Source organism: Ascidia mentula, chromosome 8 (genome assembly GCF_947561715.1).
Source record: "Ascidia mentula chromosome 8, kaAscMent1.1, whole genome shotgun sequence".
In the NCBI taxonomy this organism is placed as follows: domain Eukaryota; kingdom Metazoa; phylum Chordata; class Ascidiacea; order Phlebobranchia; family Ascidiidae; genus Ascidia; species Ascidia mentula.
The window spans coordinates 346,934-484,702 of NC_138573.1; the positions used below are offsets into that span (position 1 = coordinate 346,934).

Here is a 137,769-nt window from a genome sequence, read left to right on the forward strand (position 1 = left end):
AGTGAACGTAATAAGGCATCCTGCACATATCGAACAGTAATTACACCTGGCTCGTTGAAGTACCCTCCTCGGCGCACAGGCAATTTTTATATTGTTAAATGCTTTTCATGACAAAGCCAAACTTCAAGTTGCAACCTTGTTACATCACAAGTAAAATAATAAAAACCCTGAAAACTTTTGTTCCATGGATCTGCTGCAAACGACGTGACTTTGTAAACTGAACGCCCCCGAATCTGTAATTAGTAGCCGGACCCCCGATGTCGCTGTAATTACAAACAGCAAAGGTCAATACGTTGGTTCCATGTTGCGTGTAGTCGTGTACCTGGCTCAATTAAAGCATAGCAAAACTTTATTTTATTAAACTTGCGTATCTTGGTCGGAAAATCGTTGGGCACGGTTTTCTGATATAACTTCTTATATTTTTATGGTCTGTTGCCTTCATCTTGACTTCATACAAGAAAATTGTTTTTGTCATTTTTAAAATCACACTGCACGGAGAAAAAACTACAAACTTATGTTATCATATGATTTTTGGCATATTTTTGTCCAGAAGATAAAAGGCTGGTTTTTAATTGCACTCATTGTAAATAAGAGTTGTTAGCGATGTGACTGAAGGGTTTGCTTACAATAAATTTAAACGTTTCGTTCATGTTGAGTTGGTCCCACGGTAGACTATGTACCGTTTTACAATATCAAAAAAATTTCAAAGCCTCTAGTGCTTGTTACGAAATTATCTTATTAACACGAGGAGACGCTAACGAGCTACCTTTTTAATTATTTAAAAGTTAGCGGGCCATATGGTAGCTGAAAAATATAGCACACGAATACTCACACGGTAATATTTTGTACGTTTGAGTAAAACTACTATTGATGTGGAGCTCGTGTTGGAGGAAAGTTTTAATGTTTGCCAAGCTATCGGTAGCAGATCAATCTCACAGATTTATTACAAAGATTTTGGATTTTGCGTACTTTAATGAGGAATTAATCAGAACTTATTTAAAAAGGTGTAGTGAGGTAAATCGCACGTGAGTAAATTATTTGTGGCATAATTATGTCTCAAGGGCGCACGGTGAACACACCTTTTACAGCAGAGATATTGTTAAAAATAGTCACAAAAATCTAAAGGATGCTCACAAAATGTAATTAAACACATTTTGATATGTTTTTGAGAGCAAACTGTTTTTATCATTCAAATTTTTACTCAACTGGAATGTTTTAAAATTAAAAAAAATACATTTGAACAAAATTTCTTGGCGCTCTTCTAATATTCGCTATAGCGAAGATGTGTTTTCTTGGTTACAAAATATTTTAGTCGGAAGTTTGTCCGGTTGTGTTTGAAATTTATTCGGCGGAAGTAGATATTGTGTAGATTGTATTTGTACGTTTTTTGCAAACTGTTTTTTGTTAATTCGTTGACGGTCAACTTGACTTGTACGAATTGTCGTCATGCGAACAAGCAAAAAAAAAAAAAATGTAGCAAGCTAATTGCTAATACATAATCTATTTCCATCTTAAATCTTACATAGCAATTAATTAAAGCTAAATACCGATTCTTAATATTTTTATTGAAAAATATATGTACTGTTAAATTTTTAAATTATTCAACTGCATATTAGTGCTCTGCTCTTAGCATCACTAATTTATAAAAATGTTTTGTAAGCCAGATTATAAACCAAATGGGGCGGAAATGACCCTTTGCTGTAGTTTGCTCATGTCTGTGCTGGAAAAAAATGTGGGTAAATCCTCTGAACACTTTTTCAAAAATTTAACAACCACAGAATGAAAATTAGCTAATGCATCAACATACGAAAAATATTGCAGTTGCAAGCAGCGCAAATAACGATCGCTGAAAAAATGTGTCTGTGCATCGATCATGATAACCCCTATAGTCTTACCCCAATTTTATTATTTTTATTGTTTGTTTATGTATTATTAACAGTTACAAATCGAAATAAGATAATTTCTATTTAATGTTTGTTTCAAACTGATTTATACATAAAAAAACAATTATTTTTACAGAATACATTTACATAACAGCTGTAGGTTGACAGGTTATGTATCACACTGTGAGGTAATTTCCTCTGAGGAAGGTTTGATCAAAGTTTACTAAAGTTTGTTTAACGTTAATTACCATGGACAAGATCAGGGTTCAGTTCAGAAAATTGCGAGGTAAGACAAAAGTGTCCAATATTGTGTGTGATGTTGTTCTTGTATCAAAGAAGTTCAACCATGTTTTGGGTTAATTTATATTAATCAAGTGAAGTGATGTGGGCCATGTCTAACTGTAGAAAATACAAAATTTAACACAATGTTAGGAATTACATTTTCACTGAAACGTCTTTAAAATAAACTCTTTATGTTTTTTATAATTTCTTTTTCATGTGGCATGATACCTAGATTACAATTTAGTTTCATAATTTTTAATTTATTCTTGTAGTTGAATCATCTATCCAATATAGGTCTTAAAACTTGCATTTAATTGATTTCTTTCAAGCCTTCTTGTCATACCTATCTACTAAGCCCTGTTTGTTAATTCCATGTCTTTCACCTAATATATCAACACCTTGTCTGGTTCCTTATCATGTAGAACCACCCTCGTGTATCACATTATTCGTTTGCTTATTACACTCTATTGCATGTTTACATCGTCATTGGTTACACAGCATGACATGGCATATTAGGATCATATTGATTTGCTGCATGTCTCCCCTTGCTCTGCCGCAAGGAAGTTGTCTGTTGTAAATTACTCTCTTATTGGCAGACAGACATTATGCAAGACGAGAACAGTGGCCTTGGTGTTGTTGTGAAAAACTTAGAGAGTGAAAAATGTGGTTTAGCTTAAAGTTGACTTTCAATTCAGAAGACGCGAGATCCCAGTTTAATAAGTTTAATAATTGGATTCAGAAACTTCAAACAAAAACTACATTTCAGCCAATTAGTGTTCTCAATTGTTGAGCATGCATTGGTGGAGGTTAAATGTTGCATGTAGTTGGTGACCATCTGTAGTTGTGATGTGAGAAAAATGTGAAACTCGACAAGTTAAGTCCATGCTGAGGAAGTGTGAAATTACAGTTAACAGGTTTTTGTCTGAGCCGGTGAGCCATGGACGATATTGAGCTAGAGTACATCATGCCATCGAACAGCGTAGTCCCCACCAACATTGTAAATTCAAACACAGGCAAGTGCCTTGGTTTACTTTGTTCATATTTTATGATTGATTGGATGAAGACTGGAACAAATAAAAAATCAGAAGTTTTTTTTTACCAAATGTAAATTGTTTCAGTTTTGTAATGACTTTAATTTTGCATTACTTTATTTGTTGGTTATTAAGGTAACAAAACTACATTTAGGTAATATTTTTTTTAATTTCCATTTTATCATTCTCATATGAAGTTAAGTAGAACTAGGCATATTGTATACAACATATGCATGTTGGTGTTGCACTATAGATGGATGGAATTAAATTGTTGGGATTGTATTTTTTGAACCAGTGATCAAGTAATGCTAAATTTGATGATAAAAATATTCCATTTTGTAGACAATTTGTGTAGTTCAGAAATCCTGATTGTTTTCTTAGAGTTGAAAGAATATGAATTATCACTTGTGACTAAACCTTGTCAGCTTGGCTTGAGATGCCTTCTGTGTGTGTAACTTCTAACATGTAATGCACTGTGCAATAAAAACACTAACAATCTTTGTAAGAAAGTTGCAACAATGTTGCAATAAATTGTTGGTTTAAAACAAGTTAGTTCAATAAAAACCCTCTCCACAGGGGAATCTTCTTCACAACACGAAGAAGTTGGAACGAGAAATTTCCACTTCAACAGACCTGACTTGGATCAGAAATTTCTTCATAACCAAATCAGGTAAAAAATATTCATTAAAGGAATTTGGACCAGATATCTGTATGATCAGATGAACACTTGATTTGGTTAAACATGACTTCTCGAAGTCACAAAGTAGGAATAATGCTTGATTGGTTTGTAAAACTTTAAACCATGATTCACCTTTTCATTTACGTGGAACCATTTTTAAAATGTCATTCAAAACAAGACGAGAAAACTTAGTTGTTTGCATCACAATGCTACTTTGTTAGATTTCTTTGTTGCCACCTTTATTGAATCAGACTCACATAATTTTATTTTGCAGCACTGGAAAATACAACTTTCTCACATTTCTTCCCTTGTTTCTCTTCGAACAGTTTCGCAAAGCGTTCAATATATTTTTTCTTGTCATCTGCATATTGCAGGTAAGTTGCAAGTTGCCCAATGTGATGTAACATAAATTACGTGAACAAAGTTTAAAGTGTTCAGTTTGTGTGCGTCATGTTGTTCATCGTTCCACTCATTTCCTGTTCCAAAGTTTATCTCATAGCCATGTTGATTATTTTCAGCAAATTCCTGGAGTTTCCCCGACCGGTCGCTACACGACCATTGTCCCACTCACATTTATTTTGCTTGTTGCTGCACTCAAGGAAATAATTGAGGATTATGTAAGTTTCAATTTTTTAACAAAACAAAGTAGTTGTTGACTTTCAGTCTTACGATCAATGTATTATACATATTTTATGCCTCTCATTTCAACATACCAGAAGCCAGACGCTGAAATAATTTATGTTTTTGGATTTGATTTAATCGATTATACATTATCTTGTTTTTTGTGCATATGGAATGCATAATTTATGATAATTATTTGTTGGAAATTCAGAAACGTCACCGAGCTGATGATGCTGTGAACAACAGAAAAGTAGAAGTTTTCAAAAATGGAAAATTTCAAGAAGTTAACTGGACTGAGGTTGGTTAAAAGTTAACAAAACAAACTTCAAAACATTTGTGTGTTCAGTTTAAACCTTTTAAAGTATTTCACTTAAAATGTTTACATGGGGTGTTTGGTGTTTTGAAATCCAATATTACAAAGAAAAAAAGGAAATTATTGATCCCTGCAGATAGTTATTCATTCATCAAGTGGTAATAACCTGTCATCCTGAGTGAAATGTAATCAACATTAGATTGTGGCCTTCTCACTAAACCCTTTCTATTCTGTTGTAGAATTTTATGGCGTTTATTCGAGAAAATTACTTTCACTTTACAAGTTTTTCTTAAATATTTTACTTACTTGACAAACTTTTATCACATCCACAGACGGACCCATGCAATTGTAATTTGGAATTATTAATTTATTTTTACTCCTTTTTCTCTAGGTATTGGTTGGTGACATTGTAAAGGTCGTAAATGGTCACTTTTTTCCGGCTGACCTTGTCCTGCTCTCATCCAGCGAACCCCAAGCGATGTGTTACATCGAAACCGCAAACCTCGATGGAGAAACAAACCTGAAGATTAGACAGGTATATCTCGTATATATTATCCATAAGTTCGATGTCTCCTCGTATACTTCGTGCACTATAGAAGCACTAAAACACACACATGTTAAACGTCACTAAATAAAGTAAAAAATAAACTATTTATGAAGCATTGGATTAACAGTAAGGGTTCTGACAGTAAGGGTTCTAACAGTAAGGGTTCTGACACATAAATTACAAAACAGTAACTTTTTAAACAAAGTTACCTGGGAAGGATATGACTGTTTTACTTTCCCTGTAGCACAGAGTGAATGGGATTTAATCCGATGCAAGTCTTAACATGCATTGAACCGGTTTGTCACATGATATTTTGTAACATGTACAACAAACCACATGCTTAGAAGTTGTGTGGTAAATGTTAGAGGCCATACAATACATTAACCTTTGGCTGGCAAAACAACCTAGGCTTTAGTGAACCTTGACTTGTAATAACAATCTCCATTAGCAACAACACATTATTAGTACCTCTGGCTTCTATATATTATAATGTTTTTTGCCAAAAATGCATAGATGTTATGATGCAAATATTTAATAATCTTGTGTCACCCAGGGCTTGCCTGCCACTGCCATGTGTCAGTGTAGCGATGACTTGAAGAGTGTGTCAGGAATTATTGAATGTGAAGCTCCAAACCGACATCTCTATGATTTCACTGGAAATATCAAACTTGGGGGCGACGCACAAAGGTTAGACCATGTTGAACTTTTCATGACAACACTGCTGTGTTTCACATAATGCAGTACATGCATAAACAAGTGCTGATATATATTGATGGGATTTTGAGGTTTATGCCACTGTAGCTGAGAATGAAACAACTTCATACATGCTGGCCATTGTGAAATGAACATCAGTATTATTATGTCACTTTAAGGAAAATCAAGTTTTTTGTAAACATTACATAACCATCAGCTTCTCCCATAGTTTTATGGTTGGAGGGAAACCAACTGTCTCATGTGTTCCTTCCTTGTCATTGTTTAATTTCCTTGGTTTGGCATAAATCGGTGTCTCCCACAAACCCACATGTCCCTGGGTGATGGTTGTGATAACTGTATGGTATGGTCTACCCATATGTTACTAATGAAGATTCAAAGATTTAAAATCATATAATGAAACATATTGCAACATTCTGTGCTTATTTCTTTATCAATAGTTTTGTGACAATTTACTGCCTGTCAAATCAGAAATCCTTGTGGCATATGTTGTAAATCATTAGGATTGAATAACATCAGTCACAGATGTATTCCGGTGTGACATTTAATCTAACACTTACTGACTGAAGTGTGGGTGGTGTTTGGAAACCTTATCATATGTAACATGTGTGTAGGTCAATTCCCCTGGGGCCCGATCAGATGTTATTGAGGGGTGCGATGTTGCGGAACACGCAGTGGATATATGGGGTCGTCGTCTACACCGGCCATGAATCAAAACTGATGAAAAATGCAAAACGTGCTCCGTTAAAAATGTCCAATGTTGACCGGACCACCAACATGCAGGTAATCCCTCTATGTCATGAAAATTAATTACTCTAGAGTAAATTGTCTGTTAAAAGTTGATAGATCCTTGGATTATGTCAATGGATTTTTTTGAAATTGTTAAAAAAATGAATCATGGAGTAAAATTCAACCTATGTTAAAATGAATAAATTTGTCACTTTGGCAAGTTTTAATCTTAGCAACTACAAACTTTAATGTAATATGTTTGTGGTTAACTGGTGCACATATTTTAAAAAAGGTTTTAAGATACCAATTAGGAAGTGGTTGTAAGCATTCAGCAGCAATTGATCCATCGTAATTCACAGAGTGTGATTGACGTATTTTTGTGGCAGATCTGGTTTCTGATGTGCGTCCTCATTGTGATTTCGGTCGCCTCATCCATTGGAAGTGAGATATGGAAGAAGCAGCAACCTCACAGATGGTATATATACGGGGATGGTAAGCAGCAACTTGGTGGATTTGTGGTTGTATGCTTTGGGTTTATCCAATACTTACTTTTTTCAAAACTCAAAAAATTTGACCATTTTAATCAAAGCTGCCACTAAAGAGATTGATAATTTATCGTGGAAGATTACATAAAAAAATGTTTATTGAAAGCAGATTGTTTGATTCACTTCTTTCAACACAGGCACTGGAGCTAAAGGGTTTTTTATGGAGTTGTTGACGTTCATTATCTTGTACAACAATCTCGTCCCGATTTCACTCCTTGTCACACTCGAGGTGGTCAAGTTTATTCAAGCAATATTCATAAACTGCGTAAGTCCAACAATTGTGATTAATTTTTCCATAAAATGTCATTCATACCGCGGCTAAAACTGTTTTTTCCATTTTTCAATTGCAAGAAAACCTTATATAAGAAATGTTCCCCATGTTATCTACATCCATTTGTATGTTTTGCCCGAGATAAAAGCACAAAAGTTTTCTCTGAATGTTTTGAAATCACCTTAAGGTCAGAGCAGCACCAGATCCATAGATTGCTTTTTAATGGATCCATAGATTCCGTGGATCTTATCTAATGGTTTCCGTCTGTTGTAAATTATTTAAATGCTGAGAGGAAAGTTTCCGATATAATCAAATTATTTCTCCTCTCTGCCTTAAAAAAACAACATAAAATCAAAGCAGAAAAATGACAAGCATAAATATGAATTTTATAAACATTTACATATTCACAACAAAGAAATATTGGAAACCAACTATCTGTTAATTGCTGAATGTATGAATATTGATGTGTGAGGTGAACAGGCAAATCATGCTGAATATTTGATCAGCTTGTGTTAATTGCTGTTCATAATGAAATATTGATTCACACTCGGAAGGTTTTCATGCTGTTGTAACACCTACATATTCTTACGTGCACAGGATTTGGATATGTATTACGCCCCCACTGACACACCAGCTATGGCTCGCACGTCAAACCTCAACGAGGAACTGGGTCAAGTGAAATATATATTCTCTGATAAAACTGGAACGCTGACCCAGAATTTTATGGCGTTTAAAGGATGTTCTGTGGCTGGGACAAAGTATGGGTGAGTTGTGTAACATACATGGGATGGAAAATATCAACAAGGCTTTAATCAGGGTTGACTTTACCTTTCATACTTAGCTTTTAAAAGAAATATAATGGATGTAGAAATTCCCTTTAGTTCAAGGTTTCCCAAAACTCAATAAAACATGAAATGCAACAAATTATTTTTATGCTAACAAACATTTGTTTGTAGTTTGGACGCTCCAGGTCAAAGTGGTAACTTTGACGATGACGAAATATTCAGAGAAAAACTTTTTAATGGTGGGAAGGTAGGTTCTGTATTTATGTGGCTTCCTGTGTTCAACTTAATACATTGTACAATATCAACATGGTTTGAATGTTATTGGTCAGGATGGAAACCGTTACATCCGAGATTTTGTAACAATGATGTCTGTGTGCCACACGGTGGTGCCAGAGAAGCCACAGCCATCTGTAAGTCCCAAATATCCAAACAACCGAGAGGATGTCGACCAAATAGTTGAAGACGAAATAATAGAGTAAGAATATTTCCTTCCCAGACCAAAGCAACTGCGCTGTTTATTAAATTTCTACATCACATGTGTTCAAGCTATTGTTGATTTACAAACATGTGCTATCCCCAGATACCAGTCGTCATCACCGGATGAAAATGCGATCGTTAAAGCGGCTCGATCAGTTGGATATGTTTTCTTTGAACGAACGCCAAACTCCGTAACCATCAGAGCTGTAAGTTTCATCCAAACATCATGCCATGTTTTTAAAACTGAAAAAGAAAATCAATTGTTTGGAAGCAAATGAGCTGTAGTTATACAGACAGTTGGACACACTATATTTGCCTGTAAGGTCTTTTCAGTGCAGTGGGTGATTGATGTTTTGAACTAGCTGGTAAATTAGTCAGGCAACAACCTCAGTCGCCAACTGCACTTGATGAAACCTGGTAGGTCGAAATATTGTGCACTACATGTTATTATCCACTCTGAAAAAGTGAATTAATTTTTTGGGAGTAAGAATTAAATAATAAAATTTAGTGAAAACAATGAAACTCCACTTTGTGAACTTGTCGTCTTATTCACAAACCTGCTTTCACAGTTGGATAAGGAACAGTGCTTTGAGATACTGAATGTCCTAGAGTTTAGTAGCGATCGGAAACGAATGTCGGTGATTGTTCGTGCACCAGATGGGAAGATTCGATTAATGTGCAAAGGGGCCGACAACGTCATATTCGAGAGGTTGCGGCCTGGGGCCAAGTTTTTAGGTAAAATAGTTTGTTATCATTTGCGTAGCCATGAAAGCCATAGTCCCCCAAATATGTGATTTTTTTTCTACTAAAATATATTGCTATTAAACATGTCTTCTTGTATTATTAAGAAAAAAAGAAAATTTTCTTTTTGTTGCAGATGAAACCGAAACTCACCTGAGGGAATTCGCCAGGGAGGGGTTGAGGACTTTGTGTTTTGCTCAAACTGAACTCGACGAAGCTTTCTACAAAGTAAATCCACTTACTTCACACTCAAGTAGTTTGACCTAATACGGAATTGAGTTTTTTTATTTGAGTATTTTTTCTAACTATCAAATGTTGAAATATTTTGACAAGAGAGATGATTTTAGGAATGGAATGATGGATTATTTCATGAAGCAAGCACTGCAGTAATTGATCGGGAAGAAAAACTTGCTGCTGCTTACGAACTTGTGGAAAAGGTAGTGACATAATTTAATGTGAAAACAATATTACAATTTGATCATATACTATAAAAAAGGTTTACAGGCTTCGCTGCCAAGCTGGTTCAGCTATTTTGCTATGTGAAAGCATGGTATTATTTCTGCGTATACTATAAAAAATAAATTATTTATGCCTTCTGGATTTAACATTTAAAAAAGTGAATAATATATAATTGAATTTATATGCAGGAGGCCCTTAAAAATTGAGAATTATATGAAAAGTTTTACTCCTACTGTGTTTTTCAGAACTTGGAGCTTGTCGGGGCATCAGCAATCGAGGATAAATTACAGGACGGTGTTCCTGATGCGATAGCAACCCTCGCAAAAGCCGACATCAAAATATGGGTTTTGACGGGAGACAAACAGGAAACTGCGATAAACATCGCACACTCCTGTCATCTTATTAGTCCCACCATGTCAACTATTGTAATCAGCGAGGGGTCTTTGGAGGTTTGTTTTCACTGGTGTTTTGTTGCTCAATCAGTCCATGATCAAATTCAATTATTGTCTGAACTGCATTCAGTGTATTTCAAATGAGTTTCTTTATAGTAATAATTTTTTTTGTCAGTGTTTGTAAAAAAAAAAATTTTTAATCAGGGAACTCGTGAAACGATGCGAGAAGCAGTCGCCGACATCGGACAGGAATGTTTACGGGTGGAAAACGACATCGCACTCGTCGTAACTGGGACTACTTTGAAATACGCCCTCAATCCTGAGTTGAGGACGACGTTCCTCGACCTCGCACTCTCGTGCAAAGCAGTCGTGTGCTGTCGAGTTTCACCCATGCAGAAAGCCGAGATCGTGGAGCTGGTGAGTTGGGAAGGTGACTTGTGTTTCTGCTCGGGAAGGGTTTGGTATCAAGAAGGCATAAGATATTGTATGTGAAATATTCAGTGTTTTGTCCGTGTGAAAGTGTTAAATTCCATCAGTCTGGTGCCACAACAATTAACATCAAATAACTAAACCTGAGATATTTCCAGGTGAAGACGAACTGCAACGCGATCACTCTTGCCATTGGAGACGGGGCAAACGATGTAAGCATGATACAAGCAGCCCATGTTGGGATCGGAATCAGTGGGAACGAAGGGTTACAAGCTGCAAACTCTTCTGACTATTCCATTGCTCAGGTTGGTTTCAAGTACTTTGTGGGTTGAATCAATGTTCTGTAGTTGTAACGGAATTGTACATTTTTGTGTTGCCCTGAAAGTAATTTTAAATATATTTTTAAAAAGTTTTTTTTTTTTTGTAGTTTGCATTTCTCCAAAAGCTTCTACTTGTCCACGGAGCCTGGAATTACAACAGGATTGCAAAGTGTATTTTATTTTCATTCTACAAAAATATCTGTCTTTACTTGATAGAGGTAAGTTGACGATACCTGGAAAATGAACAACAATTGAAACATAAATGTTGTTTGCAGTTGTGGTTCGCGTTTTTCAACGGATTCTCTGGACAGATTTTGTTTGACCGTTGGACGATTTCGTTTTACAATTTGGTGAGTTTAAAATTCACCTCTTATCTTTGATCTATTAGATTGTTGTCAAATGTATTCTAAGCGTTCTTTGTTTATTCTGCAAGTTTTCAGCAAACTTAATATGTTTTTACAGTTCTTTACGGCGCTCCCACCGTTTGCACTGGGGATATTTGAGCGAACTTGTAGTCGCGATATCATGTTAAAATATCCCCAACTTTACTCCATATCTCAATCTGCTGAGAAATATAACGGGAAAGTCTTCTGGAAGATGTTTCTAAACTCCACCGTTCATTCCCTCTTGCTCTTCTTCCTCCCAGCTTTCACATTGTGGAATGGTATGATTTCTATCGTTGGTTGTTATGTAATAATGCCCATTCCCTATTTTCTATAGAAATATGATGCCTTTGTTTGTTTAAAGCAATGGCTCACCATTTACTTGTAATTTACTGTTGGCGTGGTTCAGTCATAGATATTCACATGAATCCAATTAAACATAAAGTTTTCAACAACTGATGTTTTCCACCTAAATGAAAATAATAACTTAAGCTTCGCTGGTTTGAAAACAGAAACAAAAAACCATTATTGGGGACTTGTTGTCTGACAATAAGTTATAAGTCAGCTTGTAAGTTCAACTAATTCAAGTTTTGTTGACAGAGGTCGCGTTTGCTGATGGAAAAACTGGTGGTTATTTATTCCTTGGAAACTTTGTCTACACTGTAAGTTGATGAGATCTGTTTACAATTTGCTGTATGATTTAACTTGATGTTGTTATATTTCAGTATTGCGTCATAACCGTGTGTTTGAAAGCTGGATTGGAATCTGCAACATGGACAGTTGTAAGTTTCCAACATTCAAAAAATAAAGTTCAATGTAAAGAAAATCTTCTGGATTTAAAAATATGCGTTTTATCATTACTAATTATTGGTCACACATGAATGATTTCTCCTTGGCAGCAAAGTTAAGGTCATGTTATTTTCAAAACAGTTCACGCACATAGCAGTGTGGGGGAGCATTATCTTCTGGTTCATTTTCTTCGTTGTTTATTCACATTTCTATCCCACGTTTCCCATCGGAGCCGAGATGTTGGGACAAGCTGATAATGTGCTCGCTAGCGCCATCTTCTGGTTTGGATTAATTATTTTTCCCATTACCGTTCTGTTTCGCGATCTTCTATGGAAAGTGTGAGTACTTTTCTTTCAGTCTCAAGTATTTTCTTGATATTTACCTCATAATGTTTACTTGGTAGGATTTGCAGCTGAAGTGTTCGGTTCAAAAAGTTCAGTGTTTTAAGTTGCCGAAGTAAATTTTCATCAAATATAATTTTCAAACTATTTTTTCATATTTACCACTGCCAGTTACAAAAATACAGGAATTCAACATTTTCTTGTGTGAAATTTAAATTTAAATTGCCTTCAATCACGAACTCCTAACGATATTTAATGAAATTTTTAAAATGTTGAATTCCAGATGCCGTCGTCGTTTTATGAAATCTGTCGTTGAAGAAGTTCAGGAAATGGAAGCGGAACACATCGACCCAAGCAACACAATCATGGCTGCAGCAAGACAAAGGTTAGTAATTGTGATGTCACAATAAAAAGTGAGCACGGAATACAGTAACTTATTTTTTACTGAAATAATAAAAAATAACACCCACACTATTTGTATGTATAAGTTATATGTTCACTATGTGCGCATTTGTAAATGTTCAATACCTTATTATTTTTTCACATTATTCTAACATCCAGAAGTCACAAGGGATTCTGCATTTCAATTTATACTAACAATACACACATTCTTAACACTTGTCCAATACTTTCCGTAAGAGTCGTCATGGAAGCGTTTTGTCACTATAGATAGAGAAATTAAACCTGTTGTTCCGGCATGCTTGATCGCTTGGCATGATTTCTATGTCTTGTGCTGCTTTGCTACCCAAACTTGCAAATTAAATGTTGTGACTGATTTTACAACTATTAGTTAATTTGGTACAAAATGCTGCAACATATTATTGTTAAATTCTTGCTTTAAGCTTTTTATGGCTTGCTTGACTAATGATGAAGAAATTTAGCAAAAACAATTCTGGTTGTTTCACATTTTTGCTTAGTTTAAAACTGTTTATTTGTAAAACAAAATGAATGACTCAATATGTTGAATTCCTGGAATGGAAATTGGCATAATGGGGTCTTGTTGTTACTTAATAGAAGTGTTTGTTAGGAAACAGAAGGATTTTGTCAGTGACTGTTTTGGAGAACTTTGATATCTGGGTGAGCTGCCAATCAACCAATATAATGATTGTGTGAGCCACAGCTATAGAAATACTAACCCTCTTGTAGTAATTTGGCTGCTATGTTATTCTGGTGTGGCTGAGGGTTATTGCAGGCTATTAATTTTTTGGATTGCAGGTTTTAAAACAATGGTGTTGTTTTAAACTGCCCTTTTTGTTGGTTTTTGCAAACGGAACTTATACTTGCACAAAAGTTTGTGAGGAAATTTTTGTGATAAAAGAGGAGATCTTGTGATTTGCTGATGAACAAAAATGCCAACAATTATCGCACTTTAGAATAACATTCCCTGAGCTTTAGTGTGAGCTTTACTAAACCTTATCACAGTAGTCTGACTACAGCCAACATCTGGTTACACTAATGCACTTCCATTACTTTACCACCAAGGTGTTGTTGTCTTCCACTTAAGCTTGTGATCGGCCATGAGAGGGAACATCTGGTACGAACTATTTGCATTGATGCACGAAAACAACATGAGCTTAACGCAAACTATATATTTTCATCATCAGCTTGCTTCATTTCACCAATAATATTTCAGTGCTTCACAGCCCACCTTACCGTAGAATCGTATTTAAACAAACCTAGTGATTAATTAGGGCTGCTTTATGTTGCCAATGCCTGTTATCTTGGATATAAAGTAATTTAAACACTAAAAGCTCATTTAAAACTTTTCATTCTATTCCCGAGGAGATTTTAAACTTTCTACCCACAAAATCCATTGCATGACTAGATTAGATTTACTTCAATTTTTCACAGCATGCTGTAATTAGCTTGAAGTGTAAACTTTCTTCATTTATAAAAGTTTTTTTCAGACAAGTGATTATTTTTATTTTAGTTTAAATTTTTTGATTACCTGCCTACAAGCAGGTTGTTAATCTTTGCAATATTTTAATGTGCATGCCATGATTGGTTACAAACCTGCCAAGATGTTTGAGTAAAGCACTTGTTGTACTACTGATGAATATAATACGAACAGTTTGTTTCAACCAAATAATCAACTACCACTGTATGATGACAGCTTGTCGGAGAAAGCACACCTACTTAAGAACATGTTTGGAATGGCAAGCAGGACGAGCAGCGATGAGACTGAAGTGAGGTTTGGGATAAATGAAGAGCGAGCAAGAAGCTCTTCCGTGAGATCGCTTCCTGATGCAAATCATGGATACGCGTTCTCCCAGGAGGAAGGAGGGGTGATCTCCCAATCCCAACTCATCAGACAATACGACACAAACCAAACAAAACCAACTGGGACATGAGTTCGACCAACACAAAAATCATATCCTCTAGGTTTTGATGATTTAAAGTGTTTAAAAACGCTTTAAATATATTACCTTCATATTAGTTTTCAGTAGGTGATTTGGTCTGGTCGCTTATTTGCACTCGTATGTCGCAAGTCGCCTGTTTTGTGCTCGAGAATTCTGCATCTCTTTCTACTTAGGCTTGATAGAACTGTTGTCATGACAACCTGTGATTGATTGTTTTCCATGAAGTCAGATTTACTTTTGTGCGTTGGGAGGAATTTATTTTGCAAACCTCAGTCATTTCAACGTGAATCAATGTTACTTGACAGATTTAACTGAAATTCCATTTTCCACTTCAACGTAGTTAATTGTACAGAAAATTACAAGATTGTTTGTTATCTTACCCAGTATAGGATCTCTACCTGTGGCCACTCTTGCATTATTATCGTTATACCTAGCACTTTTCCCTACCGCAAATAAGTATGTTTAGTCTAGCTTGTACCTTTGTTCTGAAGCTGCTCTGTACTCAGCATATTTATGCTCCAGAAAGAGTATGCTGTTGTATGTAGTATGTAAAGTGCAATGGGGTAATTTTGTCTGTGCAACAACCTTAAAATTAATACCTATTTAATATGTTAATATTTCAAGGTACTTCAAAAGAAAAATTTAATTTATTCTATGATTTCTATTTAACCTTAAAAAAGCTGAATATTGTCCGACAAGTATTGCAGTAAACACGTCAGAGTCGTTCATGTCGTTTTATGTTGTTCCTTGTTTTTCGCGGCAAGCTGCCAGTATGACACAATGTTGAATTTTAAAACCATGACTATGTAGTAAGTGATTTTAATAAAATGTTTTCCAATGACAAAAAACATTTATTAAAGTTTTGTTCGGAAAGAGAAAATCAGCTTATTTTGTTGAATTTTCAAGGAAGAAGTAGAGCTTGAATTTACTATTATGGCTTTCCATTAAAATCTAAGCCCTCATATTCAGTAAAAAATAATACAACGAAAGACCGACAATAATACAAGCAAGGTACAACAGGTATTTATTGTGCAAACAGCATTCATACTGCAAAAGTCAACAGAACCTTGTTTCAGTTAACATGCTACAATGCCAGTGTATCATCTGCTGCATATAACAAAATACATTTGATGCACAGTTTGTGTAATAATTCCCCACAGATTTGTGGTCATAACTGTAAACATTCAACATTGTATAAGTTTGTGAGGTACAACATTAATTAAAATACAACTAATTAAACTTAAAAAAACAGTTTTGCATAACCCATGCCAAGAAGGCTGCCACCTAGCAGTGCACAACAGTAACCTTGTCTGCCCACTGGGTGGCAGGCTATGCCGACCAATGAACTGGTGTAAAACAATGCAGAGGGAAAGGTTTGTAAAAGTGGCAAGCGGGATATTTTTTCATCGACCACTTTATTTTCGTTGGCATCGACCTGAGTCACAACCCCAGCTATGCAGGGAACGTCTTCATGGGGAAATTCAATCCCAAAGTGGTCGCTGATTATTTTGTCTTTCTTTGCAAACCGATGGTGCAGCCATCGCATTGATGCACGTTGGGACGATGTCGGAACTTGTGAGATTGGGATTCTTTCAAATTGAATGTGAATTGTTGGCGATTGGCTGTTAAGAAACGACCACATACTTGGAGCTGGGGTTCTTGTTCCCACTAAGGAACAAAAATCATGAGAATAATTCAAAAATTAAAAAAGTTTTTGCCACCTTGAATTGGTCTGTCAGCTGATTGATAAATGATTGTTGCATCATAGACAGCATCAAGGTATGGTTTCATTGTTGTGACAGCGCAATGGAAAGCTTTTATCCTTGGTGTTAGAACCTTTGACAAAACAAAAAACTTGGCTCTGAAACTAGTTCATAAAATGTGTGAATCCAAACCCATAATCTTTGTATTTTTGAACTAACCTGATACAGTGGTTTTAAATCATTCTCAATTGCATATTGTTGACTCTTCGCGAGTAATTCCTTCTTTTTCAGAGAAAAGCGAGTTCCTTCAGGAAATATCACAAAGTACATTTCCACCTTGCTGTTTCAGCAACAACAAATTGTGAATTACATGAAGATAAGTTTTATAGAAAGCAAACATAAACCCCGGCAGTGGTACGTTGTTTTATTATCGGTAAACAACACTTTCTCTTTTTTTAATAGTTCTGGCCATTTATTTTGGACATGTAGATAAACCCAGCACTAAATTTTACAACATGCATTGCACCTTAAACATTTAGGAAAACACAGTCCAAGTAAATCATTAGGTTCACCAGCCAGAGCATTCCAGCAGTCCAAGGTAATCAAGTAAATATTTACCTCTTCATTAAATGGTTGAGAACTGTAGTCATATTTTTCTCGTTATATGATCCATCTCTTTTCACAAAAACACCTCCATGGACACCAAACACATAACCATAAAGTGGCCAATACTTAATAATGTCCTTGAAGACGTACCTCATGTTGCCGATCATTCCCTGTCTACAAACAAAATATCAACAAGTTAACAGACTTTTACATTTTGATAATTTATTTTGTGTGGCTTGTACAATCTTTATGTTAAAAAATTAAAACTGTAAATGTTCCAAAGTAGGTGTGTCCCATGAACAGATAAATCCCACACCTTGCTGCAAGAAAATCTGCAACAATCCAATCCATTGAACACTGGTGGTTGCAAATAAGAACAACATTTTCCTTCTTGTTAGGGATTTCACCAGAAATTTTAATCTTAACCCCTGCAAGAAAAGTTTTTTTTACAGTTTTTCAAACACACAAGTTGAGAAGGAAATATTTCCATCACAAACCTGTCGTATGTTCGAAGAAAAAAACAATCAACTTCTGGTAACTTCCCCACAAGAAATCATCGCCTTTGTAAAACCACTTTCGTGATAATGGAATTGAAACCAGTCTCCACCTTTCATAAAAAAGTAATTACACAAAAAAAAACAGCATGAAAAAAGTTCTAGAATATATCTCACACAATACAATGGTGACCTTGAACAATTTTGGGTTTCTATCAAATAAACATGTAATCAATATAAGCAGATCTGCCATGTTTAACAAACTGTTCGCAATTTCTAAGAAGGTGTTTGCAAAAAAAAAACTTAATGCCACCACCTAACTTAAGTTAACAAGCTAAAGAATATTGTTCACTCACCCAGTATGTATCACTAAATATATCGGTGCGGTTGAAAACATCACCACAGTTCCAGCCGTACCGAAAATATATCGCACACATTTTCGCAATACGCTAAGAACAGACATGATTGTTAACCAACGAACTGTCAAGCAAAACAAGCGGAGAATGAATGTTGAAACCTCCAGGAGGCTCTGTGGTACCGGATTTTAACTTCTACGCTATTTGCGTTTTTTTTTATTCATAAAACATAGTTTTATTAATTTGAACCACCATTAATTAAAAAACAAATGTGTTTTTTTTACAAATATTTATCTAATTTGCTCCGTTTTTGTAGTTTTTGCGTTTTCTTGAGTAAAAAAAACTTCACAGACCAGGAAAAATTGACATGTCTAAAATGGGAAATAACCGGACATTGGGGAATTACCTACGAAATCACAAAAACAACAAAAATTGTGTTGGTCTCTTGCACACATTCACACTGATGTTAAAAAGGAAACAAGATTTGTAAATACCATCTAAAACTTGCATATTTGATCAAATCTATTGCATAGAAATCTTTGTAAATGATATCAACCACAAAACGCAATAACAATCATCACATAATAATAATATCTAAGCACCATTCGGCACAGTGCCATTTGCATCAAATCAAAAACATAGTTGATAAGCTTTCATTGTCACTCCAGATCAGATGGATTTAAAGCCTCTGCATTACTTGTATTATTGCATAAACGCCGCAGGCGATATCGGCTTTTTACATCAAGGATTGTGCTGGCTTGCGCCGCTATATGTATTTTTGAACCGTTTGTGCAACGAGATAGGCGTACTTAGGTTAATGAACAACAACAATTAAATACGTGTTACAGCAGAATTTATCAGCGACAGGGGACGTTTTTGTTTGTTTTTTTAGTTTTCATTATGTTAGGAACAAACCATGCTGAATATTTGACATGAACCGAACTAGTCAACATGAATCATGCACGCGAGAATGTTTTAGTGTTTTGTTTATCGGTTTTAGCTTACTCTGGGGTGGCTACTGCACCGTTCATGTACGATGATATCCCGGCTATTAAGAAGAATCCAGATGTGCAGGTGATGATTCCATGCAATTGAGAACAAACAGTGCGGAAAGAAAAGCTCATTACTCATATATATAGTTTTGATAGTAACTTATTGCTACTGCTTGAGAAATTTAACCCTCTAGGTATTAATTTTGTCACCCCTTGATTTTTATAATCTGGTAATGCGCTTATTCCGAGCATTGCTCAGGAAGTATTGATTTTGTTGAGTTGCTGAATGAATTTTCTGTTTCAGGGAGTCACACCTTATTCACAAATATGGCGGAATGATTTCTGGGGAGTCCCCATAGTCTCAAACACAAGCCACAAGTCGTATCGACCCCTCACTGTGACCACTTTCAGGTAAGTTTGAAATTTCACAATATTTCTCCATGCTTACATTGATCATACTCCAGGTTGATTCGAACCATCTTCGGTGATTGGTCGACTCCCTACCACGTGACCAACATTTTGCTTCACGCATGGTTGAGTGTAATGTTCACGTCACTCTGCCGACGAATGGTCTTCTGTCACGTGACTGGACACGCTTCACTGCTTGCAGGGATCTTGTTCTCCTTGCACCCTGTCCACACCGAGGCGGTGAATCAACACACACAGTAGATTCCACAACAATGTTCAAACTCTTGTGTTGTTCCAGGTATCTGGGGTGGTCGGGATGGCAGAACTCCTCTCCTCGTTTTTCTTCTTCTCAGCTTTGATTTTGCAATCTACGAAACCGACAACTGAGGTCAAAAGAAAGTTTCCTTCGAACAGAAATGCCCCAGGTGGAAAACAAGCGGAAAATACACGTATGAATATTTAAAGAAGTTTTGATTGCAGTTGATTTACAAACTGTATTTCTACCACCAGTAGAACAAATCATTTACTTCAACACAAACAAAACTTCTCTACTTAGATTTGCGGTATCGCGGTAAGACAATACGATCCGATCCACAACCGGCAGAAACCACAAAACAAGCTTGCGTCTGCACTGACGAGGGGAACTCCCGTTTAAATTTGGCGTGTTCGCTGTTGTTGGCAGGTTGTGCTATGATATGTAAAGAATCCGGTAAGTCCAGTTTAGTTGGTTCGGCAAATAACAGTGCTGCAATACTGCCTCAACCTGTAGATGTTTACCGTACGAGGCAAACACTATGATTGTTAATTTAGGAATAACTGTACTGGGTGTGGTCGGAGCCAACGAGGTTGTGAAATTGTTGGAAATTTCGGAGTGCTCACAACATTATAGGAGGTGGAAAAATCGGGCGAAAGTTACAATGGCCCCCCTCTTTATTTGGGTAAAAAAACTTGTCTTTTGTTAAAATGCGCATTTTGCAACTGCGTTGGAATCAGCACACATTTACACAAACACATTATTATTATCATTCATAATTGTATTTTCCAGTTCCTTTGTTTAATGTGGTTCCGTCTGTGGGTGATGGGATGGACGACACCAGTATTCGCAGAACCAGACAACCCTGCTTCCTATTCTGAATACAGACTCACCCGGTGAGCAACCCAAGCTTGTTTAACTACAAGTTACATCCAATTATTACTATTATTATTATTGTTGTTGTTGTTGTTAAGATTCCTGACCTACAGCTGGTTGTGCTGCGTCAACTTCTGGCTTCTCTTCTTTCCTTCTCATCTCTGTTACGATTGGTCATACGGGACAATATCCCTTGTTACGTCACTATCCGATATACGCAACTTTGCATCCCTTCTGTTTTTTTCCTGTTTGGTCGGAGGCATTTATTTCATCATTTACAAATTAAACAGGAAGGTGAGTATAAATTCATCAATGAATTCGTTGTTATTTAAAATCTGATGTTAATTAGAATGGCACCTTCCGACCCGCAGTGATGGGGATTTCCCTGATGGTGCTTCCCTTTCTTCCAGCTTCAAATCTCCTTTTCCCGGTTGGCTTCGTGGTGGCCGAGAGAATTCTTTACCTGCCCAGCTCAGGATTTGTTGTGCTTCTCTCATTCGTCTTGAATACAGGTTATAAATGTTCAGTGTTACATGTTATATAGTAAGAGGTGATAATCGTTGTTGCCATGACGATGGAGTAGAAATAGTTCCCGGAATCGGTTAAAAGGAATTAAATATTTGAAAAATATTGTTTACCAACATCGGATTTATTCAGGTTTTAATTGGTTTCCGTCAAGACGAAACTTGTATAAAGGTGTCGTCATAATCGTTATTGTTCTCTACGGAATTCGAACAACAATGAGAAACCAGGTGTGGATTTCCAGAGAAGCGTTTATGAGGTAAGACAACCTCACTACCTTGCAGCTTTGTTGTCTCCCAAAATTCGTTAGAGTCGCAATCACTGCTACCCCAGCCATTAAAACTGTGTGTGTGTTTTGAAGTTAGTTTTATTCCATTGAAATAAGCAGACTTTTTATGAGTAGAAGCACTGTCGTTACTCGTCTCCTAATATCTCCAACATTCAAACAGTGCAGGGGTCGTAGATTGTCCCAACAACGCCAAGGTGCATTACAACTGGGGGAACTACCTTTACGAGCACAACCGGACACTAGATGCCGCTGTGGCGTACCAGAAAGCGATTGATTTCTATCCCAGGTTCATCAGCGCCATAAACAACCTCGCCACTATACTGGAAGAAGATCCAAATACGCTGGTGAGTGAGTTGATTCATTGTAAGGAGTGACTGCATGGTTTTGTCAGAAGATAATCCAGTACTTTTGTGTTGCAGGATAAAGCGCATGAGCTGTACGTTCTGATCATCCACTTGCACCCGCACGGTTCAAACGCTTACAACAACTTTGCTTCCTTGCTCTTGTAAGTTTCGTAAATTATTTGCTTATGTTTCAACATACAGTGGTGTTTCAAGACGACAAAGCAGTTGAATCACGTGATTTGTTGAACGCAGGAAACGAGAACAATACGAGCACGCGTTTCGTGTGACATCGAGAGGTATCGCGATGGCAGGAGCCGACAACATTCCAGCAGCTGGCCCAGTTGCACGTGCTTTGGTAAAACAAGGAAAACTTGCTCAAGCCGAACGCTTGTACCACGTGATATTCGGCGAGTCATGCGTGACGGATTTGGAGTTGATTCGGTTGGATGGATGCGAGGGTGTGAATGTTACACTGCTCAACGACTTCGGTTTCATGCTGGAAATGAAAGGTGAGGTCGTAGGTTTGAAAGACTTGTGTTGACTCCAGCCAGCTTGGAAAGGACATCAGAACTTTGTTGAGTAAAACCTCATACGGTTTTAATGAGAATGGTTGCGCCTTTTATAGGTAAGATGAAGCAAGCCGAGAGTTTGTACACAAACATCCATGAGTTGCATCCAAGCAACACCGACTCCCTCGTCCAACTCGCAAACTTGTTCGTTTCCGTCGATAAATTCGTTCAAGCCGAAAAAGCGATACTCAGGTGTGATAAGAAGATATATTTATTTACGTCGCATCTACCTGTAATGCAGAGAGAACGGACATTTCAGTGGAGATAATGGGCTAAGTGTAAACATCTTCCGCTTCTTCATTTAGGGCAATAGAAATCGACCCGGAAGAAACACGCCGCGCGTGGGCGCTAGCGTCCTCCCTTTTCAACGTGGGTAAACTGAGGGAAAGTTTAAAACTTTACGAGAAAATTATTCCGATGATACCTGGCAACTTGGAAGTATCCGGACAGTATGTAAGTAAGATAACATACGAACTGCAAACGATTTTGAAATTGAAATGAGTTGCATACTGGGTGTAGTGACGTAACCACTATGTTACAGGCCGCAGTGTTATTTGAGGCTGGAATGGAAGAAAAGGCTGAAGAAATATTCGAGAATTTGACGAATCGCGATACAGAATGCAAGTTCGATCAAGCGTGGCGAAACTTCGCAGGTCTCCGGGGGAAACAGAGGAGGTTCAATGAGGTAAAAACCGCACGGTGGCGCAAAAATATTTTATGTGCATTAATTTTTTTACAATCTCTTCGTTTTAGGGAATATTATTGTTGAAATCTTGCGCAAACCGAATCGAAGGAAGCCAAGTAGTGACGTCAGAAGATAAGGTGCGTTGCGCCACCGTGCGGTTGCTTTTAGCCAAACATGAGAAGTTGCAAGCTTACAGACACAAGGAATCTGGAGACAAAACGGCGGCGAAACGGTTGTGGATTGACGCGATGCACGTAAGCAAAGGAACCTTACATGAAAAATCTGCTAGAAGCGATTATTCTCATTTAAGTAATTTATATCTGGTCTGTATGAAAATTATTTTACTGCAGGATTTTGTCTTTGTTACTTTATTTTTTACGTTATACTTTATATATTCTTCTGGAATTAAAGCAAACCCACAGGTGGCTACTCGCTCATTCACATTTCTGCCACTTTTCAAACCTCAACATAGAAAGTTTACACATCAAAGTACCAAAATATTCTGTAATTTTACAAAATCAAAAATTTAACAAATCACACAATGATTTCTCACAGAATCTTGAAAAAGTTATTGCACTTGATCCAACATTAAAAGCAGCAAGCAAGGAGCTCAACGCTATGAGAAGTTAACATTGACAACATACACACATTATGATGGTAAAGCAGAGACATCAACACATTGAAGAAATCACGAGTACGAAATTCTGTTGATTTGAGGAGAGAAGACAACTTTGTGTACAGAATATGCAATGTTTTTTAATCTGTTTAGGGAATTCCAAGCCTAATACAAATTTGTTTTGTTTTTGAAAAAAATGAGCAAATAAGTACTATATATAAACTTATGTATCCTATTTGTTTATTGCATCACCACAGAATACAATTACACTAACACAAATAAACCTAAATTTGTTACAAGCAAAATATAATTTAGTTATTTTATGCTTGCTTTCTGTTGTAGTTGTTCATATTCCACACTTAAATTATTCACAGCTTCTTCAAATTCAAAATCCAAGGCTTCTTTTTCCTTTTGCAACTTAATTTCCATTTCTTTCAGTCTCTTTTGAAAAACATCAATTTTCTTTGCCTGCTGATACATAAAGTTGTTTGTGTTAAGTTGAATTTACCAATAAAATGAACCTACCTTATGTGTAATTTCATCTTGCTCCAAAATCTGTTCGCACATTTGCAAACACACAAGAGCTGAAATAAAAACAAATTGCCATATTTTAAACACTAATATGTTAAAAGAAATATTTGTTTCAGAGCAAATGTGAATAATGTAGCAATCTTTATCTTGGTAGAGTACGACCATGTCAATCACAACATTGGTGATTAATAGAAAAGACTCATATATGCAATATTTTTAAAGACATTCAACACATATTAAATCACCGTTTGCTTGTATTTGTGTCAGTTTTTCAGCGACAAGTTGCTGAGAAGCTGGCATTGTTTTTCCAGCCAAAGTCGTGGCACTGACGCAAACATTTTGTAATTTCTGATCGTCTTTTGCAACCCTTTTATCAAAGCATTCAATCATTAGCTTTATCTCACCAGAAAGTACCGGTTTGTGGTTAAATAATCTTCGAACAATTTCCATTTTTAAATAAATTTCTTCCAAAGTTCCAAAAATGTTTACGTTTTATGGTTGAGTGAAACCAACCGGACCGTGTAGTCACGTGGTTAAAAAAGATTTTGTCGAACAAAATGCGCGAATCTTTTTTTAACAGTCGGTCTGGAATTCCTCATGAAATCAACAATAGTATTTATTAATTACGACGAAGTTAATGTATCTATAAGGTTGCATTTGCTTTCAAAAATAAAATTAATGTGAAAGCACCAATTGATCACCACTCAGTGTCGCTGAGGGCCCATCTCATTGTAACGTCACAGTTGAATGACAGGCAAACTGTTGGCGTGAGAAAATATAGTTCGTGAGTTTGTGTGCGTTACGTCGCTGTCATCATTTCAGCGCAACACCGCCCAGTTTTGCAAGAAAAAGTTTTAAACAAATGAAATCGTTCAAGTAGTTAGTGATGTTATAATAGTGATTGTTTTCGAATAATTGCTGTTGTAAATGTCAGTTGTGTGCAAACAACATGTTGTCAGGTTTGCACTATTTCTTGGTTTAAAAAGTTGGATTTTTGAGCGACTCCCTAAGAATGAAAGTTGTGACTGATGTCAGACTTGACTGTGGTTCTCAGTGTTGTAATTAAGAGCTACTTCAAGGCTTTAACGACTACAGAACAAAATCTGAAAAATTTTGCGGACGTAAAAAGTCTTTTTTGCCGCGAATGTTGCATTTCGCATCCCGATGTGGCGGCACTAAAATGGAAACGGAATAAAACTATATTTATGGTAGAGATGGGGATTTATTTAAAAAAACAGTTCAAGTCCCCAGCAGTGGATGTCTGGAGCCTTCATTATCGCAAAACAAGATAACCAAGTGGGAGTAGATAGCAGCGTTAATTGCTGTTTGTTTGACGTCGGGCAAACCCTGCAGACGCATCCGTATGGATAGGAAGTGAGGGAGAAGGTGTGAACAAAATGTTACTACAATTGTAAGCTTCAAATAGATAGAGGCGTGACATTTCGTTTTCACTGCTCAATGAGCATTGTGACGAGGCAACTACAACAGAATGTAGTGATTGTTGAGTGTTTATACCAAGGAAACATTCCAAACACAGGTTGCCGATGGCTAGGCGCTTTACAAGTGTTCTAGTTTTGCTATCTTGAGATTAGTGAAGGGACAGATTCGCGCTTGCATTGATTGGCGCGGCGACAAAAAATCAATCGTGCACCTCTTGTGCGGACGCCGAGGAAAACAAATAAGCGTTGAAAAAATGTAATTTTAACATTTTACCACCATTAGGCCATCGGGGAGATCAAATGTATTGAAATTATGTTTTTCGTCGAAAACCGTAATTCTACAGACAAACTGTAGTGCGCAGAAACTCTCCACCTACAATTTAAAAACAAGTGTTAGTGACTTTTACTATAGTCAAGTAAAAAAAAACATTTATTCCCGAGAAAATGATGCATGTAGATTGTAGACAGCAAATCTGCTGGAATTTATTTGAAACCCATGAAAAGTTTTTGCCGTACCAGTGTTGTAGATTGTAACACATCATTATGCAACCAGGATCTTGTGAACCTGAAAAACGGCGAAAACGCTTTGTCTCAATAACTTCACATATTTTGTAACGTGTAATTACAGGATTTAGTCGATGTAATCCTTAAAGTATAAAAGGTGAATTAAACCTGTGTATCGCCTTCAAGTCGGTTCCACTGAAGCTCCTTGAAACCTCTTGAAAGCTGTGAAAGACGGACGGTAATGCAGTGACGTCATATTCCTTATGTCTGTGGAGAGAATGACAAGAAGTTCATGGACGGTTGGCGGTTTGTGCGCATTGGTGGCAAGTCTCGTGTATTCCAACACCTTCAACGCTGACTTCGTTTATGACGATAAGTAAGTGTTCAACATTGTCTTCAGTTGTTTATGATGTAATAATTTATAGGTGTGACGGCAGATGGCAGATGTGTTGGAATTTCGGTTAATGGCTACTTACCAGCAGGGATTACATCGGCTTGAATTCGGATTTTTTGTATTGCGCGATTTTGGTTTTCAATCACGAATGTCTGGGGTCCCAATCCCCTGCTGTCGTTGATATTAATTTGTTTATATGTGGATTCATACATAGTGTTGAACAAATTACAGTTTTGGAAAAACAGTTATATAAAAACATGTAGGTTTATGTGATGACTCTGATCGTGAAAAAAATAAATTCGCTTTATTAGTTATCCAGAACGAATACATTACTGGTTATCCAGGACGAATACATTATTAGTTAACCAGAACGAATAAAAGTATTTTAATGATTAAGCGAAAGTTTTCGTTTCTAACCACAATGCGCAAAGCACTTTCATCGTGCGTACGTTCACATCGGAACACAGGTATCGAATTTCACAGGATAATGTTGCCAGTCTTGTATAGAAGTGATTGTACAGTCTGCACGCTCGTGTTGCTCTGATTGCCCGCCGGTGTCTCGTTTCAGTCAGTTGCTGCGCTTTTATCCAAGCTGGCACTTTTTAACGCAGAAGCTTTGTGGTGTGTGATAACCTTCCTACTTATTGTGATACTGAGGTCATTACCAAGTAATTGAATTGATGTGATTAATAGTATTTTGTCTCGATAACAGAAAAACAATAATCCAAAAATATTGTCGAAAATGGACATCGTGGTGCCATGTATTCGTGTTGGTCAGATATGGGAGTGACTTACTTTTGTCCGAATGAAAAATTCAACACAAACCAAGGGAGTTTCTCCACTAATGAATGTTTGTTTCGAAAACCGCGACACACAACACGTGCAATTACACTGTGGCCCATGTGGCCCATTATTGAACTTGACAAGCCACCGCCCAAGCCACGTGACACCTTCCAGACGCCCGCGAAGTGGTTTTGTGTATCTCGCCCGAAAGCGAAGGTCGCTTGGATATGAGCTTTTCAGGCCGACTTTTTGCTGATTTCCTACTGTACTGTCCTCAGTATAATGGAATTGTTTTGACGAAATCCAGACTGCGTTGACTTTCTAAGGGATTGGTGGCAACTGCCCGAAAGCGAAATATTTTACAGCTGGATAAATTGAGATTTTTCCTTTTTTGCCAAAAGCTGTTTCAGGATGTGTAGCTTTAATATTTCCTTGGTAATATTCCAAAGCCGAACCTCAAAATTGTCCCGAGGGCTCAATATACAATATTACATAAATCCCTTGGAGAAAAGCCCGTGATTCCATGTCGTTGTTGTCTTCTAATTGACCCTCAGCACCGACATACGATGCAATATACGTCAGTTTCTCATGGGAATTCTGGTGGCATTGGAAGGTCTCCTGTCGTAGTTACATATCGTTTCATGGCCATGAGTCCGGGTTGCTGCCATTTTGCTTGCGTAAACTTTATTTACAATACTTTTTTGCGACTGATAAAATTCTCGGGATAATTTAACCATTACTGTGATTTTTGGTCACATTTAATCATGTCCTTGCTATTAATGCAGTAAAGTGCAGTCAGTCGAGCTAAAAGTTAAAGAAAAAATCACAACCCAAGTTATTACAACGTTTGATGAAACAGATGTGGAAAATTAAAATAGACATTTTAAGCTGGCCGGGCCGGGATCATTCCAAGATTATCTTCGCATAACACACAACATACACGTGCAGTAGATTATATTCGCTTGCTCTAATGGTGGTAATAAATCGTCACATCCTTCATCACGTTTTCTTTATTTATGTGTATTTACTGTTTTGTTTAAACCTCGTTGGTAATTACGACTGCACTTGATTTAGGAAAGGGGGCTGGGGGGTAATTTGATGTTGGTCGGAATGCCGGGCGTCCATTAAATATTCATGAGAAGTCAACTTAAGGGGTTCGATCTTAACCTAATTGAAATGCACTGAATATTGATTGTCAAATTGCTTGGAAGGCGTCTACATATTACACGGGCGGTGATGCCACAGCAAACAAGCTATGCTGGATATTTTGATGACGTTTCCCGTATTTTTACACCCACAGGAGTTGACTGGTTTGGATAAACACTAAAACCTTACACGTGGAGGTTGAACATTTTGTTTATGGCGTTTGTTGGGAGTGCAAGACTATACCTGTGGTGGATGAAGCCCAAGTTGTCGAATTTGTTGCTTTCTTTTAATATCGTCCATAATGCCGTAGGTTTCCAGTCTGTCTGCCCCTAAACCAACCCGTTTTCTCCTGGCATTACCGTAGTTACGGTACACATATGAACGAAATGCAACAAATAACTTGATCTATAAATGTTGGTGAATGTTTCAAAGCAGACAGTATAAGGTGTGAAGGTTTTCCGCTAAATAGGGGATATATTTACATACATATACATATGAATAAAAGACACCCCATGGGTGCGGCAACCCCAGCATCTTGGGGTCCAAATTCAATTGCCCCCAATTACCCATCATACAGGCATTGTGACGCCACAATCATGTCATTGTAGCGCATCAAGGCGTAACAATGGCGGAAACGGCCTTGTTACGTGAAAGGGCAGGGAATCTATCTATCCATCGTTCCCACTCACAGTTTTGCTCAATTCAATGCCCTTACCCGAATAAATTGGATTGGAAAAGCCGCCCCGTGTGTTTCATGGGGGGGTAATTTTCTATGCCAGCTTTCTTGTCTTTTAAAGCGGTCTCAAATTTAAGCAGTCGCATTCTTGACAATTTTACCTTGGCTGTTACTTTTCACTTGTATTATAGGTAAAAGGAATTTCCCGCTCTCAGACGTTTGGCGTATTTGCAAATCACGTAGGGATCTCGTGTAAATGTCGCCATTCTGTTCTTTCAATTGGTTGTCTTGTTATTGTCACCCCTATCAAGACCCCGTAACCCACGTACATGTATCCAACACACAAACTCAGTAGTGATTCCTCTCAATGTTGGAACTTCCTTCACCCGTGGTTGTGGTTTGGAATACAAACATCGTGTTGAACTTGTTCCTCTCGTGTGGCGACAATGAAGTGGTCGGAACATGTTGTTTTATGCTTCGTCGCACTCGTCTGATCTTGCCGGACAACTTGAGTCGTGTTAAATGTACGTCACCTGCACTTTAGTGTGGGTTGGTTTTGATGAAAGGGTTTAAGTGGAAAGTGATTTTAAGTTGGTTTGTCGAGTCGGTTCAACACGAACGAGTCAAGGTGTTAAAATGTGTTTCGGTGATCTGCTTTTCCATTCAAAATTCACCCAAGAATGTATGGTTGATAAAACACAGAAACAATTCTGGTTATTTCACCAAGTACTCAAACTACCCGACTTTATTTGGTGAAGGCGATTGCATTGTTTCACAACTTTGCAATTCCTGTTGTTAAATTTACATCATCGTCGTATTTTCAAGGGTTTCATATTCTGTAAAAAGTGTGGAAGGATTTTGGCAAGGGAACACATTGACGTCCTTTCTGTGAAACTTTGACAGTGAATTTCTGTTGTTGGCCATTTTGTTCTACTTCCCACTTAACAGATGGCCTCTGTATACTCTGTGCAGTGTTGTTGACGGACGCTTTGTGTCGCGAGGTTATTAACTTCCTGAATAATTTTGTTGGGAAAATGCTTGACGCCTTTAAACAAGGTGTAAAATAAGTGAATACAGGGAATCCAAATTGTTGTAGACTTTAACCAACTGAGCTCTGTAAAAAATATTGCAACATTTTGTAAGTCGCATTTTTGTCGATTTTTCGTACAACGTGATTGATGGACTGTGTTTCGACAAACTCTCGTTAAGTGAAAAAACTATTAAAACCGACCAGCTACACTATAGTTTGCTTTGCTAACTCGCTTCGTCTAACCCCCCAAATCCTTCCAAAATGGTAAAACCGCCCTCGCACGCTTCTACAGCTGTTTCGAATCGATAACGACCGCCATAAATCACCTAACATTCCACTAAAAAAGCCCCCGTTAGCCATTTACCCCTAAAGCGCCCTGGGGTCTGATTGAAGTTGGGGTTGTTTGTTTTGTCACACCCCCCCCTCTTTTGTCGAACTGGAAAGGTTGTAGAGAAGGTGCAACCATGCGTGACCATCATTCGCCGACCGATTCCGTCAGTTTTGAGCAAGACTGCCGATAATTGACGACACTTTCTGTCGCTCAATCAACCTTGTTCAATTTCTCGTGTGTCGAGAGAGGTGGAAGTCGTCAAACCTTAATAACGTGGGTGGGAGGACGCTTTTCCCAACACCTCACTCTAAGAAAAATAAACCAGAAGATATTTTCATGGTTATTAAAATGCAGACAGCGTACTTTGTGTCGAAATTTTTGGTCGCATTAATGCAACCTGCAACAACGCACGGTTTGGTTGGCTTACAAACTCACCACAGGTCACAAAATGCCCCAGTTTAGGTTTGTTGTGTACAGCGTTGTTATGGTGGGTAATATGTAATATGCATGACCATGATGGGTCATACTAGTCGACAAACTGCGTTGCATCTTCAAGAAGTAATTAAACCCCTCAAGCCCCAAAGCAGTTCCTCTTCAAACCACCACCTCCCCAATTTAGCGCCATGTGTCCATCCATCCCTGAACAAGCACCTCTCTATCGCGACTCGAGGGCCATCATCGCCCACCACTCATCTCTCACATATTATAACGCCGAAATGTTGAGTGTTATTCCAGGCCCCGGTCGTTCGCTCGTCTTCTGGGTTGATTAAATCAACAAGACGCCACCAGTTGTATGGAGTTGATGATGGTAGTTGATGTGCGACCCATATTCAAATCATGCGTTTATATCAGAGTCTGGTGGAACGTTAATGGACTGAAGATGGATGGCTTGTGTTTGTCCACTGGTATTTACGGGGAAGCAATCGCACCATTCTTGTGGCATAAGAGGGGTTTATACCAGTCAATCTGCACGGGTATTGAAACTAAAGCGAAAATTTATTGTTTACAAAATGGTTAACCCAGTTTGGCTGCGATGCCAGTGAACTTAAATGCTTACAAACTCTTTCATCTCCCAGTGCAATCGTTACTAAATAACTGTCCAAGTTTTTTCAAAAAGGATGCTGCTGTACGCCAGAAGTTTGCATCCTATTTAAAATGTATTCTTATGGCATACATAGTTCAGGAAATGATAAATATGCGTCAAACTTGACACCCAACGACATTTAATACGCCGAAGCGGAAATCCCAGCTATTGGAAATTACCTTGCAACACAAACTATCCCCGAAACAGGCTCAAGTCGTAGTTTCCTTCAGTTAGAAGTGCGATAAGATTTCGTTGATATGTTTATACAAGGGATTGTTGCAAGATAAGCACGACCGCGCTACACTCAACCGCCCTACCATTTTCCACTACGTGCTTGCCACCATTTCATACCGGCTTTTAAAAGCTTAAAACATTTGTTAGCTGCCAGTCGTTGTGTTTACTTATTCCTTGCTCAAATGGACGGCATTGCTCCTAACTCGAGTGGCGGCAATAGATTGATTTTAAAGGGAAGTGTTCAGAAAATATTTTGCAAACTATTTCTTCTTTGGTGTTTTACTGAATATTGGACTCACGAAACACGTTTTTGTGATAACATCTACGCATATATATAGTTCCTTAGCTTCGCATTCGCTTAACAAATGTTTTTTTAATGTTTCAACGCAAATCCAGACCTTCCAGTTTTCAACTTAACTCGCCGGTCATTATGACGTCACATGCGGTGAAATTGGTCACGTGTTTGTTGTTGTAAGAAGTCGCGCCGAAAATCTCGGCTGGCGTCGCGGCTCCCGAGGTTATGGCAACTATGTACATAACTGATGGAGGTTAAAAGACTTCCCGAGTCACACTGACGTTTTCTCCTGCTATAGTTTGTTACAGTTGCGCAGAGTTTATTTTGTTAAGCGATGGCTTTGATGCCCCCCTCCCTGTAACATTATTGTGTGCGGAAAGGGTTGACACTGGTTAAACAAACAAATACACAAATGGTAATGTGTCTGGGGTTGTGATTGAACCGAATCTTGATCAAACTCAACTTATTAGGCCATTTGTGTGCCAGGTTGCTCATGGCTGGTGACAAAATAATTACAAATGTTTTTCTCCACATAAATTACCATAAATTCAATTTGGAAAGTTCGTTTTCACATTGTTGTAAAGTAGGAAATTGCGCCACAATAGGTCAATTTGGAAAGTTCGTTTTCACATTGTTGTAAAGTAGGAAATTGCGCCACAAATCGTTCCTTCCTTTCGAACCAAATAATCACTGATTTTTTGCTTTACAGTCGCGCGATTGTTAATAACCCGGATGTTCTCCAAACTTCTCCGATCTCGCAACTTCTTTATGACGATTTCTGGGGAACCCCCTTAAGTCATAGTGGTAGTCATCATTCTTACCGACCTCTCACTGTGTTAACATTCAGGTTCGTCAACTCGGTGTTACGTTGAAGTTTGGAATAATTACGCGATTTTTTTTACAACACAGGTTAACTCACTCCCTGTTCGGCCTCCAGTCGTACGTGTATCACGTGACCAATGTGTTTCTTCACGCTTTGGCGACTTTCCTGTTTTGTCACGTGATGAACAAACTGATGAGCTTCTCTCCAGGAAAGAATCTAGTGGCAGGTGAATAATTACTTGAATACATGTGTAATGTGATATATCTGTTAACCCCTGTTGCAACCAAACCTTCAATGTTTCCAGGTTTAATTTTCGCCCTCCACCCGATTCACACTGAGGCTGTGGCCGGTGTTGTTGGAAGGGCTGACGTCATGACCACAATATTCACACTTGCAAGTAAGTTGGTCGTATTTGTGTATTTAACCAAAACAAGTGACCGTCATTCACTCTTTATTTTCCAACAGCGCTGCTTTTACACCACCGAGCATGTGAGACTGGGGAGGAAAAACGGGAAATACCCGACTCCGATACACTCCCACCTGTGGCGACATCAAGTGTGCAGACATTGACGCACAGAAACAGAATAACAAGATCTAAACGGAAACGTAAGAACAAGAAGAATTGCAAACAAGTTTTGGGACAAGTTCCACCAGGGAAAACAGAAGAAACAGTGGCACCTAGTGGATTACAGCTCGCTTATTTGAAAGAGGAGTTGGACCAATTTAAGGTAGGACTTTATAATGTTTAATAAGTAGAAGCATTGGAGGCCGTTGTACTGTTTAAACAAATATCCACAAATAATTTTTTTTAATGTGTTAAGTGCGAACGGTAAACATGGTATGTATATGTACATTGTACAGAAGAAGTAATTTCAAAGAATCTGCCCTTCCTTTGTGCAAAGACATACATTTGACATTGCAATATGCCTGCCAGCAATAATAACACAGTATTGGAAAAGTTCCCGCATAAGTTTGTGTTCACGTTAAGTTCCGTAAAACCGCTTGTAGGTGGAAAGAGGAGTTGAATCAGACGATTCCAACACTACAGCCGACACTTACGACAGTATTAGCTCATCCTCGAGCATCACCGGTGATGATGCAAACGTATCTAACTCCATGTTCACCGAGATCAAGTCCTCCGAACTTAAACGTCGCCACTTATTGGACAACGCCAACAATAACATATCCTCAAGAGCAGATTATTTGAACAAAACCCACCCAGGTTATTCCGATGAACCTTGTGGTGAAAGTTACTTGTATTTGTCACTTTCGTTCCTGACGGCGATTGCTGCTTTACTATCAAAGGAACAAGGTTATTGCGCCTTGCCGTTGTGCTTTGTATACGATGTGTGGATGAGACAGAAACTGGACATCCCCGCCACTGTGAAGGCCATCTTCAGCAAGGTGAGTTAATTGTTGCATATTTAAAACACATAAGTTCAAGTAGCAGTGCATCCTAAACAATGGGAACCTCACAACAAACGAGGTAACGTTGTACGATATTTGCATACTGTTTTTTTTGTCAATGTAAATTCGAGTACATTGATTGAATTAGTGAATGTGATTGGGAAGACCCAGTTGGGTTGAGATTTAACCAGTTCCTCCGCCCACGACCTTCCACCATCCGTTACACTGTGTTCCGCTTAACGATCCGTGGTAATTGGATATTGTTGGGACGAACAGTCACAGACGCCTCCCGCTAGAATACGAGGCCGCTTCATATATTTGCGCTGTTGGTGGTAAATTGTTGGATTGCCCGTGACTCCTCTACGTTGGACCACGCAATGCGACAACATACTCGTTCTTTTATGGTTGACTACGTAATAAACCTAAATACTTCCCTCTGCGTTGGATTGTATGTTATGCGCAACTATCTCATTAGTTTAACAATATTTTAAAAATTATCATATAAATCAACTTAATGTTTCTTATTTCTTTGCTGAGGTAAAACCTCTTTAAAGGATACAGCAATACGGAGTAGAAAATATCCTGCCCACCTGACAGGTGTGATAATATTAACCCTGTATCCAAATTGGTTTCACGCTTTTACTGTTGTGAAACTCTCCCGGTAATTGTTGCATCCCGAACAAATCTTATCACCAACAATCATGTAAACAATTGTTAACCGTGCAGTTAGCGCTTTTGGTGTCTCACTGCTTTCAAATTAAATGTAAAATGTTCGTCCATTTTGGCTCAAAGTCGTACAATATTATCTGTGGGTTGCACAAAGTGTTTGATATGAACTGACGCAATTTTTCCTTAAAAAGTGTTTTCGTGAATTTTCCAAGCATAAGCAGAACGAACTATGTCGTTTTTACGCTTGACCCTCGATTGCCGCCTACCTATGACCTTAAGGCACGTGCACTGACCTTGGGGGCTTGGATTGTTTGTATTTTAAACTTTCGGCTGTCAGTTGATGGTCGTTTAAGCTGAAACAACATTGAGTAAAGAGCTCCAGGCAAACACAATTGTTCCGGTTTATGATTTCTATGGTATAAAGTTACAGTTAAAAACCTTCAAATTTAAATGCGCGCCCGCCTATTTTAACGGGGAGGGCATTTCAGGATGTTATTAAACGCGTTATTATTTAAAAACGAGACAGTTGCGTCTCTATAGCAGTACAATCGCCAAACATACGAAACTATCTTACTCATAAAAGGCACAAACCAGCCAACCCCATATAACTACGGATAAACCCACATGAGTCACAACCCACGTCCGTCCAGGACTTCGCGCCTGTCCAGATATAACTCCGTCCCTCAAGGGTGATTGATGAGAGTTGTCTGATGACTGTTGTTCTGCCGCCTCCAGTTACCTAGGTGTCATTCTACGCATCACAAGTCACCAAAATTGCGATTTTTCTCGCGAATTGAATCAATTTGCGAACGACGAACACCTGCTTATCTTTGTGACCTGTTGTCTTAAATCGTAAACACCCGAGGGCTTGGCTGGACGTTACTGGTCACACTTAAAAGCTGTTTTTGCGTGTTGCGGCAATGTAACATGTCTTTAATGCAGACATAATTTCCCGGGTGCATTTTTGTGCAAAAGCGAACTCATCGTTTCTGTTCAAGCTCGTGCAAGAATTATAACCAGCTCTCAAATACATTACGAATACAATACATTAAAAGCAAATTTACTTGAACCTCGTATGTTGTGTTACTATTTTCGTGTTGCTTTGAAAGTAAAGATTGACAAATATTTTAAATCAAAACCATGATTGTTAAAACTAGAATTCTTCTTACACAGAAACGAACGTGGAAGATCACACGGATCAAACTCAACCTGATCTTCACAACAATCCTCATCACAACTAGACTCTTACTTCCCTTTCATCTCTCAGAAGGAGCAAATGTACTTCCGGGTTTCTCTGCATCCGACAACCCCGCATCATCGCTCAAAGACTTCCAAGGTCGAGTTTTGACCTTCAACTATCTGCTGGCATCGAACATGAAAATGTTAATCTTCCCGAACCAACTTAGCTTCGACTGGAGTATGGGGGCTGTCCCTGTTGTGGAACGTTTCACAGACCCCAGAAACATCGAAACTTTCAGTTTTTACTTTGTTTTCGGTTGGCTTGTGTGGAAGTCGTGGAAGTTCCTGAAGCAAAACGGAGAAATTTCTATGAATGGAGGGGCCAGAAAAAGAAGATGCAGCAGCAGCAGCAGCTCAGATGGGGAAACTTCATTTGGAAGAATTCTTAAATCTTCACCTCCAGTTGTTGACTTAAACTGTGAAAGAAAAAAAGAACCAGGTTTGTTTTTATTCATTCAATGACTTCACAGATCTCGCTAATTATTTTTGTCGGTAAACCAGAAAAAGCAGCTGACAGAATTTTATAACTATCTTGAAACAATATTTACCTTTCAAGGAACGAGTTGTGAAATTCTCCTTTTCTCCACCTCCATCCTCATCCTGTCACTCCTCCCAGCATCAAACCTCTTCTTCTACGTTGGTTTCGTCCTCGCCGAGCGAATCCTCTACCTCCCCAGTATTGGGAGCACGATCTTCATCACTGAGATCCTCTTTCATCTGTGGGATTATCTCGTGGAGTTCAAGATGTTCGCACAAATTACTCGCAGGTGTTTTTTCTTTCACTTAAGTTACTAAAACCAACCAAACTTGAAGCTCATTTTGAACTTCCTTTTTTTTACATCCCAAGGTCAATGGTCATCGCGTGCAAAGGCGCCATTTTATTGTTACTTTGTTGTCTTGCTTCGAAAACTTGGTCGAGAAATTACGACTGGAAAGACGAACTCAGCCTCTACAAGTAAATTATTGTTTATTCTGTTTAAACAGAGAACTTGCAAAATCTAATCATAAGTTGTCAAAATCTAAAAATCAGTGGTTGTTGTGATTTCATCATAAAAATGCAGAACCCGTTTCATCGTTAGCAGTTGTATATTCTGTAATAAAGTTGTTCATCCCAATCGGTTCACACAATGTCAGAAGTTTCACTTTGTATGTGGATAGTTCTTTGCCAAAAACACGATTCTGACATTGGTGTAAAAATGTTGTGTTGAAACTTATTTAACCAAGAAAGTTGTTAAAATTCCAAGGATGAAAATAAGTGAGAGTTTGATGATTGAAGCTTATCTGTTTCAACTCTCACCACAGAGAAAACTATGCGTAGATAATCCCACGTCAGTCGTGAGCTCAAACCTTCCACCTGGCTTAAATACCTAATCACCTCCATATCTTTGCCCACCCATACTGGTGGTATAAGGTTGTTGTGTTGATGAGCTGTCGGTTTACCAGGGGGTTGGGGAGTTATTGACGCACAACAAACTAAGCGTGCCAGAAATTTGTTCTTGGTTTTAAGCCAAACAGAGCATTACAAAATGTTTTCTTTATCTTTAATTTTTCCGTGAATAAAATGAACAGAATGTTCGTAAAGCTTGTACTTCACATATGTGTGAAATAATTATTTACGTCAGTTATTTTTTTGTCGTTTTCACGAAGAAAGTTTGTGCTTTCAAACACTCCTGGTGACAAGTTGTCCCTAATTTTACAAGTTCCACAATTTACAGATCCGGTGTTGAAGTAAATCCAGCCAAGGCTTGGGCGAATCTCGGGAATGTATATCGTACACAGGGATTACGTCATAATGCTGAAGAGAGTTACGTCAACGCGTTACGTCATCGAACCAATATGGCGGACGTACACTACAATCTGTAAGTACATAGCAGTTAAAATTATATATTCTTGTGGCAACAATTGGTTCCAGAAGTTCTTCACTAATTCTTTACACTTGGTTGTTGTTCTAATAATCGGTCATCTGTCGCACAAGTTTGGGGGTAACTTGTGCGCTCAAAAAGTACTTTTCCTGTTTAAAAATAATTAAACGCAAAGTGTCAACGAATTGGGTTAAATTTTTCGACACACGTCGGTCGATTTGTTGAGTACAAAAGGCCCGAGTTAATTCGCAACCAAATATCGAACCAACTTGTAATCCCTCCCCAAACATCACCCCTAACTGAACCACATCATATTTTCAACACCTGACTTTGACCCGGGGTAACCCGAACCTCAACAAGTCTCACTCGTTGAAATCTGGCAACCACATCTTATACGGATGCTGGTTAGTAAAACTGACTGGGGTTGTTTGATGTTGGTCATTGCTGATGGCAGATTATTTGTGATAAAATTGTGTTAAATAAACACGATTTTCTGCAATCGAAATATTTGCACAGTTGTATGTTTTGCATCAAAACCAACGTAAATAGTTAAAAAGATATAAAAAGTTTACTTAGTTCTGTGTGTGTTATTGCACTGAAGTAAAAAAGTCACAGAAAGAAAATGTGAAATAATGTAAAGAAAACAAAACTGGTCAAAAAGTAGGGCGATATCGGTTCGTTTTAACTAACAATATCAATAACAATGGTTTCGTCGAAGAAGCCGCACCCAGGTGTGAGCAAACGAACCGAAAGGTAACTTTGCCAAAACCAAACAACGTTGTGATGGTGGGGGGGGAACCGTGCCTGGATTCCTTTTACGTCAAGAATCAAAGGGGTTGTCCCTCGCTACCCCATCCATCAAACTCGTCCCATAAGGGTGATGTTAATGGGGCATGGGGTGTATGTCATCTTGCATGGGGTCACCAACCCTAATTACCTTCCCCTATTCACGTATGACTGTATATGCGTGAGGTTGGGACACTTTCTGTGGCGCCTGGAGGTTTCCTAAACTTAATGGGTGATTTCTAAGTTGTGAGCCTACTTCCGAATCACTGGGGAATGTTTGGAAACTGTGTAGTTGCTTAAATGGTTCTGTTGTATTTTCATAGTTTTTTACACGAACAATTTTGGATTTAATGAAGCGGGAAAGTCAAACTCAGCAGGTTTGCAGAATAAAAATAATGTTTTTTATCACACCGAGATTCGAACCCAGTTTTTTCTCAGCAAGAATCCCGATCCATATTTCTACTCTCACTTGCCGTTGTGGAAAAGCTTACGAATAAAAGCTGGTCTGACATCTGGCGGCCATTTTGTTTCAGACATTATTTTCCACTCTTGCATTTCTTCCTTCCATCTAACAATTCCCACACACGAAGCGAGTCATCAACTTTTTGCCACAACGATGCCACACAAAGTACGACACTTTGCAATGTTAAGTACGCCTTTCCTGGGTGTTTTTCAGTCGCCTGATTACAATTAACTGATTCGATATTACTATAAAACGCGATAAGGTTTCGCTTTGCAACCACGCTAAACGATGGTTGTTCAATACTTAATGAAACTACTTGATGTTCCAAAAATGCAACCACAATTTAGCTGTGATTGTGACGCAACAATGGGGTCGAGTGGTTCACCCCGAAAACTTGTGAACTTTTGTGGGAACCTCAGCCGCTGTTGTTTTCAACCCAATTACCCGCATTCTATTTGCTATGTACAGTAACAACTAAAGAGCTTTTCCGCCTTTTTGTCTCTCTTTCTCACTGTTTACGCTTCGGGGCGCTCGCGTCCTTTTTTGAAACGTCACAATAAGGAGAATTGCTTTCCGGTTGACCTATTCCTTCTCGAGTTACTGTTGTCCGCACGGTGGCGTCGTTGTTTGGTAAACTTCAGGTTGTTGTTTTTGTCGAACGTTCTTGCTCTCATTGGTTGTCAAGGAGAATTCCTCGTCACTGATTGGTTGAACAAGAGGGATTAGGAGTTCGTTAATTGGTGGAACTAATCCTTGTTTGTGGTTGCTGTCGTATTTCCCGCGTGCTTTGCTTGAAAAAAAATAACAGAAATACAATGTAGTTAATTCAAACCAGTTTAACCCTTCTTACCCAATACAAGATAGAGCATAGTTTATTCTCTACCACCAATAGATGCTGAGCATTTTACCTTCTACATTTTTCGTGATTGTTTCTTGTGGTAAAACCCTGAAATCATTTACAACGAACCTGCAAATGTAAGCACAGTATTGCTGGTGCAACGTAGGATTGCTTGTACAAAGTGTTATAAACCTAATTGGTAGTCTTTGCCACTGCCATACATACATCACCAAACCAACAATTGTCTCCGTAGTACTTTAAAATTAAATTATTCCAACATATTAAATTTATTTGCAGAGGCCTTCTCTACCAGGAAAGCAAACGATATCGAGAAGCAGAAGAACGATATATCGAAGCGATAAAGTATCGTCCCAAACTCGTGCTGGCTCATCTTAACTTGGGGGTGATTATGAGTGAACAAGGACGAACTCATGAAGCAAAGAAGGTTAGTTGTGTTATTTAATGAGGTATAGGGTTTTTACAACTGAAGAAATTCTGTATCATGTCGCTGTATTTTTAAGGCTGTTTTTAGTCACGTAGTTTCAAGTGAATCAGATTCAATAAGTGTTGACTACACGTGGTTTCTGCATGTCTTACATGACAAAGTATTTTTTACACTCGCTTCTTTTTATGCTCAACCAGCTTTGCTACAAAGTAGTTTGATGAAATATTCTGTAAGTCTGCCTGAATCATTGTGGACTGTGATAAAGTTAGTTTATCTCCACAGGAAACACAACTTCTGTTGCTTTTTTACTTTTGTATAAAAAACATTGAAGAAATGTAGTTTCGCGCGTTGAGAAAAAATGTGAAAAACGCCAGAGTGAATAAGGTAAAAAGTTTACAAAAAAGCAAGTAAATGGCTGGCGGTCGGTTGACGCTGTCCCAGAAACGTTTTTTTTAACAAACTCAAGTACAAGATGTCTTAAAACAAACAATTTCACCTTTTCCTTTTGACACAAAATATTTTTCTTCCCAAAATAACTCAACGTGAAAAAACACCATAAACGACAAAAATGTTAAAGTCTTTGAGCGATGGCGCTCGGTCTTCTCCCCTCCCACCAAGAAGAAGGATTCCATGATCGACTGCTTCTGATTCCGCTTGTGATGCTGATCAGTGATCCTGCTTTATCACGATCCGCCCTCCAGCAACTCGGCATACAGCAGTATTTCAAGTCTTGGAGCATCCGCCTGAACTCCAGTCTGTATTTGGGGTTGAGGAATCCATATAGGATTGGATTAACAACGGCGTGGAACCAAGAGAGCATCCCTGCAGCAAACTTCACCGTCGCAGTGATGCGGAATTTAAAAATCGCCTCCAAGACGCTGATGACGGAGGTTGGGAGGACACAGATCGCAAACGCTGCACAGATGATGAGACCGCTGTAAGCCAGATGTCTCTCTGCCTCCCTCCTCCTCTGTCTTCTCCTGCTCTCCGTTGATGAAGCGTTGCTATGGAGTGAAGAGTTTAGAAATGATTTGCGTCTCCACGTGCTGTACATGGATCTTCGTCGCCCGTTTCTTGCTTTTTTACTCAAATTACTTTCAATCCCCAAGTCCTTATTTGTCCTGGAAGGATTCCGTTGGTTGTTCCGGGTTGTCGTGTATTCGTATCCCGCACACGATATCGAGTCCTGTCTCGATAGATTTTCCACGGAGTAACGATACATGCGACTACCGACCGAAAGTCGACGATCTTCAACTGATAAATTATCGTTGGAGGGATTAACTGCGTCAAATGAAACCGAGAAGTTTCGATTCCTGGGTGAAGAAGTCTCCGCTTCCATAGCCGACTGTCTAAGTCCTCCGTCCCCATCCTTCGCTTCTTCCCGTGTAAGTTCCTGTGCGTTGAACGCACTCTCTTCGTACTCCACCTGGTGCTGATCTTCCGCGTCATCCCGTTGTATCGAGTTACTCCTGTAGGTTTTCAGGAGCTTTCTTACCAGATTCTGGCACCACCTGCAGTCATCGTGCGAATCTGTGTCCTCCTTCTTCAACCCGCTTCTCCTCGCAAACTCCGCCACCAAGGAAGACGTACTCTCCTCCTCCTGCTGATGCGAGTGAGCTTCCTTCTCTGAGCTGCAAACTCCACTGTTCCTGTGTTCATCAGTTACGTGATCGATCACAATCTTCGGGGTTGAGTTCTTCATGCTTCCCATTCTTCTTGAAAACCGGTTGATTCCCACAGATCTTGCTCTTTTTCTTGATCCCTTCCTCTTCTTGCCTCCGGTGGTTGAAGAAGTCCTCCGCATTGGTACCGTAAAACTTCTTTTATCCATGAAGTGCTGTTTGAAATCCTTAGAACTCTTGGAGTCATTGTTAAGACTTTTTGCCGGGGAGTTCGACTTCCCATCACTGACTCCTCCGATGCTCCGAATCCTCTTCAAAGGTCTCAAAATCCTCCTCGGAGTCTCCAGCGTCTCTTTCTCTTTAATCGATAAATTCAAGGGAAGATTTAACAAAGATCCGAGGTCTTCTCTCATTTGATGTGAGGGCGTCATCAAAAGGTTTGGCCTTTCCTTGATGGAGGTTTCTTTCAAAATCACTTGTTGATTTTGCTCCTGGCGGACGCCCGCCTCTTCCTCCCCATCTCTGGGTGTCTCCTCTGACTTGTTTTCCGCTGTTGTCGAGAAATCATAATCGTTGTGATCCACGGACATGGTTTTGGAAGTTGGTTCCGAGTCGATTGTTGAGAGGATTGTAGAGAGGGCGTTGTTCGCTTGCAGTTTCCCTGAGGAGTTGATTGTCTGTTCGGAACGCATCCGAAACATCCCTGTTTTAATCGAGGTCGAATCGCTTTTGTCTGTTGAAAAAGTGCCTCGTCATCATTGATTTTATTTCCCCGAAATGAAACTTTATCAAATGTGGATCGGACACACAAACCTCCCCAGCTCCTTCTACGGTTGATGTCTTTTTTTGCTTTCATCTTGAAGGAATCTCTTCTGCCTCCAGTGATGAAAATATCCGGGGAAGACATCGCGGATCTTTGTCTTTTGAATTCCGTTACTGTGAAACGTGAGTGATGTAAAATATCAAAACTATGACAACCATTGAGGATTTACACAGGAAATTCATTCGTGCGGAAATCACTTTTGCAACTAAAACGAAAAGTAAAAAATCCTCTATTCGGAAACTCACAACTTTCTTCAACTTTTGTGACGACTTTTGTGGGAGTTGCCGCTGGAACTTGCAAATACGTCATTGACTTTGCTTCAGCGGTGTTGTTGGACGTTTGTCCACTTCCAGCCTCGGTGCATCCCCTCTGTGGAGACTGTGGTCGGCTGTCTGCTCGCTGACGTCCAGTTGCGGCTCGAGGTGATTCATTTATGTCCCCGCCAGTGGGCGATGCGGAGAAGGGAGTCGGATAATGTTCAACCGACTTCCGGCACCGTTTCACTTTGTGCAAAATTGCCCTGAAAATAAACAAACTGTGGAAAAAGTGACAAGAGATGTTGCTTGAAAGCTTGATTGAATTAAATTATAACCAACCCAGTCTTAACCAACCTAGGCTTAACTAACCCAGGCTTAACCAACACAGGCTTAACCAACCTAGGCTTTATACTTCACAAGCATTTCACGGTTTGCACGAGATTGAATCCGTATCTCGTTATTGACGTTACTTTACGTTTTAAGTCGATAATGGCCGGACTCTCTTCCCTGAGCACGATCGTATCAAGCCGTGATCAATACACGGGACGGCAGGGGATTATAAATCTCTTGTGTTTGGGAATCCGATTGAAGCCACTTGTTCATTGCATCGACTTACCGGTATAGAACGATCAGCGTCACAGCTGGAACTAACTGTAGAAGGATGTTAACAGCTATCTGATAATATTTGAGGGGGCTCGATCCAAGCTTGCTTGTGGAAAGAGCACAGCGTAAACTTGATGGTCGCCATAGAAACGCGTCAACTGCAAACATAAAAAAACATGCAATTGTTTAAACACATGGGGGGGGGGGGATGAATGCTTACACAACAATGTCAGTAAAACATGGACTGTTCATTACGTAGTCAGCTGTGATGTACGGCTCGGAATGCTATTCCACCTTAAGCGGATTGTGGTGTCTGGTTGTCCCGTGTAATGCGTTTCCCTCGTCAAGCTGATGTTATTGATATATGGATGTGAATAATTTTGCTACGGTTAAAATTCGTGTCGTGATGAAAATAATTGTTTAATGTTGTTTCTTACTAATTGAGATTAAAACCTGGCAACAGCCCATGCAGCGCCTCCGATCTTACAATATATTATTAACGTTTAGATGTAGAGATTCCAGAAGTCTTTAAGCGAGATGTTAACCTCATCCTGTTCTCGAATTCGTGGCATTTACTTTGGAATGTTTAACGTTGTTGACATGTTTCCACATGGTTGGTACAAGCGATGCAAATAAACGTGCAAACTTTGTTGGTACGATGTGTAAACCTACCCTAAGTTCTGCATAATGCCACTGGGTCAAAGAGGTCCTTTGAATCTGGTTGGAATGTTAGGCGTTTCGATGTGGTTTCGTGCGAAGGAAGAAGCATGACCTGAAAGTGACTGACACCTACTTCCGGGTACACCGTGGGAACAGCTGACCGCAAAAATCCGCTGTCCCAGACCAAAAATCTGTTCTCCTTCCAATTCATTCGATTGTTTTGGGCATTTGTGACGTTGTTTTGGTTGTTTGTAACGTCAAACTGGTCTTCACTCACCAGTATGAGGCCAAGTGAGTGGAATGCTGTAACTACAAACGAATATGTCGGCCGCAAAGAACTTCCACTACTATTTTCGACACTGTTTCACAAATGTCGACGAACACGCAGGCAACTGCCATAGTGACGTCACAACCACTATTGGGTCGACAGATTTTGACAGCAGAGGAACGAAGGAAGTTGAGTTTCCGAATTCCTTGTCAGGAAATGATTTGTTTTTCAGTCTGATTTTGTTCGAACAGTAATGTTTTGAATCCTAATTGGCATTTTTGTGTTTGTCACAAAACCTGCAACATTTGTAACTTTCCTGTTTTATTTCTGCAAATATGTGTTTTAGGGGTTCTGAAAGGGCAACTTCTGAATACAGGGCGACCATTTGCTTGTTTCGCACTGTAGAAAGTGTTTCTCGTGTCGTAAGATCTCTGCTGACATTCATAATTGATGCTGTGTAAGTTTCCATGACAAACTTCGCGACTCCACAGTAAGTTTATAAACTGCTGCCTATTTTTCGTTTGAAAGTTCTGGGCATTTAATATAAAAAAAAATAATCTGGGAGTAATTAGTTTGGCGCCATGGTGGCCTTTTCCATCTGCAAAAAGGGAAACCTCCAAATGCTTTCACTGCCAACCAATAAGTTGATGCTAGAAACGTTGTCACATTGGAGAAGGAAGCAGATCATTTAGTGGAGGGTTCAAATAATTGCCATAAAATGGAATGGAAAAAGCGCCACTAAATCAAAGGTCTATACTTACATATTATGAATGGTGTGTAGAGTACGGGTGCTGATAGCCAGGCTGCAATCAACCACCATTTAATGCAGTCCTTGGAAAATAACTTTCTATATCTGCAAAACACGCAAATAATTTAGGACGACACCAAGTAAATGTCCACAGCGAGCAAATGTTTCCACATAATATTGGTGTTAGAAGTAAACTTGTAAAAGTGAGTCATGAGGAGCAAGTGTGCATGCTGGGTGTTGGCCTCATTAAACCTGGTATTGCATTACGACTCCATTCGTGTCACGCATGTTTGGGAAGTGTCTATTGTTTAGTTATGAATAATGAAAACCCTCTCACACGAGATTGCAATCTAACCCAGATCGAATGCAATGTCATTTTCATTATAACAAGACTCATTATACACGATATATAATTTAGTGTAACAATGTGTCATTATTGCATCACATTCAACAGAGCATTGAAACAGACAAGGTTTAATTGTTTGGATCACATTATTAACCCAGTACAAAACAACAAACCAATCAGATTCAAGGTAAACATCCATTATCACTTTGTCAAAATATACGCGAGAATAAATATTACTCCGCGGGCGAGCAAAAAATCAATACTGTTTTTCAGTGCCAAACATGCCCCAAATATAGATCAACTGTAAACGAATGTTTATTTCCATTTTCGGCAATAATGCAACGAATATAGCTGCAGTAGTTTGTCCTGCGTGTCGTAAAATCGGCTTAACATAAGGAGGGCAGACCCTAAAATTAACCCTGCGGCTTTAACCGAGCCACGTTCCAAGCTTGTAATAATTTGCAACAAGTTTTTTGTCGACCAATGTTCGTGCAGACATGTGTGGAAGAGGCGAAGTTTTAATTATTCATGAATTCACAACTCGGCATTTGTGAAGGATGTTTTACCGGCATGTATGTGTGTTGGGGCCAACTTTAGTGTTAGCAACTTCGAAAAATCTATTGAATGTTCAAACGCATGACAGCATTAGTCACAACAAGGAGTAATTCGTCACTTTCGTTTTTCCAACTCGGCGCGATTTCGTGCGTTTCTAAATGTTTCTGGCCATGTATGAGCGCCTTATGGAGGTTCAATCTTACTGTTGTTTTTTTTTACATTTGTTAACATTTAAAAAACTTTCTGCACAAAACAATATCCTCGCATTTTGAAATCTGGTCGAATTGCTTCAAAAAATCCTTTTCAAAAAATCGCATATTTCTTATGTAAAATACCGCGATGGAATCCGTGCGCATGATTTCTGTGCAAACTTACTTTGAGGAATGAACAATCCCAACATATCGGTTGAATGCAATGAACACGAGGTTGACGACAGATGAGGACATAGTGGAGTAGTACACGAAACCAATCCCCGTACAAAGTTCATGAGGATAGAAATCTTCACCGATCACCACTAGAGGCAGTATCGCGGGCATTACCTGTGTAACATTCACAATAAATAATTAAACGTAAAAATCATATCTCAATGTATCGACGTTGATAAGCAAAGAATTTCGCCACAAAACTCACCAGCACTGAGAATACGAGGTCGACTGCGCACAGGTTTGTGATGAGGTGGTTGAATGTTGTTTGAAGTTTGCGGTTGCGCCGATACGCTTCGATGGTTATGCTGTTCCCCATGATACCAAGCACGGCTATGGCACAACCCACAGCCACGCCCATAAGCGCCATCCAATCAGCTGGCGCTTGGTCTGTCACACAGAAAATAAAAATTTATTCTTACATGCAAATATAATGTTGAATACTTGAGGCAAATGCAACTTTGTGCAAAAGATGTTTTTCGTATCACAAGAACAAATACAACGAGTGTTAAAGGTCCCTAATCCCATCTTGAGTGTCCAATACGCAAGAAAACCACTCCAAGCGACCATTATGACGTAACAGTAAGTCACTTCGCGACTCCCGCCGGTTCAAGAATCGTTGAAGTTTTAAACAAATCTGTGTAAGTGATCTCAATGAAAATGTTTGATTGTGGAGTGGAACGTGTTTGTGATTAGTGAAATGGTATCAAAGGTTTCAATCGTATTACATGAGACTCCATTGGCTTCCCTATGTCTATGGTGCGAAATTAACACAAGAACACTATAGTTTTTTTCCTAGAATTCTTTTCGCTACATTACCGCCCAATCCTTTGGTTTTCACAAATATATTGTAGAATGTGATTATTGCGTCATAATCTTTACTAAATCCAAGCATTCTTATCACCTGTGTTCCAATGATTGCTTCCATTGTTGTCTGTTGTCGGATTGGTTGAAATATTGGGGTTACTTGAGTTCATCTCGTGTAAGTTTTACATAGGAAGGAACTTTAAGTCACGTCTGCCCTCCTATTTGCGACGAAAACTTGCACATTCCGCTGCTTTTCATATAATATTTGGTCTACAGTAGAAAATAGATTTATGAAAATGCACATGGAACCGGACAACAGCTGATGTAAAGCAGATTATTTTCTACTGTCTTCATCGTTTTATTGATTATTTTAAACCTCTTGCACCTAGGGATTACAGGAGGTTCATAACAACCGATATTGCGATCTGCGCTTCAACATTGCCAGTAAAAAGCACATAATTTCATCTCTCCGGATCCAAGCAAACTTGGGTGGAAACTGTTTGTTTTCTTTTCCGTTAAGTGTGAAGTTTCAATAAAGCTTGGTGACGTCAATAGTGCGTCCCTAACAATCACAACAAACTATCTTTGGGCGAAAACGTTTCCACTTTGAAAACGAGGCCAAAGTTCAAATACCTGCTGATTGTTTTAACGGAAGATTTCTACTTTACTTCCAAACAACAGCGCAAATTGCCTTCATTAAATCATTCGCATCAAATCATCACTTTATCTTTTAGGTCTCTGCACTCTCTCTTGGAGTTACAATACCAACGTTCAGTTGCACTGGTTTCTGATTTTTAAATTCCGCTACCTAAGACCCAAACAATAATAAAGCTGATTGATTCGGAAACGTATTGCACAGCTTTCCTAATACATCCTTTACTTTTCAAACATACACCGACACGTGCTGTCTGTTCGCGGCAAAACCTCATCTGAAACCCGGCGAGGGCGAGTAAGAATCTCCTGAACAATTCAACTTTACGCCTTTTTCACATCAACGTAATCTTGATTGAGGGAAGTTCCCTTCTAATGCTAGGTCCGAGCCACACTAAACCTTTGCACTCTCTCTACACTCTCCACCCCATCATGTTTGCTATCAAAGAAAAATTCGCGTAATTGGTTCCTGTACTTCTACCAAAGCACAGCTTCCAGCATGGGTTTTACGTACAAAAGGACAAACGATGATTTCAAAATGTGACATGGAAAGTTCGACCAGCGGAAACCTAACATATTGTTTAATATTTCTATGTGTGCTGCGCACGTACACGTGTGGAAGTTTCTGGAACTTCAAGTATTTTTTAAGTTTTATCGCCCGTTGTCGCTTTTGTGAACTTTCAGGCATAATCAAATGTTGTTTACCAGATGATAGCGAAAGTTTGATCGGATGACCGGTAAAATTTGTTTTTAGTTAATTTCCGAATGCGAACTTAATATTGATTCAACTGCGCCCGATGTTTTCACTCAGGACCTTGATTTCTGCGTTGAAATCGATTTTTTCTGTCATTGTTAACGTTTACCGTGTTGCTGTTTATCATAGGACTAAATGCAACCAAGTAGGACTCGGCCGTTTTAACGTGACTCACTCCCTACTATAAGAATGCAATTATGACGCATGAGTAGCGGTCATTATTATGTCACAACGCACTTTGTATAGGCAAAACCACCACAAGAACTTAAACCGCGTTACTGATAAACTCGTATGAACCCTTCCTAAATTCGCACTATGACGTGGTAATTGAAGCATTGTTTGCTAAGAATTGCGTGTATGACGTACGATACCGCACCCCAATCTATGTAGTAAGTTGGCAGATAGACGGTTGTGCGTGCACAGGTGTGTGTGAATATAACAATGTACACAAGTGTAGTTGCTTTTCCCACCATGTTGCCGCCTTCCAGGGGTCGCCTGATGTTGTCCAACGTAGATAATTGTGAAACATTCTTATCGGTTTCACTCATAAATATACTTTGCTCGGAATACCAAACCCTGACTCCAACCGCATTTAACACATACTAATCGTCTCTCCATTATTACGTCATTTTTCTTCTTGATTGTTCCGCAGTTTTTTTTAAATTCGATAAACCCCAGAATCCCCGCTAATATACGGAAAGTGTTACCAGACGGAATTGAATCAAGGTATTTCTTCCAAAAGAAACGACCAAATTAGGCCGAAACCACAAGCATGGCGTTTCTCTACAATTTTCAACGAGTCTGCAACATTAAAGAAAATGCTTAAATTAACGCCCGTAACATGACCCCACCCCCCGTAAAACGAACCCGATGAGCACGCGGATAAGCAGAACATGCACGTGCAGTCAAGCGTTGAGACTTCCCCTTAAACTTTTGAAGAGACAATACATCCATGGGTTAGGTTGAAACGTTGTTAACTGGTTTCCATCCCTGTTTCGTTGGAGGTTTTTTTGTAGAACACGGAAGCGATTTTTCCTCGCACAACTTTCCTATGAACATTGCGCAACAATTTTGGGTGCCATCTTATTCCCTCCAAACCTCGCTTTAAATCTTAGTACAACGCCCTATTTATTAACAAGGACATGCTTCTGTCCACTCATTACTTCACTCCGTTAATTCTTACGAAAGAAACAAAAAACTTCCCTGAACGAAAGAATTTAAAATCTTTCTGATATCTTTCGAATTTGTTTCTGAAATACAAGAATCAGTTTTAAAACCAGGAACCATAATCTGCTTGTGAGACAGAGACAACCTTTTAACTGGCAGAACGTTTAAACTGAGTGTTCACCAAATAAATGCCGACTTTACAAAGCATGCGGGAGCACTTCACCGTGTCCCAACTCAGCCCTAGACAACTTCTATACAAACGTTCAAACTGGAACGAATCCGATCCCAAGCACGTATTTAAGTGCTGTGGTCATCTTTACTCAGTGTCACCGCAAATCAAATCGCGTTTCATCACACAAGAGAAACCCACACTGAACAAACAAGTCAAGCGTGACAAATCACCTCAAAACTTCTTCCCTTATTTTTCTCTCTTTATATTTTTGTTGTTGGGGGAATAACCTTGACAATTATGGGTGTAGAGTTTCCAACATTGCAACCTGTGATGTAAGCTGGCTGCAAACCCTCTCAACTCTCAATCACCAATTTTATCCATTTCTTTTTGCGCCAAAATTAAACTCGGTAAGTTTGTTACGTCATCAAAGGTAAATGAGGGTATTCCCCTGAGGATTGCATTCCCTCGGCTTTATGGATGCCGACAACCCTTCTATCGCGATTATTGGCAGAAAGCAGAAGCTTATAAACAATAATTAACGTTTTTCCTGTGGGTACTAAAGCTTAAGTAATCTGTCTTGACAGTCAGGGCGTGCTTAGGGGATATGTGACCTCTGCCAGGCACCAAGGTCACGCCGAGGCACGTGGCTTTTTCTGTGCGTTCATTACATTGGATCGAATAACAATTCCTGCTTCAACGCCTTTTTCATCTGACAGGGAATTAATAATTTATATTGGCGGCGCTTGTGTTGATCGGAGTTCTCCACCCAGCCACCAAGTGATTACATTCAGGGATCCTAGATATTCTTACAACCTCATAATCACCCCCTCCCTTTATGCAATGTGAGTCGTTTATGGCCACGGATGATTTGAGACATCATTAAAAGCGATCAAGTTAACTTTAAGGCGAGTTCACTTTATGACATTGACTTTGAACCGAAAGCAGGCAAGTGACGTCATCTCAGTGGAATTATGGGAAAGCCAAAAATAGCGGAAGTTGCAAATTCCAAAGGGGAGGAAGCAGTACATAGTGACATTAATAATACATTCTGCATTTCCCTGCACAAACAATCGTTCAAACAAATGTTTGTCACATAAACATGTTTCCTTTTAACGAATTAGTTTTCCTGAAAGCGGCTTTGAAAGCAGAAAACCTACATATATGCTGTTTGTTTTTTAAACCGTTTCCCTTTGCTTTATTTCATCGCACTGAATAGAAAGGGAAGGTTGCAATGGAATCAATCCAATCAGTTCAAGCATGCAATGGTGATATAAGTATGTTAATGTTAACAACCGCATTTTCAACATAAACCAAAGACAAAAAAGTTGCAAAAAAATCGTGTTGGAACAATTCGTTACAGTTTGACTTGAAAGGAATGCAGAACTGAGATTATTAGAGAAAAGACCTTGACCTTTTAGCTTTTAATACGGCACTCGAACTTTCAATCTGGCAAACATCCGAAGCGAGAGCATCAAAGGGTTGGTATATTAGGGTGGAGACGATGCAAGTTTGTTGCAACTGTTTCCTATCAACCCCCCCTCCCACATTTGCTGCAAAGCCATCATATGAATCATTCATGTTTTCCCTTACCGCAATTCCGACCTCGGAAAGACGACTTTCCAGGACAAAGCCAGAACTCTACTTCTGTGGTTAACTTTTATTACGTCACAAATCTTCATTATGTCCCAATCGATTGTTTCCCGGTAATGGCGGCGAGGATTGAAAATGTCACAGACGTGCCGTCGCCTTTTTTTCCACTTTCCTGCCATCAAAGGAAAGATTCCTAAACTTTAAACTTTCAAACAATCTTCCACACTTTCTAGCAGGCAATATGTTCTGTTGCACTTAATTATTTCCATTATTGAAGTTTTTTAGGTTTAGCGACAAAAACCGAAACCGTTTTGTTTGATTTACTGCAATTATTTCTATAATTAGTACATTATAAAACTAGTAAGTGTTTCAATATAAGTTTAAAGATTGAAAGCATGGTTGTCACGACATTGTCCGAAACCACAACGAATTCGTGAATATTCCAATGTTACTTAAGATCTACGAACAAGCTGCAATTATCAGCGATGAAGGAATGCGTGACCCTCGGGCGCACTCTCGTGGCAGAACGTCAGCTCTATACAACCTCGGCTGTTTATTGGCTGATGAAGGAAGCCACGTGGACGCTGTCTCAGCCTATCAGCGCGCGCTAAAAATGCGACCATCCGGTTACCAGACTCACAGTCTTTATAACATGTTGGGTGAGTTTCAATCGCTTCTGTGGTTGTCATATCTGTTATGTTTAATAAATATGAAAATTGTGAAACGGTTTTATCAGGACAATCCCTGTTCCACCTTGAACGTTACGACGAAGCAAAGTCAAGTTTCGACCAATCACTGGCCGCCAAACATGATCACGTGCCAACCCATCTGACGTATGCAAGACTTCTGACTCACGTGGGTCGCTTTGACCAATCAGAGCGCTTCTACCTCAGGGCATTGGAGTTGGACGTGAAGTATTTGGCGACGTATCAACATTACAGTAAGTATTTAGGACAACTATTTGACAAACCAAGTACATTTCATGAAACCTTATTACTATCTTCAGGCAACTTCCTTGCCGCTAGAGGTCGCCACGAGGACGCGGCACGACTAATGACGCAGGCAGCTCTACATGGGTCACGTGATTACGAGATTGTGTTGGGCGCCGCGAATGTTCACAGACAAGCTGAGAATTATAAGAGCGCTGAGGATTACTACAGGAAAGCCGCTCAACTGGAACCAGAGGTGAAACATTAATTCACGCTTGGCTGCGTTCGGGTTTGAATAAAAACAACAGAAAACATATTTTTTCACGCTTTCTCACAGTTCGCTTCAGCTCACATGAATCTGGGAGCTATCCTTCACTTGCAAGGGAAATACAACGAAGCTAAAACATGTTACGTCACAGCGCTGTCAATCAAGCCCGATGACGTCATGATTTTGGACAATTTGTCCAAACTGGAGAAATTAACAAAGAAAGTAGAGCCTAAAACGCGATGAGCTGGAAAATTCATGGTTGAATGGTTCGAGGACTCCCCACAACATTTCTTACTTCAAACATTTGTTAAATTTTTAAACCAACTTCTTCACTATTTTTTTGTTTTCTGTTCTGATATTTTTATTCTTTTTAATTATTTTGCCTTTTTGTTATATCAGCACAACCTTATTACTGTGCAATAGCATGTGCGTACTGAATAAAAGTGTGTTTAGAGTGACAAAAGTTGTTCAAAAACACCTAATTTTTATCTTTGATCTATGAGAGAGCATGATTTAAAGAATTCCACCTCGCAGGTGTTTGTTGGTTCAGGTTGTTATGTTTTTATGAAATTATCACTGATCGTTTGAGAAATCTCAAGATTACCAGTTTTTGGACATGATAAATATTGTCTTGCAGGAACAAAATCAACAGAATTCTTTTTCAAAACCATTTCTTTTAATTTCATTAAAACACAAACACCCCATGGATCAACCCAAGGACAATAAGAGATTTAAACAGGAAAGTTGCAAAGTTTAATCTGACCCCTTGCAGCAAAACATGTCAGCAAAAAAAGGATGAATAGCACATTTTTTAAATGAACATATCCTATATTCTCAATATTAAACTACATCCACCCAAGTGGTCGAAAGATATTGTTAAAATATTTGTTCTTACATGATGAAAAAACAATATTAAAGGGCCTCCCCCATAACAATAAAAACAGGAACTAAATGAAGATCATATGGATCCAACTCTATCTCGAGGAATAAGTCTCAGTTCAGATCCGTGTTTCAGAAAAATATTTCCTGCGTTTTGTGCAGGGTTGATGGCAATTCCATCTGAAACACAACCACAGAAAAATAGTCAAAGAATAATACAAATTGGCGCAGTAGGTGTTTAAGGTTTTAAACATAAATCATTCAGGTTAATAATAAAACTTAAAACTCGAATAAGTCAATCAGGATGCTTTAATGCACAGAAAAATTGCCAATTCAGCCACAGAAGGCAAAGCAGCTGCTTTACTTATTTATTTTACAATGTTGAGAAAAGAGTTGTGCTTATCGGTGATCTCATTTGTCCCAAAAATGGAAATTATTTTAACAAAAATATGTATTAACAGAATGTCTGTTCTCTGCAATCTCTTGAGTAACTCTTGAGCATTAAGTTGCTCATCACAATAAACCATATAAATATAAGGGCACACAACAAATAATAAAACAACAAACCATTTGTGATGATGGCACTTGTGTCTGGTGGAACTTTGAATTGTTCTGCCGCAAACTTGAGCACGGCAGTGAAAGGTGTTGCTTCAGGAACACTGAGGCTAAAATATTTAACTTTCATGTTGCATTTTAATGTATTGTATAGCGTTAATGTAATAACTTTAATGCAGCAGTTAAATGGCAACTCCTTAGTTTTTACATGAATATGTTATAAGTCAAAGTTCCCATAAATCACAAACACATTGGCCAGATTGGAAAGTTTGTAATTAACATGGACGATTTTTTGGCCAACGTCGATTGTTTTTGCGATTTTCGCACCAACAAACTGATGTTTTTTGTATTGTTTTTGCGCGGACTTCCAATAAAATTGCAAAAATTTGTGCAGATGATAATTCTTTCCAAACAGGCACACATAGAAACTGAATTCAGTCTTACATTGGGTCCATGACATGACCTTTAAACACTTTAAACTTTAAATCTACTTACACTTTAAACGGAAGTTTTGGGTCTGATGTAAGAATTATCTTGAAAGTTACTTTGGCCCTGAAATACACAAAAATATGTCAAACTTATCAATAATATTTGAGTATAGACGTATTGAATTGTAATATTTAAAATTCTATTGATAGCATTTTTGTTGTTTAAAGTAAAGTTAGTTCAAAGTTAAAAAAATACAAACCAGTATTGCTTACATGATTCCGTTCAAAAACTTGGAAATATGAAATAAATACAACAATCACCAAACGCAAAACAGCTGTTCGAGTGTAAATTGTTTCGTCACAAACAATACGCGTGGTAAGTTTTAATCCGGACTAGTGGAGGTGTTATTATACTGAAGTACAAAGTATATTGGTTAAATAGAAAATGTTAGTAATTAGCTAGGGGTTTATAAATCATTTATAAATAGATGGTTTGTTTGCTATTATATATTAAAATTCCAAGAAAGCGATCTTTAGACAGCTCAGATGGATTTATCAAGAGAAAAATATATTTCGCCTAAAACGGCATCATCAGTTTCTCCAAAACTTATTCAAATGGTTTGTTTGCTAATAAATATTTTTGCATTTAAAGTGTAAAAAAATTGTTTTTGACATGTTTGGTATTAAAGATTCAAATCTTTTTCGTTTGTGTTTTTGTCGATTGTCTTATCGTCAGAACTAAAGTACTAAAGAACACGCAAACAGACTTTAGCTTCAGCAAAGCAGCGACTTGGAATCCTACTTGTACGCTGCAGTACTCGATATTTTAGTGAATTGACAAAAAATAGTGTTTTACTATTCTATGTTTTTTTTAAGCAAACGAGCCGGCGTTTGTTAAGCTCCCTCTAGCGGAGATTACGGTGGAAACTAGAGACGCTTTTTAAGAGCAAAGGTGTTTGTCTGGGATTGCTTATTCTGCATCTGCCCACACATTTGTAGCAGGGGATAGAACTCCTATGTTTTATAATAAATGCGTTACAGGAGATTCTAAACTTAAAACTTTTTAAAAATTTAAAGAATTTCTTTCCACTAATAATATTGTGATTAGCAAGCTTTCTCATGTCATGGAATTTTATCTGTGGTTCTCAACATATTTTCGTGTAAGAGTCAAATGTGGAGCTTTAAGTTTGTTAAAAGCCGCACAAACACAGCACAAGGTTATAAAACAAATTGTAAACAGTAACGAGAAAGTATTACAATGCAGCAAAATAAACCGAATGAATGCAGCGAAACCACAATTTGATGTGAAACTGGATGTTCAACAAAAAAGGAGGCATTGATGATTTTGTACAGCAGTTGAATAGTAGCCATAAAAAATGGTGGTAAGAATCACTGCATTGTAGAATCTGGTAACTCAGTGATGACTGTAAATGTGTTTAAAGCTTCAATTGCTTTGAAATTGATTTCAGAAAGAAATAACTTTACTAAGAAGTGTTCTTTTTTAATATTTGTTGCATAGTAACATAAAATTACACGCTATTGGTCTTCCAAACACCAACAAGATATATTTACGAAACCATGATTCGTGCAACAACTGGGCGACCTCCTGGGATTTCAAAGAAGGATAGGGGTCCAGTTATTCGCCCTTCTTCTGCCAATGCAAAATTGCAGTCACATTCCTATGCAAACCTATCAGATGAAAAGCGTCCTGTAACATCTGCAGTCATTCGAACTCCGTCAGTAATTCCCATTCAGACTGAGAAAAAAGAGGATGTTGCTCGCCCATTGCTTGGTATGTTCTACTAATTAAAATAAATTAAAACTTTTAACATTATCACCATTTATTATTTGGCCATTTCTGAAAAAGGAAACATGTTACAAATTTGTAATAGATCGACGTCTTACTTTGTGCACTGTTCATGGGATTGGAGAAAATGCAAAAATCCTCACAAGACTCAATACCCCTGCAAGTTCCATGAAAAAAATAAAGGTGGTTGGGGTTATTGTAAATCTTCCCATGACTTAAACTGTACTGGAATATTATGTTTCAACCAAATCTATGGTTTCTTTAATTTTACTGTTTTCAGATTGAAGAGAGAATAACCTTGGAACAACTGCACAAAATAAAAACTGCATTTCAGGTAAGAAAGATGAACTTCAGTCATTCACAGTTGGGAAACTATGCGCTGAATTAGCCTCTGATTCACATCACTAATTTGGAAACAGTCTAATGTACAGCAATCCTACAGCGGCTTTCAAGAGTCAAGTGTCTGAGAATGCTGTTTCAATAGCCCTTACCCCTGAGCACTGAAAGTACCAGCACACTTACCCACTGAGGGCCCAATTAGAAACCCTACTGTGGCCTGCTTATCGAGCACACTCGCACATAGTGTATAACAATATGTGGTAATGATGACAGCTTTTGAAATGACAGATTTATTACAATCATTTGTTAAACTGCAGGAGGCCGACACTGATGGAAGTGGAACGCTGGATATCGATGAATTTAAGGTGGTTGTCAAAACTTGTCTCGGAGTGAAAGGCAGGGTAAGTTGTCTATGTTGACTTCCTTGCTTTTGAGGTTAAGACAATACATATTAGTTTTTGACAGTTTCTATTTAGTGTTAAAACTTACATCAGGGGTTAGCAATCATGTAATAGTTTAGATAAGCCCACAATCAACAACATTTCCATTCTTTTTTATCATTGATGTTTTTCTGCATTATCACAGAATGAAGAACAAATTGTTGCTTTGTTCATGAAAATCGATTCTTCCTCAGATGGGGAAATTGATTGGGTGATTTTTTTTATCCATATAACTATGTGCACTATGCTAACTGTACTTCATAACAATGCAAACAGGTTTCAAAAAAATCAATAGAAATATTAATTTTACCCAAATTGAATCAGAGTAATTATATTTGTTGACTATTTTTGAAGGTTTTTTTTTCCATCTCATTGCATTGTTAGGATGAGTTTTGCACGTACATGCAACTGGAGTATGCAGAAAAAGAGGAAGCTATCCTGCGAGCAAAGAGGACAGGATTTATCCTTCCCGCTCTCGCAACTTCCAGTCCACATCACAAAGCTCCAGTGTTGAGGATTATTTGTCTTCAGGATTCTTCATATATCTGTGCTAGCCAGGTTCGTTAATAAAACTTTGTGTTTTTGATTTGGGTAAAAAAACATGTGGAGGTATTAATATGGCCTGAATCAAGTGTTAAACGTGTGTAAATTACTTCATAGCATTTGTTGATTGGTAAAAGTGCCTGAAATATTCAGAAATGTTCCCCATCTGTTTGTGTGAACAAGGCGTTTTTAAACCTTGCAGGCTAACGGACACTTGGGTCCTCTTTTAATTAGTTTGCGGCACAACAAACTTTTAAAGTGAGTTTAAGTTCTAAAGAAACAACAGGTGGCCCTGGTTAGGTGAACGAATTGCTTTGATTTAGGGCTGCGTTTTGGTTCCGAACGTTGTTTGTTCTCAATTGCTTTCATGGAGGAAAACGACAGTTGCAGTGGTCGCCTTTCACATGAAATAAAAATTTCACGGCGCACAGTTTAAAACCCTGGTTTAAACACCCACATTCACATGGAAACAATGTCCCGGATTTAAACCAGTGTTTGTTCAATAATCTTTCCCGGGTTCTCCAAAAGCCAACTTGGCAACATGTACGTAACAATCGATGACAATGCTCGTGTATCCATCGTATTGTGTCGTCAGCAATTTAACCGTATCGAGTGACGTTTCTTTTGATTTCGAAGCATCTTTCTGTCGGTATTTAAGCGTCCCTCAACAAGTAGACTGTGGTGAATGTTTTTGTAAACCCAGTAGCTTGAATAGCGGGCTTGTAATTACAGTGGCACTATTAGTGTATATGTTATATGAAGAAGTATAGTGGCCCCAAGTAAAATCAAAGACAAGATTCAGGTCTTCTGACGTTTTCCCGACCAAGAAACTACTTTTATCCCCGGTGCTATCAAAACTACACAAAATTTCACAAAACCACGAATTAAAATAATATTTTTCCAGCGTTGTTCTCCATAGACATCGTACGTATGTAAAGCTTTCCCTCTTTGTTACGTAACAAGAGTTGTGTTTGTTGTGTTTAGGACGGTTTGCTTACGTTTTGGTCACCTGACTTGAAACTTCGACGAACGAAGTCGATTCTGGAAAGTTCTCCGTCAGAAAAACCGGCTTTTGTCAACAAACCATCTGTGGTAAGTTATTGTTATGTTACATCACCAAGTGTGATGGTGACGTCACAATTTATATTTGTTCGATTCGAACAGGCTTTTGTACCAATTGATTTTTGAGTTGTCAACCTGAGAACATTTCGTTCTTGATTGGTGCGTCGCATATGAAACAATACCTCTGGTCTAATTAAGGATTTTTAGATGATATCCCAATTTTTCATCGGTTGTATTTACTTCTGTTGTTTGTGTTCAGTGGGTGACTGATGCTGCCATGGTAACGGCGCACGGAAAACTTCTCGTAGGAACCGGGGAACGCGAAATTCACTTCTATGACGTCATAACTTTTGAGTTTTATTGCCAAATAATCGGATTGGACGCTGTGCCGCTCCGGATAGATTTGTGTCAGATGGAGGATGACAAATGTTTAATTACGTACGGTGACGACCAGGTGACGTAGAACCTTACATATTGTACAATGTTTGTCTAAAGATGTAACGTCGAGTCTCATGTGAAATTGATGATTTGTTCTGAAGCAATTGTTTTGTAACAATAAGAACGTTATGGAAATGTTTCCAGGGCTGCGTCAGCATATTAACTTTCACATCGATTGGTGAAACACTAAGAACGTGGAAGAAAGTGGCAAAAGTGAACGGAGTGCCAACTGTGACGATGCATGACGTAGCAAATGGCGCGGGAACTTCTTTTATTAAGTGGAAAGTTCATGAAGATTGGGTCACGGAGGTGAACTTTATTATAATTCCCAATTCCAACAAGTTACGTTACTTGTTAGAAAAAATTCTGTCTAAAAAAACGTTTGAGCATAACGTCAGTATATTGGTATTTATGTTTCTGTGTTAGCCATGACATTGTATGTGACACTGAATGTTGTGGTTTACGCGAATACTGATGGTTTAAAATGTCCCTAATTTACATTACCCGATATGCTGTATAGGTTAGGCATATACAGTTTATACTTTGCGTTCGTAGATACGTTATTACCATGAACTCCGGTCGGTTATCTCATCATCCAACCATCCGGCCACCGCCCTTGTGAGAGGTCAGTCAAGTTCAACCATACTTGGTGTATCCGGTGCTTCTGTATGTGGGTGTTTATATATTTGCATTCAGGTTGTACGACTGCTAGCACCGCCCTGGACCGCCTACGTCAGACGACCGGCGTATCGTCATCAACCCCAACCCAGTCCCAACAAACCCCCAAACCCACCCGTAGGACCCACAGTATGGCCCCACAGCGACGTCAGAAGACCGACCAGTCTGTGTTCTATGTTTATAAGGGAGTGAAGACGTTTGATTTCTGCAAGGCGAGCAACATAATGGCGTGTGGCGGTGAGGCGAAGAGTTTCTTTAAGTTAAAAGACCGTTTTTTAAACTGAACAGAAATAATATCACAGAAAATATACAACGTATTTTCGACGTAAATCTAACATTTAAAATCCGGTCTGTGTCAGAAGCAATCTTGTAGAAAAAATTTTGTCGCGTTCAATTTAAGCTATTCCAAGATCACGTGTTCCTGGTCTAATCTCCTGCAGGGTTTGTTATTGCCTTCATCTTGTTGTTACATTGAAAGGAATGGATCGAATTGTCCGTCTTTGGAATCCGTACGTTCCTCAGAAACCAACGGGTTTACTCCGAGGTCATAACTCTCCCGTGGTCTTCATATCCATAGCTGGGGAGGACGGACGGGTGTTCAGTATTTCAACTGATAAATGCGTCAAGGTTGGAACACTTTGGTTATTGAATCATGTTAAAACCTATTCTGCATCTCTTTACCAAACCTTACTACTTCACACAAGTTAATGCTCGAAGAAGAGTTTCTTGGTAAACCAAAATGCGTGGTCGCTCCCAGTCAGTGGTTTCAAAACTGTGACCTATGGTCCAGTAGTAAGGCACGAAGACATTTGCCACAGAAGCCAAAGAGTTATTTTAACAGATTATGCTGTTATGTATAATAATAATGTATTAAGCGTTACACAATTCTCATCCTGTGTTGTATATTTTAATATAAAAAATCAAACAGTTGTCATAAATGTTGTCATGGCACAGGTTTGGGATTTGTTGGAACAAAATTGCCTGGTGACAGTCAACCCCAAACTACACAAGATTCACGGCGAGATTTTAACTTGCGCCTACGCTCACCATTGTAGATCTATCGTCATAGCAACCGACCATCTTGCGTTGCTACGAATTACACAGAAGTAAGTTGCGACTCCCTCTACCATTATAGGAATATGTTGCAAATATCTTGGCCATTCGAAGCCACATAACGGTATACGATGAAAGTTTAAGACCAGAAAATTTGTCCATTCTTCTCCTGTAACGTTTTTTTTCAAAAAAATCAACAGGAGCAGCCAAACATTGCCGCCAGTTATGGCATCCCGACTTAGACAGTGAGTTAATGTTTGTTGTGAGTTCTACATTGCAGTGCTGAGGAATAAGTGTGTTTCATTGTGTGTCTGTGCAACCATGTATCAGTTTGTTGAGTGTGAATGTTGTTTAAAGTGACGACCTTCCCACGTTGTGTTTCGCCAACTCTATATTTACCCCACTCCAATCACCGCCACCCAACCCACTTTTCCTTCCCTAGGGCGAAGTTAGCGGGTGAATTGTGCGTCACCCATAACGAAGCCGTCATGAGTTGCTCCCACAATCCAAGTTTCGGTCACGTGATCACCGGCTCTGACGCATCTGTACGTTTTATTACTTCATCTATGTGCAACTTCACGTCACACTATACGTTATCAAATGACGTCATAAGTTATGCGTCTGCATTCCAATTGCATTTTTGAATTTCCGACAGTTCAAATTTTTTGGCTTGAATATATCCAACCACAACTTTCTACTTTTGAAGGTGGTGAAATTGTGGGATTTCGAAACCGGAACTTTCATGTTCGAATTCAACAAAGCCCACGGTGACAGCGCCATCACGAGCCTTACCTTCGACTCATCCGGTAGAAGGCTTATCACCAGTGGGCGCGATGGAGCAGTGAGGATCTGGAACTACAATAATGGACATTGTCTCCGATCGCTGGAACCAGGTCGGCATGGCAACATCTCGTAATATTTGTGTTGAGATCTGAGGATTTTTCTGATGCAGATGAGAATAACAAGGAGATATCAGAATGCGTTTATGTTGAAATCAACAAGAACAGATATGTGATCGCGGTCGGTTGGAATCAACGGATCAATATCTTTTACGACGAGACTGAGTTCTTCCACCACGTTCAACGACCCTCACTGCACTGGCCTGATGACTTGGTGAACATTTACTTCACATGTTGGTATTTAATGGTCTGAACTCATTTGAACTCACCGTATCTTCCTCTTCACAGCGACGAGGTCACACTGAGGATATCGTCTCAGTTGCGTTCGGACCCCCCAACTTACTTGCTACTGTGTCCTACGACGGTTTGGTCATTGTGTGGAATATTATATCTGGTCATAGTGTAGCAAGGATTCCCTTCCCCCAAAACAAGTAACCACATATTCCTCTAGCGGTTCCCAAACTTTTGTGTAAAAGCTATCTTGTGACCAACCCTATGCTGTTCACTTCTTTGAATAAAATATGTGTTTGACTACGTAACGGAATTATTTGTAACCAAGACTTATCTTATAATAAACAAACTACATTAGAACCGAACATAAAATGTGACATTAAAAGTCTGCAAACCCGTGGTTGAGAACCACTTATCTACAACTCAAGTTTAAACTAACACATCATGTTTTTTATATCATCCAATCATGTGAATTTCAAGCAGATTACCGAGCCAAGATGTAGACGAGGACGAAGATGCGTCAGGTGAGAATTTAATTAGTTGCCTCCTACGTTCACAACGTTTCAACCACATACGTCACAGATGGAAAGCAAGCCGTCAACAGACTTCTCTTTCTTTCGAATCGAGTCGCCGATAAAGACAACGCCGCACTAGTGGCCGGTTGCTCGGACGGTTCCGCCATCTTGTGGAACGTTCAGAAAAGAATTGCGCACGCTAGGTGGCGCGTTACAAAACGAAACTCATCGGTTTGCTCCATGGCGACATCTTCCGACGGGTGTGAACTGTATGTTGGAGATGAATTAGGTGAGGAACGAGTGTTTCTACTTTTATGTAAGGTTTAATGTTAAACTATGTTGGATTCTTGTGATATCAGCCCGTCTTCATTGAATCGCCGCAAATCGCTTTAATTAAACCTAACGTAGGTTTATGTGTTTAGGGTTTGTAACAGTTTGGGATGTCGAACGCTACGCGAATCGTCCACTGGAGGCGCTAAAAGGCGACAAAACGTGCCCGGATGTGACGTCACCTCCTCCTAAACTTGCCACGTGGCGTTGTCACGTGCAACAAATTACGTGGCTTCATTTAGTGGAATCTTATGACATCTTGCTGACGTCATCAACCGATTATACGTCACGAGTTTGGACGTACGATGGACTTTACATCGGTGAGGTTTTCACGTGAAGTAAAATTGCTGCGTGACTTAAACGGCGGAGAGTTAACACAAGAATCTCCCTGATACGAATGTTGTTTTGTGACAGTTTTGCGTAAAAGCTTCATATAATTGGTTCTATTTTTTATTTGAAACTGTTTTAATTCACCGACCTGTGGTGGTTTGCGGTTCATGATTTCTGTTGAAAGTTAATAAACGTTAAAATATTTCCAGGAACATTCGGTCAGTCGAAACCTTGGGATGTCCACGATCCTTCCACTTGGCAACATCCAATGGTTCCTCCTGAAGTCCTCCTGGATCCTCTGAGCATGCCCGAACATGAAGCTCTCCAGGGGAGGTTTTCAGTTGGCGAGGTGGGAGGTCATGGGTTGTTACAAGTTGTTCCACCACTCGAGTTCCATTTGTTAGTGGGGAACCAACTTATGATGATAACGATTTTTTATGTGGGGGAATTTAACGTGGGGTTGTTGATGCAACTGACGTTATTTGTCAAATGTGATAGCGATGACGTATTCTAGTCTTTAAAGCTCCTTTCGCTCTCGACTGGAATATCTTCTTTTGATAATTTACTACAAACCACAGTTTTTATAACCGGCGCCGAAGACAGTCCGATTTTAAGCAATTTGTGGAGAACTCCCAATCTTACAATGCTAATTTTGTCTAATCCACTTTTCGAAGGATTCGGAATCGGATTCGGATGAAGAAGTAGATGAGAAAATTGAGGATCAATCTTCGGCTGATGAGAATAAGGATGTTGTCAGTAAACGATTGAAACCTCCGAAACCTAAAAAGTCCTCGAGCAGGAGAGCTTCGGGATCGGTGAGGATGAAACTATTGTTGATTGTTTGACAAACACGAAAACCGTCCAGATCATCATCTGTTTATACCTTGAAGGTTCAAACGGCGACCCTGCCTGCAGCGCGAATATTATTATTATTATTGACGTTATATTGTTGCCATGAGCAACACTAGGAGTTGATAATCAGCGGCAGATCCTGTCGGGAATCCCCCTCTTACAATTTGTAATAATATCAAAAAATGGTTCCGGGGCTGAAAAAGGATTTTTCCAAGATTAAATTACACTGGCGTGCTTTGCTTGGTGCGTCTATTTATCTCCCCACAAAATCGTCATAATGCATTTGGGCTTGTAAGCGCCCTCTCCCCCCCCCCCCCCCCCCAACTAGGGAAAATCCCCTCCTGTATTGGTCTTATATGTAATCTGCAGGCGTGATTTTCCTCATGCATGATTGTTCACCTACTTAGATATGCAAGAAACCTGATTCATATTGTGTTACTCTTGTATGCTGTAGTGGCTTGGGGGGAATTTATCTAAAGATGCCTGGAGGAGGAAGTTATCCCGGAGATTATCAAGAAGTGTTCTTCCAACCGATCTAAACTTCCCTAAGAATGAGGACATGAAGATGTTGAACGAAGTTCGGCAAAGCATGAAATCCGGTTCAGGCAAACGGTACGTGGCAACTTCTGATTGGTTGTAATATACATAAAGATGTGCGTGGCAACTTCTGATTGGTTGTAATATACATAAAGATGTGCGTGGCAACTTCTGATTGGTTGTAATATACATAAAGATGTGCGTGGCGAAATATGGTTGGTTGGATTATAGATAACTAACCGTATCTGCTCTGATCCTATTATGAGGAAACAATTCATTCTTCAGTCCAATTGTCCGATCTGTTTCTCTATTTTATCATTAATATTTTTCAAAATTCTTCAAACCCATGGTTAGAATTTGTGTTGTAGTTTTCATTCCAATTTAAACATTGTTCACCCCCATGTCCCCAATCACAAACTAACCAGGGGTGGGTATTCCCCACAACCATAGAGGGCAATACGTATAGTTTCTAAATGTCGCGAAATTCCTGCACAGTTGTCAGACTTATAGTGTCACTATATATAGTGTCGGTCCCAGTAGCACAAACGCAAGCTGTGTCCATGTTCGGTTTCGCATCTAACCAGACTACCACGTGTTCCAGACTACGTCACGAGAAACTTGTCGCTCAACAGCGCCACCTACGGGCATCACGTGACGCCAGCGCTCACGCGTTTCAATCTCTTCAATGCTTCGACCTCGTCGATGCCCCTGATGACGTCATAAAGCCCGACCCGAGCTCTCACATTGATGACGTATTCAACATCGAAGAACAGGATGAGTTAGACGTGTGACCACTTGGTGGAGGCAAACGCTTGTTTTTTGTTTATGTTTTCTATGTGTTTTGCATTATGTTCGTTCCAGTGTAGACCAGCATGTGACATTGTTCCAATTCATTAGTTACTACGCGACAGTGTTTGTTCCCTCTACTGTGACGTAATACTGTGTTGTCTTCGCATTTCCTATGTGTGTCTTCCTTCATGCCAGTTACGTCATCACCTGACGTCACACTAGGTGCACTTTCCACCATAATTTTTGCGAAACCTCGTGCCAGATTTCAGCACAGTATTTTTAGTTGTTGTACCTTATTACACATTTTTGCTTCACCAACTATTTTACCTGTTACCGTTCTGTCCTTGTACTTATCATATTGTATTACCTATTGTTACCATATTCTATTGCTTCCTTAACGTTTCATGCGTCCACAGTCTTGCCAGCGCCACCTAACGACGACCTCATTCAATCCATAGCTGAACATTTTGCCATTTTTTAAGTTTACGTTTTTATTATTTCAGGAACATCAGATTGAATGCTTTTCTAACCGATGTAGTCGATTTGTATTGGTTTGAATACGTTTATGGAAATTATTTATAAATTGTAAATATATTTATATATTAGTACATATATAATTTACATACAATGTCATTGCAGCATGTACTTTGAGTAAAAACGAGCATTGCAACAATTCAGTCAGACTAATAAACTGTTTGTGGCTCTTGTTATTTTTGCTTTTTGGATACAAATAATTTAATTCAGTCATGGTTAATACATTTTTTTCGGAAACACTGCCAGATTTTGATTTGGAAACACTGCCACTTTAGGCATTCCCGCCATTCGTTTCGCAACCACTTCGCGCTTTACTGCCTCGAGACAAACACTTAATTGATCGCCAGAGCGTTCGTTTTAACAACATTATCTTTCAGGTGGTTGCTACCATGGTGTTTTGCGCTTGTTTCGCGGGTGCTCGGTCTGCTATACCTTTGCTTGGTTGCTGTGAAAAGCGGAATAAAAGTTACCAGTGATTCCAAATCTCCACAGCAGCATTCAACCACAAAAGGTAATTATGTCAACTAACTTGGAATGAACGCTAACTGGGTTTGGAATTTAACAAACTTCTTGGTTTAAAAATGATTTGTGACGTAACAAACACGTCAACTAGTTCTCGAACCATGGGTAAGTGAACTGTTTTCTTAAAATATTTCAAAAAGATAAAAACAAACACACGTTTGCAATTATGCAACCGCAGTTTTGTATTGCACACGTCTTCCTTGTAACGTAGAACGACATACAAAGGGCAGTACATAATCGCATTAGGTTTTGTAAAAATCAATGCGAATATTCGTCAACCGTTTGTCCATATGCCATTAAACCCATGGATTGCGTGAAAGTGTTTCAACGTTAATCTACCGGATTAAAAACCGACATTTTATTCTGCCAAAAGAACAAAGCAGGTGTTGCAAGAATTACTCACTAAATTAACAATATTGAAGAATTTTTAATATCTACAATTGGAAAAAAGGACAACATACAAGAAAAATAATATAGATTTAAAAGGTTAAAGGTCGCTGTGTTTAAAGTTCGGATTGTAATCTTCCACTTCCACTTTAACGTCTCCACCAAGAGCATTTCGCAAATTTTCCTGTACTTTTGCCTTGCAGTCGTCATCACAGTCCTTGTCAATACTTAGGTGGTACCGAAGCTTGCCATCATTTGAATCTCCTAAAAAACAACATTTAATAATTTGATCTTGATCGGCGCCCGATCACAATTTAAAAATAAATTCTGAAATTAAAAGTTGACGCTGTTGTGGACTATGACGTCATAAAGTGTGACAAATAACAATCAGAATGTCATTATTGATATAAAACCATAAATCCACGCACTCAAATAGTTTGTAATTTTGTCTCTGTTTAGGAAGATGGAGTCTAAAGTGAATTTTTTTGTATGTCTAAATTTAATTATCATAATATATAAACACAATACGTGGGTCTGGATGATGTTCGATGCGTATGGTTCATAGCATAATAACATGTATTAGTAGATGTTACCTTCATGTACGAAGATGAGTAGAAGCAACACCATTCCTAGTAGCAAGCTCGACTTTACACAATGAGTCATTCTGTTTGGTTTGAAAAACACTATTGTGACTAAAATGTCTATCACCACCTTTCAAAATAGAAAAAACGTTTTCAATAACTGCTATAGCTTTCTGTACAGCCGTCTAAAACTTTCATGTTGTGTGCTATACATTACATATGAACCTCTTTGGCCTCCTTATATGCATATACGTTCGTAACCATCCACTAAGCCTACAGAGACAGAATGACAATAATCATAATTCCGCTATCCGATGAAACCCAGTGCCCCCATGTTATAAAGCCTTTCAACCTCGCTCGAACTGAAGTAAATGCGATACACGCCCCAGTGAACAAATGAAAGACGCCCCAGACCATTTGGCGAAAAGCTTTGTTGCATCACAATAGAAAATCATTGGCGCGTGACGGTATCTTCTATATTAAAAGAATGTGAAATAATCTAACTTAAAATTTACGATGAATTGAGTATTCGCGAATTAACAAATGTTTAAAACTACTCTACCGTAAAACAATCTTGTCATGCGTGACGCGTTGTTATTGGTTGTTTTTTTGTGGGTGTTTTCATGATGTGGCAAGTTTCTTTTCGCAAAGTTATGCAACGAAAATTGCTTGAAAGATTTTTTTCTGACTTGTGGAGCAAAAAGTGTAGTATTAGGTAATTTACTATGTTATGCACATTTATAAAACGTCGAATACTCACGTGTTTGGCTTACACAAAATCATCGTTAATTTTACATAAATTTAGGGTTTCTGAATAAGTGGTATAAATTTGAATATGTCACCAGTGCTTAAAATTAAGGGAGCTGTGCAGAATTATGCATGGGGAAAGAATGCAAGTGAGAGTGCAGTTGCAAGGTTGTGCTGTTTACAAAGTATTGATCAAAGTAAACCTTATGCTGAACTATGGATGGGAATTCATCCCAAAGCTCCGAGTACTATCCATGATGGAAAATCCCTTGCAGATTATATTGAAGAAAATGTGGATGCCCTTGGTGAAAAATTGGTAAAACGGTTTGGAACTCTTCCATACTTATTTAAAGTTTTAAGTGTTGCAAAATCTTTGTCAATTCAAGCCCATCCCGACAAGGAGCTGGCCGCGAAATTGCACCAAGAAATGCCTGAAGTTTACAAAGACCCCAACCACAAACCGGAGATGGCCATAGCTCTGACACAGTTTGAAGCTTTGTGCGGATTCCGACCTGTGAAGGAAATTTTGGATTTTTTTGATGTTGTACCTGAACTGGCAGCAGTGGTTGGCGAGGATTTGGTCACTAAACTTAAAAACGAACACAGACCAAAGGAAAATAATGAAAGTACTGCTTTAAAGGATTGTTTTGCAAAAGTTATTTTGTGTGAAAAAATTGTTAGAGAACAACAACTGAACCAGTTGGTGAACCGGGTGATTAAGATGAGAGATCAAAAGTCAGATCTTACAAGTGTTAATGGGGAACTGCTTCTGAGATTAAATTCCAATTTCCCTGGAGATGTTGGTTGTTTTGTTATTTATTTTCTCAACCATATTTTCCTACAACCTGGTGAAGCAATATTCCTCGCCGCCAATGTTCCCCACGCTTATCTATCGGGAGACTGCATAGAATGCATGGCTTGCTCTGACAATGTGGTAAGAGCTGGATTGACCCCAAAGCTTGTGGATGCATCAACCTTATGTGGTATGTTGGAGTACCTACCATCGAGTATTGAACAACAGAAGTTCAAACCAGTCACCACAGATGACCCATTCGAAACAGAGTACAATCCACCTGTGGATGATTTTGCTGTTGTTTGCCTCAAAATTCCAGCAAGTACAAAAAGTTACAGTTTGCGTAAGCGAGATTGTGCCAGTATTCTTCTAGTTGTGTCTGGTGATGCCACAGAAACTTCAGGCATTCACCTTAAAAGTGGAAGTATTTTGTTTATTCCAGCTTATGAAACTGTTACAGTTGCAGCAAGCAGTGATGTCCTTGCCTACCAAGCTACTTGTATTTTCTAGTTGCTGCTTTTTGCTGTATTAAAACCTTGCTGCTTGATCATATATATTATAGGCAGTGTGTAATGTAAGTGCATTTTTTTTAAAATTGGGTTTGTGTAAAAAATTCTGTTTTCATTAAGGTACCAAATTCTTGGAGAATATTTTTGTTTATTTCAAGTGCAGTTATTTTCTACATTTATTTTTTGTTCAACTTTTTTCCTTTATATGTCAAGTGCATCCATATGTCAGTTTAACATATTGCTTATTTTGTATCCATTGAGTTGTCTTCTGGTGGAATAAAGCATTTCCCCTCCAAAACTTTATATGTGCAAAACAATAAAGTGGTGATAGTGGAAGATGAAAGTGGTGCTGGAAGGTGAAAGTGGTGTAAGTCCAGAACGTAGACCATTGTAAGACATCGTTTACACAATTCCGTGTGTTGATTTTGCACCAACGCGTGATGAAAACAAGAACAAATTCTCGGTCAAGTTCACCGCAAAATTATTTCCGCATATTGGAGTCCATGTTTTATAGGTCACGTGACACGTGTTGCACTGTGAGAAAGGGAATTGGCTGGAAGTGTGCGTTGGAGTTTAACTACAGGCCATATGCAGTATTAAGCAACTTTTACATGATTACAATCGTTTCCATCTAGCGCATTGATGAAAGTTATAGAGTTTGCGCGATGTGATTAGTCAGGGTTGCGCTTAGTGTTTTACCAGCTCGAACAAAGCATTCTATTTGATAAAATTAAATGACTACATTGTTACACACAAAAGCGTTGACACGCAACGCCATTCACATTTCTGCAAACATGGCACACTGCGTTCTAGTGGTTTCCGAGTCATGGCGCAAAAGGCAACCACTACAGACCTCCCAACACGAACTAACCACGAAACTCATCTGTGTTCCAGTGTGATTGTAAAAGGTTTGTGGTTTTCTCACATTCCATTTACTTCAACGACTTCTTACGGTTTTGCCGTTTCTTGTGGAAAGTAGTTGAAGGGATTTAAGATGAATTAAGCGACTTTGCTGTGGAGTGAAACGAGCCTTAGGCGATTTTCTCAATAACCAAAAACTGCCTCCCCGCCAAATATACCGTGGAATTGGTTTCTCACAAAACAATTCCGGAGAAGGAAGTGTGTATTTTGGTCAGTGGAGATATTTTCTATTCGTTGGCAAAACAGAATTTCTTCGCCCCCAACAGGTTAAGGATGAAAAAATATAGGAATATATTCACAGGCGGGTGGAGGCTTTTGTGTGTAACAATGTAGTCATGTCAGACACAGTTCGTCCCACGTAAATAAACCGATCTTGGTTGGTTTGAAGTTGGTCGTCAACGCACTGTAGTACCGGAGGCAAAATGTGGTTTTTAGAATCGCCAGCGATGCCAAAATCCGACAGGGTTTGAGTTTCGTTCAATGGCGACGTAGACAGATGCTATCTTCGGCCTCACTGTCAAAACCCTGTTGAAAACCCTGTTGAAAAAGGTAGTCGATAGTTCGGAACGTGACGTTTTTAGTTGGAGTGGATTGTTTTTTTCACGGCGCCCAACCATGTCGATTACGTGCTCCCGTGCAATAATGTTACGTGCAATAATACTGCTTCAAACATTTGGGTGATGACGTGTACATGAGCAGAAGTAAATGCAACTGGAAAAGGGACTGACGTAGAAAACAAATGGTTTCATTATTTTTTCGCCAAAATTAGCCAAAAAAATAAACCGTCTGAGCCAGGAAAGGGATTTGAGTTGTAGGGCCAGGTAGTTATAGATGGTACTGTAGGTTGAAGGTAATTGGGATTCACCTCTGACTCTGATTCTGACTCACTCATTTTTGAGTGAGTGATAACATTTCAGTGTGCTCCAGTGGAAGCAATCGCTCCTGTAACATGTTTCATTTTAAGGTGGGCGTTGATTCCGTTTTTACTTAGTTAATATTCTTGTAAATGCTATAGTGGATAGAGTTGAACGGTAAACGTGTGATTTTTTTTTCGTTTACAAAACTTCCTCGGTAATAAATGTTTTTAAACTTTAAACTTTAGTTCGCTTAGTGCACAGTTGGCTCGTTTCTAACTCCTAATAAAAGAATATATAGTCGTTGTTTCGCCAACGTGACAACAATTGCGTAACAATAACACGACAAACGGAAATGAGTGTATACAAACCCTCGACCAGCTGTTGTTCTTTTTAAAAATTGTGCCATTGTTAAACTACAGCACAAGGAAATAGAGAAAGGTCGCCTGCATGACGATGCAATGTTTGCTGTGAGCGCATGAATTATTTGCTGACAAATCATTTTGACCAAAGTGCTGCTGTTGTTGTTGCAGGCATTTCTGTCTGTTGCATCGCCACCATTGTTGCGGGCACACGGCTTCCGTTTGAAAGAGCGCATCTTAGCATATGGCTGGAGAGCAGAGGAGAGTAGAAGTTTAAGCACCGCCATGTTTTCGACCAATCCTCCTACTGTGGTTGTGGTTGGGGCTGGGGCAAGTGGGTTGGCAGCTGCTGCGAGACTAGCTGGGAACGGAATTGCAGACCTTGTCGTACTGGAAGGTAGAAACCGAACTGGCGGAAGAATATCAACACTTCAAATAGGTAACTTGTTTTAATTAGTGTACGTGTGTGCATGAATGTGTGAGAAGCGGTTTGAGTATCTGCCATACAGATCAATCAAACTACTTAAACGAGGTTATGAGCAAACAATTGTCGACCTACATACGAAATACACGGATTGGTTTTAAGTTGGTTCCTTTTTACAAAATCGCTCATTTCACACAACTTCTAAACAAATGTGGTTGCAAGTTATTTTTTGGTGGTCGTTTCCTATGCACAGTATGTGTGGGTACGAACTGCGATGTCATCATGCGTGTTTACCCGGACTCAACTCTACTGCACACGCACTCGATTCTCGTCACGTTTATAAAAACATTCGACAACTTTGCAGGGGACCGACGAATTGAGGAAGGGGCTTCTTGGATACACGGCACGGAGGGAAATCCCATTTCTTCGCTTGCAAAACAAACGGGTTCTGTTCACAAAGAATGGTTTGCACTGTGACGTTACATGTACTGTTGTCGCGATATTTGTTTGTTTTGCCGCTAAATTCCTGCGCGCTGTCATATATACATTAGGGCCAAGGTCATCTAGGCATAGGTGGTGTATATCGGGATGAGATTAGCTCATGAATGTTGCCCTCTGTTCGGAATTATCTTTATCTGTGCGACATCAAATTTACTGTAAGTGTTTTGTGTATTTCTATACGAAGCAACAAACCTCGCATGTCAGCTGGTTTAGAAAAACCGGTTTCGCTTCCTTCCCGTAATCATCATCAGTTTCTCATTCAAATCTGAATTAGATCTTGGAGGTTCGACCACACAAGTAGTGCCGTGTGCAAATCCCTTACTCATCACTAATGAGAAAATACTCGCAGGAATTACTTGGAGAAAATCAAAAACTGTTCCTGGCACAAACAGAACGGGGAAAAACTAACCGCCGATGACGTCACACTGGTAGTGGATGCGTACAAAACCCACTGTGACATAATAGATGAAGTTGCTCTCCCCTCCGAGGAGGAACGGGAGCAGATGAGGAGGATGAGTTGGAGGAATCTTCATCACTACCTGGAGGAGAAGTGGGAGGAGCTGATCCTGGAGGGATGCGATGAGGAGAAAAGGCGCCTCTTAGTGTCGGCACTTAGTGTTTGTTACCAGAAGGAATGTCAGGACGCAGGGACGGGAGACCTGAGGAGTTGCGCTGTCCACGGTTTCGCCGAATACCTCCCTCTGGCCGGATGTGACGCAACATTACCCAACGGTTACAGCGAAATACTAAAACCTTTACTACGGGGAATCCCCCGAAGTGCGATTCGACTCAATAGCGTCGTCGAGCGAATTGAGTGGTCTCCTGGCGGTTGCCGTGGTAACGCACGATGTAAACCGGTCAAGGTCGTGTATAAGTGCGCCGCTAGCGGAAAGACGGAAATTGTACAAGCCGATCACGTGATCGTGACCGCTCCGCTTGGGTGCATCCGAGATTTGAGTACCACTCTTTTCACTCCGTCACTTCCGGATGACAAGATGAGTTCATGCAGAAGGTAAAGCATTGTGTTGAGTGCAGAGTGCAGAGTATTCGCTCAACTCCTTATTCACTCAGAATAACTTTTGACGTGGTCGACAAAATAGCCCTGCTCTACGACAAACCTTTCTGGTCACCCGACCATTCCTCCATCGGTCTTCTGTGGGATGACGTCACAGAGAATCACTGGTCACGTGATGTAGTATATCTGATAGCCCGGGGAGACGGGGAATCCCCATGGTTGGAGGTAAGTGGTGTTGGTTGGTTGGTTGATATGATTTACTTTGGAATGCCGACTTTTCAGACGTGGCTTTGCGGAAAACACGCGAAAGAAGTTGAAAATTTGACGGATGAAGAAGTCGGATCCAAACTGACGGAGATCTTGAGAAAGTTTGTCGGTAAAAATGCTCAGCCAGAACATTCAGATAAGCCCGTGTAATGTTAACTAATTGTTAAGTTGAAAGCGTGTATGTTTTTTATAAACGCCTCACTTTTAAGAGTTTTTTTGTTTATTTAACATTAACGTCACCTCCAGGTTCTCACGTTCCCAAGCCATCCTCAACCCACGTGACCAGGTGGGGGTTGGACCGCTTCGCGCGCGGTTCTTATATTTCACTTAATCCGAACTCCTTCGGGGAGGACATCGATATTATGGCCGAACCGTTGCCTGGCAACAGTTACCCCGAGCAACCATTCCAGCTTCTGTTCGCTGGGGAAGGAACCTCAAGAAGTTATTTTGGAACTGCTCACGGCGCTGTTTTGTCAGGAGAACGCGAAGCGGATCGATTGTTACGTCATTATATGGGATTGTATAACGGTGTCGCCGTGACGAAAGTCAACGCTTGACTTTGTTTAGTCACTTGGGTTGACTTATTTTGGAAAATTGCTGAAATAATTTATCTGCTTTTAATGGGAGGCCGAAGAGCGATTAAAAAAAACAAAGTGTTTGGGGGAAAAATGTGGTAAAAACACAATTGTGCAAGATTATGTTCTGATCAAATGTTTCTGCTTCTCTACGAACCCAAAATAATTTAAAACATTTTTAATATTGTTGTTTACCGTGATTTGCTGCTATTATAACAATTTATTGTGAAAATTCTTCAAGGTCATGAACTGTAGGTAAGATGTGCTCGTTTTGCATAATATTCGTAACAGTGTTTCATTTAATTTTTTCTATTATTCTCGCTTTAAATAAAAACAAGTTGGAAAGAGATTTATGGATTTAAGCTGACTGGTATTGGAATTAGCATTTTTTTGTGGCACTCAAAAACGTTGAGAAATACCACAAAAAGTTAAGAAATATGACAAAAAATTAACTTTCGCAACAACCCGCAAGCTGGCGTCGACAGACAAGTGCGTGTTTCCTCTGACGGATGTTGATAGTTTCCCAGGCTCAAAGTAATTGTTGCGACGACTGGTTGCAGACAGTACTTCCAAGTTGCTGTTTACACAAAGGCATGTCAGCAATATTTAAAATAAACGGCGCAGTGACGAACAATGACTGGGGTAAGGTTGGGACAGACAGTGTTGTAGCCAAGTTGCATTGTTCTGGCAGCATACAAGAAAATGTACCATATGCTGAATTGTGGATGGGAATTCACCCTAAAGCCCCAAGCACTATGGAAGACGGGAAACTGTTGCAGAAATATCTGCAGGAAAATCCAACCGCCCTTGGAGAAAAAGTAACAAAGCAATTTGGGACTCTCCCATTCCTGTTCAAGGTATTGAGTATCAACAAGGCGCTTTGCATTCAAGCACATCCCGACAAGGAGCTGGCCGCGAAATTGCACCGAGAAATGCCTGAAGTTTACAAAGATCCCAACCACAAACCGGAGATGGCCATAGCTCTGACGCAGTTTGAAGCTTTGTGCGGTTTCCGACCTGTTAAGGAAATTTTAGATTTTTTTGATGTTGTACCTGAACTGGCATCTGTTGTTGGCGAGGATTTGGTCACTAAACTTAAAATTGAACACAGACCAAAGGAAAATAATGAAAATGCTGCTTTAAAGGATTGTTTTGCAAAAATTATTTTGTGTGAAAAAATTGTTAGAGAACAACAACTGAATCAATTGGTGAACCGGGTGATTAAGATGAGAGATCAAAAGTCAGATCTCACCAGTGTTAAAGGGGAACTGCTTTTAAAACTTTACTCAGAATATCCGAACGATGTTGGTTGTTTCTTAATGTATTTCCTCAACCACATTTTCCTACAACCTGGTGAAGCAATATTCCTCGCCGCCAATGTTCCCCACGCTTATCTATCGGGAGACTGCATAGAATGCATGGCTTGCTCTGACAACGTGGTAAGAGCTGGATTGACCAACAAGTATTCGGATAAAAACACATTTTGTTACATGGTCAGTTCTTATGCAGCCGGGCCCGATTATTACAAATTTCATCCAGTTTGTGTCGATGACTCACGCGCGATGTACAATCCTCCAATTGATGATTTTGCTGTGGTTCGGTTTATGATCCCTGCAAGCAGAGAAATGTACAGTTTGCCCGAACAAGAATGTGCGAGCATCGTGTTGGTGGTTGCTGGGGAGGCGGAGGAGTTGGATAAAGGAATCCTACTCTCACGTGGGTGCAAGTTATTTATTCCTGCTAATGAGCAAGTTGTTGTGCGTACAAGAAGTGATGTTCTTGCCTATCAAGCAACTTGTATTATTTAACTACTTTGCTTCAACGTGCCGAATGGAGATCCACTCTATGATATTTGTGTTCGTCCATATAGACGATATATTTCCTGTTTCAACCATTGTTCCTGGGCGTATAGTGAAAGTTACCTAAACGTAGTACATAAGATTAACTCTATACACACTGTTAAAAGCAAGACTTCTGGAAACCTTAATATTTACACTTCAGGATGCAATAGCAAACTATCAAACACAAGAAGACAATCAAAACAACAACAATTACTTAGTTTTAGAGAATTCGCAAACGGGATTTCCGGTGGAGAGTTAGCTGGAGGTTATAATGCGACGCTGCAATATGGCGAGACAACGCAACCATAACATTCTATACAACATGAAATATGATACGTGTTACTGCCGACATATTCCGATACGCTGTATCCTTTCAGTCAATTTCTCGTAATTGGTAGAATTTGCATTTACATACTTCGTCAAAATATACACCAGCAATAATTAACACATTAGCAGTATGTCAAATTTATGCGGGGAGCAATTCGCAATATTGAACCGATCAATGAAATATGGACGACAGCTTATCAGGGCACCTCGGTACTATAAGCTGATCCAGATTAGTTTTAAAACTCTAATACAATAATTGGCGGTAATAATTATTCCATCGCAAACCGCCTATTCCGGTACAACAGTATTGTATGAAGATAATTTTGAAATGTCAAACATCGCCCAATAAGACAGAAACCGACTAGGCGCAAAAATGGCAACAAACCATTTTTCCTGGCCACGCCGATATCAGCAAAGAAATTCGTGCGTCATTCTGGAACATAACAACTGTTTCACCGCCATCATCAGATGATGTGTAGCTTTTACGCTAGCAGGCACTCGGGCCAACTGGGAACCAAACATCAGAGGCAAAACTGTGTTTACATCCTATCTGCAGCTTTCAATGATTATAAAAGCTCTTTTGCACATATAGGTGTACTTAACTCTAACCGTTCGTTGGTCGTATATATACGCAAGCCCCCCAAATCAGTACACTTGCCTCAAGGTCATAGGTGGTAATCGAAGGTCAAGCGTAAAAACGACGCAATTCGTTCTGTTTAAAAAAATTAACAACAAAGGAAGTAAAAAAAAGAAGCTTGAACTGTTGAACTCGGAGAAACACACGTGTTGATACAAAACTTGAAAGCCGAGTGTTCATGCGATTATCAGAGTTGATTGTTATATCTCACATATTACCCCCGACTGGAGTACTTGTTATTAATCCAAAAAATGCAACCATGGTGTGAGGATTTAGCTAAAATTGACCCGATCGAAAGGATCGACTGGAAACCGTTTGCAATACTCCGCCGCAGGCACATTAATGCGTTATTTCTCAAACATTTGTAAGTGAAAAAAACAGAACGAAAAGGCTAAAGTAACTTAACACAGGCTAAACATAGCGTAAAGTTTTACGAGTGCCATTATCCGTCGAGCGCGTTCTGAATTTGGCGAACGTGACCTTTGTTTATCACCTCTGGTGTAATGTGATACACTTTGCAGTATGTTGCTGCCATTCCAGGAACGTTAAACTTGCCATATCTGATAAAGCGCAATCTCTAATGGATTTATGTCAGTCACGTTGACCGATACCTGAGACCCAAAACCCTTTCATTATGATTCAAGACACATTCAAGGAATTGTTTTGCAATGGCGCGTTTTTTTGGTTTCTTTTATTACACAAAAGTGGTGAACTTCTTTAGTGATTAAGTACATCATTACAATCCATTTGAAAACCTCAAATTCACGTGGATTTACTGCAACAAAATATAATTTCCGATATCCTGGACATTCTAAGCACTTTTACTTTTCTCTATTGCCTTTTTGAACAACCTGCAATCTTTTAAATAACCCCGGTTCCCAACCTCGAGCGACCAAAATGATTATTTAGGTAAAATGTGTATGCCTAAAAATTTGGGTGTTGCAGTTGAACATCTGGGAACCACGAAATAAATTTAGTAACACAAAAAACTGTGACTTTACTCAAGCGTATCCACAAGTCGATGCTTTGCTGTTACTCAAGATATCATTAACTCCAGTTCCACAAATCGGTTAAAATTTTGAATGGCAAAGTTTGAAATTATCGAATACACTTTGTAGTGCGCCACACAAAAACAGCTTAGTTCATAAAAAATTTAACGTAATAAAATCTCTTGAAAAAAGTTTTACTGGCGTACAGGCTGCTCTGAGGCTACTACATTGTTGAACTGTTTAGAAAAAGAACATTTTATTTGCAATTGCTTCGATTCCATGAATATTGGAATTCTTCTTAATAGCGCAGTTTATCCGGAAAAGTCTTTCAAGCCTTTGGCAACGACGCCATGCAACAAACAGCACGTTTTTATAATAAAGCGTTGATTGCTTGCCACAGATGCACCTTCTGCGCAAACTTCACCTCACATACTGATGTTGCCAGGTTATTTGTTTGCTGAAAAGTGGCAAGGATTATTGCAGATATGAGAAGATATGGCTGAGAAAGCTTCGTATGAAGACCCCATATTAAACAGGTATGTTTTCGGTTTCTTTTGTTTTAAATAATGCCTTTTGTTTTCATCATTTGTTGGAAATAATTCCACAAACACTACAAGCGTAGCCGTGTTGATGTGCGTTATTTGAGTGATTATACGGTTTGTGTCAAAGCTACAAGATTTTGACAATGTGATTTGTATTGAAGTAGATAAACTATTTGAAATAGTGATGCATTGGCAATAAAGCTGCAAGTTTGTGGGCAGTTAATGAAAGGTCTTTATGCTGCATAACTTGCTAGCTACTGTCCTGACCTTTTGAAAAGGTCAAGTTATGCTGTAATGTTGAGTCTGCTAGTTTCTGCATAGGTCGAATTTGGTGTTTGTGGGAAAAGTAAATTAAATCTAGAAGGTCAAATAGGATTTAATTTACCACGAGCAGATGTTCGGTATTTAGCTAATTGCCAAAAATTGCTTGTCCGAACTAATTAATTTTGTGATTATTTGAAAAGTCAGGGTGTGAATACGTTTAGCACACCCCCGCATTTCTTCGTTAGTGGGGAATTTCATGCATTGGCGAAAGGTTACAATATCACGTGTCACCCGAAATTAAATATCTCGATGTCGTAATGTACTTTTAATTTTTGTGTACCTTAGATTTTGAAGCTGGTTTGTCGTTGATTCGCAACCGTTTCATAAAACCCGCAATTATTCTATTCCGTTTTACTTCCTGCCTTGCAGAAAATCAAATGCAGTCAGCTCGGTATTATATTTTGTACTTTGCAGTTGGTTTAACGTGTGTAGTCGAATACGCATACTTTCTATTTTGTTATTGTGGCATTAATTTCATACAGTACAACATATAGAACTTCAAATTTGCTGCAATGTCGTCGAGCTCGTTGTGTCCACCAGACGGTGCTGTTGAGTCAAATTTTACCAGATCGGTTGCATGGTGAAAAATTGTGTCCGTTTAGATCTGTTGTGTTCTTCGAGCAATCGCTAGATTCGTAGGAAAATCTCTTGTGGCACCACTACAATATTGCTCCACTGAAGTTGTCACAACTTAGTGAATGACGTAATCGAAAAGTTGGCAGGGTGCGGTTGTAAGCGGTGGGCGTAACTGACAAAGTGCCAACGTCAGAAGACATTGTATCGCAACTCGGAATGACGTTTGACCTTGCACCTCTACATCAATCGCTCAGTGGACGATTGTTGGCCTCTTGAAGGTGGAGGGTTCTTGATGGCCTTGGCGCGGCAATCAGCCACACAGACACTCGCTAATCTCCATAATAAAGACTGCTCGGCGCTTCAATATTAACACGTTTAATTGATCGGCTTGTGACAACTGACCGCCCTCGGTCCCACTCACAATTATCGAACGCTGCACCTTTATCGCTGCACGTGTAAGGCCAAACGCGCGCGATTTCGCTGCTTGATACCAATTGTCGCCACTCCTGTTGTTGGAAGGTGTCGAACGTGTAATCGAACGTCCGGACTTTTCTTAAAACCGCGATTTCGTAGAAATTTGTCGCTCAAAAGAATCCAACTTGCCACAATTATGTTTCACTTGAGAAAAATAGCACACACCGGTTTAATAATGCCAAACGAAAACACCCCGCAATTTACTTTGTCAGAATTAGTTTTGCTCAATGATTATTACACATACTGGTTACGACCATGTCTGTGTCATCAAAATATTTTCCACAGTTTCAGTTGAGTTGTGAGATGCTGAGATTCCCGTTAAACATAAAGACTTGGCATAAAATTTAAGGAACAACAACAAACATATTTCTTATGTCTTTGGTTCTCCGTTAGCTTAAGATTTTAGAATTTGTTGGAATTTTTCCTGTGGGCTATTTTTTCCTCTCTTCAAATTTCTCCTTTGGATTTCGTGGGTGGTTTTTGCGTCGGACATAACTTTACAAGCTTAATTGCCTTCAATTAGGATCCACAAAGGAGGGATTTTTGCATATAAAATTGTCCACGAAACTTAATAGTATCAAGAATTTAATGGGATGCAGCAATTTCTCCCAAAAAAATCAACTGAGATTAAGAAAATTTTTGTTTTAATTTGTTGGGTAGAAACCTCGAACTGATAATTAAAGTTTCTTCATTCTTGGTTACGTGTTTAAATTCAACTAGGAACGAGAATGGATCGATTTGATGAATGCACGTCATACAATCTGTGGTTGGGCGGCCACTCACAATATCTGTAAGGTTACTGGTATCTTTTTGACAGCAACAAAACGCGCACAATAATCGGGAATATGACAATCAAGCGCATTGTGACATCATATACACGACAAACGCCCCCAAACCTGCAGGAACCAATTGTGGAATGACGCACACAACGGCTTGTCCATCGCCCAATGACGTCACAAAGTGTGCTTCGAACGAATCGATTTTGTATCACAATGGAATCGACGCGGTAGACGTTCCTTGTAGCAGGTGCACCGAACACATGCAGGAGATCAACACCAAATTTGCTTGAATTTAACGAATGTCCACGTGTTTCGTTGGAAAGTAGGCGCCATTTCTACATCTGACTTGGACGGCGAGGCTTTCATATTTTACCACAACATTATTTTAAAATTAATTGTTAGGTTCCCAGCCAAGCTGACCTAAATCTAAGTTTTCCTGTTTTGTCATGTGACTTCTGCGTTAAATATTTAAAATATTTTGTTTTTTACGCTTCGATGACCAAACGAATTCCATTCCACAAAAACAAAGTTTTAAAATACGTAATTAAATTTTTGCATTTTTTAAATATCCAGAGTTGTTGTAAAACCCCCTGAAATGAGTTTACATTAAGAGTCACTCTGGGGGAATCATTCCTCCCAATCTCAGTCGATCCGACCTTGCTTTTAGTAAAATCACATTGGAAGTATTCCTGTTGTTTCAGTATTGAATGTTTTTGTATCTTCTCCTGTGTCTACCACCCGCGGTACACGGATGTGAAACAAAATAGCGGTTTCTCCACGCTCATTTACAAGATTTCTTGACACTATACAGCCCACTGTGACGTAATGAAGGCACGGCGGTGGTGTCGCCACGCGAAGTTCAGAAGTGGAAAGGTTCAAAGTGAAAGTTCAAACAAATTCATTGTTGCGAAGATGCGACTTCTAAAATATTTCAAACACTAAAGTTTTTGAACGCACGTGGTGTCGTCGACTGCATACATGGGTGGGATATTATTTCATCCATCCAGAGGGTTTGCCGCAATTGCCGACATCTTGCTGCAAACTCTACTTGTGACCGCAAGTTGCCTCGACGTGACCTCAAATAACCCACACACGACCACCTTCGGCAGCCCATCGACTTTAGATCTAACGCAGAGTTTATTTACGTGCGTGGAAGAGGTCACGATCGATTGGTTCAACAATTACTTGCGGCTGCTGTGGATGGAGAGCTTGTCACTTCGAACACAAGATCAGGATCTTTCTAATCTTAGCGAGCTTCGTGCGTGTTTGTATATTGTTCTCAATTCTTCCGGTCCAGTGCACGACTTTATGCAAGCGCAGCAATCAACACACTTAGTGTTTTAATGACAAACCCATGTTTCAACACAAAGTTGCTGCACCAAACCTGCTTACTTTCACGAAGCAATTATGAATGTATTTTATATACTTGCTGAATTGTGTACAAAGGCAAACAATTCAACAAGTGTATTGGAAAGTATGTTTGATCGAAATCCTTTGGAAAATACATCCAGAAGACCCCCTCAAGGTTTGAGGTAAATATTTCTGGGAAAATCGTGAGGTTGAATTTCGTTGGCGCACGATTGTCTTTTGGCGAAAAAGTTGGTTTGTCTCGTTAACAAAAGTTCCAGGAAAAATCGATACATTTCGTGGATTGCCGAGGATCGAGTAATTATGTTTATGTGGATTCGCAACGCGACTAGACGCGCATTCTCTTGCACGTTATGAGAAAATTACCAACACAACTTAACATTCAACATTATGTGAACCAACAACTTAAAATCGGCAAAATATTCAGCTTAATTTGGTGAAGTTCTCGAAGCAGGGGGTGTTTCTGCAATCCATGCCGCCACGTACATGTGGTAGTTTGATACTCCGTGGCTTGCCTCCTTAGTTTTCCAAACAATGGATTAGAATTGACGACATCACGATTCTGTTATCTTATTGCTTTATCTGCTAATAATAATTGAACAATCGCCGCCCGCTGAGGAGAAGCTTGCCGAAAATAAACAGAACGCGTCATTAGATCTGATATTCCTTATCCCCACGTATAATGTACGTGCTGTTGGGCGTGTGAATATATTCAGCTTGTAGTTTGGCAAATTGCCTTGTGTTCTGTGTGGTCAACACCAGCTACACGAATGAGAACAGAAAGGTGAAAACAGTGTGCAGTGCATGTAGCTCCATTATCATATTTTGCTTGTTAAATTCAATTTAATATCATGCCTAAAAACTACCAACGCCAAATCAAGAGTTATATTTACTACAAACATGTACACAATTTCCAATGAACATGAGTTGTTTTGTTGGTAACAACGTTCGTGTGTCAGATGATAATGTGCGATAAATCATTCCACGCTTCATTGATCACGATGATGTCATCGACATGTTGTTCGATGTCGAGTCACCGGTGAATTATTCAAAGTTCCCAAAACTAACGACGAACTGTTCGCGATTCTTATCAGCTTATCGATATTCTGGAATTTTCTCATCCGGAAAGATAACAATCAAAAGTGTCTAGTCATGGTTTCGTTTGCTTCTGTTGCAACCTCAGATGCTGACTCACCATCTGGTGCTTTCCTATCGAGTGTTTGTGGTGAGAAGTGGGTATCGTAATCTCAAAATCGCGATAATCACGAGATTTAAATTAACTCTCAAAATAAAACAGTGCAGGTGGCGATTCTCGAATATCGTCGATGTTGAGAATCTCACCCATCGGGTCGTTGTAAACGCCAGTAATTACAGGGATTATGGCTTCTTTTTCCTATTTGAAGGTTTTAGTGATCTTACAACAACCATTTTCATTCAACTCAAAATACAATAGAAATGGATGATTTCATATAAGCTGCATTTCTAGTTCAATATTGTTGCCACCAACCGCAACAATCTCTTAAACGTGAATGTTGATTCATTTCCAACAATACTGTCGAATTGCCGCCCTCCGCCTGGGGCGCTCCATAAGGGTACGAAAAGGGCTCCACCCTCCTTGAATATGTTGTCACATAAAAACACACTGCAGCGACAGGTTTTCATTACAAGCGTGCTTTGTCTGGCGCATACATGGCTATCACCTCAGCAGACCAAAACCTTGAAGTCTGAGTGTTGGATCCACTTGGAAATAATTTCTTGACCCTCGCAACCGGCCTCTCACCTGCTAAGCTCACAACAACACTAGGGATACGTCATCATACCTTCCCCATGAAACAAAGAATCGTGTTATCAACTTTCTGTGCATGACACGAACTGAAGGCTCTAATTTCAAGTTCAGACCACGGTGGAGACAATTACGAGTCGCGATCGATGACGCGACACTTTTTAAATGTCAGAATGTATTCGGATTTTTTAACTTGAAGTTTTTGTGACTTTACCGATCCGGATCTTTCTGGGTCAGAATGAGCTTAATTGCTCCCCGCACCCACCAAAGTTTCATGATTACTTTACTTCAGATCCAGACGATAGTCACGTATTTCTGTCATCCTGGGTGGGTCTGCTCTCTTCGCGGCGTTCACGATTCAAAATGTCATCAAGGACTTCTTTAATTCGACACTAAAGTTTCAACTGTGATTACCGACTCTTTTAAATTAGTTTGTAAATCATCGAAACACACACATGAACTTTTTAGAACAGTCAGTACTTGAAACGTGGAGGGCACGGCCACCCACAGCAGCGGCTTCAACCTCGTTTTCAACTCCCATCGTGACATGTTGTTTAACCTACTCACGTTCTTTCGCGTGACGTAAGTTTTCAGTTATTTATGGGATTTCTGATGGATTTCAGTACCTGGTTTCATATCTTGCGCAACAAATGTGTTTCATTACAAAATATAATCTTTTTTTGCTAAAGAAAGGAATTTTTGTTTTCTAATTTTGTCAAAATAAATTTTCACATTATTCAAGTACCTCCGAGTCACATTGCTGTTTTTGCCCATTGGCTTTATCATATTTCTTCCATTATTTCTTGGTTCTTACACATTAGTAAAGTGTGCTGTTTGTTTTTATAACAACAAAAATTTGGTCACCGTGAAACTGTAGGTGGTCTTCGTCCCACAGTTGGAATACAAACATCACCAGAATCCATACTGTTATAAACTCTTGGCAAATTTGAGAAGAATTCCATGAAAAAATCTCACGTTTTCAACGCTTGAATCATGTTGTACTCAAATCGTATCTTTTTGTCAGATTCTTGTGCGTAAATTGACGTCATATGTCTAGTTCATTACCTAGATCGTGGATGCAAAACTACATTCCGTACCCACTGATATTGGGTGGGTCGGAATTTATCTGTGGGACAAGCCTCGGTCGGTAAGTGGTTAATTGCAACTAATTCCGGTCGTGTTTCGACCGTCCATTGTCCTCCACATAAAACACTTCGGGCTTTCAAACAATATCAGGGTTATTAAGCAAGAATGCAAAAGTTGCAAAACCACTTTTTTACGTCGATTTCTCGGTAAAATCGTGCAATAGTTAAATTAAAGTAATTTGCAAACTAGAGGAAAGGTTCTCGAATGCCGGTGCCAGGTATAATTTGCAAATACAAATAGTTTCCTCAATGAAAAGGCAAACCATTGTCTGATCACTTAGAGCATTTGTAAACTTTTACATTTAAGTTTGTAATTCAATGGACTTTATTGCTTCGAAATAAAGTAATTACGGTGGTTCTGGTTGCTATGCAGGAGACTTTTTAGTTCTCTTCACCCGCAAAAACCATGAAAATAATTCGTTCAAAATTACTTTCTTTTTATTATACGGAATAAACTAAACTATAATAAAAAGTATGAGACGTTCATGACGAAAAGGGCAAACGTCTGTAATATTTAATTTCGTAAAATGGTTAACAGGACGTTAGTAGAGCTGCTGGTGCAAATGATTACATAAATTGAAAATGCAAACGCAAACAAAAGCGTCACAGAAACGAGTTGATTGAAACATACTTGGTGTTAACTCGAAACTGCGTCTGCTTCTGACGTCTGGAGCGAACCCGCATTTGCGTTGGAGGTTTGCGCTCAGCACTTAGCAATGCTTCTCGGTGCGGTTTCTACGTTCGTTACTTGCTACTAAAATGCCGGAAATTTTCCCACTTGTTTATAGAGAAACAACATCATTACAAGATCAAGGTTGGATTGCAACAGAGATGTTGTTTGCTATCGTGACGTCACTGAGCTGAGAACTGTTTGAATAAATTACGCATAGAAATCAAATTGCATGTGGCAGTAATTTGCTTTGTGAAACCGAAACGCCGAAAACACTTACGGTTTTTGGTAATGAGTAATTACCATCGATTCTCTGTGCCTCCAGTCATCGGGCCATGCAGGTTTCCATTTGACCGCCAAGTAAATTTCTCCCAACTATGAAGCTCACGTTTACCAAACTTTTTACACATGCAACAATCACGTAGACCTTGTAATTGATGGCGAACGTGTCTGGTATAAACATGGCATCATGTGCAAAGGTTTTTTATCACCAACTATAGCAGCATTGAAACATACTCAAAACTATTGGAGCTTTTGTTTGCCTCCCTATTTCCTTCTCGTTGTTATTCATGTTTCGTTTCCATCACTCCTACGACACAAGACCAACCGCGCAGTGTGAGCTACGATCAAATTCAAAAGTTCGTTTTAAAATCGAGGCTTTCCCCGCGAATTGAGTGGAAATCGAATCTTGCGACTACCAGCATTGTCGAAACGACGAAACATTTGTTAGAACCTCTGTCTCGGTGCAAATTCCTGGTACATGTGCAGGTTCGCTATGCAAGTTGTCCACGTTCATTCACCCTTCGCTAAACACAATGAAAGTTTGTTGTAAAAACATGGAAGTCAAACACAGAAATCGTACTTTTTGCCAAATCTCGCTATGATTTTTGTGTTTGGTTTGTTGGGAACGGTCGCCATCATCTTACTTTTTAATTTAAACCAAGCTCGTTTTGCCGCCGTAATGAGCAGGGGAATTTCGTGTGAGATTGAGCTTGCGTTGATTCTGTGTGGAAGTAATTCACTTGCGGTAATCTGGAACTTCCTGACGAGATTACGTCCCTTGAAGGCTTGGAAGGGTTTTCAAGTAGCTACGTGCGTGTATTCAGCGACCACTTGTTGCTTAAGCGAAAGTTCCAATGACTCTTGTCGTCTTCTCAGCGAGAAAACTCAACAATAACAACCGCAGAACGTCATCGTTGCGAAGAGTTGCATCATCCTCCCCACCAAACCATATCCGGTTGCGCGATAATGCCAACTCGCAGCCCGATTCGTGTGCTTGCAGCGCCGCGATTGTGACGTGAAAGCGTCGATGCCCCGCTGACAGGCCGCGAGCAATTTGCGTCATCGTTCCTTGTGACTCACACTTTTTCCGAACCACCCGCGTGTTGAGGGGGAGGGGCTCCACGTGAACCTGCTTCGTTTGGTGATAAGGCGGAATGATGGATGAGGGAAATGTTTGTTTACGTCCCACCCCCCCCCCCCCCCACACTTTAGAACACGCCCCCCACTATCAGACCCTTTCCCCCTCTACCAGACCCTTGCTCTTGTAAACAACCCATCAATCAAGAGCTTTAACGCAACAAACGACCCCATTGTGTCGAAACAATGCTTTTATCTCTTCAGCCTTGAGCCATATTCTTACCAAGGGTTCTTCACATCAGCTTTAAATTGCCAGATCTTTTGTCTCGACCAGATTTCCGCAGGTTGTTTCCGAGCAATTAGACGAACGAGTGCAGTTGATAGATATGCTGTGGCCAGGTTCTTGGCACAGCTCTGTGCCGAGAAATAAGATACGCTTATCTTCCACTACCCGTACCACAATGCGGCCGCGCTAATCATACGGCACATGCGGGTTTTGACGATTTACCGTGTTTTGCACCGCGCAACAATTGCTGACTGTTCATGTCAAGGTCAAGTAATTATCGCTGATACAACAGTGTGCAGACCGCATAATAACAACCTGTGGCAGCCGAAGTAAAATTGTATTGTTTCGTATCCTGTCATTGGGTTTCAACCACCAAGGTTAAAAACAACCCCAGATATTGAAGGTAATAGTTACGTAGTCAGCACTTTGCTGTTTAATCTCCCGTCGTACGCCGGAATGTTTAAAATGCAATTTCGATGCTGATGGCCATACTTGGGTCAAACCACTTACCCATGCTCGTTGCAATTTATGTGTACAGTGTAAGAAGGGGGGTTGTCACCTATTCTCGTTCAGTGAAAGGACATGAAAGGACATCATCGTTCTCCGCATCACCCATCAAAACATTAGTTCTGTTTAGTACATCCGTTATTTGATTACATTTTGAGAACAAACCGACAGTCATTCAACTTGAATGAGGGAAATGATCTGTCGCATTTTTAAGATTCAACATAGTTTCAGGATGTTGGGTAGCAAGCTCCGTTGAAACTCGGCAATAAACATGATTTATCCGATTTTCTTCGAACTCCCGTCAAAACGTTTCCTCGATGGCTCGGGAGAAAGTTTGGTCAACAAGCAGATGAGGATGTGATTGTGACACGTGGTTTCCACATCCAGCGACCATGTTCCTTCCCAACGTGGTTAGAAGGGATCAGATTACCTCAAACCACTCCACACAACAACAAACCTTACTACGAGGTGTACATCGGGCGACATCAGATGTGGCGAAAGAGTTACGTTTGCTTCCAGGAATTTTCCGCCATTGTTAACGCCCCTGTGGACACACAAAATCGCGCGCGCCACGCCATTGATAGATTAGCGTTGGCGGGCAGTAACCCCTTTATGTTTGGTCTGTCTCTGCTTCCTGATTGGTTGCGAGGATTTTGCTTGTGTTTGTTCGACCCCCCCTCACATTTTAATCAAACTTCTCTTCCCACGTGACACCGATAACACGCCACTGTTGGTTCCAAGATTTCCAGTCAATCGTAGTAAAGCCACGCCTCTTTCACTCCCAACTCACTCGACCAATCGGAACCCGACAGGCCAACGGCAGGCGAAGGCTGAAGCGCGTGATGTAACTGTGACGTCAAGCAGGAGAGTATATATTGATGCGTTCGGCCGGGGTTGGTCAGAGCGCCTTGTTGCAACTTGAAGCGGGTGTGGAAAAGGAGGTCAAGTTTTCAGTTGGCGCAAAATGTCAATGCGAAGTTTGGACTCCGTTGTTTTTCGAACGAAGGAAGCCAGAATATTGTCGGGTCGTGTGCAGTCTCTGTCGTGTTTCAAAGTACCTTAAATGTTTGCTTTAGTAGATGTTGCAAGATCTTCACGGGGCGTTTGTTTGAAAGCGCAACAACCAAATTAATTAAATTTTTAATGCGGTACAAAAATAGCCTACCGGGTCGTCGTAAAGTTTAAAACGTCTCAAACTTCAAACACGAGACGGAGGTGAAGGGCGCCAAAATTAACATCAATCTCGAAATACCAGGGGAAGTTGAAATCTTTGATCCCTGCTCATGGACGACGCTCATGTCGCGATGTGTGGAAGTTCAATTACGGAAATAATCCTTCAACATTTTGACGACCTTGCGTGCGTCGGCATTGCGAGGTTGTAGCAATGTTTAATCGCGCTCTAATCGCGCTTGGACGTCCTTAAACATCGGCGTTAATTGAACCCCAATCCTGTGATTGCCTGCTATTTATATCCGTATAAATCTCGAATTATAATCGCGGCTTAAATCGCGTTGCGACGTTGACAACTTTTGCCCTCGGGGTCGCCTGGATCGACGGAAGCCCGACTCGATTATCGCGATACAACCGTTCAGTGGAGAAGAACTCGGCCACAAAATACTGGTAGTTTGTTGAGCACGCGACCGGAGAAAAAATGCCCAGAATCGAGTTTAAAAGCCAAGTTCGACGCCGGGAGAACTCAGAAGCCCGTGTCGTGCCCGGGGTCGAACATCGAGGCTCTTATCTCGAAAGTTCTGGTCTGAACTTTTCGGCATAAAATGTTTTTATATCGGATTTGTGTTTTTATTCGAGTAAACGCGAGAATAGTTTGTTGAGGCTTTGGAATTATTTAGGATTTTTAATTAAACATATTTTGTATTATTTTTACTTAGCGTTGATACTGATTGTTTAAAATACAAACAACCTGAAAAATATCCTTAAAGAATGTCGGCCAAATGTTTTCTGCAACATCTGATTCTCAGCATCGTTGTTTTGTTCCTCGTCGTTTCACAACTTGAAGGGAAATCTCTAAATTCTAACATTGCTGTGAGGAAACGGGGCACTGGAAAGTGCGGAAGGGAGGCTGTTAATTTCCTTCGTTGGTTCTGCGAAGATCCAAGCTTCAATTTCCCGTTTAAATACCACAGAACTCACTGTAAGTGTTTCACCTGAAATTTGCAGTCTCAGTGTTACAACTTGCCTTTTTTTAAAATCAGTATTTTTTGTTTTAGAAAAAATATATAAATCCCTTTTTGCAAAATCATTTTTAGTGTTTTTAACTTCCACAAAACCTGTATTGTTTTGTTTTTATTTAGTCAGGAATTTTATCGAGTATTTTTTTTGCAGTGATTCTCAAAACCCACTTCAAACCGAACAAGATACTTTATCCGTTCCAACACCAGTACGCGCGATGCTGCAAAACCGACTGTAGTCCCAAGGATTTCAAGTGGATGTGTGCGGTACACAGGGAAAGCAGGGAATGTAAGGGAAAAAGTCACTCGAGAAAAGCCGAATGTGAGATCAATGTGTTCATTAACAATCCGCTGCCATAGAGTCCATGCCGCTGAGTGCAAAAATGCCCTGGCGCTTTGGTTTTAAGCAGAGGCCCATCGAAGGAAACATTTCGATCCTGTGTACATAGTTTGCCCGGCCGGTAGGAATTGATATCCCGGTTCCCCTGTGGCCATAAGTCCGCCGTCAGTTTATTTAAAGCCACTGTGAATTGTATTTCGTTCATTATATGAGTTTCCATTGTTATTTATTATTTGATTTGTTGTTGCGTTGGAGCCACCGTAAGTTTGGAAATTCCCGTCATTTGTTTATCAGCTGCTGTTTCCACATTTATTTAAAAGTTTAAGTTGAGAACACAACCCGATGTTAACTAATGCATAAAAACAATTTGAAGAAGTAAGTGAAGAAGATTTCGACTCACAATGTTTTACTCTTTCCCGATCACTATTTATTATTGTTGTTTTTTTGTTACTGTACGTGTGTGTTTGTACATCTTTCTTCGCATTGTTCTATTTCAGTTTTGAGCCAATAAAAATTGTTGCAAAAGAAAATTCACTTTTATTCATAAGATTGCTGAGATAAAATGAGTTTCAGGGACTTAGTGGAACGCAAATATGTGAGGGTTTTAGAGCGTGGGTTATAAGGTTGATAACTTCCAGTTCTGACGCACAAACTTTATTAAATTATTCAAAATTTTCTGGTCAGGCGCCGACAAATGGTCGCGAAAACAAAATGGTTGCCAACATCGAGGTTTTCCTGGGAATGTCACCAATTAAATTCCTGAGATTGAATTAAAATTCCTTATGATGTTATGTGACAAATGTTGGTAACAATATCGTTTGTTGCGTAATGCGGAACCTCCACAAACGACGTCAAGTTGAAGATATTTACCATGACAAGAAGATTGCTTGGAGTTTAGATTGTAAAACGCACACAGCTCGTTTGAGGACAATAAAGTTTTGTTTTGTTTCGGAAATTGTCTCGCATGCTTTACGGGGATCATGGTTGGGGTTGAGTCAGACTGGAAACTTGTAATTTATTTCCACAAACTTAAGACTCTCCTCAGTCGCCCTGAATGCTAACACAATGGGAGGGGTGGTAATTTGCAACATTATCACGACAAGTTGTTTATTTTGAAAGTGAAAATTGGCGCCTGCGTCGCAATGGTTATGTCTCGTCGTCAAGCCAATAATTTTATCGTCTATTCGTGAAGTTTACCAAACATTTCTAATTTGAGCGCTAGCATCAGAGCGATTAGGGTTCGAACGTTTTTTCGGGACAAAGGAATTGACTCGAACTTAAACTGCAGATGTTTGTGCCATTCGAGAACTCTTTTCACCAGATATGTTGATTGTTTTGTTCGCAATAAGTTTGAAAGCTTTTATGTTTAAACCTGGGTGTCACAAACTTCAGGTTGAAGGTTACGTATTTGTTCCCAGTTAAATTTGCATTAACGCGATTATCTGGATTAGATTTTCTTATGCCCAACCCACGTGTAATGACACCCCTACACGGGCTAACCCTGGATAAGATGGCACATTACCTTGCCGAAAGTTCATATGAGTTCAAATATATGACGAGTGGTTAGAAATGATCGCTAATATTTTATCCAAATATGGAACGGGACGTTGACGCCTTCACGGTTCGTTGACCACGCTTCCAAATATAGCCCAGAACCAAAATACTCCGTGCGTAGTAGTAGTAGTTGCTAAAAGAGCAGGGGTTGGATGCGGAAATTGTTTGGTGCGAGGGAATAGGTTGATAGTGTCGTGGTATTTACGGTTGATCCTTTGGGGAAAAGGTCGCTCGTGTTTTAAAATCAATCACATTTTTGTGAAGGAATGTAACCCAATATTCCACTCCAACCTCCGATTCCTCCTCCTCTTGTTTCTTTAATTCTCCTTCTCCTCTCACACTTCGAACACAACTACGTCTGTAGCAAGTGGAAAATTTTGCCACCTCTGGCAACATTCCATTCGGTTTAAGGTTCTTGTAACGTGATAATGGCACACGCCTCGTACTACAGCGTACGTTGTGATATTCTCCCAACTCAACAAACTACCTCCAAAGATCAAAGCGAGCGCGCAAACCGCTTTGGAACGAATATTTTCGAATGCTTCCTCGTTTCAAAGTTTCGTCGCGTAGTCATCGGAAAACTTTTAATTATGATGTCATACCGGGCATTGTAGATCGCTATCCAGGTTTGAAAATAACTCGTTTTGACGTCGGTTGGGTCTTTCGGCGCCGTCGTGAGCTATTTCTATCTTGTCGTTGTTGGCGTAAAATTTTTCCACTTTTAAAACACCGGAACCCTGACGCCCTGGAAATTTGCGCAATCCATGTCTCAAACCAACTTCAAAATATCATAATTGCTTCGAGTTGAAGTTTGTGCAAAAAGTTTTCGCTTGGCTTCGTGACAGAATGTATCATCAGGGGAATTCACCGTGACGTCGAAAAAGCATCTGGAAAATCCGTAACATTTTTGTCTGGACGGAATGTGTGACGTCAACGATGATATTTTTGTTGTTTTGTTGAAATAAAATGTTGTTTGCAAATTGCCGGGCAATCTCGCATGGTTCATTTTCATTTTGGTCACGTTTTATCAGAAAAACCATCCTAAGCGTTTTGAAAGCGGCTTGTGAGGGTTGGAGTTTCTGGGAAAAATGTCGCCGATAAGAAAGGGCGTGTTTGCATTGAAGATAATAACGTGAACATATGAACACCTTCGGAATTTTTCGTGATGGTTTGAGCTTGCTTTTGCGTCATTTGCTTTCGTTTCTTTTTCTGTGATTTTTATAGTTCGGGAATATGTTAAAAGCCTCCGCAGTTTTTGAAAAAGACGTTTAACTTTCAAATGTCAAATATAAGATGCCATTATTTCCACTTCACTGTCCGGATTTAAAGTTTAACCTTGATACGACCTTTGTGAACTCCTTGGCGCTACTTAGCGGCAAAATTACACGCTGGTTTGACTGACAGCACAAGAAGAAGCTTTTATTAAAACCTCGCCCCAATTTGAAAACGCGGTTGGGAATAAATTGGCATCAACATGTGCCGGGTGGCAATCTCGTCAACCGCCATTAAATTAATTGACCGTCACACACGTGGTCGCTTACACCAAGGTCACCGGTATATGGTGTAGTTTCAATGCTCTGTGTGATAAAGGGTGTGTCCTCTACTCATCTGATCGACGTCAACTATCTTGTTTTCGCATTTCTCGCTGCCGCATCCAGTTGTCGAGTGATCACCAGAAACTTTTCAATGTTGTTTTTAGATAAACTGATGCGTTCACTTGGTATAGATTTCCACGGCAAGGTTTGCATAATTATGGAGAATGTCCAGTTCTTGAATAAACAATTCATTCGCTATCGGTATTGGCTTCTCATTTCTCATGATATGCGATAGAACTTGGGAATAATTAAACCTCGGCATCCAATCATAAACCCCAAGGTAGTGATTTGGTCCATGATGACTTGTTACATGCTGGCCATGAACGGCTATTAACCATTCCGAGCTTATATAACAACAAAAAATTATGCTATAAGTGCTCGGCCAAACGGTATGGTGGAAAATGATTTTCTTAATGTATTTTACCTGACAATAATGCCGGGTTGATGTTTGAATAGCGAAAACAACAGAGAAAATTCTTCGGATAGAAACATTACCCAAGCGTATGTTGACCCCGATCTGCGGCCCGCGGTGAATTCAAAGCTGAACCCGCAGGTAGAGTGCGTGTCATCCGAAATAACCGACTTGTGGGGTATTCTAGGCACGAGTCGAACCTCAGACTCAACCTTAGTCCGAGATTCCTTCACGTTGGTGGAAGTTTCAGTGTTCCGGCGGGCTGGGGGGGGACTTCGTAGTAATTCCTCCCCCTCATAAGTAACTGTCAGTCCAGCGAACCGTGGGAGGAAGACCGAAGTGTTGGAGCTATTAGCGCACAAGGGCCCGCGAAACCCGAGTCGTAAAACGTGATGAAAGTTCCTTCGTTCGTTTAGAATTTCGCGCAAGACAAGCTCTATGACGTCATACAACTTTGTCGGGCGATTCGTCTGGGTTGGGGAGGAATCATTGAGCGTGTTCGAAAAATGACAAATATTTCGTTTGTTGAAGCGACATTGTGATGAAACAACGGGTGTCGGGATCTCTCATCATGATGGTGTAAAGTTGTTTGTGGGCGGGGGTACAATGTAGGTGGCAGTATTTCACACGCCACTGGGTTACGTATGCGACTTAGCTGGGACGGATAAGTCTGATTACAAAGCCTTATTTCGTTTTAATGTTTTCCTGTAATTTTCACCTTTTATTAAACCACTAATTCCTTCCCCATCCAATGCATTCGAAGCACACAGCAGGGTTTATCTTAAATCTATATCCGTGACTCTCCTGTGCTATATCGGGGTTAAATTACCACCGAAGCGGAGGCATTAAATGTGAACCGGGTGCTTCTGACACTTAACGAGATACTGAACTTGTAAAATAGGCGCAAAAGTTGCTTTGTCATCCACTAAAAGGTGTTGAAGGCCATGTTGTAATGTGGGGGAAACTGACATGTCGTTTCATGATTTTTTATGTCAAATTTATTATTAGTTTATGCGTAATTTTGATGCGCATTTGCTTGGTGAATAATAATTGGTTTGAATGCACTGGAATGTATACGCGGATTTCCAGTATAAAAATACACAACACGAGCACTGACAAAATAACGCTGAACTAACGGAAAGGAACGAGTTGTGGTAAAAGTTTATTATGACAACACAAAGGCGAAACTTAATCTCGTGACAGCCTCGGAAAGCCGGATGGTTGGGGGGTTAGAAGGGAAGTGGTAAATTATTGAGGAAAGCTTTTCGGAAACATTGCGCGAGGGTCGTTGAATCAGCAGAGATCGAATTACAAAATAACCTTTCCTCGTACAACGGAGATCGTTGCACTGCGTGAACACGCGCCTCCCGCGTGATCGAAGCGTGATCAGGGAGTGGGAGGTGAAGAAATCCAAACAACCAAAACTTTGCCATCCCGTAATTTTGGTGGGGGCGAATGCTCACTGGTTTAATCGAGTAAATTATTGCATCAAACATTGCCCAGTGAAACAGAAGACGATCAGACGTGCTTATTTTCTTAACGATAAGGCCGCAAACTGAACATTTAGAAATATTCCCAAGGTTTTTTACCCCTTGTTCCAATGTTTACGCTCCGGTGTGAATGACGATTATTTGGAATTTTTACATCTACGTAAAGATCTTAGGATTCAAGGAGTTCAGTTCATCTCAAAGAATGATTGAATACCAGCAAGGGTGAAAGCAGGTCATTCACTGGCGCATATTTATGGTTTGAACAAAAGCGTAAACTCCCTTCAGCTGCCGGTATTTGCGCATCAGAATAACTTTTGCACGAAACACTTAAACGTTTATTTCACTTTAGCAGAAATTTTTCAGTTGTGGAAATTACGGTCACGTGATGCACAAAGCAATTAAAAAACAGAAACCAACAAAATAAAAGGCGCTCAAAATAGTTGCCCCGTCTGGTATTTGCTGTGTGAAGAATTCTTGGTCGGTCACTATAGGGCTGAATTAACTCACAGTGCAGAGGCGATGGATTGCACTTCATACTGTAGCACGTGCGTACGTGGTGGCATAGCAACAACGGTTGGCATAGCAACGATGGCATAGTTCGCAACATGAATTAGCACGGAATAAAATCTTGATAAACAATGGCATGATATAGGAAGTTTGGACAAGCAACGCTTATTGGATGACAAAAAAACATATATAAGCTCATGACATCATATCGAAGCTAAGATAGTACGTGGAAATTGATTAGGCTTAAAAATAAACGCTTCTGTGGTGAAAATATACAAGGCAGTTGGCGTAATTATAATAAAACTCGCCGAATTAAAAAAAAAAAGTTATTGCAGATCATCTGGAAATGGAGGGAAGCTGTACTCAAACTTTTTCTGAAAAGAAAACAAAATTTAGGTTTGAAAAATGTGTAAACATGATGCGTCACGGTTGAAAGGTTTTATTAAAATACTGATTTTCGTGTAAAACTAAACGATTACATTCCTTAATCAAAACAATTAAGGGTATCTACGGTAACTACATATCAAGTGATCTTATGGCAGAGAAACGCCCCCAACACGCCCCTCGTAATGCCATCACGAGTTTTCACGCTTGAGTGCATTCACGTAAGAATTCCCAACTGAAACAATAACAATAACACAACCCCATAATTTTCCCACGAACGCGTGAAACAATGGCCCATTGTTAAGAACGCGATGACGAGGTGGAGGGTCGTGAGGAGGGGGAGGTTTATAACCCGAGATGGCAGGCTGTCTTGCTGCAGACACAACAATACTTGGTGATGACGCAGATCGGTGGCGAAAACCTCACGTTTTAGGACAGAAAAGTTGAAACATTGACTTAATTTTCTCTTTCCTAAAGAAAATACCGAGTATTTTATGTTTTGGGTGATTTTTGTGCGGGCCAGGTCATTCGTTGAACAGTTCCAAGCCGTAATCCCCGCTCTTATCCTTTCCAAAATAATTCTTGTCAATATCGGCACTAATTTGTGCATTTACGTCACGAACAGTTCAGCAGAAGTCCAATGACGTCAGAGATAGCGAAATTCCTTGGCTGGGAAATTTTTCCTCCAATTATCCCCGACCTCCTCTGCGATGGCAGGGCAAGGTTCCGGTTCAAATTCAATTATACATTTGTGACGAAACTTTGGAAATTTCACGTTTTGGAATGCGGCGATTGTTACCGCAAGTGTAATTTAACGATTAAGAAGGAAATGCATCAACTTTCTCCCTCAGTTCATGGCTATTTTAACATTACCGGTAAAAAGTTGATTCTTCGTGCAGAATAATCAAGGCACGTTTTGAGTCAACGGTTTTAAGGGATTTCCGTCAAATTATCGACGGTTAGGTGAAAGTGTGCCTCAACATCAAATGCGTCATTGCAACCTTTCCACGTAAATCATCAACGAAGAATTTATTTCTTTTGAAAAAAGGTTTTTTTTTTTTAAATTTGAATTTCTTCCCTCCTTATCAAATAAAATCTTCATCCGACCCCGTTAACATGTTGTAACCCGCTTATATTTAACACACCGTGTTGTGTACAGAACCAAATATGGACGTTTCCATGACCTCTGCCAACAACACGTGACACCCCGTGAACTTTGTCACCTTGCGTAACAATAGCGCCACCTGTCGGAACGATGCTTTCAACGATAGGTAGCCATAGAAACAATATATATTGAGAGTGTACAAGTTCTTTAAACATGTCGACCTTTTTATAATTTCATAAATTTAGAATTTAACAAGTTGTCCGACATCGGAATGGTTCCAGGCCAACAAAGCACCAGGAAACGTTTTGTTTCGTTGTATTTGAAGGTAGTCGGTGTCAAACATATCAAGACATGGAAAGGAAATAGCTTTGATGTTCCTACGGATTGTGGGTGTGACCGCATAAAGGTCTTTGTATGCGTTGAGTTACGTCATGGAGGGAATGTAGATTGTCACGTGTTTTCGCATTCAGTTTCAATCAACCAATCAGGATCATCACATGAGTAAAATATCTGGATATTTTTTGTGAAACCAATATTATCAAGTGTTTTGTGCATATTTTCAGAACTGTTCCAAAACAACAACAACACAGCGATCTAGCATTGTAACCGCGCTCAAAGACTTCCGGTCGCATTGTTACGTAACAAATACAAACACTAATCCTCCACATGATTAACAATAAGGCGCCTTACAAACTAATAACATTCAACATTATGTTCAATATCTGCTTCAAAACGCCAATACTTTGAAAAAATTGATGTGTCATGCCTTGTCATGTCACGTGGGTCACTATGTCATATGATCTATCACATCACATGATGTAACAATTTGTCATGATCATGGAAGTAGATCTAGAATGTTTTAAACTTACATTTCCACCCATGAAATCCGGCAAGTTATCGTCGTCGACAAATTTGTTGATCTCACTCCTCCCTATAAGTGCTGTAAGATCTGATTGTTCCTTGGATAACATCTTGCTGACCAATTTCCACATGGCATTGAGGATAGATGGCAAGTTGTACACAATCGTACGCACTGGAATCAATTAAGGGTTTGATTTATTGCACGGAACACTAAAATCATGAGCCAAGATTTAATAAACAAGATTAATTGCTAACCACATAATGTAATCATGACAAGATTGACACATGAAGTGCAGCCTGACGATGTCTTCATTTATAATTTAACAAAGTTAATTATTGTTGAAAAGCACACATATGAATTGGGTGAACTTTAATCTGCTCAGTAACATGATGGCACATTTTCTGTGCTGCCATGTACAAAAAGCTTTACTAGCACTTGGCATAAACTACCAAAAGTTGACCTGGTGTTGAATAAAAATAAAATTACCCAGCATGCATGGAAAATGACTTGTGAAGAGGTCGATGATGAACTTGACGTATCCCATATCACTGTTGGTGATCCCAGTTCCCGTTGTGTCCATGATGAACGTAACACGTTGTCCGGGTTCCTGGCGCTGGATCCTCTCCAACCAGTAAATGACCAACTTCATATTCGCACTCTTGTCCTTCTTTTCCATCTTGCCGGTCCTCAAGTACACTAAACACACAAACATCTATGACATGGAGAAATTTATGTGAAAAGTATTATTTTCAAACATGTATTATTTTATGCAAAAACATGACTGCTTGCATCAAGATATAAATGAAACTTACAAATTCGATTTCCATTCAAGTCTTTGCCACAAAGAAACATGTAACCTTTCTTGAAAGTTTCTTCGCCAATGTTTTCGATGGTAAGATCTAATAAAAATTCAAAATTATCACTTAGTTTGATTCATGGAAATTACAGGCAAGATTGTGTTAATTAAGTTTTTACCATTGACAGAATTTTCTTTTCTCCACTTGAGACATTTCACGGCCAAATTAATCGAGTCTTGTTCAGTTTTTGCCCATCGTAAAAACAAGGATCTGTACGAGTTGTCATTCATGATTCTCTCAAAGTCTCTTGGATCAATATCACCTTGAACTTCTGTACAACAAAATACCTATATTACGCATATGTAAGCTATTGGGCCAATAATGATAACTGGGCCACTGTTTTGACTTACCAGTACAGATGGTGCGTTTTTTTCTATTGACAATATCTAATATTCCAGCTTTTGCAAATGGTTTGACCAACTAGGCACCATTTTTACACAACTCATACCATTCAAAGGTCCTTCCAAGACTTTCTTGAATTCCGCCACCCTTTCCTCTGTTGGTACCAGAATCTCCATTGCTAATGTTTGTATCTTGCATCAATTTAAAAATTTAACAAAAATAAAACTTACTAGTTCTGCACAAAAAAAATTGAAGAAATATAAAAGTTTATAAAGAGCTCATAACCAATCTTGCTAAATTTTCTGTAACTTTACCAAAACATAGCTGGGTACTCACAATCCAACTAGAAATGATGAAAGTACAAGAAAACAATTCAAATGCATTTCACATTAAAATGCTTAAAAATGCAACTTCATAAATTAGCAAGAATGGAAGAGCACTTATAAAACACCTGATATCAGTATATTTGCACCACTAAGTACAATTAAAATTATAAACGGCAGTAATTAAATAATAAATTGAATGAAATTTTTTTCATATGGATTATATAAACAATGAACTTCATTTACAAAATAATATGAATTTTGGCACTGCATAAAAATCAGTTTTTCATTTGGAAAAGGTAGCATTATAACTGCATACAATAATACACTTTGTAAATAGCCACACAATTATTCCTTCAATAATACACTTTGTAATAGCCACACAATTATTCCTTCAACAATGCTTCAATATCCTTTGAAAGGGATAGAGGAGATTTGTTTGGTGCATAACGATATCGAAGTCGGCCTTGGCGGTCAACTAAAAACTTGCTAAAATTCCATTTGATCGAATTTGTCAGAAACCCTGATCCTTTCTTGTGGGACTTCAAATACTTGAATAATTCATTGGCGGAATTTCCATTAACTTCAATTTTGCTAAAGAGATCAACCTTTGCTTGTTTTTTGTTTAATGCGAAGTCTTTTATTTCTTCGTTAGTTCCAGGTTCTTGGCTGTTAAACTGATTGCACGGGAAAGCAAGAATCCGTAGACCCTGCTGTGAGTATTTCTCGAGCAACTTGGGAAATTGTGAGTAATTTTCGTTGGTTAAACCTCATTGTGAAGCGACGTTTACAATCAGACAAACCATTCCTTCGTATCTTGACAGACTCACATCATTTCCGTCGATATCCGGCACTGTGAAACCGTAAATTGTCTCGGGTTGCGGGTCAGAGGCCATTTCTTCGTCACTCTTGAAGTAACTCTGAAGTTTAAACGCGACAAAACCCGCCAACAATATTCCAAACCAGGTCTTGCGTTGCAGTTGCAGCATCCAGCAAAACCCAATCTTTATTTGCAAATTAAACACAAAATTTCGCTGTGATGTAATGCTACTGATCACTGGAGCGGAAACATTTGTCGCCGGTCTGTTTTTTTGCACTGATCTCTATGTTCAATAGAGATGGCAGTTGTTGGTGGAACAAATTTATTGTAGGGAATTCGATTTTCGTAATTGGAGGCCTTTTTTAATTTTGTTTGAACGTTTGAAACCGCTTTCGATACTCGCTTGCGTTACGTCTTGCAACTTGCGCTACTTCTTCTAAGTCTCTTTGTCGCGCAATCCCATCCTTTTGTTACTGTCTCCTAATATCTCGTATTTAGTAATATTACTTACTATCTAGTAATTAGTGGTTATCTCGCTTTTTGATGTCGCCCTATATGTTTGTGAATCTTTCTGTACAAACAAACAGATCTCGGTCTCACAGAACAGGTCCAACAACAGACCATCGGTCTCAAGACCTGCAGTCTGCTTGGTTTCAGCACTTTTTGGATTTTACTTGATGTTTGGTTCGCGTAGATGCAAGACCATCAAACTTCTGTCAAAAGCATCCGCATCCTTTATGAATATTATCAATGTATGTGGGGATTTTTTTAATTGGCCAAAAGTCCTGTTGTTCTACGTGTCTCAGAGGATCCCGTCATTTCATTGGAACGTTCAAACCAGGCACGTGTGAAGAATTTGCGACGTCATTCCAACTTCAGGAAACAATGACCTCACGTAGACGAAACGGAGACCACGTGGTTAACTTTGTTGCATGAAAAACTCAATCTTGACATAATACTAATTCCAAACCATATACGTGCAAAAGCGCCATAATAATTATTGAGACCTACAGACAGGTATATGAATACAAGCCGGTAGCACTGCCGGATACCAAGCAGTCGTTTGGCCATAGTGCGCTCCATGTGGTTCGTGTCTGTTGTTTGTTACCCAGTTGGAAACGCAACGAATCGGCGTTGACCGAAAGGTACCGCAAAGTGTAATGCATTTCACATGTACTTCCAAACCGTGTCCAACTCATCTTCTGTGCTATGTCTAAACCACTGGCCTTGAGTGATCAAATAGACAAACCTAAAATATTGCACTATAGGCAAATATAGAGGTGATGCACACCAAACATTAACACAGCGCAATAAATTTCTCACGAGGTTTGTTCCCGTACAAACATTGAAAGCCATCATCGCTAATTTCTTACGCGCTCGTTTCCATAACACTTATCGCATGCAGAGACCGAAGAAATTGCCGAATTAAATGACACAACTGCAAAAATATATCCAAACCTCCCAACACCAATCTTACTATCAACCAAGAAAAGGTTTTGTCGGAGCCTTTTGTAAATAAAAAAAGTTTTTGCATAATTTTAATAATTTTAAAATTACCATTGCGCGTTAAAACACAGAAATCGTTTTGGGTTCTGTTAAAGATTTCCTCGTCAAGCACGTAGTAACTTTAACATCTCCGTCCAAATTTCTTGTGATTGTTTTTGTAATTTGTAATAAAAAATGTTTGTGTTTTGTTTTATTTTTACAAATCGGTTCTACAAGTCAACGGTATTGCTGATGTTAACAGCGACGCGTTTTGATTTTCTTACATCTCACTAACAACAGGCCGGTAACGCGCGCAATTTTGCGGTAAATTTTGTAATTTATTGGGGGTAAAACCAGTGGTCGCATTGCAAACTTTTAACAGGGAAACCAACGGGAAAATATGAAACCAATAAAAGCAGGATGTTTTTTTATGTCCTAACGCGTCAAATAGGAGTTTTTAACTTTTTGATTAGTCACCCAGAGACAAAGATAATTTGGCGCGTTTCTAACATCGAGAAAAAAACACAAACAAATTTCTAACTCACAACATGAAAATTACAACAGTGAGTTTCAGTGTACTTAAATACAAGACTGAATTGTTACTGCAGAGTTTACAGGAAGGTAATTGTGTGCACGATTTCGACCTAGAGAATATTTTTTCTTCGCCCTGAAAATCCCGCCGCGTCCTAGAGGAAAAGTACCATAACTGCCCTGTCATTAGCATCATGTGTTTTTGGTTGTAAAATGTGATTTTGCATCACGCCAGTTTTGCTGAAATTGAACTTAAAGAATTAAAAATCGTTTGGCCGGGAACGTTTGTGTTTGGATTTATATGATGTTTGGTCGTTTACTTTGTTTGATTGTAAATGAAAATGTAGTAGTTATAAATAATAATTAGGTTAACTTTTGTAATTTCCAATATTGTCAACTGAATACTGATGTTGTCATGTGTCGTCGTCGAGTCTCTGTGAATAGGATACTTAAACAAAATCCCAAATAATTCGATTTGGCTGTTTTTGGAAACCATTGGCCTTTTTGTTATCTGGCAACATTTTATGTGGGAATATAGCCTAATGGCATTATTTTTGACAGGCAACAAAGATAGAGTGATTAGGAAAATTTAATGTCAAAACTTTTTGCATGAAAACTGTTTAAAAGACAAAAAACGATGCGATAAACATTGTAGAAAGAGTTTGATGTGTCGTGCTGTTGGTCAGTAGCAAGTGCTGTCCGTGGTTGGAAAAACAAGGACTTGAGAATATTTTCACTTTCAGCTTGTGGTAAATTATCGGCATGACAACGGTGAACTACTCTGCAGTTTCATCAGAACTTTGCAAGAATTGGGATAAACAAGGACAAAGTAAAATGTAAGCTTGTTTGAAATGCGACTTTCATCGAATTTGTAAAGTTGTGTTTACAAAATTGTATTCCTTGTATTTAGAGTTGACCTTTTCAAAAACCATGAGGGAAACAGCTTGTTTTCTGTTGACACAAAGAATGGTGAGTGAATATGGAGGTTGTAGCTTGTGTCAGAATTATTTTTTTTTACAACTTTGTGTAAATGCAGATGTGAGAAGAGCTTGGTACGAAGTTATTCATCATGTGATTGGTGGAGAATTGAAACCAGAACAATTTCAAACACTTCTAACCTCTCTAAAGGTATGAATAAAAATGTGTGTCATACATATATAAGCACTTGCAAAAATTTAGTTTGATCTACTTTCATATGATAATGAATAAAACAAATCTAATTTGAATAATTTATTTTCATCAACTTTTTAGTTGATATACATAAATTTATATCTATATGTATACTAAATTTTGTATGTTTTGTATTTTTTCATATGTAGACACAGAGGTGTTGTAACATTTATAAACTAAAGAAACCCTACCTAAAATATTCTATCCAGGAGAAACACCCGGAAATCTGTTCAATGACTGCTGATGTTTTGTCCATGGTTGATATCGAGTTGGGAGCTTTGGACGACAAGAAGGGGAAAGAAAAGTTTGTTTCATTGATAACATCATGCAAGGTTGCACAAACTTATGTGATTATGAATGATAACTTCAATAACTGCCACTTTATTGGTGATTTTTCGAACTTTAATTATTGGTGTTCATTAGATATATATTACCAAAATAACCCCAAGGCTTTTAGTTTGATGTCCATAGTTGTAGTTAACCTTAAACAATCCATGTTTCAGAATGATATTGGAATTAGTTTGTTAAAAGAACGTCTCGATGTTGAAACTCTTGAAGTTTTGGGGCTGATTGCGAGCACTAAACAATTCCAACAGAAGTACATCAAGACCAAGACCAGGCTGTTGTGAGTTTTTTTATTTATTTGTGTAGCTGAATGCCAGTGAACCTAATGATTGTTATACCATAGCTGAGATCGCCAAGTAAAGGCCCTCACAGTTGGCAATCATGTGTATTCATGAGATAACTTGACACACTTTCTCTTTATATGAGAGTTTATTAAAACTGTCATAATCCTCCTCACATTTGTCCACAGTTACAAACAGCAGAAGTTCAACTTGCTTCGTGAAGAAATGGAAGGATATTCGAAACTAAGTGTTGAACTTGGTGATTTACAACGGGGCAGAGTTGCTGCATCAGACTTGCTTCATAACATTAAAGGCCTTATAGGTGTGTGAAGGCATCGGAGGTGAAATAAGGAGTTTGTCACAAATTGTAAATTAGTGATACTTAACTTTTTTCCTTGTCAATCCTTTGAAACAACCAACCAGGTTCTGCCACTATCTTTTTTGTTTCCTTTTTGCCTTAGCCGTCACAGATTTAATTTACCTCGCTCCATGACTGTGTTTTAATAATGCTGACAAATTAATTCAATGTAAAACTTTGCACACCAAAGAAACTTTTGGTAGAATATGAATGCAAGGGGTTGTGAGTTCAAACCTCACCAGGTCTGTGCCTTGTTCTTGCTTGTTACTTTTTGACAGTTGTGGTTTTAATGTTACCTTTACTTTACAGTGAGTTAACTGTGTCTGTATTTCTAACGCCATTTTTGTGAAGGTTGTTTCAACATCGACCCAAACAGAGTGTTGGATTTAATATTGGAATCTTTTGAATGTCACCTTGAACTTGCACAGGAGTTGTTTGTTCCTCTTGTTGATAATTATCTTATTTTGTGCGAACGTTCCACACTTTGTCATCTTGTGGGATTCAAGTTTCAGCATTACAAGGTTGGTGACAATTACACAAGTTATTTTATGCATTTGAGTTTATAAGCTTTACCATGCTTTCAAAGCAGGCCACATATTTTTCCGTGTTATTCTGGAAAATGTAATGAATTTACTGTACTTTGTTTATGAAAATGATCTTGTTTTTATTTACAGACAAGCAAAACTCCAACCCCAGCATCTTTGTACAATGCAGCTGCACTTCTTGTTCAACACAAACTCATCGCACTTGATGATCTCCTTCTACATGTGGGTTTTTTCACCATTTTTACACTGTTGCGCAAAACTATCACCAACACCAATGGTAAAATGCAAAACCTTCTACATTTTAGTTGACTCCGAGTGATGATGAACTTCACACTGATTGGGAGAAATATGTGGATGAGACGAAGGAAGAGGCAAGAAGGAGCACCGTGATGGTCCTTAATCCAACCGAGAAGAAAGAGGAAAAGACGAACAAGATGGATGTGGATGTAAGTTGGCTGAACCAACATTTAAAATTTAAATACTATACATTGACAATAGCAAAACAAAATACATAGAAAGTGGTTTTAAAAAATGTGTAGAATAAAATAATTCAGCATGTTTAAGGCCACTTTGTTCACTGAGCATTTATTGCTTTTATTTGATGACAAAATTTAAATTCCAGAAAGCAGGAAACCAGAAGTTTGGATTATGTGAAGCTCTTTTCCTCATCGGAGATTGGGAAAATGCTCAAAAGTTGTTGGAGAAATTTTCCTGGAACCAAATGATTTCACACAAACCAATCGCAACTGCGATGTGCAAGCTTGTTTCTTACCTCATAGATCCTCTATACAAAAAGTTAGTGTTTGTGTGTTAATGGTGTTCATTAAATCCAATATTGTGCAAAGTTCTCATTTAACAAAATGATTTTGTTTGATGTTTTTTTGAGGAAAACCACAATTCATGGTTAACTAGAAGTTTTCATCCCACAGTAAATTACTCGAAGATGGCCTCAAATAATATTAAGCACTTGTTGAAATCTCACAGTACTGATTAATATTTAAGTTATTTTGTTCATAAAACAGACAAAAAAACTATATAAAACATGATTTTCAACAAATGCAGGAGATACAATGACTTGTGTTGTATTCTGTAGAAATGGTTGCGTACATGGGACAAAATCGACAAAAATCTCTTACCCCCGACATTGCTTGCTTCCAAGTGCTGTATCTTCCTTCTCCGATCTTCCAACCTCCGTATTCCCCATGTTGAAGATGTTGGGACCTTACACATCCCTTGATCCGATCCTACTCATGAAGATCGTCAGGATGGGGAAAAGTTTTGTGAAGGAGGTTGGTAATTTCTTATTATTATGTCCAGCATGTTAGCTTTGTTTTTTATTCAAAGTAGCAGATTTTTTGCACCTACGTGTGTTAAAGTTTCGGTTCCTAACTGGATAATCTTTCGTGTTCAAACTGTTACTTAATACCCAGAAAAAATATTTTAAAACTAAACTACATGAATCAGTCTGTGCTGCTCCATGGTGACTGACAGATTGTAGCAAAATATAAATTTGCATTATTCTTGTAACCCTTGTAAAAATTTGTATCCAAATGTTGACATGATTGTTATATGTTATATCTTTCTGTAGTGATGTGTTTTTTTTAAAATTGCAACATTTCTTCACAACAACTTTATGTTGATGTATTCCAGTACCAAGCCTCCAACACACACAATCAACAAGCAATGGTAAGTTTAGTTGGAACATTTACAAATATAAAATCTTACATTATTTTTCACTTCTACAGCATGAAGTATACGGAGGGTGGCTGAACGTTATAAGTCTCGTTTTACTCCCGTCGTTGTCATTACTTGAATGCAATGCCAACATATCGGAGGAAATATGGTCCGTTATAAAACCACTGTCATACCAAACTAGGTGGGTATAAACTACTTTCTGTAGTTCAACGTTTAGCACCTGAGAACCGGTAAAATTTAAAACAGTTAATTTTTAAATTTGAACTAAGATGTAATAAACAGAAGATATTAATAAAATATTAAGTAAGGCAAAAATATACATTTGACAACACACAAAATTAATGCGAAAATGTTTTGGAAGTTGGCAAAAAATTAACCACAGTGAGTTATGTGAATACTAAAAAAGTTGAAACTTTTTCCAGGTATAGACTTTATGGGGAATGGAAAAACTCAACGTATGAAAAATATCCCCAGCTTATGCTTGCGAAATGTCACACTATCGACCGCACCAAGTACATTATGAGGTATGTGGTTTGTACGCTTGCCCCAAAACTGCTGACCTTGCATAAATGTCATATTATTTTAGACGACTCACTAAAGAAAATGTGAAACAAACTGGAAGGCAAATGGGAAAATTGAGTCACAGCAACCCAACTATTCTGTTCGATTGTGTATGAAATATAAAGTGGTGCCTGGTGTTTACAGGGTTATAATCTAGTTGTTTTTTTGCAGATATTGTCACAGATTCAACGTTACGACAATCTGATACTGCCGGTTGTTGATGCACTGAAATATCTCACAAATCTTACTTACGATGTCCTTGCTTGTATCCTTCACCTACATTGTGATTGTTCAACTTATTTAGCAATAACTCTAACCCAGGAATAGCTTAAGTTAATTTCATAAGGAAGGCATTTTAAACATGATTCTGGTTTCCTGAATTAAATATAAAGGAAAATAATTTATGTTAGTTGATCATGTTTCACTCTTGTATGTAAATAGTTGTGTATCATGAATTTTAACAACAAAATTAATTCCTTAACTTTGTTGATTTTTGTGTTCAGTCTGCATTATAGAAGCCCTCGCGAACCCACTCAAGGAACGAATGAAGCATGACGACACAAATATTTCAAACTGGCTTCAAAGTAACAAAAATTATTTCTGTGGTTTATTTTTGAAACTTATTGGTGTTTTTTACAACAGGTCTTGCGAGTTTTTGTGGCGCGATCTTCAAGAAATATCCTATTGAACTATCTGGGCTGTTGCAATATGTTGCAAACCAACTTAAAGCAGGAAAAAGGTAAAAATATATTGTTTGTAACCGCTCTTCAAAATATATTATTTCTGTTTTTCTAGTCTGGATTTGCTGATAATGAAGGAAGTGGTTCAGAAAATGTCGGGAATAGAAATTTCTGAGGAAATAACGAACGAACAACTTGAAGCTTTAGCCGGGGGAGAAATTCTTAAAGCTGAGGTTTGAAATAATTCTAAACATTGGAGTGTTCAGTTGTGGGTGTTTGATGAGTTGGGTTTGGGACAAAACCTGCAAACACTAAAAGATTTTACTTTCTGTAAAAACCCTTGACATAGGATTGTGTTAAGGACGTCTTTAACTCCTGAATATTTGGGTTAATTCAGAAATTTCGTAATTTTCAGGGCGGTTACTTCGGTCAAATCCGGAATACGAAGAAGTCTTCGAATCGATTGAAGGAAGCGTTGACGGAAGAGAATCTCGCAATCCCTCTGTGTCTTCTGATGGCTCAACAACGACAAGGGATCGTCTTTCATGGAGATCAGGATATCCACCTTAAACTTGTAGGAAAGTTGACCGATCAGGTAAAATAAATTAGGTTCCATGGTCTTAATCCCAAGGAGGTAAAAAAGGGGCGAGATCCTCTTTAACTTGCTATTCTATATGCGAGACAAAATATCACCTGGGATTAATTGGGTCTGTGGCACAGCTCACCAAATCATAGGGTTGTGGGTTCAAACCTCACCGTCGGGGATCCTTATATTCCACCCTACTGTAAAAGTCCTTCCTGGGTGAAAGTAAAACTGTTACTTGTATCCAGGGGCGTATCCAGGAATTTTTAAAGGGGGGGGTCCAATTTTTTTTAGGGAATTCCCCGATTTTCAGGTATAAACTATTGTGGGCGAGAATCGCAAAACACGAACGCCGGTGTTCGCGCCAATCGTCACATAAACGGTGGCTTTCTGGCTTGCGCAATTGTGTAACGCTATGGAAAGTTTAACAACTAAACTAATTGACTTTCACGCAAGTAAACCGCTTGTCATTACAACGTGGCCACTAAAAAACGACGTTTCGTCCAAGAACTGACGAAAAATGACACTTGTTTCGTAACAATGCAACATGTTTGGTAACAATGCCAAGTGTTCGGTAACAACGCTCCCTGTTTGGAAACAATGGCGAATGCAACACGATGCGGTTTTTAGGTCAACGTCAAAGAAAATTTCTGGTTTTCACGCGGATTTTGACGAAAAAATACAGCGGCGTTTGTTTGGCTATCAAAAAAGACCAAAATATTTCACAAAAGGGGGGGGTCCGGACCCCTCGGACCCCCCCCCTGGATACGCCCATGCTTGTATCTCATAACTCATCATGGCCATGTTTCAAAGCTTTTGTTACTTTATTTTGAATCTTCACCCACTCATTAACCCATTGTTATACTTCCAGTGTCATGATACGTTGGTTCAGTTTGGAAATTTCCTTGCCATCCAACTCGGAATCGATGAATATTTAAGAAGATTTCCAGCCATAGACGTTTTAGCCGATGAATTCCACACTCCAGCTGACGTTGCATTCTTCCTGTCAAGACCTATGTTTGCACATCAGATAAACGTAAGGAAAACTGAGGACCTTGCAGATTCGAATCAAACTGGTTTAAGTTTTTGAATTAAATTTACGTAATGGTGTTTCCGACTTTGTAAGTTGATAAAGCAGTTTTCTACAAAGTAATATTTGTGCCGCTGGTGTAGTTTCGGGTTCTCCTGTAATAGTTGCTTAATATGAAAGAGAAAATATCCATAGCAAAACTCGTAAAACTGAGTGGCCGCCAGCAAGGTAGACAATTGTGGTCGAAACATCACAGGATTCAACACTGGACATAACATTAGGACACATAAGTTACAACTGATATACTTCTCGCAGACAAAATATGACGAACTTCGTAAACAAGATCGTTCGAAACCGAAGTCGGACCAGGACAAAACACAGAGATATATCAACGCAGCAGAATCTGTTATTTCTCCAATCTGTTCGTTGGTTAGCACCATGCATTCAAACAAGGTAAGCCATGTAATAACTATTGTAAAACCAAATGTTTGTTTGCTCAATCAAACTTTTCAAGATAAGTTAAAGCAAAACCTACTCCTGGCATAGTTTATCTTGTGTTTAAAAGTTTCCGATGGACGGATATCTTGGAACACCAAACCTACTTATTCCACGTGTTTACCCAACCTGTTTATGTTGACAACAAATACGTTCTTCATCTTGTGTGCTTCCCGTAACTTTCTTGTGCTTACGTGTCAAGGTGTGGTTGGACATCTCACCACGTTTCTACACAACATTCTGGACCCTGACCTTGTATGACATTGACCTCCCACGCCCAGCATACAGCCGTGAAATTAGCAAACTCAAACAAACTTTACAAGGAATTGAACATGAAGGGGTGGGTGACGATTGTGTTGATCTATTGTGACGTAACAAACCGATTGTTTCGTCAGTCCCACGACACGCGGAAGAGGAGAGAGAGAGAAAGATGCGAGAATCTCATCCAGAAGTTGAAGGAGGAGGAGAAGAAGCAGGATGAGTACAGGAGCAGAGTCCGGGCCAGATTCGAGAGCGAAAAATCCGGATGGTTTTTGGCGAGTAAGTCTTCGTTCAACGCTTACCGTCTGACTTCTCGATTCAAACAATCGTAATTTTTCTGTTTAGAATCCGAATCATTTTTTCCAGATGTAGAAACGCGTGTAACGATTTGCTGTCTGTGGAATATCAAATAAACTTGAATGTAGAAAAAATAAAAACATGGTTGCTTTCATCAGTTTGTTCGGTTATTTTTTATTGCATTTTGCCTTTTGTGCCTTGACGTTAATTCGTTCTAACGATTTTCTAATGCTGCTATATTTTATCCCACGCACTACGATTTTCAGAGACTACAAAGAACGACACGATCACCAAGTTCCTGCAGCTCTGTGTATTCCCACGTAGTATCTTCTCTCCTCTGGATGCAGTTTATTGTGCCAAGTTCATCCACATCCTCCACCAGCTGAAGACACCAAACTTCTCAACGTTACTTTGCTTCGACAGGGTAGAATAAAAATTTGTGATGAATATTTCCTGATGTTCAACAATATTCCATAGAAATATTATCACTTCGCGTCGCGTTTAACCTCTTGCACCGAATTATATTCTCTTGCACCGAATTATATTCTCTTGCACCGAATTATATTCTCTTGCACCGAATTATATTCTCTTGCACCGAATTATATTCCCTTGCACCGGATTGCGTGTTCTTAGTTCAGTTTTCAAACCGTCATCAGTTAATAGTTTATAAACAGTGGAATTGTGCAACTCGACCATGTCCTATTGTTAAACTTGTTACGTTCCAGGTATTCTCTGATATTTCTTACACTGTTGCGAGTTTCACCGAGAACGAAGCGTCCCGCTACGGGAGGTTTCTTTGTACCATGTTGGAGATAGCGGGAAGGTGGCACGCCGATAAATCTACGTATGACAAGGTAGCACGAGCTTTCACTTGAAAGAAGTCTTAAGAAAACTTGATAAAAGATTATGTAACGAACCTTAATCATATCAACGGCGCCCGAGGTCTCTCAGCTGAACCCAAAAACTTTATTTTAATTCCGTCAACAGGAATGTGGGGACTTCCCTGGTTTCGTGACCGTGCTTCGAGCTAACAATGCTGATGGGACGAGCAAAGCGAACCAACTTGACTACGAAAACTTCAGACATGTCTGCCATAAGTGGCAATATAAACTAACCAAAGCTATTGTGGTAAGTGTTCCTTATTAAGTTTACGTAAGATTGTTTGTTATTTAATGTGATTAATGATTAAAAAACTGGATATTTTATTTATGCTTGATATATTCGCCACTAGGTGTGTCTCGAGTCAAAGGAGTACACTCAGATCAGGAACGCCCTCATGATCCTCACAAAGGTTAGTGTCTGAACCAGATATTAAAACAATAACCTGATAAATTTAAACCCTATACATTGTTTACAAAGAACACCTTTTATACGCATCAATATTGTGATACAAGCTGATGAGTCGAAACATTTGCCATCTGTCTGGAGCTCACGTGATGTTTCCTGTGTTAATAATTACTCGATTATTTCAGATTCTTCCTCACTTTCCCGCTGTTTTGAGTCTCGCTGGAGCCCTGGAAAAACGAATCGACAAAATAAGAAATGAAGAAAAAGACAAGAGACCCGATCTATTCGCTCTCGCCATGGGGTGAGACGTTCGATTGCCATAAAACTTAATTGTCATACATATGTTACGTCACAATTAGGTATTCTGGAATGTTGAAAGCTAGGAAACCTCACATAATTCCCGAACATGGATTCCACAACAAAGCAGCACCAAAAGACAAATCAAAATCAAGTTAGTTGCACGAAATTCTTTAATTTTGTTGGGGAAATTTTTCTGGAAAGGAGAACCTTAATAATTTTCATGTAGCTTTCTTGTAACTTTCGTTAAATCATTACAACTATCAACCCATAGGCAGGGGTAGCAACCGGGCTCATATCAGTCTGGGGAGCACTTAAGTAGCAAATGAGGGACCACGAACACCATCTGGTTTCTTTCGTAAAGGTTTGGTGCCACCTATAATCTCTCCGAAAAGCAGGTCTTCACAATGGTCTTAGGGGGCTGTAGTTCAACAATTTCACGTCGGTTCACGATATTGAACTATAATATCCAACGAAATCTTTAAAATATTTTTGTTCCAGGTGGGAGTGAAAAGTCGGCGCCATCAGGTAAATTTAATTTATCTAAAATCACTTTCCTGCCACTTTATGTTTGCACGTGGATATAAACATAGAAATTTTACTTCAGATAAATCCAGCAAAGACCGCGGAAAAAGCAGAGAAAAAAGTGTGAAAAGAAAATCGGAGGATGCACACAGGTGGCGTATGGTTGTCGATAGTTCGGAATGTATTTTACGGTAATTTTTTTAGCAAAGAGAAAAAAGACCGAAGTTCCGGGAAACCTTCAGGCGATCGGGCGACCAGCAAGGAGAAGTCACTTGCTTTGGGTAAATTTCAACGATTTTCTTGAGATTTTGTTGCGAGGTTTCTGGTAGAACGACTATCGTCAAATCCTTAATTACAAAATACTGTACAAAGTACATCTTGGCTACAATGCGGGCCTGGATTCCCAGGGTCGTGAGTTCAAACCTCACCGCGAGCTTGGTTTTTCATATCGTACCCATTTTCGTAAAAAGGGGCTGATCCAGCATGGCTGCGTTTTAATTTTTATTTCCCACAGATTTTACATTTTTGATCGAAGATTATTAACACTTTTCTCATGTTTTTGTCCAAACTGTCTGTCTCTTTATAGGGGATGCCCCTCGATCGAAATCTCACAAAGAGGATTCAAGCAGGAAATCGATTGAGAAGAAGACGACATCCCACAAACCTACTGAGCAACAAGATGGAGCAGCAGCGTCATCTGAGAGAGGTATTCATTAAAGCCGAGGGTCGTGGGTTCGAACCCCACTTCGAACAAGAATGTTTTTCAGGCGTTTTGTGTTTATGTAGATCACAAACGCCGTAAAGTGGATTCTTCTGCTGCAACATCGGGAAAGGTTAGTTTAAACATGACGCGTCTTACAACAGCTGCTAGATCGTGAAGTCCAACTTCAAACCATCTCAATCCGACGCCCGAAAACAGTGTTTACCCGGTTCTTTTTGACATCACTCGTATCCAGTGTTTCCAACAAAAATTAGCTTCTTCGTGGGATGAATCTTAACTTCAGATGTTCCAAACTGCCGACTTCATTTTTTATGTGACACTGTTATGACGTGACTTTGACGTCATCTTGCTTTTTTTACTGTTAATTCCTAGCCAGCCATGCGTAGCGGAATGTGGTGTGCAATCATAAGTAGAGTTGGTTTGGTGTTTTCAACTTTAGATTTGTGTTTATGTATTTTGCTTTACCTCGTGTTACTTTTTGCCCACGCTCGTTCGAAAACCGTTTCGACCATGTCCTACCGAACGTGACGTCAGACCCAGTGTGACGTCATTGTTACGTCAAGCGTTTTACCACTATCCACATGTGTACGTAGGACTCCCGGGTCGAGAAGAGGGACAAAGAAAGCAAGGTGGGGAAAAACCCCTTCACATTATTGTTGTTCCAAAAAACTGTCGGGAGGTTTTCATAGAAATAACAAGTTAAGTTTTTTTTTTCAGAAGAAGACGGCGGAAAAGGAGGTTGCTGAGAACGGAACTGCGGGTGATGCGGAAATGAGGAAATCAAGGAAGAGTAAAGAGAGGAAGCGGGAGATGACGAGTCCTAGGGAAGGGGAAACCGCGAAAAGGATGAAGGCGGAAAATGGTGAGAGGAACGATGTTGTCATCACTTATCCAGTTGGGTGATCTCCCGAAATTGGGGAGTTTCCCTCAACTGTTGGTCATGCTGTTAATCCCAACTTGATTCGTAATTTTATCAAATGATTGTTACACGTTCTGAAATTATTGTTTACGTTGTTTTAGGCGATCGTCGCAGCAAGGAGAAGGAAAAACCAAGAAAGGAGTCGAGGACCAAAAAGGTGTGAGAATATAATTGTCCTTAATTATTTACCCAACTTTTTCCTCCATCCCAGGATGTTGAGAACGATTCGAAACGAGATCGGATGAGCAAAGAGCGAAACACGAAAACCGAAAGAGAATATCCTTTCTATGTTAAACTTAATTCTTTGTTGAACTCTCCCTGTATTGCAACAATCCAAGGAGTTGCGCACTAGTTAGTGGGTCGTTAAGTGAGCGTACCATGGATAAAGTTGCGATTAAATTCTTGCTTGATTGTTAACTTATTATCACCTTGCCACAACTGAAAGTTTACCAGCTTTCCTTAACATTTTCCTCACATCCCGCAGATGAAACGGCGACACCCAACGGCAATTTATATGGAGATGATTTTTCCATGCGTGACAGAACTTATGTCAATAAATGCCATTTTTTGTAACTACGTCTGTGGTGAAATAGACAGGATTTTGTGCTTGAAGCAAAATGTCTTTATTGCAAAGGCGTTCTTAGTGTATGATGAATTATTCAAAACAGCAGATCATAAAGTATTCTCTAATTAAAACCCTGGCTACCGAAAAACTCCCAATTATGGCATTAATAATGGAGCTCTACCATAAACGTACTGCAGCTTGGAAAGCAATTAAGATGGAGACAAATACGACAATTCTGGACTTTGTTGAGAAATTTTAGAACAAACTCTGTTTGTTAAAATTAATGGTAGGAGGCGGACTTTGAAATTTATTTACTAAAAGAGAAAAAAAATTAACCACGTGACCGTAACGCCTCCTGTAGCTAGGGGAAGTCCCTTTCCGCGGGCATGAAATATTGAAGAGAAAATATCTCATCAATAATTCTCGTCACTCTGCTCGTATCTTTGGCCTGGAATGAGATTGTTCTTGCGGAAAAGTCTCAAGGTAACTTTTGGAACGAAGACATTTGGAGGAAAGATGGGCAAGGAGCAATATGTTGTCTCGTATGCGGATATCGAGAAAGCTTGGACGCGCGTGCAGTCGAAAGTGCACTGCACGCCTATGTTCGAATGTTCGCATTTAAACAATCTAGCTGGAAGGAATCTGTATTTGAAAGCAGAAAATATGCAGAAAACTGGTTCGTTTAAAATCAGAGGTGCAATTAATGCTGTGGCTGCTTTGTGTGAAAACACAAAATCAAATGCATGCGTTGTGACCCACAGCAGTGGAAACCATGGTCAGGCTTTGGCCAAAGCTGCACAGCTTTCTAACATTCCTTCATACATAGTTATGCCTAGAAATGCACCGCAGTGTAAAATTGAAGCAGTGAAAGGTTATGGTGGAAATGTCGTACTTTGCGAACCCACAGAGCAAGGCAGGGCTGACAAATGTGTTGAAGTCCACAATGACATGGGTGGGAATATTATCCATGCCAGCCAAACCCCTGAAGTGATAGCAGGCCAAGGCACTATGGCCATAGAAATGTTAAAACAAAACCCAGATTTGGATGCGATTATAGCGCCTGTTGGTGGCGGTGGCATGATAAGTGGGATTGCCATGGCTGCCAAACAACTTAAACCATCCATCAAAATTTATGCGGCTGAACCTGAAATTGCAAACGATTGCTATTTGTCCAAACAAAATGGTTACCGTACACCACTAGCAACTACCCCAAAAACCATTGCAGATGGTGTTAAAGTGAATATTGGTGAAAATACATGGCCCATTATAAGGGATTTTGTTGATGACGTTATATTGGTGAGTGAGGATAAAATACTGGAAGCAATGAAGTTAGTTTGGGAGAGATGTAAACTGGTAATTGAACCCACTTCTGGTCTGGGAGTTGCCGCTGTTATCGGGGAGAAATTTTCTTCTGCCAAAAACTGTGATGAAAGTGTCAAAAATGTTGGAATTGTTTTGTGTGGTGGAAATGTTGATTTGAATGCTGTTGCCAATTTTTTTTAGTGTCCTGATTTTATGGTACATGTAAATATGTTTTGAATGATATGTAGTACACTTAGAGTTTATATGATCAAAATGATTTTATCGTAATTTTTGTTTCTAACTTCTCCACCTAATATTTTTAAATTAATTGGTGCAATTGTACTCACGTCTTTTGTTGAAGAAATGCACAGAATGTTGCTGTCTTGTTTCTGACCACAATCTAAAAGTTTCCCATTAACTCACCAGATACCACAATATTTGCAAAAGCTGTCGATTGTTTATCCAAACACTTTCATAAATTGCTTAAAAATCAAAACATAGATTTTGTGTATACCAACCCGCATTACATAAAGATGTTTGAAACAAACAATTACAAAACATGAATAAACTTGAATGAAATATTACTACAACAACATCAGTGGGTCACAACTAGCCTGTCTTGAAATAATCTTGAACAAATATATTGTAACAAAATATAATTGGACCATGGTCAAATATGTGCTGGAAAGCACATGTAATCAGTGGAGAGCATTGTTCATTATGGAAGGGTTGTAGATTAAAGTGAAAAACCTGGTCTTCCTGTTTGTCAGTTTGGCGCCGCCCAGTGGCACAAATGAAACGATTACTAGTCGTATTTTCAATGTACGTGTATAAAGGGGGTCTAGTGTATAAGTATCATCGTCATGTTTCAACATTGGTCAAGCAGAAAACCTAATGGGATTCGTGGTAAGGATATCCTGGGTTCAATTCCCGGTGTGGTCAAAAAAGTTCTAGTTGCACACCTGAAATACATGCGGTAAACACTGGAACAAATTTATCACAACTACCCTCATGCAACCCCTTTTGTGTAACTCCTGCGAACCTCAGAGATCGTGACGTCATAACTTTTGCAGCATCGCACCATGACATCATAATAACCGATAGCAGCCTCTTGCGCAACATAACCCAATGATGTCTTCGTGAAGCATAGCATGTCCTGATGAGAACCTATTTTGTCTAAACTCAACCCCGAAATATGTTCCCCAATGACTTAATGGCCAATTGTCTTCCGTCAATCTGAACCAACGTCCTGTTTACCAGTTAGCGACGTTGCGTCATTGTTTATAGATACCCTGTATCCTTGTTCTTGTATTATATTATCTCAAGCGTTACATAACATCACTTGACAGAACCGACCAATCAGCTCCTAGTACAGGGAGCATAAAAAACCAAGTGTGTTTTTGTAAATTTATTTCATCTCGGAATCAACATTCTTTTTTGGAATTACTATTCTGATCGAAACAGCTTGATGACATTCTATTGAAATCAATGCTATGTGCCTTTGTGCCAATGTTCTACAAGCGGAGCCTGTTGGCATTTAAGAACACACTGTTCATCTGGAGAACTTTGGATACCTGAGAGTATGAGTAGAAGAGACAGAGCAAATCAGGACAAACATATCTATTGAGACTCATGCGCCAGCGTCATTGAGGCATCGTTAAACCTGTATAATCTTATTACATAAGTTTATACGTTTATGACATACAGTCTGGTAACTACATCTGCCGATGCATCAACTTTCGACTCAGTCAGTGGGAATATTCCAATGCTTAACATTTTGTGTTCTACCTTGAAAACCCACCAAACCTTCAAACAAATACGAATTAACAGATGAAATCTTCATCCGCAACAGAGATAAACAATCACATGCGTAAACGGAATTAATTGTGAACATATTTTCTTATCCTTAAGCAAAACACGTATTTTTTATCATAATTTTTCACTAATTTAATCTCTTGAATAATTTCTAATAAAATGTATTTAACACAACCTTTTTACTACAGGAATCATCTTTAGTATTAAAAAACTATGAAACGATTCAAATCTTCTTCTTGGAACAAAGGAATCAGTTGGAAGAAAACAGGCGAAAGGTAAACATTCTTCTGCTTCATAAAATCTCAACTGTTTATTTAAATATAAGTTAAATCACAACATTTACGAACGAAGCCATCCCGGGCAGCCTTATAAGAGGGGGAGCACCAGGTCACGTCCGATTATTTCTTTTTCTCAAATGCCATAATTTTGGGTATCAAAAGACGACAAAAAATATCTCAAAACAAGTTGCCAATTACGTTGCTTATATTCCAAGGTCATCACAGCAAGCTGGAATGGACACAAAAAAACGAATCGACTCCACAACTTCTAACAAGTATTGCATAACATTCCAAGATGTCAATCAGGCGTCCCACCGAATCAAGGACTTCATAAACTACACCCCAGTTATTCGATGCTCCACCTTGGATCGTATCTCGGGAAGGAAACTTTTCCTCAAAGCCGAAAACTTGCAGAAAACCGGAAGTTTCAAGTACAGAGGGGCCGTGAACGCTGTGGCTTTGTTAAAAGAAAACTTACAGGGAAGAAGGAACGTTAAGTTGGTGACTCACAGCTGCGGAAATCACGGACAAGCTTTGAGCAAAGCGTGCCACGTGTTCGGTTTGACCTTGGACGTTGTCGTGCCCTTTAATGCCTCGAAGTGCAAAAAAGAAGCAGTTCGAAATTATGGCGGGAATGTGGTCGAGTGTGAAGCGACACCTGGCGGAAGGATGCGGAAAGTGCAAGAGATTTGTTCCAAAGATAACGCTCTGCTCATCCACCCAACTACTTGCCCGGATTTAATTGCGGGGCACGGGACAATGGCCATAGAAATGTTACAAGAAAATCCTGATTTGGATGCGATTATAGCGCCTGTTGGTGGCGGTGGCATGATAAGTGGGATCGCCATCGCTGCCAAACAACTTAAACCATCCATCAAAATTTATGCGGCTGAACCTGAAAACGCAAATGATTGTTATTTGTCCAAACGAAACGGTTATCGTACGTTATTACAGAATATGCCTGCTACCATAGCCGATGGAGTTAGGGTGAACATATATGAAAATACATGGCCCATTATAAGGGATTTTGTTGATGACGTTATATTGGTGAGTGAGGATAAAATACTGGAAGCAATGAAGTTAGTTTGGGAGAGATGTAAACTGGTAATTGAACCCACTTCTGGTCTGGGAGTTGCCGCTGTTATCGGGGAGAAATTTTCTTCTGCCAAAAACTGTGATGGAAGTGTAAAAAATGTTGGAATTGTTTTGTGTGGAGGAAATGTTGACGGAGAAACGATTTTAGGGTTATTTTGACATATTTGTATTTAATTTTTAATGTTATTTCATATTATTGTGTTCATGTTACGTTTATTTGCGATTGTGCTGCAAACGCGCTAAATGTTCCCATTAATGATATGTTTATGTTTGCGTTTACAAATAAGCACTTTGAAACAACCCGTAGAAGTATAGCGGCAATGGTTGTTTTTATATGTTCTGAATATTGCGAATTACGTTTTGTACGTGTGTGGTGTGAGTTTAAAAACATACTTTAATAAAAATAATTAATTAAAGGAAATCTTGAACTTGAACGAATGCGTTTTTTTCTTCTGTAGCCCACTTTATGTGTTTGTTGGCTTTCTCAGCGATCATGCAGAAATCATAAATCTAAAAAAACTAGTTATTAAGTCAATTCAATATAAAGAGTAACTTCAGTATGTTGTCAAGCTTTTTCAGACATTTAACCTTGTCTGTGTAGTCTATGCAATGTGGTATTACTGGAATTTTAATAGTAAATACCATATATGGTTACAGTTCTTCTTTAGTAAAACTATAGTAAAACTTCTTGCTCTTTGTCAAATTTCAGTTGCCATGTTTCCTTCATAATAGGTTTGTTCCGAAGTTTAGTTTTCTTGTAAAAATAAACATCAAAAAACATGTCAGGGTCTGATTCTGACGGAGAGAATGTTTCCAACGATCTTGTTGGTTTTATGTTTGGGAATATCGATAAACATGGAAACCTGGAAAATGATGTTTTTGATGAGGTGGGAAATTTGCACAAATTTAACCAAATTTATGTAAAGTGTTTCCATAATAAACAACAGTGGGTTTGGTTGTATTGGCAAAAAAATAGTGAAAATCTATATTGGTCTATCAAAATTCTATAAGGGTGCTGCTAAAAAACGACAACCAGACTTTGCCATCAAAATTCTGCTTGTATTTTTACTCCTCCATTGTCCACTGTTTACCTAAAACTGTTGAAATACACATGATCTGGACAATATGGAATAAAAATGTACTTGGCTCTGGTCGCAGATCTGCAATAGTTAAAATGTATTTGAACATATTTATGTTAAGTTTATCCCAAATAAATATAAATATTTCTGTAGAAATTTCCATTTTAACGTTTTTATCTGTTTTTCATGAAAGAAATCAAAGTCTCACCTGATGCAGTTGACAACACTGGCAGGGTTGGGGGATTTTGTGAGTCAGATCACAAAAGAGGACGGAACAAGAAAGCAGAAAGGAAATATTAATGGTGAGCAACATTGGTTTTGACAACGTAACATAGATTTGTCACACACTGATTAATTTGTGGTATAGATTCCAGAGTGGAGGCAGCCCCTGATGCTGTGGATTATTCAAACATTGAAGAACTTGCAGAGGAGAGCGATATTTCTGCTGACTTAAAAGCTCTGTCTTCACATTTTAAACGAGGTTAAAGACTTTCTATTGCATGTATGAACTTGATACAAAGATAATTAAAATAATTATTGTAACCAAACCTTTTGCCAGAACATTTCTTGTTTAATTTACAATCAAATGTTGAGATGTTGTAACCCTCTTATTTTTACATTCTTTCCTACTTTTTTGATAATTTTAGTTTCATGTTCAGCAGATAACGATAGTGATGATGATTATGATGAGGAGGAAATGCCAGAAAAATCCTCGCACAATTCCAGTCAGTCATCAAATAATCGGTGTGGATATAATTAATATTTGTAATTGTTTCAAGCTTGTATAAAAACTTTGTGGTGTCAGATCCCAGCACAAATCTGATAATCGTCACAAAACTGGAGGTGACGGTGACTTTATATTGCCTTCCATTGTTTCCCACTCTCATCGATATTCTGGATCTTCCCCTGAAAGAAAACAATCTTCAGATATGGAAAGGCATCGGGCCGAAGGAAAATCTGATAGAAAGAAAACAGGTGACTTAAATTATGGTGCCATGTAAAAATGTTGGAAAAATTTTTTGGGAAAAAAATATTTGTACTTGAGGGGTTTTGTTTTTCTTTTGTTGCCTTATTTTTTGTGTGTTTAGTTTCATGAAAACTGTATTGATGTCATATCATATAGCTGTGTTCATGGGGTGGCTTAAAAACAGCACATAATGATAAACCTTTTAATAATTAATATACCCAGACTACATTTATTATCGTATGTGTGATATTGTTAGGAGGAATGTCAAAGCAAGAAAGAAGGAAAAGACGAAAAGAAAAAATTCTTCAGCAACAGCAACAATCCGAAGAGGAAATAATATTTAACCAGAAATACAAAGAACTTGAAGAAAAAATTAACAAAAAAGATATTTGTGAAATATTTCCTGAATTCAGACCAAACCAGGTGAATATACTGATTTTTTCATGTATAATATTGATCATATTATAATAACTATCAAACCAGATGTTATTTTGATGTAGAACCTTTTAAAAAAAAAGATATCACAATAAAAGTTCAGCATGGTTGCATTAAGTTGTTGAATATTTAATCTTTCAGGTTTTACGATTCCTGCGATTGTTTGGAGGACAAAAAGCGACCTCCCTTCCCAACATTTGGAGGAATTGTAGAAAACGTAAGAAGAAAAAAAGACCTCAGAATGGAGCGGAAGCAACGTTGGATCAGCCAAAGGAGTCGAGCAAGTGGTTGGAACCATGGACGGCTCCTCCTCTTCCAGTTCCTCCTCCTGAACTCTGCTTATCAGATGAGGAGGTAAATCTGCTGTAAACATTCCTGTAGATTCAACCCCCTAAGGAAGTTGGTTAAAATGTAAAACTAATATGTTATAATGAACAATTTAAATTATTAGAAAGAAACAGAAAACTATTTCACTTTTATAAAGATTTTTGCAAAAGAAGTTCATGTAATAATAAAATTATTGCCAGAAGAGTCGTATTGCAACTAGAAAGTAATTACGTTTACAAATTGCTGACTGATATTTGTTGTAAAATTTTTTCAACAAACTTACTCTTTGTTTGCAAATCCTTTGTATAAAAATGTAAAAATTCCTAATTGCAACTGCTCTCACTTTTAGTTTGCAATGCTGAAACCTATCAAGACGAAAAAATCCAGCAACCAGCTCGGAGGTGGGAATTCTCTCAATGCAAAGTCAAAGATTCCAGAGTGGCGTTACGGTCCAGCGGCTTTGTGGTATGACATGTTGGGAGTTCCTGAAACCGGGGAGGGTTTCGACTATGGATTTAAACTAAAAAGTTCCGAGGTGAGATTGTGTTAAGTGAGTTAATCCTCGCACAGGCTAAAGTGAGGTGACTACAACAATGGGTTAATTCTCACAGAACTGTTTGTTGTGGTGTTTGAACTAGCAAAACAGACCGACTAATTTTTGCCATGTTTGTTGCAAGAAAGTAAAAATCCAAATCTTCATTTTCAAATTTATGATACTCCTGATGAGTCAGTTCTAAAGTGTTCTCATATACTTTTGTAGGATGGAAGCAAAGCTGTTGCCGAGAAGAAGATCACAAACGATCCAAGTTTTCCAACTCCCGAGCATTTCTACATGGTTTCCCAAGTTCGGTGGGAGGACGACATTATCTGGAATGCAGACGATGTTAGATATAAAGTAGGAAAGGTAAACATGGTGCATGGCTGTAATTTATATCGGATTAATGAAACCTTTTATTTGTCACAGAGCATCCAAACCACACCAGATTCTGATGAGAAATATAAGCTCAGGGTAAGATCAGTTGGCATTTGTTTCACTTTGAGCTTTTATCCCATTCTTGTGTGTGGAAATGCTTTGTTTAAATTTTCATTATGTTTATCTTAACAAATTTATGTTTTGTGTTTAATGTTGTCCCAGGTTGATCGAGCAGCACAAGCAGGATGGGTTCCAACCAGCACCCAACGTACAGCTCTACCACACAGCACTGCCATCCCTACCCGAGAACCAATCACACTCGCTATAGAGAAACCATCAGGTATTGTTGTGTTACACCAGGAACATTGCAAGTTTCTAATTACTTTTTATATCCTTGTGCTATTGCAGCTATCTGATAAATTTATGAGTATTACCCGACCAGGTCTGGATACAGAAAATTGGTCAATATCTGGCTGGCTATCCGACATACATACTGATTTTTATTTATGTTCAATAAAAATACAAAAAAATGCAATACTGAAGTGCCACATTTTTTATAGATTGCAATGCATTCTCAATCTGTGTTACTTAAGCATCTTTTATTTTTAACATTAAAGCACTTTAATTTATTTCCAGTTACTCAAAACAACTCAATCTTTCCCATTGATAATTACGAGTTGATTTACGGTAACTGGGAGAAGGATATTATATGGGACGACCAGAACATGGATTTCATACCTTCACCGACAACTTTCAAGTTTGATCCGAACGATGAAAATATTATCCTGGGAATTCCTGATGAACCAAAACCTTGGTGAGAATCCAGCATTTATTCCTTGGTTGTGGTAAAGTGAAAGAAATGGAGACAAAAATATTTAGAAATTCTGCATTATTAATGCTGGGTGTCAATTTGTTTATAATATAAAATAACAGTAATTTTGTGTCAAACAGTGAAGTTGACTCGAAGGACACCAAAAAAGAGAATCAGAAGAAATCGAAACTTAAAGGTAAAAAAATCAATAGAAGTTAAGAAATTTTAAATTCATTCCAAATTTTTTTAAAAGGTAAAGATCAGAGTAAAGATGAGAATGATTCGCTGAGCAAGAAGGACACGTGGAACCTCTCAAACGATCATTTCTATGATCCAAAACAATCTGCCACAAGCGGTCTCGCCATAGGTTTGATGAGCAGTGTGTTGCAGGTATGTACTAAATATGATTGATGTTTTTTCTGTACATAGGAGATCGTTAAAATTAGTGATAATATTAAAAGCCATACCAGCATGTCTTCACTTTTATTGGTTGGACTCCAAATATTTTTTGGGGGAATGTCTGTAAAGTTAAATAGATTTTTTTGATAAAATATTTTCAACTAGAATTGTAACAAAATTTATAATTCCCCAGCATTCAAACCCAGCAATGGAGTTACAGCAAATGTTTTTCCCAACTTTCTTGAATCAATCTCAACTTCAAAGTTTCCACCGTCCAATATTCAGACGATACCAACACGGTCCGATGGCAAAACCTGGTTTCCACCAAGTTCATTGCGTCATGAAATACTTGAGAAAAAAGTAGGTTCATGATGTATTTGTGTCTACTATCCCCTTTGTAGGGTGTTTCCAGTTATAAAATGAATTTTGCCAATGATTTATTTATATTGTGCTGTTGTCACTCCCAGACATAATGTAATTGCAAAAAACTGTCATAATCAATCTTAGAACCTAAACACAAATCCATGTTTAATTGTGCCAGAAGGATCTAGGTTCTTTGAAATTTATGTTTAGAAAGCATGTATGTCTTAAGCAAAGTGGAGCCAATAATATGAATTGTGTGAGCTGCAGACAGATGGCCACTGTTTCAACCTAAAAGGCCTCAGCTGCACTGATGAGACCTTAGGTCGAAACAGTGGCCATCTGTCTGCAGCATGTATGTCTTGCCATGCATTTACTAAATAAATTCTTGGCATGTCCATAGAAATAATAAAAAGTAAGGTTGTATTTTTATCCAGGGCAAAACAAAGGGAGCAGGAGAGAGCAGCATCTGGTGGAGGTGAAGTCTTCTTCATGAGGAAACCGGAGGATTTATCGGCTCTTGATGGTCATCTCATCCTAGCGGAATATGGAGAGGAATATCCTCCTCTCTTATCACAAGTTGGGATGGCTTTGAAGGTCAAGAATTACCACAAGAGGGTGAGTTTCACGACAACAACAACAGTAACCGTCCAAGTAAAGTAGGTCAGATACAACGGAAAGATCATCTGTTCACACAAATATTAGTGTTATCGGTTTCAATACTTGAATTGCTAAAAAAAGTACATTTGTTTTACGATTTAATATTGTATTTCAGAAACCTGACAAGGATTCCGACCCCTCCCGTTACCGATACGGGGAAACTGTTTATTCTCACTCTTCTCCGTTCCTTGGAACTTTAGCCCCGGGTCAGTCTTTGCAGGCGTTCGAATGCAACATGTACAGAGCCCCGATATACGAACACAGATCCAGCAGCAACGACTTCTTGATCGTCAGGACGAGACACAGGTGCAGTCTCACAACTTTCTCCCTCTGTCAAACTTAACAGAACATAGATATCATATATAACTGACCAGTGTTCATTCACCACCGCCCACAAATACTTCAGCAATGTTGATTTGAATACGGAAAGCCAAAACTGAGATGCTGTTCAATGACATTTGGCTTTCCCTTATTCAAAGTAACCTGCCCCAAGTATTTTGAACCTAAGTAGCCATGCAACTTATTAAGCAGACGTTTCAAACACTGCTGTGTTCATTATCAGTGCTAATTAGAATGATTTGCAGCAAGGTGTGGTGTTTGAAACTTCTGCTTTGGTGGCATGAGTAGCAAATTAGCTTTGGCTTTTATATTCAAACTTGTTAACTCCCAAGTATTTTAACCAAAGTAGTTATTCCTCGTATTTCAGTCTTTTCATCCGCCATGTTCCGTCCATCTTCACGGTTGGACAACTCTGTCCCCTCATCGAGGTTCCAGGTCCAAACTCCAAGAAAGCAACCAACCACATCCGGGACTTTCTGCAGGTAAAATTCACTGCGACCAAACCACGTGTTTCAAGAAAAAACTTTCGTTGATGAAATTTTCTTGACACAATTTGTTGAAAAAATTTGTTAGTTTCGAAATTATGTAGAAATAAGTTGGATTCACGTGTTCTTTATTCGTTGAAGGTTTTTATTTTCCTTCACAAGTTATACAAAGTATTGTTAGGTTCCGAAAGTTTTATTTGATTCACATATTTTTTGTGCATATACATTAAAAATATGTAAATATACACAAACAAACAAAAAATGCATTCGTTTCAAACCAACTTAATATTTTGATTGGTTCAAGGTTTTCATTTATCGATTGTTCGCTAAAAGTCGGGAGAAACCAAAGAAAATACGAATGGAGGAAGTGAAGAAAGCGTTTCCGAATCACTCGGAAAGCAGCATCCGGAAACGACTCAAACTTTGTGCTGATTTTCATCGAACTGGTTCGTTTGTTTCACTCGACTTACCTTGAAACAATGATCATAGTGACGTAATAGTGACTTTCTAAATCTTGCTGCTTCTAATATTCATGTATAAAAGTCTTGTAAAGAAATATTAAACTTGTGTATTCCCGACGAATTAAAATACATGACTAACTCGTTTTTTTTAACTTTCCTTTCATGTGAACTCGTTTTAAACATTGTCAGGTCAGGACAGCAACTGGTGGGTTGTGAAGAAGGATTTCCGTTTACCGACGGAAGAAGAAATGAGGGCGATGGTTTCTCCCGAGCAAAGTTGTGCTTTCTACAGGTGAAAACCATACACTTATCAATTACTTGCGCAGTGGGGCGATCCAGCCTTGCTATGCGTAAGCATGGCATTACTTCTGCCTATCAATTACTGTACTTTGTTCGTTCTCAAGTGAAATGCAGAGAGAGAAATCCCCGGTCAACTTTTTTTCAGGGACTTTTCATCAAATATTATTTTTATACAACAGATCCATCTGCAGCTAGCCAACAAATTCGACAGTTTTAATATAAAAAGCATTGGTCGCTTGCCATGCACAAGATCTTATTTCTTTCCTCTCATACATATATCTGTTATCGCCAATTCAAATAGAATTTATCCTTCCTTTAAGTTCACTAGTTGAGGATAAGTGATTTTTTGACTGAGGTTTAAAACTTATAGCAGTAAAAATTGGTGAAGTTATTCCACATGTTACATCCACAGTATGGTAGCGGCCGAACAGAGGTTGAAGGATGCAGGTTACGGTGAGAAGACGATGTTGATCCAACCTGAGGAGGATAATGAAGAGGAACATCAGATGAAGGTAGGAGGAAACTGATGAGATTATTATTCCAACATCTTCTTTGTTCCATGCTTTGTACCGTGTGGTGTCCTGGTGTTCAATGTATGTGGTTGAGAACGGGTTCCACCATACCAGTGTTTTCCCAACCTGTGCGTCATTTGAAGGTTTTTTTGGTCGAAATCCCAAACTTACTCAAGTGTACGGCTTTCCTCTGGGTCACAAATGGTTTTTAAAGTCACCGTTTTAAGAACAACGTGAAGAAATTTCAACTAAGTTTTTGTTTTTCTTCAGGTTGACGAGGAAGTTTTGAACGCTCCATGGAACACAACCCGAGCCTTCATCTCCGCTCTGAAGGGGAAATGTTTGTTGCAGGTTTGTTGATAAGTTTTACTATTTCTATGTTAAAAAGTTAACCCACATTTTATCCTAGGTTACAGGACCTGCTGATCCAACTGGATGCGAGGAAGGTTTTTCTTACGTTAAAGTTCCGATGAAACCACAGCAGCCAAAGGTGAGTTGGGATTTTGTTCAGGCAAATTTAGTGTAAAGATGTGCAAGTTTGCTTGCTGTTCATTCTTTTCAAAACGATAAAAAAACGTTAATGTATTCAATGGAAGCGGTACTGACAATGCCTGCTAGCATTGGTGAAATATTTTATCGTTTGAAATTGTTGTAAAATAAACCGCGTGTTGGATGTGAAGGAAATAGTTGCAGAGAAATGTTGACTGAAACGAATACTGAGCGGTTCGACACTAAAGAACAGAAAGAAAAAGGCAAATAATCCGCTAAATCACACCCATGTTTTCGTGGACATAGCACATGCGTCACCAGTAGAAATGTTTAAACTTAGTGTTGGAATAAAAGTAATAAATTTACGGCAGCAGAAAACTTCATTTTGTTTCTCAGGCGGAATCTGCCCCAGCTCCTCCGAAGAAGTTGGTGACAGGAACAGATGCGGATTTAAGGAGGTTGTCTCTGTCCAACGCAAAACAACTCCTCAAGAAGTTTGGTGTCCCGGATGAAGAGGTGCGAGCTGATTTAAATACGTTTTGTTTTGTTGTAAAAACTTCACTTGCGACCTCTTTAGCAGGTTAAAACTTTCACGACACCTCGTGTTGGAGGTAACATTTAGATACTTTGTTGCAACATTTGATTACAATGAAACCACTGAAAACTCCCAATAGGGGCTAAGTTAACTCTGCTTTGTGTGACACTGTATTTTGCGTGAAATTATGGCGAACAACCCTCTTGCAGTGTCATGGGGTCCAGTTTGAATAGCGCTGTTGTATTTGATAAACTTTACCAACCGAGGTTTCACGGACAAAATAACTCGATCGAATTTGTAATTTTGTGTCTCAAAAATGGTCCCGATGCAATTCTTCCAACAAATACCACGAAATATTTCCTCACAGATTCGTAAGTTGTCGCGATGGGAGGTGATCGACGTCGTGAGGACAATGTCGACCGAACAAGCTCGCGCGGGTGAAGGCGGAATGAACAAATTTGCCCGGGGTCCAAGATTCTCTGTCGCCGAACACCAGGAAAGATATAAGGAGGAATGCCAGAGAATATTCGACCTTCAGAACAAGTAAGTTTGACCTTCAAACACGTGGTTTGGTTTGTGTTGATCGAGAATAGCCGACTTGTTACCTCAAGAAAGCTATTTCCGCGCCATGTAGTAAAGGCTTGTGAGATTACTTATGAATCTAGGCATAAAAACCTTCCACTTTCAACACTCTGGTCAGCTGACTACAGCTCCTGAATTGCAATCTAACTCGAAATTCGTTTCTAACTTGTCACCGATTAAAGTTAAAAATATTTAATAGCGGTAATACCTTCTGCTTGCCAGTCTCTCTCACACAGATACTAGCAAGTCATAAGATTCGCAGGTACAGCCATTACAGCCCAACTAGATCGGCCCCAATGCCTTGGTTGCTATGCCTGTGAACCTAATGATCGCGATACGATTACTGTGATACCAAGTAAGAACCTGCGCAATGAGGCGACCCTTCCAATCATGCCCTTGCATGAAACATTACTGCAAATACTAGCAATGTATTACAACGCTCGGTATCTGTTTATTACACAAAGGTAACGAATGAACAGAAACTCAACATTTCGTTGAGAGAAAACCGATTTATAACAATATTCGGAATGAGTTGAAATGTTTGAAATATTCGGATGTTTTCCACCATAAGCATGAACACACATTGCACAAAAACGAAACCACGAATTTACAAAATGTTTCATTCATAAAAAATGACAGGTGCTTTTATCAAAAGTCACTTTGCTGCCGAAATACAGCAAATTGTTATAGCACCAACTCCTATAAATTGTTGGACTTTCTGCTTTTACCACATTTCGTTGCATTATTTAATGTAGTTGGACACGAGTTGATACTGCAATGTATTAAGAGATAAAACCACACAAAATATCTAAGATCTAAAGGAAGAAAAAACAGCACAAAAATTGTTGTCACTTGTCATGTTGCAGAAAAGTTTGGTTTTTGGTGCACTTTCCATAAACCGGAAAAAAAGGAAATAATCTTTACGTGAACAACAAGGACAAGGTTTTTAATCTGTGTACTTTCAAACACAGAAGCTTTGTTGCCATTTTATTTTGCGAGCTACAAGAAAACCACTAGAAATATCCGCTAGGTGGGGTGAAGTATCTTCCCTTAAAAGTTGAGCAAGTTTGCGTTGGGTATCAGCACCCTTACAACGAGCACAATATCCAAAGCAAGTCCGAGGGCTGAGAATAACATAGCCCGGCATATGAACCCCGACAAACGATCAGATTTCAACCCTGGTGGTCTGTAACAAGTCAAACACAACGCCAGCCAACCTCCGACCACTCCACCGAGCAGGAAGAGAAGTTGAACCACAGCCTCTGATACCCTGGGCTGGCTGTTGAATGCGTGATATTTGTCCACTACAAATGTTAGGAAGGCGAATAGATTGGACATGAGGATCCAAGCAGCTGCCAGTGCGATCAACATGAGCATGGTGCGGTTGGGATCCTCTCTTGCTACTATGTGCATACACAACATACTGACCCCCATCATAATCATCCAGAACATTGTGAACACAATAACTTGACTGCAAGCCCCTGCGATCAATGATAATAGTTTTAAGAAAAACTTTCCGACATACATAAAACCATGCTGCTGTTCAGGCATGGTTAACCTATTAACTCACGGTAGAGAAATTATCGAAAAAAAATTACCTTTGGTCTATGTGAGTAAAAGTGGACAAATGGTGTTTACAGTTTACACCACGGTTTTATGAACTAACTTATATAAAACAGATAATGTTCACACAATAGGATATGAAGCACATGTTCGGTATTCGGTTCAACCTAATAACAATTGATCACTCAAACAAATTATCACAGAAAAATGTATTGAAGCAAGGAAACGGTTTCCACCCACCTGTAGGTCCAGCCCTCCCTCGTGTAACTCTCAACTTGTGCAATTCCACTTTCTCTGCGTCATGATCACTCGAACCATCGCTCAAATCCGCGTCATCAAATTCATCTTCGTTCACAAGTCGCATCGTGTCGTTATTCCTCGGCATTTTGCCACCGAATGCTTTATTACTTCCAACACTAGCAACGATCTATGACACGTTTATGATATTCCGCTACTTACAATCCTATATCCAGATTATCTAAAATTGTTGGTGTTTCCTACCGAAAGAAAAGAAATTATAGCTACCAAAAAATTTATAAATAGCCACGTTGACCAAAGTAATCATCTTAAATATACTAGTTCTTTAGCTTTGGCATTTAAAATAATACACTTGCTGGTATTTTGCAACTGAAAAGTATTTCTAAATTTATTAAAATTTTGCAGGAACTCAAACTCATTAATTAAAGGTGTTGCATTTAAACATTACTCTGTAGCTTCACCGCCATCTGCCATAAACTGCTGGTTTGGGGGGACATTCAAAATGTCAACAAAGTTCATAGAAATAAAATTCAAATTGAATCGCGTTTATGACAACAAACCCAAGCGAGTTGCAACATAGAGTGGCGCTGATAACAATGGAACCCTACAACATTGTGAGCCTGCTTTGACGAAAGCAACCTTTGCAAACGTGGCAGATTTAAGAATTTGTGCACCCACAAACCTCGCTTCAGTGAACCGAGACGTATCTCTTATTACCCAAAGTTTCAACTTGGTGCAGTTTCAATCAGCACTGAAGTGTACTGGGTCTATCTTTACCTTTTGTCTGCGTTTTTAGCTTCCTCTGTTTCTATTCAAAAATTTGCACTGCAAACCACAGTTACGTATCCTGTTCTCAGTTCTTTGTGCAAGTCTGAAGACTCTGCTGCACATCACTTAACCCTGGTACTGAGCGAACTACCTGTATTGTTTCCCAGGCTGGGTGGGAAACCAGCTTGTGTAAACACCCCGGAATATTTACCAAGAAGCAACACCGACTCTATCCGGGTGATAAAACTTTTGCCTACAAGCTTTCCTGCCTTGAATATACCGAACTACGTGGTATTAAAATAAGCTGGTTTGAAATATGTGTTTGACCCAATAACTGACCTTGTACTGTATGTTTCAACAGGTTAGTAGAGGTGTAAATTTAAACGTGTTTCCGTTGTAGAGTCGGGTTGGTGATCTTTTGTACTTTGCCCTGCACTGTCGAATTGTCTGGTGATGCTGCGTGATATATGTTGTTGTAAACCTTGTAGTTGCGCAATATCAGCATTTTATTATTTCGTTCAGCTGCCCTCAAGCTTTCTCACTTAATAAATGTTGGACATTTTTTTGTATCTGAATATGTTTATGAACCGAAACTTTACCTCCCGTATGGTTAGGCGCAGTATCCTGTACCAATCCGAAACCGTTTGTACAGTTTTACCAACAAGTTGAAGAAAAACCTCAAACTTATTCCTCCCTCACTGACACAAAACCGTGATGAAATTTCCTGGTCCAACACCTTGTGGAAACGACAGCTGTTCCGCAACCTTATCACGACTTTCCATTGCGCTAAGTAACAAACTTTCAACCTCAACTAAACGCTCGATAAGCGACGAAACTTTCGATTAGCTGAATGTGTTTGTACAGTAGGAGCGTGTCGTCTTGCTTGAGCGAAGCCGACTTTTGTGTTCTTATTGTTCACGTTTCCACTTTTTCCCAGTGTTCGCCGACCTTTTGTGAGGGGTTCAACCGGTTAAAACCAAGCCTTGATCAACTTCCTATTCAACTTATTAACTTTACTCTACTCATGCATATGCAAAGACACTTTAATATCAATCCTCATTACTATGTTGGTAAAAACAGCCAATTACATCTCCATGACAACTACCATACTACACAAATCACTGCAGTATGGTTTAAGCTCCTGTTACTAACGTTATCTCAACTCTTTCTTACTTATTTTCCCTGTTTTATGACGTAACATTCCTTCAACAATGCCCATTGAAACTTCAAGAACGCATCACTTGTACATCGTTGGTAAACAGCTGCGCGGTCAAAAGATCTTGTTTCAGCGAAACACAGGTGATATTAAGTCGAAAGGCCAGACCCGTATCCATTTACATACGTTGTATTTGCGTGTTAATTTATAACTGTCGGTTGCCAGTGGATGATTTTAAAATGCCACAAACTGAGCAAACCCCAACACGCCTTAAAAACAAACAGCAGTCTGTCTAGCCACGTGGTCAAGTACACGATATAATTATATGTGCGTGTCTCGCTCAAGCAATTGCAACCCTTGCATGCAATTATTTTGATTGTAGAGAATTTGTAAGGAGTTTAACGTTGCAAAATATACTCTAGTTCAAAGACGATCAATTATTGCATTACGTGCGCGTGGCTTTGTTGCATAAACATAAGTTGAAGATTTCTTCACATAATACCAACAATAAAGAAGCAAACATCCAAATAAGCTCACAATTACTTTAATACAGCTCACTATAACTTTGTCTATTATTTATCTGGTGCTCACAAAAAATCTCTGTGCTTTTCATTCAAATATTGATCTTAATATTGACACTCCCCAAATGAGCGTGGTTATATTATTAAATTAACATTTGACGCCATTGGGTTTGAGTACAATCAAATAACTGGCACTAATCCTTGAAAAGGCCTGAAGTTGTAGTTAATAGCTTGCATTTTCTTCCCAAACTATTTCTAAAAAAACACAAATTCCTTCATTGTTTTCAATCAAACTGTATTCCTATAATTTCCATCAAACTGTAAAACCCCCTCCACCAGCCGTGATATCAGCCACCACCACAACAACCGTCGTTATTTTCCAACAAACACGTAAATCATTTCGCTGGTTTCCCCTGCTGACGTCACAGAAGATCCGACCAGTTCACTAAATTCCACCCAACACAAAGAAGTCAACTCTCTCATTTCTCAGCCGCCGCATATCTACCCCCTCTCACCCCCCGAACGTGCCAGGTCTGACTCAAGTCAAAACACATGGCTGCCGCTCGTCACGCTCCACTACCTCCCGGTAAACACACTCTGGTTTATTCGTCGAAATCCGCATTGTCAGAATGGGGAGATTTATGTTGAGTGCGAATATAATTAGAGAAAATACCCGAGCCGGTTCTTGAAAATTACAACAACACATCCCCGTAAGTTTAATGATGTTGTTGTTATGCTCAGGAACCACTCCAAGTAACCGTTATTCAAAAAGAAAAAATGGAATAACCTCACAGCTAACACTTCTTCAGGTTTTTCGCAATTAATTAAACAAGTTTACAAATAATAAAACACAAAACTATAGTTTTCGTTCCATTGCAAGTTTAGCCCCACTTAAGCTCAAACTAGCTCAGAAAACATCATACCACCTTTCTGTATTCGTCTGAAGCGAACGAGGCAGACGCACGGTGACCGAACAAAGCGAGACGAATTCGATTTTTTGGTTAAACCCTGTCTGACTATTATCAATAACATTGTTGGTTGTCGATAACCTTCTATCCCAACCCTCTTAACCCATGCCAACACTAGAATGTAATGTGATTTACCTTCGATCTCGTCTGCCATGTTAGTCGCGGTTATCGCCTGTGTCACGTACCACGGTTTGATGCATGTTGCGCATTGTAGGTTGGTCTACAGACTGCTGCATTGTTTGTTGTTTATATAAAACTATCTTTTCGAGGTTAACGAAGGTGGTCCATGGAATTCCAGTGACAAACTTTTGTTTCTCGCTCACTTTGTATTCATGTTTCCCACTGAACATGTACATGAGTATTTATACAAAAACCCACCACACAATCAACTATGACATAGTTAGTCAGTTGGTTGCATTTCAACTAAATTAAAAATCACAACGGATGTAATCCTTGCTGTACAGCAGGTCATACGCTAAAAGTTGGGCCAAATAAAACTGATATTGTCCACAGCTTGCGACTACTCAACCTTCAAACAGTTGCCAACCAAGCAATCTGTCACCCCTAATTTAAATGCAGGAAGTTTGTCCATAAGCTATCACGTGACTGTAAGAGAAATACCGTAAATTTTACACTGATTCCTGGCTACCAACTGACTTGCAAATTCTACCCCACTTGTTTTCCAATGTTTGACGTTTAAACGACCCGAGGCAATCTACTGGAATTGTTTTAACTTTGCACAAGCTCTGAGGTCGAATGCACGCTGGTGCGCCACACACCAAATATCCACTACATTCGCACACTTACAAGTTCTTACCTAACCTCCCACTAAACAAAGGTGCAACGTAACCAAGTCACATACAAACCTATACCGACATTTAAATCCCTTTGTCCTGTCATTATGTGGATATAGAACTGTCCACTGACAGCAGCCACGCTAATACCAGCAACAGCAGCAGGTTTTAGGGGAAGTCGGGATTGTCATCGATATCCGTTCTATCTCTCACACTACATAACAGCTCCAACCCAATATTGATGAATTGCAGCCTTCCTTTATCTCTTCCACTGTTTTTGTTACGTCATAATCGCCTGTGTTCGTTGATTTATCCACGTGGGCATTGTGATTTGGAATTAGATTTTTGTACAGGCAATTATGTTTTTATTCCAAATCTTTTCTACACATTTGCAACTACTCAAAATATATGGGTTTGGAGTTGAACGCCTGAAATCAACGACAAGTTATTGAATTTATCACAGTGATTTTTCTCAACAATCGAATTAGATTTTGTTCCCACTAAGACCTTTATACCTCGCATGTTATGTTTAACCACTTTCTCCAAGCATGACCTGACGTTATTGACAGGACTGGGAATATTCACCATATGGTTTTAACACAGCACTATAATATGCGGCTAACCTCAATATCCTGACACGGTTGTGATGACGCATTTTGTTTGTGCCTAATTTCATTTTCACTGACGTGGGGAAATAGAGGTTTTTTTTACATTAGGACTAAAGTCATTAGGTTTACTGACTTCGTAAACCAGGCATCCTGCCAATAATGACATTGCATGAAAAGTTGCTGCGTGTTTAGAATAAAAAGAAAAAACTCCTTGGTAAGATTCACAATGCAGTTTCGCAAATTCTTTTAAAGCAACTTTCAGTTTTGGAAAACCGGCGATTCTGAATGTTTAATCACTAGATATGAATGAAATGTATTTGATTGTGTTCCCTGTGTTAGTTCTTGTTTTAAGACAACTTTTATCTTTCAGGGTTTTGTCTTCACATGAAATTCTATCCACGGATGAAGATAGCAGCTCAGCCGATGACTCCGACTTTGAGGAAATGGGAAAAAATATTGAGAATCTCCTCAGCAACAAGAAGTCCTCAGTACAGGTTTGTCCGATTCATCTTACCGATCCCCTCCGTTACCATGGCAACTTGTTGTGACCACCAGATGTCGCTGGAGAAGGAGGAGCAGGAGAGGAAGGAGTTGTTGAAGATGGTGAGGGAGGATAAAAGTTCCGACTCCCTCTCCAGGAGCAGCATCGGGATCGGAAGATCAACATCCTCCACATCACTGAAGAAGGATAAGGAGGACGACACAGCATCCATATCAAGCCTGTCTTCATTGGTCAGTTCAACGTTTGCTGTCGGGAGAATGTTATGTGCGACCCAAGTAGTTTAGAACACCCGTGTATTTTGATTTTACGTTTTAGTGTAGTCGTCACTTGTGCTGACTTCACTCATGAAA

General features: G+C 39.1%; 16 protein-coding genes, 1 long non-coding RNA gene and 3 pseudogenes across 21 annotated transcripts in view; 12 read left to right on the top strand and 8 right to left on the bottom strand.

Annotated features, from left to right (window-relative positions):
- Nucleotides 1-2,237: 2,237 nt before the first annotated feature.
- On the top strand, nt 2,238-15,922 carry LOC145911513 (putative phospholipid-transporting ATPase IA). Its single transcript, XM_082998894.1, has 28 exons — nt 2,238-3,178; nt 3,773-3,866; nt 4,150-4,249; nt 4,394-4,492; nt 4,708-4,794; nt 5,201-5,344; nt 5,910-6,043; nt 6,682-6,850; nt 7,183-7,288; nt 7,479-7,606; nt 8,210-8,376; nt 8,569-8,644; nt 8,727-8,872; nt 8,978-9,080; nt 9,444-9,609; nt 9,752-9,843; nt 9,963-10,052; nt 10,320-10,523; nt 10,671-10,883; nt 11,054-11,200; nt 11,323-11,433; nt 11,491-11,565; nt 11,678-11,879; nt 12,199-12,260; nt 12,324-12,380; nt 12,529-12,725; nt 13,012-13,113; nt 14,842-15,922. Exons 1-28 carry the CDS (start codon nt 3,103-3,105, stop codon nt 15,077-15,079), a joined length of 3,585 nt encoding a protein of 1,194 aa, XP_082855020.1. The 5' UTR covers nt 2,238-3,102; the 3' UTR covers nt 15,080-15,922.
- Nucleotides 15,923-16,115: 193 nt separating this feature from the next.
- LOC145911544 (1-acyl-sn-glycerol-3-phosphate acyltransferase epsilon-like) lies at nt 16,116-18,374 on the bottom strand. Its single transcript, XM_082998930.1, has 7 exons — nt 18,248-18,374; nt 17,895-18,004; nt 17,714-17,825; nt 17,410-17,571; nt 17,011-17,131; nt 16,810-16,924; nt 16,116-16,756 (listed from the first exon to the last, which is right to left on the bottom strand). Exons 1-7 carry the CDS (start codon nt 18,352-18,354, stop codon nt 16,329-16,331), a joined length of 1,155 nt encoding a protein of 384 aa, XP_082855056.1. The 5' UTR covers nt 18,355-18,374; the 3' UTR covers nt 16,116-16,328.
- An 813-nt stretch (nt 18,375-19,187) lies between these two features.
- LOC145910278 (protein O-mannosyl-transferase TMTC4-like) lies at nt 19,188-23,880 on the top strand. The gene is made up of 18 exons (XM_082997344.1): nt 19,188-19,321; nt 19,544-19,650; nt 19,704-19,887; nt 19,946-20,096; nt 20,204-20,356; nt 20,458-20,585; nt 20,693-20,796; nt 20,875-21,070; nt 21,126-21,288; nt 21,434-21,557; nt 21,748-21,931; nt 22,007-22,092; nt 22,184-22,445; nt 22,562-22,692; nt 22,806-22,953; nt 23,042-23,185; nt 23,254-23,439; nt 23,741-23,880. Exons 1-18 carry the CDS (start codon nt 19,199-19,201, stop codon nt 23,813-23,815), a joined length of 2,649 nt encoding a protein of 882 aa, XP_082853470.1. The 5' UTR covers nt 19,188-19,198; the 3' UTR covers nt 23,816-23,880.
- On the bottom strand, nt 23,829-24,799 carry LOC145910277 (uncharacterized). Of its 2 annotated transcripts, none has more exons than XM_082997342.1 (3): nt 24,578-24,799; nt 24,327-24,385; nt 23,829-24,272 (listed from the first exon to the last, which is right to left on the bottom strand). In XM_082997342.1, exons 1-3 carry the CDS (start codon nt 24,780-24,782, stop codon nt 24,117-24,119), a joined length of 420 nt encoding a protein of 139 aa, XP_082853468.1. In that variant the 5' UTR covers nt 24,783-24,799; the 3' UTR covers nt 23,829-24,116. The 2 variants fall into 2 exon arrangements, with proteins under 2 accessions (XP_082853468.1, XP_082853469.1); XM_082997343.1 differs by having other exon boundaries at nt 23,830-24,269.
- A 1,604-nt stretch (nt 24,800-26,403) lies between these two features.
- On the top strand, nt 26,404-53,851 carry LOC145910274 (protein O-mannosyl-transferase TMTC2-like). The gene is made up of 15 exons (XM_082997340.1): nt 26,404-26,651; nt 32,958-33,095; nt 33,158-33,297; nt 33,376-33,468; nt 33,537-33,799; nt 34,080-34,475; nt 36,321-36,825; nt 36,943-37,153; nt 37,234-37,341; nt 38,102-38,245; nt 40,633-40,780; nt 52,683-52,884; nt 52,962-53,165; nt 53,232-53,410; nt 53,492-53,851. The coding sequence occupies exons 1-15, from the start codon at nt 26,539-26,541 to the stop codon at nt 53,663-53,665; spliced, it is 3,018 nt and encodes a 1,005-aa protein (XP_082853466.1). The 5' UTR covers nt 26,404-26,538; the 3' UTR covers nt 53,666-53,851.
- On the bottom strand, nt 41,128-48,652 carry LOC145910275 (uncharacterized). The gene is made up of 8 exons (XM_082997341.1): nt 47,989-48,652; nt 47,293-47,474; nt 47,038-47,201; nt 45,775-45,866; nt 44,099-44,243; nt 43,471-43,745; nt 43,216-43,338; nt 41,128-43,135 (listed from the first exon to the last, which is right to left on the bottom strand). The coding sequence occupies exons 1-8, from the start codon at nt 48,059-48,061 to the stop codon at nt 41,352-41,354; spliced, it is 2,838 nt and encodes a 945-aa protein (XP_082853467.1). The 5' UTR covers nt 48,062-48,652; the 3' UTR covers nt 41,128-41,351.
- Nucleotides 53,852-54,101: 250 nt separating the features above from the next.
- Nucleotides 54,102-55,697, bottom strand: LOC145911090 (ubiquitin-fold modifier 1). The gene is made up of 4 exons (XM_082998334.1): nt 55,558-55,697; nt 55,352-55,408; nt 54,869-54,966; nt 54,102-54,481 (listed from the first exon to the last, which is right to left on the bottom strand). Coding segments are annotated over exons 1-4 (258 nt in total). The 5' UTR covers nt 55,560-55,697; the 3' UTR covers nt 54,102-54,380.
- A 1,060-nt stretch (nt 55,698-56,757) lies between these two features.
- LOC145910674 (cilia- and flagella-associated protein 337-like) lies at nt 56,758-66,830 on the top strand. The gene is made up of 25 exons (XM_082997859.1): nt 56,758-57,076; nt 57,177-57,274; nt 57,372-57,425; nt 57,748-57,831; nt 58,016-58,081; nt 58,255-58,428; nt 59,398-59,505; nt 59,735-59,929; nt 60,058-60,222; nt 60,469-60,538; nt 60,610-60,828; nt 61,070-61,218; nt 61,546-61,697; nt 61,845-61,889; nt 62,087-62,189; nt 62,351-62,537; nt 62,597-62,757; nt 62,832-62,974; nt 63,255-63,298; nt 63,357-63,578; nt 63,712-63,939; nt 64,159-64,298; nt 64,624-64,764; nt 65,256-65,413; nt 65,940-66,830. The coding sequence occupies exons 1-25, from the start codon at nt 56,863-56,865 to the stop codon at nt 66,127-66,129; spliced, it is 3,510 nt and encodes a 1,169-aa protein (XP_082853985.1). The 5' UTR covers nt 56,758-56,862; the 3' UTR covers nt 66,130-66,830.
- A 523-nt stretch (nt 66,831-67,353) lies between these two features.
- On the bottom strand, nt 67,354-68,514 carry LOC145911824 (uncharacterized). Its single transcript, XR_014403266.1, has 2 exons — nt 68,164-68,514; nt 67,354-67,834 (listed from the first exon to the last, which is right to left on the bottom strand). It is a non-coding gene; the product is annotated as an uncharacterized LOC145911824 (long non-coding RNA).
- A 290-nt stretch (nt 68,515-68,804) lies between these two features.
- LOC145911198 (mannose-6-phosphate isomerase-like) lies at nt 68,805-70,488 on the top strand. The gene has a single exon (XM_082998461.1). The coding sequence runs from the start codon at nt 68,987-68,989 to the stop codon at nt 70,199-70,201; it is 1,215 nt and encodes a 404-aa protein (XP_082854587.1). The 5' UTR covers nt 68,805-68,986; the 3' UTR covers nt 70,202-70,488.
- A 707-nt stretch (nt 70,489-71,195) lies between these two features.
- LOC145910344 (spermine oxidase-like) lies at nt 71,196-75,468 on the top strand. Of its 2 annotated transcripts, XM_082997429.1 has the most exons (7): nt 71,200-72,085; nt 72,509-72,776; nt 73,126-73,225; nt 73,612-74,274; nt 74,334-74,502; nt 74,560-74,653; nt 74,791-75,468. In XM_082997429.1, the coding sequence occupies exons 1-7, from the start codon at nt 72,071-72,073 to the stop codon at nt 75,099-75,101; spliced, it is 1,620 nt and encodes a 539-aa protein (XP_082853555.1). In that variant the 5' UTR covers nt 71,200-72,070; the 3' UTR covers nt 75,102-75,468. The 2 variants fall into 2 exon arrangements, with proteins under 2 accessions (XP_082853554.1, XP_082853555.1); XM_082997428.1 differs by having other exon boundaries at nt 71,196-72,085; nt 74,334-74,653.
- Nucleotides 75,469-75,712: 244 nt separating this feature from the next.
- On the top strand, nt 75,713-76,927 carry LOC145910672 (mannose-6-phosphate isomerase pseudogene; annotated as a pseudogene).
- Nucleotides 76,928-89,635: 12,708 nt separating this feature from the next.
- LOC145911199 (uncharacterized) lies at nt 89,636-91,785 on the top strand. Its single transcript, XM_082998462.1, has 2 exons — nt 89,636-90,878; nt 91,070-91,785. The coding sequence occupies exons 1-2, from the start codon at nt 90,668-90,670 to the stop codon at nt 91,273-91,275; spliced, it is 417 nt and encodes a 138-aa protein (XP_082854588.1). The 5' UTR covers nt 89,636-90,667; the 3' UTR covers nt 91,276-91,785.
- A 4,852-nt stretch (nt 91,786-96,637) lies between these two features.
- On the bottom strand, nt 96,638-100,600 carry LOC145911028 (motile sperm domain-containing protein 2-like). Its single transcript, XM_082998263.1, has 6 exons — nt 100,470-100,600; nt 100,140-100,292; nt 99,977-100,063; nt 99,651-99,860; nt 99,172-99,335; nt 96,638-97,187 (listed from the first exon to the last, which is right to left on the bottom strand). The coding sequence occupies exons 1-6, from the start codon at nt 100,537-100,539 to the stop codon at nt 97,140-97,142; spliced, it is 732 nt and encodes a 243-aa protein (XP_082854389.1). The 5' UTR covers nt 100,540-100,600; the 3' UTR covers nt 96,638-97,139.
- On the bottom strand, nt 100,597-101,725 carry LOC145911029 (uncharacterized; annotated as a pseudogene).
- A 2,356-nt stretch (nt 101,726-104,081) lies between these two features.
- Nucleotides 104,082-116,147, top strand: LOC145911739 (THO complex subunit 2-like). Of its 3 annotated transcripts, none has more exons than XM_082999165.1 (40): nt 104,082-104,203; nt 104,266-104,358; nt 104,433-104,491; nt 104,559-104,650; nt 104,902-105,024; nt 105,196-105,317; nt 105,507-105,640; nt 106,028-106,197; nt 106,351-106,443; nt 106,527-106,667; nt 106,844-107,016; nt 107,315-107,510; nt 107,872-107,907; nt 107,967-108,097; nt 108,339-108,440; nt 108,503-108,587; nt 108,649-108,742; nt 108,981-109,061; nt 109,120-109,216; nt 109,273-109,390; nt 109,573-109,752; nt 110,612-110,776; nt 111,086-111,223; nt 111,468-111,605; nt 111,661-111,805; nt 112,090-112,247; nt 112,549-112,677; nt 112,811-112,951; nt 113,055-113,114; nt 113,296-113,411; nt 113,470-113,561; nt 113,909-113,935; nt 114,015-114,084; nt 114,137-114,213; nt 114,519-114,638; nt 114,719-114,765; nt 115,247-115,282; nt 115,371-115,515; nt 115,674-115,729; nt 115,784-115,998. In XM_082999165.1, exons 2-40 carry the CDS (start codon nt 104,285-104,287, stop codon nt 115,922-115,924), a joined length of 4,302 nt encoding a protein of 1,433 aa, XP_082855291.1. In that variant the 5' UTR covers nt 104,082-104,203; nt 104,266-104,284; the 3' UTR covers nt 115,925-115,998. The 3 variants fall into 3 exon arrangements, with proteins under 3 accessions (XP_082855291.1, XP_082855292.1, XP_082855290.1); XM_082999166.1 differs by adding an exon at nt 116,048-116,147 and having other exon boundaries at nt 104,088-104,358; nt 115,784-115,848; XM_082999164.1 differs by having other exon boundaries at nt 104,088-104,358.
- A 385-nt stretch (nt 116,148-116,532) lies between these two features.
- LOC145911375 (serine racemase-like) lies at nt 116,533-118,008 on the top strand. Its single transcript, XM_082998694.1, has one exon. The coding sequence runs from the start codon at nt 116,591-116,593 to the stop codon at nt 117,638-117,640; it is 1,050 nt and encodes a 349-aa protein (XP_082854820.1). The 5' UTR covers nt 116,533-116,590; the 3' UTR covers nt 117,641-118,008.
- Nucleotides 118,009-119,766: 1,758 nt separating this feature from the next.
- On the top strand, nt 119,767-120,786 carry LOC145910673 (serine racemase pseudogene; annotated as a pseudogene).
- A 554-nt stretch (nt 120,787-121,340) lies between these two features.
- The window catches only part of LOC145911360 (transcription initiation factor TFIID subunit 1-like), a 21,330-nt gene continuing 4,901 nt past the window's right edge, over nt 121,341-137,769 (top strand). The window contains exons 1-27 of the mRNA XM_082998681.1: nt 121,341-121,514; nt 121,900-122,008; nt 122,074-122,187; nt 122,366-122,450; nt 122,512-122,681; nt 122,930-123,096; nt 123,250-123,462; nt 123,785-123,970; nt 124,196-124,339; nt 124,400-124,444; nt 124,571-124,688; nt 124,985-125,162; nt 125,300-125,355; nt 125,413-125,549; nt 125,752-125,918; nt 126,356-126,536; nt 126,694-126,884; nt 127,285-127,399; nt 127,707-127,848; nt 128,053-128,155; nt 128,576-128,675; nt 128,946-129,026; nt 129,085-129,165; nt 129,561-129,680; nt 130,067-130,242; nt 137,288-137,411; nt 137,473-137,649. Coding sequence (XP_082854807.1) covers nt 121,407-121,514; nt 121,900-122,008; nt 122,074-122,187; nt 122,366-122,450; nt 122,512-122,681; nt 122,930-123,096; nt 123,250-123,462; nt 123,785-123,970; nt 124,196-124,339; nt 124,400-124,444; nt 124,571-124,688; nt 124,985-125,162; nt 125,300-125,355; nt 125,413-125,549; nt 125,752-125,918; nt 126,356-126,536; nt 126,694-126,884; nt 127,285-127,399; nt 127,707-127,848; nt 128,053-128,155; nt 128,576-128,675; nt 128,946-129,026; nt 129,085-129,165; nt 129,561-129,680; nt 130,067-130,242; nt 137,288-137,411; nt 137,473-137,649 — 3,588 coding nt within the window. The 5' untranslated portion in view covers nt 121,341-121,406. The remainder of the gene's footprint in view (nt 121,515-121,899; nt 122,009-122,073; nt 122,188-122,365; nt 122,451-122,511; nt 122,682-122,929; nt 123,097-123,249; nt 123,463-123,784; nt 123,971-124,195; nt 124,340-124,399; nt 124,445-124,570; nt 124,689-124,984; nt 125,163-125,299; nt 125,356-125,412; nt 125,550-125,751; nt 125,919-126,355; nt 126,537-126,693; nt 126,885-127,284; nt 127,400-127,706; nt 127,849-128,052; nt 128,156-128,575; nt 128,676-128,945; nt 129,027-129,084; nt 129,166-129,560; nt 129,681-130,066; nt 130,243-137,287; nt 137,412-137,472; nt 137,650-137,769) is intronic.
- Nucleotides 131,254-132,337, bottom strand: LOC145911621 (uncharacterized). Its single transcript, XM_082999019.1, has 2 exons — nt 132,085-132,337; nt 131,254-131,762 (listed from the first exon to the last, which is right to left on the bottom strand). The coding sequence occupies exons 1-2, from the start codon at nt 132,227-132,229 to the stop codon at nt 131,332-131,334; spliced, it is 576 nt and encodes a 191-aa protein (XP_082855145.1). The 5' UTR covers nt 132,230-132,337; the 3' UTR covers nt 131,254-131,331.

Excerpts from the sequence above, each read along its gene's own strand:
- LOC145911513 (XM_082998894.1), top strand. The coding sequence starts at position 3,103 with ATGGACGATATTGAGCTAGAGTACATCATGCCATCGAACAGCGTAGTC. Across the intron at positions 6,851-7,182 it reads ACCGGACCACCAACATGCAG|ATCTGGTTTCTGATGTGCGT; the intron begins GTAATCCCTCTA and ends TTTTTGTGGCAG. Across the intron at positions 9,081-9,443 it reads ACTCCGTAACCATCAGAGCT|TTGGATAAGGAACAGTGCTT; the intron begins GTAAGTTTCATC and ends CTGCTTTCACAG.
- LOC145911544 (XM_082998930.1), bottom strand. The coding sequence starts at position 18,354 with ATGTCTGTTCTTAGCGTATTGCGAAAATGTGTGCGATATATTTTCGGT. Across the intron at positions 17,826-17,894 it reads TTTCTTCGAACATACGACAG|GGGTTAAGATTAAAATTTCT; the intron begins GTTTGTGATGGA and ends CTTTTCTTGCAG. Across the intron at positions 16,925-17,010 it reads ATTTAAAACCACTGTATCAG|GTTCTAACACCAAGGATAAA; the intron begins GTTAGTTCAAAA and ends GTTTTGTCAAAG.
- LOC145910278 (XM_082997344.1), top strand. The coding sequence starts at position 19,199 with ATGAATCATGCACGCGAGAATGTTTTAGTGTTTTGTTTATCGGTTTTA. Across the intron at positions 20,586-20,692 it reads TGGCCCCCCTCTTTATTTGG|TTCCTTTGTTTAATGTGGTT; the intron begins GTAAAAAAACTT and ends TGTATTTTCCAG. Across the intron at positions 22,446-22,561 it reads TGCTGGAAATGAAAGGTGAG|ATGAAGCAAGCCGAGAGTTT; the intron begins GTCGTAGGTTTG and ends TTTATAGGTAAG.
- LOC145910277 (XM_082997342.1), bottom strand. The coding sequence starts at position 24,782 with ATGGAAATTGTTCGAAGATTATTTAACCACAAACCGGTACTTTCTGGT. Across the intron at positions 24,386-24,577 it reads GACACAAATACAAGCAAACG|CTCTTGTGTGTTTGCAAATG; the intron begins GTGATTTAATAT and ends TTTTTATTTCAG. Across the intron at positions 24,273-24,326 it reads AAGATGAAATTACACATAAG|CAGGCAAAGAAAATTGATGT; the intron begins GTAGGTTCATTT and ends TTTATGTATCAG.
- LOC145910274 (XM_082997340.1), top strand. The coding sequence starts at position 26,539 with ATGTCTGTGGAGAGAATGACAAGAAGTTCATGGACGGTTGGCGGTTTG. Across the intron at positions 33,096-33,157 it reads CTCACTGTGTTAACATTCAG|GTTAACTCACTCCCTGTTCG; the intron begins GTTCGTCAACTC and ends TTTACAACACAG. Across the intron at positions 33,298-33,375 it reads AGGAAAGAATCTAGTGGCAG|GTTTAATTTTCGCCCTCCAC; the intron begins GTGAATAATTAC and ends CAATGTTTCCAG.
- LOC145910275 (XM_082997341.1), bottom strand. The coding sequence starts at position 48,061 with ATGAACTCAAGTAACCCCAATATTTCAACCAATCCGACAACAGACAAC. Across the intron at positions 43,339-43,470 it reads CACAAAAGTTGAAGAAAGTT|TAACGGAATTCAAAAGACAA; the intron begins GTGAGTTTCCGA and ends CACGTTTCACAG. Across the intron at positions 43,136-43,215 it reads CCGTAGAAGGAGCTGGGGAG|ACAAAAGCGATTCGACCTCG; the intron begins GTTTGTGTGTCC and ends CTTTTTCAACAG.
- LOC145911090 (XM_082998334.1), bottom strand. Across the intron at positions 54,967-55,351 it reads CCAAAACTTCCGTTTAAAGT|CCTCAGTGTTCCTGAAGCAA; the intron begins GTAAGTAGATTT and ends TAAATATTTTAG. Across the intron at positions 54,482-54,868 it reads AAGTGCCATCATCACAAATG|ATGGAATTGCCATCAACCCT; the intron begins GTTTGTTGTTTT and ends GTTGTGTTTCAG.
- LOC145910674 (XM_082997859.1), top strand. The coding sequence starts at position 56,863 with ATGATTCGTGCAACAACTGGGCGACCTCCTGGGATTTCAAAGAAGGAT. Across the intron at positions 61,890-62,086 it reads ATGGCATCCCGACTTAGACA|GGCGAAGTTAGCGGGTGAAT; the intron begins GTGAGTTAATGT and ends TTCCTTCCCTAG. Across the intron at positions 63,299-63,356 it reads CGAGGACGAAGATGCGTCAG|ATGGAAAGCAAGCCGTCAAC; the intron begins GTGAGAATTTAA and ends CATACGTCACAG.
- LOC145911198 (XM_082998461.1), top strand. The coding sequence starts at position 68,987 with ATGTCACCAGTGCTTAAAATTAAGGGAGCTGTGCAGAATTATGCATGG.
- LOC145910344 (XM_082997428.1), top strand. Across the intron at positions 72,777-73,125 it reads AATATCAACACTTCAAATAG|GGGACCGACGAATTGAGGAA; the intron begins GTAACTTGTTTT and ends ACAACTTTGCAG. Across the intron at positions 74,654-74,790 it reads GATCTTGAGAAAGTTTGTCG|GTTCTCACGTTCCCAAGCCA; the intron begins GTAAAAATGCTC and ends CGTCACCTCCAG.
- LOC145911199 (XM_082998462.1), top strand. The coding sequence starts at position 90,668 with ATGTCGGCCAAATGTTTTCTGCAACATCTGATTCTCAGCATCGTTGTT. Across the intron at positions 90,879-91,069 it reads TAAATACCACAGAACTCACT|TGATTCTCAAAACCCACTTC; the intron begins GTAAGTGTTTCA and ends TTTTTTTTGCAG.
- LOC145911028 (XM_082998263.1), bottom strand. The coding sequence starts at position 100,539 with ATGGAGATTCTGGTACCAACAGAGGAAAGGGTGGCGGAATTCAAGAAA. Across the intron at positions 100,293-100,469 it reads CTTGGAAGGACCTTTGAATG|AAGTTCAAGGTGATATTGAT; the intron begins GTATGAGTTGTG and ends TTTGTTGTACAG. Across the intron at positions 99,861-99,976 it reads CTTGAATGGAAATCGAATTT|TGTACTTGAGGACCGGCAAG; the intron begins GTAAGTTTCATT and ends TTGTGTGTTTAG.
- LOC145911739 (XM_082999165.1), top strand. The coding sequence starts at position 104,285 with ATGACAACGGTGAACTACTCTGCAGTTTCATCAGAACTTTGCAAGAAT. Across the intron at positions 104,492-104,558 it reads TTCTGTTGACACAAAGAATG|ATGTGAGAAGAGCTTGGTAC; the intron begins GTGAGTGAATAT and ends GTGTAAATGCAG. Across the intron at positions 112,952-113,054 it reads AACTAACCAAAGCTATTGTG|GTGTGTCTCGAGTCAAAGGA; the intron begins GTAAGTGTTCCT and ends ATTCGCCACTAG.
- LOC145911375 (XM_082998694.1), top strand. The coding sequence starts at position 116,591 with ATGAGATTGTTCTTGCGGAAAAGTCTCAAGGTAACTTTTGGAACGAAG.
- LOC145911621 (XM_082999019.1), bottom strand. The coding sequence starts at position 132,229 with ATGCCGAGGAATAACGACACGATGCGACTTGTGAACGAAGATGAATTT. Across the intron at positions 131,763-132,084 it reads AGGGAGGGCTGGACCTACAG|GGGCTTGCAGTCAAGTTATT; the intron begins GTGGGTGGAAAC and ends CATTGATCGCAG.